The sequence below is a fragment of the Schistocerca piceifrons genome, chromosome 2, assembly GCF_021461385.2.
Source record: "Schistocerca piceifrons isolate TAMUIC-IGC-003096 chromosome 2, iqSchPice1.1, whole genome shotgun sequence".
Classification (NCBI taxonomy): Eukaryota; Metazoa; Arthropoda; class Insecta; order Orthoptera; family Acrididae; genus Schistocerca; species Schistocerca piceifrons.
In genome coordinates, this window is record NC_060139.1 from 89,796,626 (window position 1) to 89,940,804 (window position 144,179).

A 144,179-nucleotide genomic window follows, 5' to 3' on the forward strand; every position below is an offset into this window, starting at 1 on the left:
CCGCAGATTCATTCAACAGTTCCGCACGAGTTTTTCACCGAATAAATGGGGGAAAACAATTTTGAAGCACACATTACCGTTTCACCGAAGTCCATTCCCAAGATTTGTAAAGCTCTTCATCAATTTTCTCTACCGGATGGCCTCCACACCGAATTTCAACGCCTGCAAGAGGTTGTGGTTCTGTCACGCGTCCAACAATAAGTGGGCAACGCCCATCGTCTATGTCGAGAAACCCCGGTTGGGCAATTGGCGTCTGTGGAGACTTAAAAGCTACCCTCAATTCACAAGCAGTCACCGACACACATGCAGTCCTCAAAGTTTAAGATGTTATGACTCGTCCTGCTGGGGGCTGAGTGTGTGCCAAGACTGACTTAAAGGATGGCTATCTGCAGCTCCCCCTCGGCAAAGACTCTAAGGACTTATTAGTGAACAATACACCGTTTGGACTTCTCTGATATCGTTGATCGTCTTTCGGCATTTCCAGTGCATTGCCCATATTTCAGGGACACATAGAACAGTTAACTGGACGAGATTCCGACACGGCCAACTGTTCTGACGATATTTTGGTGCTGTGTAAAACTCGGAGGACCTCACTCATAAATTAGAAGCATTAGTTATAACTTTTCAAAAAGTGAATATACATTGCATCTTGGACAAATGTAAATGAAGTGGTGTATCTGGGACATACATTAAGTGCTTTGAATATCTGTCCTGCCTCAACTTAACGTGGAGGCAGTCCAGAAGCTGCCTACCCCTATGGACATCCCTCAATTGAAGTCAGTCCTAGATCAAATCAATTACTGCTGCCGCCTCATCCCCCCAGGTGACAGCCGTAGCAGAACCGCTACATTAGCTCTTACCAGAAAAGCGGACAGACCAATATGAGCGAGCTTCCGCAGTTTCATGCAGGCTCTTCTCAAACCTCCCTGCCTAATAGCACATCATCCAGCAAAGCCACTGCTCGTCGCAGCTGACAATTCTGACACAAGGTGGGGAGGTGCTTTCACACATTAAAAATGAGGTGGAACACTCAATAACCTTTGTTTCCAAAACACTGGACCACACAAAGAAAAATTAAAGCCCTATCAAGAAGGAGGACCATGCTACCATATTTGTCGAAAAGAAATTCCACAACTACATCTGTGGCTATCAGTTCACACTTTTCACACATTATAAACCGCTCCTTCCCCTTGTGCAGTTTTAGCAACTTTTCCCACCAAGACTGCGTGGTACATGCAAATGCTGGGCCCACTTTTCATCAAATTGTTCATACGACATCCAGTTTCGTTCGTTCGTTCGACAGTGTGCCATGCTAATGCAGATCTTCTCTCCCATTGACCTTTAGTGTTGGATCCTGACTTTGACGAGGTCCTCAAGGTCTGCTTCCACCTGGATGTCACAGCAGAAGACGCCATCAACAGCTTCCCTCTGGATGCTAACACCATGAAGTACCACACAGCACAGGACCCAGTCCTCTGGAAGGTGTTTAGATTCGCGCAATTCTGGATGGCTAGCCAACAGAAAGCAACTACAGAGTGCTACCTCTTTACACTACAAAGGGTCTTACTACTCCAACAGGAAACTGGGCCACCAGAGGCCATGGAACTCCACCACCACAGACAATGGGTTTGGTTCTCTCACAAAACAGAAAGCCAGATATCACATGTACTGGCGAAAAGTGGACACAATCACCACAAACAGGTTTTCCAGCTGTGCCGCTTGCTAATCTAGGCAAGCGGCCCATACCCACAGATATTTCCAATAGCCATCTATGTCAACCCCTTGGTCAAGGATTCATCTAGATTTCACTGGCCCCTTTCTGGCGACCTTTTGGCTCTATGTAGAAGACTCACAGATTACTTCTATCACTTCTACCTCCACCGTCCAGGTCTTAGCCAGGATATTTTTCTTAGAGGGTCTCCCAAACTATAGTAACAGATAACGGTATCCAATTTATGTCCGCAGAGGTTCAGGAATTTTGTAGAGTTACTGGAACCACATTAGACCTTATGGCCCCATCGCACTCATCTTCAAACAGCCTGGCGGAATGTATTGCAAGAACTTACAAAGCTCAAATGTGTTTACCAGCATCACTCAGTCACTGATGCACTCTCCGTTTGCTATCCTCTTACTAGGGAGCCCCCTCACAAGGGGGTGTTACCCACTGAGAAATACACGGACAGCCATTGCATTTCCTACTATCATCCAACCGACATATCCTCACATCAGCCCTCCCGACCGTGACGTAACAGATATGCCCCACGACAGCCCATTTCTCTATGTACCAGGGGTACGCCTTCATGGACCATAGGCATGGTTCAACGCCTCCTAGGAAGGGCCATGGTAGAAATATCGTGTACTGATAGGTCCAGACAGAGGCGCCACCTTAATCAACTTCGCCCACAGTGGGGAACATCTCAACTCGCAGAAAATGTGACAACACTTTTGATCCAGAAACCCGCCACCAGGAGCTGACAATGGCAGTTTCCAGCCTGGGAGGACTCCGTTCAACCATTGACAGTTTAGCGGCAGTCCCAGCGGGCTTCCCTATGGATATCGATCCGTCAACTGGACCTTCCACCCTGCGATCGGTGGATTCAGACGTCTGGACGAAACTTCAAGAAGTATTTTTTGTTTATGTTGTTGTTACTATTTAGCTACAGATTGCACCCATGCTCTAGGGATAGCGTCTTTGATTAGTATTCAAAATGTAATTCAGTAATGCAAAAATTCAGTTCACTTAGGAATGAAATAAACGCGAATTGGAGGGAAGCTAAGGTCAAATGGCTGGATGAAAAAGGTGAAAAAATTGAAAAACAAATGATTGTAGGAAGGATTGACTCAGCATACGGACAAGTCAAAACTAAAACCGAGGGTGGTAACGTTGAGAGTGCAATGGGAATTGCTCTGTAAAATGCAGAGGCGAGAGCGAAGAAGTGGACAAAGTACACTGAAGGCCTCCATGAGGGGGAAGACTTGTCTGATGAGGTTACAGAACAAACGAGAGTCGATATAGAAGACATAGGGGATCCAGTATTAGAATTAGAATTTGAAAGAACTTCGGAAGACTTAAGGTCGAATAAAGCAGAAGGCATAGATATCGTTCCATCAGAACTTCTAAAATCGTTGGGGGAAGTGGCAACAAAACGACTATTGACGCTGGAGTGTAGAATGTATGAGTTTGGCAACAAAACGACTATTGACGCTGGAGTGTAGAATGTGAGTTTGGTAACAAAACGACTATTGACGCTGGAGTGTAGAATGTATGAGTTTGGCAACAAAACGACTATTGACGCTGGAGTGTAGAATGTATGAGTTTGGCAATATACCATCTGACTCTCGTAAAAACATCAACCACACAAATCTGAAGACTGCAAGAGCCGACAAGTGCGAGAATTATAGCACCAGCGTAAGAATTCGTGCAACGAAGCTGCTGACTGGAAAAACATACAGAAGAATGGAAGAGAGAAATTGAAGATGTGTAAGATGACGAGCAGTTTGGCTTTAGGAAAAGTAAAGGCTCCAGAGAAGCAGTCCTGACATTGCGTTTGATAACTGCAGCGAGCCTCAAGAAAAATCAGGACACGTTCAAAGGATCTGGAGAAGTGTTCGACTATGTCAAATAGTGCAAGATGTTCGAAATTCTGAGAAAAACAGGGGTAAACTATAAGGAAAGACGGGTAATATTCAATACGTACAAGGGCCAAAAGGAAAAATTAGAGTGGAAGACCAATAATGAAGTGCTCCGATTAAAAATGATGTAAGACAGGGATATAGTCTTTAGCCCCTTCTGCTTAATCTGCAAATCGAAGAAGCAAAAACAGAAATAAGAAAAAAGCATCAAGAGTGGGATTAAAATTCAAGGTGAAGGGATATCAATGATAAGATTCTCTGATGACGTTGTTATCCTCAGTGAAAGCGATGACGAATTACAGGATCTGCTGAATGGAATGGACAGTCTCATGAGTATAGAACGTGGATTGAGAGTACATCGACGAAAATCATAAGAAGCAGCAGAAACAGGATCAGCGAGAAACTTAACATCACGATTGGTGATCACGAAGTAGATGACGTTAAGGAAGTCTGTTATATAGGCAGCTAAAAATCCATGACGGACGGAACGAGGAGGACGTAAAAAGCAGAATAGCACTGGCAAAAAGGACATAACTGGCCAAGAGAAGCCTGTTAGCATCTAACATAGGTCTTAATTTGAGGAATAAATTTTTGAGAATGTGCGTTTGGAGCACAGCCTTGTACGCTAGTGAAACGTGGACTGTAGGAAAACCGGAAACCAAGAGAATCGAGGCAATTGAGGTGTGGTGCTACAGAAGTATGTTGAAAAATTAGGTGGACTGATTAGGTAAGGAATGAGGAGGTTCCCTGGAGAATCGGCGAGGAAAGAAAGGTATGGAAAACACTGACAAGTAGAAGGGCCAGGATGGTAGGGCGTCTGTTAAGACCTCAGGGAATAACTGCCGTGGTTCTAAAGAGAGCTGTAGAGGATAAAAAGTATAGAGGAAGACAGAGATTGAAACACATCCAGTAAATAATGGAGGACATTGGTTGCAAGTGCTACTCCGAACTGACGAGAGTCTCACAGCAGAGGAATTCGCATTGGACCACATCAAGCCAGACAGATGAGTGATGGCTCAAAAGAGAAAGAAAAAAAGATTAAGAGCTGTGCGCACTCAACATAACCGTGTCAATAAACATTTCTCCAGTTATGTTCTGTGTATCACTTATGTTGTACATAATAAGGTACCCTGACAGGGTTGACCTCCGGCGACGCTAGTTGACACTGACTGTGGAGTATTTACCACAGCTGTCATTAATAATAAACTACAGAAGGGCGCAGTATTACTGAAGATTTAAGTAATTTTAAGCTGTACATCCTACCGACGAACAGTTGTCGGCGTTTTGCACATAATATATCATCGACTCGAGTGGCCAAATATCCTTATCAGGTACTACAAGTGGGGGTCTTATGCGTCACCACTACGTGTATTCAGAGATTCTGACTGCTATACAAGACGACTACGACAGTCGTCGAAAAATATTACACAGAAAAATGGTTAAGACAGTTTGACTGGAGACGCGAAAATGTACCGTCTATAAGAGACACTGATGCATATGTCGTTAGGTTCTGCGGATGACAATCAGTGTTTCGTAACTCTTACTGCGTTTCACGTAGTATCATTGTGTAATTTTCTGCGATATCGGTGAATAGTATACTAGGGTAAGTTGACTACAAGTTAAAGTGAGACGTTGCTGTTTCAACTAATTATTTAAAATAGTGATAGGCTTCTGGTATAGTTCCTATAGTATACCTTTCCCGTAAATGTTTAGTGTCAGGACCATATTTAGTGAGTTTTAGACTTTACATAGAATAGCAGTTAACGTCTTGAATTCCATTTGGAACGCACGCAATTATTTGTAGCCTAACACTTTAAGTTGTGCAAAGAACGCTAACGAGATAGAATCGCCTCCTTCATAGGACGGCACAGTAAAGATCGCTAAACCAAAGCTGTAAACTCTAATTCTTTATTGCCGTTAGTCTACTTCATTGTTTCCAAGCAACGCCCACAGGCTTCTGTGTGGCGTGACCACAGTATGGAAGTTACGAGAGAGATTGAACTGCCAGACAGTTTTACGGCCTGCTGCTACACCGCAAGGCGAAAGTCACCAGGCGCAGAACGGTCTCCCCTACCCTCCCCTATCGAGGTCGCCAAGGCGAGCAACAAAGGGTTGAACTGCCGGTTTGCTGTAAGCAGTTTGTGAGCTGTGTGACTACTTAAATTTACAAAATCTGTACTTTACTATGTAAAAAGCTGCTGTGACAGTGCCTGAAACCATCCAAATTTAAATTTATTCGTAAACACTCTACAGCGAGATGGAGCAGTGGCAAAGTAGCGGACTGTCGCTTAGCAGGTAACCTTCTAGAGGTGGTTTAAGGCTGAAATTATTTTTACTTTACTGTTATAATCTAAAGCATGTCATTGCTAAAAGTGTCTATTCATTTACACTCTTGGAAATGGAAAAAAGAACACATTGACACCGGTGTGTCAGACCCACCACACTTGCTCCGGACACTGCGAGAGGGCTGTACAAGCAATGATCACACGCACGGCACAGCGGACACACCAGGAACCGCGGTGTTGGCCGTCGAATGGCGCTAGCTGCGCAGCATTTGTGCACCGCCGCTGTCAGTGTCAGCCAGTTTGCCGTGGCATACGGAGCTCCATCGCAGTCTTTAACACTGGTAGCATGCCGCGACAGCGTGGACGTGAACCGTATGTGCAGTTGACGGACTTTGAGCGAGGGCGTATAGTGGGCATGCGGGAGGCCGGGTGGACGTACCGCCGAATTGCTCAACACGTGGGGCGTGAGGTCTCCACAGTACATCGATGTTGTCGCCAGTGGTCGGCGGAAGGTGCACGTGCCCGTCGACCTGGGACCGGACCGCAGCGACGCACGGATGCACGCCAAGACCGTAGGATCCTACGCAGTGCCGTAGGGGACCGCACCGCCACTTCCCAGCAAATTAGGGACACTGTTGCTCCTGGGGTATCGGCGAGGACCATTCGCAACCGTCTCCATGAAGCTGCGCTACGGTCCCGCACACCGTTAGGCCGTCTTCCGCTCACGCCCCAACATCGTGCAGCCCGCCTCCAGTGGTGTCGCGACAGGCGTGAATGGAGGGACGAATGGAGACGTGTCGTCTTCAGCGATGAGAGTCGCTTCTGCCTTGGTGCCAATGATGGTCGTATGCGTGTTTGGCGCCGTGCAGGTGAGCGCCACAATCAGGACTGCATATGACAGAGGCACACAGGGCCAACACCTGGCATCATGGTGTGGGGAGCGATCTCCTACACTGGCCGTACACCACTGGTGATCGTCGAGGGGACACTGAATAGTGCACGGTGCATCCAAACCGTCATCGAACCCATCGTTCTACCATTCCTAGACCGGCAAGGGAACTTGCTGTTCCAACAGGACAATGCACGTCCGCATGTATCCCGTGCCACCCAACGTGCTCTAGAAGGTGTAAGTCAACTACCCTGGCCAGCAAGATCTCCGGATCTGTCCCCCATTGAGCATGTTTGGGACTGGATGAAGCGTCGTCTCACGCGGTCTGCACGTCCAGCACGAACGCTGGTCCAACTGAGGCGCCAGGTGGAAATGGCATGGCAAGCCGTTCCACAGGACTACATCCAGCATCTCTACGATCGTCTCCATGGGAGAATAGCAGCCTGCATTGCTGCGAAAGGTGGATATACACTGTACTAGTGCCGACATTGTGCATGCTCTGTTGCCTGTGTCTATGTGCCTGTGGTTCTGTCAGTGTGATCATGTGATGTATCTGACCCCAGGAATGTGTCAATAAAGTTTCCCCTTCCTGGGACAATGAGTTCACGGTGTTCTTATTTCAATTTCCAGGAGTGTAGTTATGCGGACTTGACCTTTTTTTTCCTATGTCGATGCCTCTTCTGTAATCCTATTTTTGTTTATTTATTTATTTATTTAACCTGATCTGATTAGGTGCATTAGGACCTCAATTACATCGGACCATGGTTTCACAGACACAGCAGATATTTTTATGTAATAGTTACTTAAGAAATAACAATTTTAATATTACAAATTGTGTTAAAATTACTGGAGTGTATGCAGATACAATGTGAATAAATAATTCTATGGGTTAATAAACTTCATACTGGTAGTACTTCCACTATGGTGCTGTCAATAATAACAATAAAAGACAATAATGACAATATTGATAGTGGCAGACATAAAATAATTTATAGGCGTACAAAATACATGTTTTATGATACTGTGACTTCTGGGTAAAGGAAATTTTAAAGAAACTACAAGAGCTATTATTACCTGACTGTATATGTTATGTCCAACGATCGTTAACAATAATAGTACATCTACATTTACGTACATACTCAGCAAGCTACAGTTTGGTGCATGGTGGAGGGTACCTTGTACCACCACTAGTCATTTCGTTTCCTGTCCTAAGCGCAAGGACAGCGAGGGTAAAACGACTGTCTAAATGATTCTCTACGACCCCTAATTTCTCTTATCTTATCTAAGTAGGCGTTACCCGAAATGTAGGTTGACAACAGAGGAATCGCTCTGCAGTCAGCTTCAAATGTCGTTTTTTCTAAATTTTTCTCAAGAGTGTTTCGCGAAAAGAACGTCGTCTGCCCTCCAGGGATTCCCATTCGAGTTCACGAAGCAACTCTACAATTCTCGCTTGTTGATCTAACTTACCGGCAACAGATCTAGCAGCACGCCCCTAATTGCTTCGATGTCTTTCTTTTAACCGACCCCGTGGGAAACTCAAACACTTGAGCAATACAAAAGAATAGGTCGCTTTCCTGAAATTATCCTAATAAACTAATGTTGACCATTCACGAGCTACAGATTTCTGCTCTCCTTGTCCGTCAGGTCATATACGCCTACAGAGAATAAGAGCTGTTCTGTCACACCTCTCTGGTGCACTCCTTTTTTTTATTTCCCCCACAGATCTGTCGATAGTTTGCTGAAAACTCGACAAAGGTATTAACCAGAATAAACTATTATTATGACGCTGACATTGCATAAATACCCCGATAAAATACTGAAAACGACGAAGACATAATTTATGTACAAAAAAGCAGATACATGTTTTAACACTTAAGTAAAATCACTCGTTTCTGAGGCACTCTGGTGGCCGTGTTCCGAGAAGTAACAATATCTCTTTCAACTTCAGAAGTGAAAAAGCAGTTAGCTGGCAGCAAACAGAGTTTCTAGAGAATCTGATCATTATTCGCCATTTTCGGATTTCACCCTTATTACTGTCTCTTACGCTTAACAGTGTATTTGTCCCAGTCACCTATATTTATTTTTTTAAGCTAAATTAACTCTGTTCTCTGGCATATGTGTTCGGTAGAGTCTCTCTCTTGCTGGACCCTCGTATTTGATCTTCCAAGTCAAACTCTGTGTGATAAATTTTTTACAGCAGCGTGCTGATAGCTCTGTGCTGACGTATTTGAAGACTGTTAGTGGTTTTCTTGCCGCTAATCACACAGAGAGCCATTTGTCTTGCCGTTCTACTGCTTGCGTCACCTCACTTGTAAATCACCGTCGCAAGCGGTGCTCATTCGCGCACTACACGTCGGATGTTCGCACATAGCTCAAACTGTTCGGCGCAAATGGCTTTAGTGAGCATGCGGTTCACTCTGGGGACACTTACACAAATTAATCCAGGACAAGTGATAAACGAACGTACAAATATATATACACTGAGAAGTTGTCGATTCTGCTGCCTTCTACATCTTAGCAATCCAACGAACAGAACACATCGAGAGCTGCTGCAGAAAAAGGTGATACCACTGAATCAGCAATTAAGCAGTTAGCCAACCAAGCAAAGGAAAAAACTGAAGCTGATTTAAAAGAATCTGTTTTGCGTGTCTTAAGGGAAGTTTTGGTCGAGGGTAAGAACTCCATTCTTTACAGCATTAAAAATCGCTTAGATGACGAGAAACTTGAAATTAACTTCGAAACCTTTCAAATAATTTATTACATTGAGTAAAAGTTAATACATTAAGCAGATTTCAGGTACGTGGAGTAGACAACCAAATTTTCTGTGCACATTCATTTTTGTTACATTCACCGCCCTCCTTCATCTATCCTGAAAAGTTGTTCAAAAAGCCTCAATCTTTTCACCGTAAAGTGTAGCACTTGATTTGACATGGTTCGAAACGTTTGTCATTAAAAACTGATTAAAATACACTTAATTTAGAGAAACACCTTAGATTTTTTTCTAGTGATACAAAGTGGCTCTGCGATGATGTAAGAGCACGTATGAGTACCGAGTCTGAAAATGTAGGCAATTCAAATACAGCGATTACAGACGGCTATAACTAATTAATACAAGCAATACATAGATGTAAATTACAGACTGTATAAAGGAAAGTTCGAAATTTCTAGTGTTGCGAAAGCGCAGTGAATCGGAGGCCGGCGCATGCAGGCTGATCCAAAGTAAAAGGGTCAGTGTCATTACTGAAAATGGCGGATCCCATACAATAGACATTCTACGTGTTGGAATTCGCCTTTCATTTGAATGTAGTCCATGGAAGTCGACCTACGAAACCAGAAGAAGACACAAATGGAACAACGGTCTGGTTTGTTCTCAAAACGAAACTGATAATGGAACCGTACGTAATTCAGCTTTTAGAGTAATTGGTACAGGAAGACTACGCCACACTTACAAATGATGCTACGAAAATTGTGGAAGCCATAGAAGAAGAAACATTTGCTGCACGTCTCTGTTTTAGTTTCTATGTAACTGATAAGGTTAACAATCACAACATTCAAATGTGGGGGACAGAAAAGCATTTATTTGTAATTGAACATCAGTATGGCCCACTAAAAGTTAATGTACTATTAACGATGTCTGCACAAAAACCATATACTCCATATTTCTTCATTGATCTACCTGTTGAAGCAAACGTTTACCTGGGCACTTTTGAGTGCTCAACGGGTTACATGTTTCAGCTAGATGGAGGACTCCCACCTTAGGATACGGAGGTTCGTACACTTTTAAACAAATGTCTTCCAAACTATTGGATCGGTCGTACTGGAGATGATGAAGCTGTATTCTGCTCTTGGCTACCTAAATTTCCGGACCTAATACCGATGGAATTTTTTCAGGGTTTTGGGATATACCATCTGAATGTGCTTCCTTTGCAACAAACAATTCGAGAACTCGAAAAAGGCATATTGCTAAGAAGTTCGCAATTGAGACTCCACGTGCACTTCAGAATGTTTGGCGCCTAATGGATTATCGCGTAGATGTCCGACTGACATCGAAAGTCGAATAGAAAATTAATACAGTACGTAAAAATGTTGTGATATTTCTTTTACATTCTCTTTTATTTGCATCGATGTATAGCTATGCACTAAACAGTTACATCAGTTTTCGACAGCTATTTTCGTCTACAATTGCAATGTATTTCATTAAAATCCTATGAAATCTATAAAACAAAACAGTCTTACCAGAATATTTCTCCGTATCCAAAGTAAAGGGAAATCGTTGACGCAGCAGAATCGTACAAATATAATGTCTCTCGACCTTCGCTTAGACTACCTTATAGAATACATACTAATAAGCACCCCTGGAGTAGAGAAATAACTAAAAGAGTTGAAAACAAATCAGCCGTCACGTCCGGATGGAATCTCAGTTCTGTTTTACAGGGAGTACTTTGCCGAACTGGCCCCTTACTTAGGTCGTACTTATCGCAAATCTCTCGCCCAGTACAAAGCCCCAAGGACTGGAAAAAACAGCAGGAAACTCCTGTATATAATAAGGATTAAAGAACGGACCCACAAAATTACAGATCAGTATCCTTCAAATCGGTTTCCTGCAGAATACTAGAACATTTCCTCAGTTCTAATATAATACATTTCCTAGCGACTGAAAAGCTTGTGTCCACGAATCAGCATCCTCTTAGAAAGCATCGCTCGTGTGAAGCTCAGCTTGCCCTTTTCCTTTTCTCAAATGGTACTGAGACGCCCGCTAAAGCAGCTGGGAAGAACAAGTAACAGGATTGTGGAAAGGGCCAAGGGCTGAGGCCAGTTTCTGCTTCTAATTGTTATTTATTGTAATTTAATAACCTTTACAGTCAAACGGTACATAGCCGAATCTTAACCGAATGCAACTCTTTCACGGCTGAAGGTCTGCAACAAGAAATCTTAACAAGATAAAAATCCAATTAAGATAGCAATAAAATAATTCCAAGGTGCAACACAAATGGCTGAGGGCCACAATTGAATTTCAAAACTTCAGAATGTAATACCATAGACCTTTAAAAGCAGAAGGCCGGCACGTTTAACAGCAAGAAATCTTAAAAATCAACAAGATAAAAATCCAATTAAGATAGCAATAAAATAATTTAAAGAAGCAACATATGCAAGGTGCAATACCAATGGCTTTTAAACTTTAAACATTAAAATTTTAAGATATATTACCATAATCTTCAAAGACAGAAGGCCACAGTGTTTAAGCTTGAAAAATAAATTTAAAAATTAATTTTCAAAGTTTTAAGAAAACAAACAAATAACCATAAGCCTAAAATTTAAAATAGCTGACAGCAGATAATTAAACACCAGTGGCACACAGAGAGCCTCCAGGGAGGTCGGTCTGCCCTCGTTCACTTAGGTGAGACAGGTGTTGAGAGCAACTATACTTGATCCGTCGGAACCCAACCAGGGGAAGGCCACGGACCGACCGACATAACGACTTGCTTGCCACCAATCGGTACATGAGAACTCAAACACACAAAAGTTACGAAGTACACAACATGGATGGACGTGACGTGGATAGTTGAAATTAATCCTCAACTTTGATGTCCTGGGTCGGTGAACAGCAAAGCTCGTAGCGATCGGACAGCTCCATACACGCTCCGACACTGCGCAGGGACCGGCAACGGACCCAGCGACTGCACCGCGCGGAGACATCTTCCCCGGTCCGCAGCAACCGACAGACTGCCGGCTGGTCCGTCCGCGACTGCTGCTCCGTGGCGACTGCACTGCTGGTGCGTCTCCCACTCACTTCCAGACACAGGATGGCGGAAATGCTGGCTCCGACCCAACCATGCAGAGGAAACACGCCCACTGGCCTAAACGACATCCCTGCACCAGGAAAGGACCGACGCAAGTTCCACAAGATGGTAATTGAAGGGGCCCAGAAGCGCTCAGAGAATCAGTTACATGTCGCCCGATGAGATGACCGACCTCTCAGAGCCGGTATGCCACTACACTTAAAATAACTTGTCAAAGGAAATGCCAAACTACACACACAACCTGACAAACACTTGCACGAAGACCTGAACGATACGCAACAGTTACTAAGGACACACGAAGACAAATCGGGAGTCGATGCACATACACACAGTAGACTCATGAACGATCGGCGAGCCAAAACGCGTCGTCCGGTAGGACGACCGACCGACGATCCACCAAGACCGTGGCCCCGCTCAAGTGATGCGCAGCAGCAATGGTCCGGCGAGCCATGTCGACGCAGACCTCACTGCTCCAACCCGATTGCACTAGTGCCGCATTGCAACTCCCAGACTGGCTCCAGACGCGTTCCAACTGACTATCCGCCCGAACTCGAGACACGAACTCGCAATACGAACTGCGCCGCCGCAGTCGGGCAAAGAGACTTCGAGAGGGGAGATATCGATACGCGCTGCTAGTGCCGGTCACGGCCAGGCAAAGCAGCAACTCAGTGACAGTAGTAAATCAAATTAACGTAGTAAGGTGGAAGTACGTTAAAAACAGGGCGTAAAATACTTAATGGCAGGAACACGAGCACGCACGTCTCAGGTACACTGCGAACTATGAATCAAGGATAAGACACAGATTCATATTTCCCGGTTTCCGAAAAAGCATTTGACGCGGTGCTCCACTGCAGACAGTTAACGAAGGTACGACCACATGGAGTAGGTTCCTAGACATGTGAGTGGAGACTTTTTAAGGAATAGAACCCATTATGTTGTCCTCGACGTTGAGTGTTCAAAGACAAGGGTATCGTCGGGAGTGCTCCACGAAAATGTGATAGGACCGCTGTTACCTTCTACATACATAAATTATCTGGCGGACGTCGAGTGACAGTAGCGCACAAGATGACTCAGATAAAATATCTAGTTGGCATGACGAATAGCAGCTATGTCCGAATGTAGAAAAATTAAGCTAATACGAATCAGTAGGAAAAACCAAAAACGTAATTCTCGGTTAAAGCACTGGTAGTGTGCTAGTTGATACAGTTATGTCGCTTAAATATCTGAGCGTTACTTTGCAAGGCGATATGAAATAGAACGAGCATATGAGGATTGTGGTAGGAAAAGGGAATGGTCAACATTTGTTTATTGGGAGAATTTTAGAAAAGTGTTGTTCATCTGTAAAGGAGACAGCTAGTACGGCCTATTCTCGATTACTGCTCGAGCGTTTCATATCCGCACCAGGTCGGATTACAGGAAGACCTCGAAGCAATTCAGGGGCGGGCTGCTAGACTCGTTACCGGTAGTATCAAACAACAAGCAAGTATTACGGATGTGCTTCGGGAACTCAAATGGGAATCACTAGAGGGATCTCGACGTTCTCCTCGAGGAACACTACTGAGAAAGCTTTGAAAACCGGCGTATGTCTTATCTTCGTACTCCTTACGCGAAATGTATGCACGACGATTCTACTGCGTAAGGAGTACGCAGATAAGACATGAGAAAATTGGGCTCTTAGGGAGGCTCTATTTGCAAGCCGGCCGCTGAGGCAGAGCGGTTCTAGGCGCTCCAGTCCGGAACGGCACTGCTGCTACGGTCGCAGGTTCCAATCCTGCCTCGGGCATGTATTTGTGTGATGTCCTTAGGTTAGTTAGATTTAAGTAGTTCTAGGTTCTAGGGGACTGATGACCTTGCATGTTAAGTCTCATAGTGCTTAGAGCCATTTTAACTATTTTCTATTTGCGACTGGAACAGGAAAGGAAATGACTAACTTTTTTATTTCTTTATTTTGGCTTTGAGTTACAAGGACCATACAGCCAACAACGGTTGTAAAATGCGAAAGAAACTTAACTGCAAAAAATCAAAATAGCACTAAATGACGAAGTTAGCATATAAACACACTCTTAAAGTAAAGTAAAAGCGCAGTTAGACAAGCACCAGAGAGCCGATGGTAGTAATGACAAAAACATTGGAGTAGAATTACAAATAGCACTATACAGCAACATTATGACGGACACACATATGTTCTAATAGAAAAGACAAAACAGTAAAAGGCTAACACCGTACATCATACAGTAAGTACAACAATAGCTGAAAAACAGAACTGAAAATAACATCATGTAACAACGTGAGAATTATAGCATACAGATGGACGTACTTAAAAGAAAAACCCAAAATGACAAACAGATCACAACCAACGGTACGTCCAATAGTGCCAGTAGAACAGTGACATAAAATCCACAAGAGAGCAACAATGAAAATGTAATGTACAAATAAGGGTGCGAAAGCGAATTAAAACACAAAATTACGCAGCAAATTACGAACCGGACTGATGCCGTTTGAAAACGAAGACCTCGGAAACCCATAAATTAAATTTGGATCCCGGTAGCTTTCAGATGTCTGTGGGCAAGTTATATTTATCAAAACGGTGGAGTAAAACAGGGTCACTCCTAGGGAGGGGGTAAAGTCTCTCAACCAATTTCTTATACAAGTCTGATTGCACAGTCGTGTACTTGGAACATGCCAATATGATGTGGTTAAGATCCGCTGCTGCAGTGTTCAGACGTGATAATCTTCAACCTGTAAAGGTGCGTGGGTAACACCCGTGTCCCATCCTCATGCGAATGACAGAAGTCACATAACGTCTATGAAGCTACACCAAGGCGAACCATGGTCGAGAAGAGATGTTCGGTTGTGTGGCTGCCAGGCGGCCGCCCTTAGAGTGCTGAGAGACATGCCATTCAGTTCCAAGCGTGATAAGCAGCCTTCCGTACCGTCGAAGTGAAATCCGTGTAAGGGTTCGGCGTAGGGCGTAACAGGCCTTCTGTAATACTCCTCTTGCCAAGGTGGCCAACAGTTTCATTATGAAGAATGCCATGATGTCCTCTGACCCAGAGTAATTGAACAGCAAAGCCAAATGTCGGCGCGACTGTTATGGCCGCGAAGACGTCCAGAACATACCTGTTGGTCTATCAAAAGCGGATGTTGCAATTTCTGCAGCAGACTTTGAGAATCCGTATCAGGATGAACTTGAATGTCCGGGTACCATAATGAATAGCTTCCCTGATGGCCAGTAGCTCCGCCTTCTAGATAGAAGATTCAGGTAGAAGCGCAAACATTTGGTAGGCGCCATTAGAAGGTCAAAAGAAGGCGTATCCCAACCTACCTCAGATTTAGATGTGAGCGTACTGCTGCCATGGTATGTTGAGAAAATGCTTCAGGTCGCGAGAGAAGCTGGTCTCCGTTCGGAAATCGGACGGCAGGTTCGCCTCTGCGGCTGGAATGAAGAATAGACTAAGTAGAAAACAAAAACAGGGGAGTTTTGTGTCCTGTAGAACGAGTAAAAAAAAAAGATGGCGCCATTTCTCGTAGCTGCGAACTTGTAAAGAAGTTGGTTAGTCGTGAATGAGTGAGTGTTAAGAATCGAACCACCACCTTAAGAGAGGCACAATCAGATATCGAAGATCGACAGAGGAGAAAAATATCCGACAACATCTGCCATCTGGAAGACAACGGCATGACGGATTCTTCCACTGGTAGGGCGCTGCTGAGCTTTGGTTTCATGGCTCCAAGGACAAGACAGATCACTTTATAATGGGTGACATCGGGCATACGCAAAGTTGATCGCGTTGCAGTGCTGTAGACAATGCTGGTTGATGGTATTGACAGCGGCATTAGACTGTTTGCCGATGATGCTGTAGTGTACAGGAAATTAGTATCACACGGATGTCGTGAACAAATCAGTGAGGATTTGCAGAAAATAAATGCGTGGTGTAATGACTAGTAGTTATCTCTCAATATTAATAAGTGTGACCTACTGCGTATAACAAGGTGAAAATCCCCATTAATGTACGAGTACAAATTAAATGCCCAGTCTTTGGAAGCGGTAACATCCGTCCAGTATCTGAGTGTGACTGTTCAAAATGATCTCAAATGGAATGATCAGATTACACAAGTAACGGGCAAGGCGACCTCTAGATTGCGGTTTATTGGTAGAATCCTGAAGCGATGCAGTCCTTCAACAAAGGAAATTGCTTACAATACGTTAGTTCGTCCAGTCTTAGAATAATGTTCGTTTGTATGGGACCCTTACCAGTTGGGTCTGATTCAAGAGATTTAGAAGGTCCAAACAAAAGCGGCAAGATTCGTGACTGGTGCATTTAGCCATCGCGAGAGCGTTACAAATGTCATAGAAATTTTGAAGTGGGACACACTTGCAGACAGACGACGCACTAAACGGAAGGGGTTGCTCACTAAATTCCGAAATCCGATCTTCGCCGAGGATGTAGAGCTTATATTATTACCACCAACTTTCAAATCGCGCAGTGATCACCATTCAAAGATACGGGAAATCAGAGCTCGTACTGACAGTCGTTTTACCTTCGCGCAATCCGTGAGTGGAACAGAGGGGGGGGGGGGGGCGGGGGGGGGGGAGGGGGAATATGACTTTGGCGCGAATTGTGCCCTCCGCCACACACCGCTTGGTGGGTAGCGGAGTATATATGCAGATGTAGATACAGAACGGATCAAAACCTTATATGGAGTCAAGAGCATAATCGGTTCCGCTCCCCACCACACTAGGGCAAGCATATGCAAGACATTCACAGTGTTACTCACCTTGTCGATGAGGTACGCAATATGTCACGACCACATGAGTTTGCTGTCAAAGTAGACGCTAAGAAACATAGTATGTGGCCGACCGGGAAATGTTTACGGGCCAAGATGAAGTTCGGATGAGAAGTTATTACGCCGTTCCCTTGTGAGTATCACAACAACTTATTTGTCAGGTGACAAAGTGAGCCCATTTTTGAACTCCCATGTAGCCAAGATTTCACATCCGTCGATAAGCCATAGGCGTGTCACGCAAAAGCACGACGAGTGGGCATATATACAGACGTCGTCCGGATACTGAAGGACTTTGACGGTGGGGCTGAACAAAGTCTCTAGGCCGGCAACGTACAGGGAACATAGTGAGGGCCTCAATATCGCGCCCTACTGGAGGCCACGAGACGCTAGACGGGGTCAGTGCAACACATTGTCCTGATCTTGGATATATACGGTACGGCAACCAAGCAAACGGTATATAATCCGTAAAATCGTCACCGAGTGATTTAGCAGCAACAATTTTTTCATAAGTTCAGGTACCAGGACATTGTCGTACGTCCTCGAAAAGTCAAGAAATAAGGCCCTTAAATACCTGTTAGTAACGAATGGGTTTTCATTGTCCATCACAAGCAAGATAATATTATCAAAAGAACTTCTGCACTTACGGATGCCGTTCTGCGTCCGCGGGAGCAAGTTCTGTTTCCACCAGCATTCTAAGCGAAACTCGAGGAGACGTTCGAACGTCCTACATACACAGCACGACAGTGCAGTCGGGAGATATGATGTCGCTTGACCAGGGTCTTTCCCAGGCTTCAGTAAGTGCACCAATATCTGAGTCTTCCCGTCATCGGGAAAGTTTCGATCGCTCCAGATGTCATTAAAGATGTTACATCTTGAGAAAAATTAGATATCATGGAGATAGTGGATTTGGACATAGCCAGGTGACGTATCTGATGAGGAGGTCAGGACCCTGTGGCGTTCGGGAGAGGAAATGACGTGGTTAAACCGTACGGTAGATGGGCAGTGGCACCCGTCGCCGCGAGATCAATAGGTTCCGGCATTGCAGTTTGAGGTGCGAAAATGGCGGCAGACTCGTCTATCCAGATCTGAAACCGCTAGGGATGTACTGGCTTCTGTTTGACCGAATACGTCCAACATGAGTGTGCACATATCGTTACAGGACTTGAGAAAGCGCTTGCTGGAGGCATCCATCCGTTTGTAGGCAACGTAGTACTCCCACATTAAGACGACTGTACTGTTCTCCCACTGTTTAAGACGACTGCAAGCCAGTCTCCGTTGCGTCGCTGACGCAAACAATCTAGATCCCACCAGGGAACCAGGGATCGGCTGGTGCCAGTCATCATCTTCTTCTGCGGAATAGAATGCAATGCCGCTACATTGATATAATTCATAAATGTAATGTACCTTACTTGCTGAGAGGAATGACGATAATTGGGCATCCATTACAGCGTCATACCGTGACCAGTCTGCCTGAATAACATTCCATTTACTAGATGCTGGGCGCTACAACCTGGAACCGCGAGACGGCTGCGGTCGCAGGTTCGAATCCTGCCTCGGGCATGGCTGCGTGTGATGTCCTTAGGTTAGTTAGGTTTAAGTAGTTCTAAGTTCTAGGGGACTAATGACCTTAGAAGTTAAGTCTCATAGTGCTCAGAGCCATTTGAACTAGATGCTAGCGTTGCAGTCAAAATCGATATAAGAAGAGCGTAGTGGTTAGACCCCACAGCATAGGATGTAAAAAATGAATAAAGTGACGCCGAACAAAGAGTCAAATCGACGGCTGAGGGTCTCAGTCCAGGTAACGGAAGTAACGTAGGGGAACCATCATTGATGAGTTTGAGCTCACGAGAATCTCGAGGATTCCGTCACCCAACCTGTCATTATAGGCCTGTTGTGCGCATTAAAATCCCCCAAAAAATAGGAATGGAAGTTCCAGTAGCCGAACCAGCATGAACCACTCTTCAAGGGGAATGTACGACCTTGGCCGACTGTAAAGAGCTACGATGGTTAGGCGACCGATGGGAGTAGAGAGCCTGACCGCTGTCGCTTGAAAGTTAGCGATAATCTCGTGTGATGTATGTACTGGTATGTGATCCAGTCCATTAGTAATGAAGAGGACGACAGCTTCTCTACCATCTTCTCTGTCTTGGCGATAAACCTGGTATCTTCGAAAGCAGAGAAAAGAACATGTTTCAAACCACGTTTCTGAGCCACTGCTATCTTCCGATTCCAAAATTCATGTTGAAGGATATCATTAGTGGATTTCGCAGTCCACCCTCAGTAGCTGAGTGGTCAGCGCAACAGAATATTAATCCTAAGGGCCCGGGTTCGATTCCCGGCTGGGTCGGAGATTTTCTCTGCTCAGGGACTGGGTGTTGTGTTGTCCAACTCATCATCATTTCATCCCCATCGACGCGCCAGTCTCCGAATGGCGTCAAATCGAAAGACTTGCACCCGGCGAACGGTCTACCCGACGGGAGGCGCTAGTCACATGACATTTGCATTTTTATTGGAAATCGCAGAGCGTGCATTCCATTGGAGGTTCCTAAAGCACGCCACAGCTGCTAGATTTAAGTAGGGTCGTTAATACTTGTCACAGAGGCTGTATCTGTAAAGCTCTAGGTGGCTGTGCCTTCACGTCTTCCAAGAGGCGCATGGTCAGCCGCAGCAGTTTTCAGTTTTATCTCGATTCTCTTTCTGCCTGACGGACTAATGTCAACAATGTCATGCTTGTGATGAGAGTGGTAGGAAAATAATATCTTGGCTACCAACACTGGGTGAAGTTTCCGAACGTTCTTAACTAAGCTATCCACAAAGACAATACAGGGGCCTGCATCTGATTGACTGTACCGATTGTTGACACTTGGCCGTACGACCGCAGCAGCGGAAGTCGATGGTTGACTCTGAGAGCGTTTTGAGTTTTTCTTCAATGTATCAGTACTCGAAGGGGGATGTTCAAAAAATCTTCAAATGTGTGTGAATTCCTAAGGGGCCAAACTGAAGAGGTTATCAGTCTCTAGATTTACACACTACTTAACCTAACTTATGCTAAGAACAACACAAGCACCCATGCCCGAGGGAGGACTCGAACCTCCGGCGGGAGGAGACCGCAATCGGTGACATGGCCCCTCAAAGCGCGCGGCCACTCCACGCGGCTCGAAGAAGGATCCGAGCTTTCTGGGACAGGAGGTGAGTCTACACACAACCGGTTACTTATGGGTCCACTTTCCTGCTGCTGACTTTTGGGTACAATGACTTCAAGCTTGAAGTTGAAAGGGTCGCTGAGATGGCTAACTTGCTGACTCACCTGATGTAACTGTTGCTGTTGGTGGTGATATAGCTGGAGTTGCTGTTGTTGTAGCTGCAACAGGTGAAACTACTGCTGTTGAGCCAGTTGTTGCTGCTGAAACCGCTGTTGTTGATGACGGTGGTGGAGAAGCTGCTGTTCGGGTTGAGGTCACGGTGGAGGTTCGAGTCCTCCCTCGGGTATGGGTGTGTGTGTTTGTCCTTAGGATAATTTAGGTTAAGTAGTGTGTAAGCTTAGGGACTGATGACCTTAGCAGTTAAGTCCCGTAAGATTTAACACACACATACGTTCGGGTTGATGCTGTAATTCCTGTTGATGTTGTCGATGTTGGAGAAGTGTGTGTACGGGAGTGAATCTCACCATGGTTGTCGGACATCGGTAGCAACTGAACATCTGTCGGTGCGTGCTGTAGGCAGATTTCTAGTGCCGACTGTATGACTTGACCTGTATCAAGGTAATCGGCCATTTTACCGTGGACTATACAGCACTACTGCCTCGAAAGTGTGACGAAGAAAACGCACACAGTCCGGCATCTGCTAGACTGTACGTAATGATTCTCCTCCAAAACTAACTAGATAAGTAGGGAAATATTAGGAAGAGCGCGAAGAGTAGAGCAACACACTCGTTCGCGAAACGTAAACAAAGCACGGACACGCGCAAGGCAGTAGCGAGAACGCCAAACGGCGCCACAGGTGGAAGCGAACCGTTTTATCAGTGACCTACTGGTATACAGGTTACCCTACACCACGCACCATGCGGTGGCTCACGTAGTAATATATGTAGATGTAGATTTTCCGTTCCATTCTCCGTCGCTAATTATGGACTGTCTATTGTATCTCTTTTTTCTTGTTTTATGTTCAGTGTAAAGCAAAACATTTGCGGTCTCTTTTCGGTTAACCGTGTGATAGGGAATAACGTGATGGGACAAAGGGCACGCAAACGTCCGTTGCCAAATCCCTGCGGCAACTGATCAAATGGGCTCCGTTACTGTTAAACGATTTAGTCACTGTCATATCACATGGATCCCGACTCAATAGTTGAGCGGATATATCAATTGAGCCTTAGCTGGAATAATTATGGCGCTGTCTTGTCAGACTTACACTCGCTTCATTGGGCTCTCTGTACGTGTATAAGTCGTCAGGTCACCGAACACGAAAATCAGCGCAGTAAAGATACGTGTTTCTATTTTGGATCCGAACTGCATGTACTGTAAGGGGATGAGTTCAAATGGTTCAAATGGCTCTGAGCACTATGGGACTTAACATCTGAGGTCATCAGTCCCCTAGAACTTAGAACTACTTAAACCAAACTAACCTAAGGACATCACACACATCCATGCCCGAGGCAGGATTCGAACCTGCGACCGTAGCAGTCTCGCGGTTCCGGACTGAATCTCCTAGAACCGCTCGGCCACCGCGGCCGGCGGGGATGAGTCATCTGTTGCAATAATTGCAGTAAGGTGACTGAAATGTGGAGAAGTAGGACGAAAAATAGCAATACAAGCTGTGGCCTGAACAACTGCTTGACTCGGAACACAGTTTTCTTGGAGCTATTAGCGCAAAGACAAAGCGACGAGAGTTAACGGGGCCTAGCGGCACGTTTCCCGATAGTTTCCCCTGCAGTGCAGCAAATTCTAAGCCATGTCCAAAAATATTTGCCTTCTCTAGCTAATGGGAAATAAAATCTATCAAACGTTTGTAAGGTGTCAGGCAAATCCAACACCTTCCATGAAAACCCTGACATGATAAGCAAATCCAGTAGTAAGTCACATAGCTCCGAATAAATCGTGACATTAAATTAACCAAAGTAATACGAGTAACGAGTGAGCAAATGGAATACCACAGACTAACACAAGAAGGCCTAAATGCATGTCATACCTTCCCACCGTGAGACAGACGCAGTTCCGAGGGGAGAAACGAGAACAGAAGCCGAGAGCAGAACCGTGTTAAGCTGGAAGGCCCTACGATAAGGGACGGACGCCCACGTCGCCAGCTAACCGCTAGGACCACGCCCCAGCCCATGTTAAAAGCTAGAGCCCTCCAGAAGAACAGTATAGATCTTACGATAACACAAAAAGGGCCACCACAGCCGCAAGTTTTAGCGTGAGACTTTTTCGCGTCTCTGTTACGTCAGGACCACACCCCAGCCCATGTTAAAAGATAGAGTCCTCCAGAAGGACAGTATAGATCTTACAATAACACTAAAAGGACCACACCAGCTGCAAGTTTTAGCGTGAGACTTTTTCGTGTCTCTGTTACGTTGCAAACTTTAAAAACATTGCTCACCACGAAAAGTATAACGTTTCTCATTGGATAGACAGAATTTTTGTAGGTAGAGCTTAAGGTTAACACTGAGACCCTGATTGGTCAGATGAAACACAGCCAGATAGCTTTTTAAACCAACTTCGGTAAATTGTAATAAGGAGAAGTTAGGAGAGAGTTGCTTCCGAGACGGCGAGGTGAGCGGAGCTGTGCTGTCCGCCGCCCCCTGACGAACACTGACAAGAAAATGAACGCACGCGATGCCGCATAACAGCGCATAAAGCTTCACTCAGAACTGCAGAAGTCTCATCTGTTACACCCCCTTTTTGCGTAATACTAGTGTCGATCGCCAATTAAAGCTCATGGTGTCACCTTTGCCACTTGAAGTAAAAATCTGAAACGCGGTGATTTTTCTGTTATACAGGGTGTTACAAAAACGTACGGCCAAACTTTCAGGAAACATTCCTCACACACAAATAAAGAAAAAATGTTATGTGGACATGTGTCCAGAAACGCTTAATTTCCATGTTAGAGCTCATTTTAGTTTCGTCAGTATGTACTGTACTTCCTCGATTCTGATGATCAAATTGTAAATTTTCACATCAACATGTGTGTGCTGACGAGAATCCGCACGCAATTGTGCAATCACGTCATCAACACAGATTTTCTGTGAACGTTAGGGCAGGCATTGTTGGTGATGTCTTGATTGGGTCCCATGATCTTCCACCTACGCTCAATGGAGCACGTTATCAGGATTCCATACGGGATACTCTACCTGTGCTGCTAGAACATGTACCTTTACAAGTACGACACAACATGTGGTTCATGCACGATGGAGCTTCTGCACATTTCAGTCGAAGTGTTCGTACCGCTTCTCAACAACAGATTCAGTGACCGATGGGTTGGTAGAGGCGGACCAATTCCATGGCCTCCACGCTCTCCTGACCTCAACCCTGTTCACTTTCATTTATGGGGGCATTTGAAAGCTCTTGTCTACGCAACCCCGGTACCAAATCTAGAGACTCTTCGTGCTCGTATTGTGGACGGCTGTGATACAATACGCCATTCTCCAGGGCTGCATCAGCGCATCAGGGATTCCATGCGACGGAGGGTGGATGCATGTATCCTCGCTAACGGAGGACATTTTGAACATTTCCTGTAACAAAGTGTTTGAAGTCACGCTGGTACGTTCTGTTGCTGTGTGTTTCCATTCCATGATTAATGTGATTTGAAGAGAAGTAATAAAATGAGCTCTAACAAGAAAAGCAAGCGTTTCCGGACACACGTCCACATAACATATTTTCTTTCTTTGTGTGTGAGGAATGTTTCCTGAAAGTTTGGCCGTACCTTTTTGTAACACCCTGTATAGTTATTGAGAAGCCACATCAGCCACTGTAATTTACGACTAGCTAGATAAGTAATTAAAGATAATTGAGGTTCACTGTAGACCACTTTGATAGTTTTCTCTCTTGTGAAACTTAATTTAAACCTAGATTATAGATGTGATATGGCATAGGTCATCCTTCGATCCATTGTAGAACTTGGAAACCCACTCAGGGAATATTCGTTTACATTTTTGTTGAACGCAGTTAGTTTTTATCATCCTATATTAAAAAATTTCCTTTTATCAATAGTGCAATTTATAAACAATGTTTTGTGAGTAGAATAAAATTTCCAATGGTAAACTTAACTGCTTTTTCGACGTTATTTTACCAGCTAACTAAAAATAGGAAAGCCTTGAACCCCTTCCACTAAATTTAGTTAGTATTAAGATTCTTTTACAGGGAGTGCAGTGGAGCTGACGCTGAAATCATTAAGTATTTGGTTATATCACCGCTAGTCTCACTGAACTCTTCTGAACTCTACATGTCATGTGTGGTCTGGCGTCTCCTTACCAGCAACAGGTCCCAGGTTCAAACTAGTCAATCCCCTAAAAAAACACGCTCAGAGCGTCGTTGCGCGAAAGTGGTAGGGAGACACGATATAGAACAAACAGACACCACGCAGAACGTTAGACGTTCTCTCGCCAAACACGACAGTAACTGAAGTTAAGGCATAATATGTGCAAGTAAAGCAAAGACTGGCAACAGAAGCTGACATCTGTACATCGAAGACTTCTCACCACCGCTGATGTTCTTAGGAAATCTTTTGATGTATCATTAATGTAAGTTAGCTTTGTTTCCACAATTAATTCAAAGAGAATTAGAGTACTACTCTCTGACAAATTGTTTTTTCAAAATATTCAAATGGCTCTGAGCACTATGGGACTTAACACCTGAGGTCATCAGTCCCCTAGACTTAGAACTACGAAAACCTAACTAACCTAAGGACATCACACAAATCCATGCCCGAGGCAGGATTCGAACCTGCGACCGTAGCAGCCTCGTGGTTCCGGACTGAAGCGTCTAGAGCCGCTCGGCCACAGAGGACGGCAATTGTTTATTATTTCTCATAGCTTTCCTCCTTTACTACGTTAATGCTTTAAACTGATTTATGTAACATCCTCCTGAAACGGTCTGCCCTCTCACAGACTTCTATAAGTTTCTTGAAAGAAGTCATTTTCCTGCATAGGCTGTTTCTTTATTTTGATGTAAAAATATTATCAACTTATTAGCAATTAGCTAATTTTTCCTCTTTGAGATTACTAGTCAACCTGATGGCAAAAGTAATAAAAGTAATGGTCTCAAGTAAAACAAGAAATAGTAAAAAAAATGTTCCAATTTTTTCTTACTACCTTTCTTAGTTTCCTTTCTTAGTTGCTTTCACATTTGAGAAGTGAGTAATTTCGAATGTGTTTGTTCATTTTGAAGGCATTACAGAGTGAACATTAATAAAATGGGCAACCTGCAGGCACGGATTCCTGACTGGAAATGGAGGAAAAAAGGTCCTATGATCATGTGTCCGGAAATGTATCGTTGCCACGGTAGGTGACGTTGACGAATGGAAGTTCCTCCGACCACGTTCCGTGTGTTCCTTGTGTGTTGCAGACTGTGGGACTGATGCAGCGTGCTGTTAGCAGCAGAATAGTTTGGTATTCTTGTCGGGAACTAGCCGAGATGGTGTTTATGCATGTCCTAGTAGGTGGCAACGGTTGAGAGCCAGCAGGTGTACATCAAATAAGTACCCTCGCAGACACCAACCACATTACACAACACTTCAAGCCCTTTTTGGGCATTTTTGGGATCATGGGTCCTTTTAGGCAGACAAAAGTGCAGGGACGCGGCTGACCGCACGTACACCAGATCTGAGGACCGGATTCTACAATATTTTGGTTAGTTCCACTTACTAGCAGTTAATGTCTCCACACAACAATGGTGTCTCGTTAACGGCTAATTTTCACAAGTTCACACAATATATAAAATCGTCACCGCAAACACTCGATATACTTTTCAGGTTTTACTGTTCACTTAATAATACACGACCTCCTAATAACACAGCGGACGCAGTGTAATTAATTGTTCCTCCGCGAATCACCGTCTTTCACGCCGAACTTTGCAACGTTTCTCCACCCTCGAACCGGCCACGATACCACAACAACTCGCACGCTCTCTATCGATAGTCTTTCGCTCTCTCTCTGACACACTACTTCTCCTAGCCTAACCAAAGATTTACAAAGCATATCAAACCAGAACATTCATATTCGTACAATATAAAACAGAAAACAGTATCAAAATGAATGAAGAAACAATGTGACGTATTAACAAATAAAGAATAGCTGAAATAAATGATACATACGTACTATGACAAGGTAATGCACAAAGGAAAAAAATATTATCGACTTTCGGCGAAAGCAATGTCTTTACAACAATACCGTCGCTGTGGCACCAGTTGCGTAACATTATCTTTTTTAAGCGATAAATGGATGTTTCGTAATGTTTCCTTTCGATTTGTTACCCAGTAATTGTACTGTGTCACACGTAATTCAGTGGGGGACTTAAAAATCTAAATGGAAACTGTCGTAGAACGGAAACGGTATGATTCTGGAAATGGGTTCCTATTCAAAATACAATGTACTCACTCCCCGAGCCCGAGTAGCTTTTAAGAGGAATTTGTAGATACATTGTATATCTTAAAACATTCATTAGTGAATTTCCGGTTGTTATTACACTACTGGCCATTAAAATTGCTACCCCACGAAGATGAAGTGCTACAGGCGCGAAATTTAACGGACAGGAAAAGATGCTGTGATATGCAAATGATTAGCTTTTCAGAGCATTCACACAAGGTTGGCGCCGGTAGCGACACCTACAACGTGCTGACATCAGGAAAGTTTCCAACCCATTTCTCATACACAAACAGCAGTTGACCGGCGTTGCCTTGTGAAACGTTGTTGTGATGCCTCGTGTAAGGAGGAGAAATGCGTACCATCACGTTTCCGACTTTGATAATGGACGAATTGTAGCCTATCGCGATTGTGGTTTATCGTACCGAAACATTGCTGCTCGCGTTGGTCGAGATCCAATGACTGTTAGCAGAATATGGAATCTGTGGGTTCAGGAGGGTAATACGGAATGCCGTGCTGGATTCCAACGGCCTCGTATCACTAGCAGTCGAGATGACAGGCATCTTATCCGCATGGCTGTAACGGATCGTGCAGCCACGTTTCGATCCCTGAGTCAACAGATGGGGACGTTTGCAAGACAACAACCATCTGCACGAACAGTTCGACGACGTTTTGCAGCAGCATGGACTATTAGCTCGGAGACCATGGCTGCGGTTACCCTTGACGCTGCATCACAGATAGGAGCGCCTGCGATAGTGTACTCAACGACGAACCTGGGTGTAAGAATGGCAAAACCTCATTTTTTCGGATGAATCCAGGTTCTGTTTACAGTATCATGATGGTCGCATCCGTCTTTGGCGACATCGCGGTGAACGCACACTGGAAGCGCGTATTCGTCATCGTCATACTGGCGTATCGCACGGCGTGATGGTATGGGGTGCCATTGGTTACACGTCTCGGTCGCCTCTTGTTCACATTGACGGCTGGATGTTACATTTCAGATGTGTTACGACCCGTGGCTCTACCCTTCATTCGATCCCTGCGAAACCCTACATTTCAGCAGGATAATGCACGACCTCATGTTGCAGGCCTTTCAGGCCAGCACATTCTCCAGATCTCTCACCAATTGAAAACGTCTGGTAAATGGTGGCCGAGCAACTGGCTCGTCACAATACGCCAGTCACTACTCTTGATGAACTGTGGTATAGTGTTGAAGCACCATGGGCAGCTGCACCTGTACATGGTCTGTTTGACTCAATGCCGAGGCGTATCGAGGCCGTTATTACGGCCAGAGGTTGTTGTTCTGCGTACTGATTTCTCAGGATCTATGCACGCAAATTGCGTGAAAATGTAATCACATGTCAGTTCTAGTATAATATATTTGTCCAATGAATACCCGTTTATCATCTGCATTTCTTCTTGGTGTAGCAATTTTAATGGCCAGTAGTGTAGATATTGCACAGTCTTAGAGAATCAACCTGTGGATCTCAGTTCGGTGGCTTCGACAGTGTGCGTATTGCAGAGACTGTTGGCTACCTGACAGCATCAATGTATGCTTTGGAGACGGCCACCACGTCTCAATCAGGGCGCGTAATCGGCGCTCACTGCATCCTATGCTCGTTATGGTGCCGGCGTCGCGTGCCGGCTAGCAAGGGTGTTGGTAACAGGGCGGGCCATAAATCTGGCGGCCAGATTAGCTCGTAAGCAGAACAGCGGCCACGAAAGGCGCCAGCTGTATCAGGCGCGGTCACACGCGGCGCCTCGCCGCGCCGCCGCGCCGGCCTAAGCCGCAATTACTGGCGGGGCGCCGGGCCGTACCACGCCGGCTCACGCATCTCGCGCGCTGACTGGCGGCCGACACGCACACCGCCGGCGCCCTCGCGCAGCCACTGTGCCGTTGTGCGTAGCCGGCCGGCGTAAGCACAGCGGACGAGAAATTAGCCGTGTCCAGGGAGAGGTCACGCAAGCACCGTGTAACCCGGCGACGTACCGACGGGGTGGCGACGCAGGTCCCGCCGAGGTGCACTTCCAGAGGGGACAGAAAGACTGCCTGGAGGGAAAAATAACAATAAAGAAACAGGGGTAAGAGTTACCTGTGGGCGGTAAGTGACATCTACAGCTACATCTACATGGTTACATTCAAATGGTTCAAATGGCTCTGAGCACTATGGGACTTAACTACTGTGGTCATTAGTCCCCTAGAACTTAGAACTACTTAAGCCTAACTAACCTAAAGACATCACACACATCCATGCTCGAGGCAGGATTCGAACCTGCGACCGTAACAGTCGCGCGGTTCCGGACTGCGCGCCTAGAACCGCTAGACCACCACGGCCGGCGGTTACATTTACATTTAAGTGCCTGGCAAAGGGTTCGTCGAACCATTTTCATCCACTCTCGAATGGCGCGAGGGAAAAAGGAATACCTAAATATTTTCGTTCGAGCTATGATTTGTCTTATTTTATTATGATGATCATTTCTCCCTACGTAGGTGGCTGTCAACAAAATATTTTCGCATTTGGAAGACAAAGTCGGTGGTCGAAATTTCGTAAATAGATCTCGCCGCAAAGAAAACGGCCTTTGTTTCAGTGGCTGCCACCCCAACTCGCGTATTTTATCAGTGACACTCTTACCCCTATTGCGCGGTAACATGAAACGAGCTGCCCTTCTTTGTACTTTTTCGATGTCTTCCGTCAATCCTACCTGGTAAGGATCCCATACCGCGCAGTAATATTCCAGCAGAGGGTGGGTTTGTCGCATCTTCTGCCAACAAAGCGCAGTCTTTGTTTCGCCTTACCTACAATATTATCTGTAAGATCTTTCCAATTTAAGTTGCTCGTAATTGTAATTCGTAGGTATTTAGTCGAATTGACAGCCCTTAGATTTGCGCTATTTATCGTATACCCAAAATTTATCGGATTTCTTTTAGTACCCATGCGGATGACCTCGCACTTTTCTTTGCTTAGTGCTAATTGCCACTTTTTGCACCATACAGAAATTGTCTCTAGATCATTTTGTAATTGTAATTGATCGTCTGATGATTTTACTAGACGGTAAATTACAGCGTCATCTGAAAACAATCTAAGGGGGCTGCTCAGATCATTTATATAAACGAGGAACAGCAGAAGGCCTATGACACTACCTTGCGGAACGCTAGATATCATTTCTGTTCAAAAAATGGTTCATATGGCTCTGAGCACTATGGGACTTAACTTCTAAGGTCATCAGTCCCCTAGAACTTAGAACTACTTAAACCTAACTAACCTACGGACATCACACACATCCATGCCCGAGGCAAGATTCGAACCTGCGACCGTAGCGGTCGCGCGGTCCCAGACTGAAGCGCCTAGAACCGATCGGCCACTGCGGCCGGCACTTCTGTTCTACTCGATGATTTACCGTCTGTCACTACGAACTGTGACCTCTCTGAGTGGAAATCACGAATCCAGTCACACAACTGAGACGATACTCCACATGCACGCAATTTGATTAATAGTCGCTTGCGAGGAACGGTATCAAAAGCCTTCTGGAGATCTAGAAATATGGAATCGATCTGAAATACCTTGTCGACAGCACTCATTACTTCATGGGAATAAACAGCTAGCTGTGTTGCACAAGAACGATATTTTCTGTCATTGTTGGTTATGTGTCAATAAGTCATTTTCTTCAAGGTGATTCATAATGTTCGAGTAGAGGATATGCTCCAAAATCCTACTGCAAATTGAGGTCAGTGATATGGGTCTGTAATTCAAGGGGTTACTCCTATTTCCTTTCATCAATATTGGTGTGACCTGTGCTACTTTCCAGTCTTTAGGTTCAAATGGTTCAAATGGCTCTGAGCATTATGCGACTTAATTTCTGAGGTCATCAGTCGCCTAGAACTTAGAACTAATTAAACCTAACTAACCTAAGGACATCACACATATCCATGATGAGGCAGGATTCGAACCTGCGACCGTAACGGTCGCTCGGCTCCAGACTGTAGCGCCTAGAACCGCACGGGCACTCCGGCCAGCCAATCTTTAGGAACAGACCATTCGTCAAGTGAGCGGTTGTAGATGATTGCTAAGAAAGGCGCTATTGTGTCTTCATACTCTAAAAGGAACCTGATTGGTATACCATCCGGACCGAAAGACTTCTTTATGTGATTTGAGTTGTTTCGCAACATGTAAGATATATAGTTTTATGTCACTCATGCTAACAGCTGTTCTGGTTTCGAATTCTGGAATGATTACTTCGTCTTCTTTCGTGAAGGAATTACGGAAAACTGTATTTAGTAACTCCGCTTTAGTGGCACCATCATCGCTAACATTTCCATCGCTATCGCGCAGTGACGGTATTGACTGTTTTTTTTCCACTGGTGTACTTTACACAAAACCAGAATGTCTCTGGGTTTTCTATCGCGCAGTGACGGTATTAACTGTTTTTTTCCACTGGTGTACTTTACACAAAACCAGAATGTCTCTGGGTTTTCTACCATATTTTGAGACAATAACTCATTGTGGAAACTATTAAAAGCATCTCGCGTTGATGTCCGCACTAAATTTCGAGCTTCCGTGAAACTAAGCCAGGCTTGGGGATTTTGCGTTCTTCTGAATTTTTTCGTTGCTTCTGCAACAGTGTTCTGACGTGTTTTGTGTATCATTGTGGATCAGTCCCGTCTCTTATTAAGTTATGCGGTATAAGTCTACATTTTGTGTTCCTATTTTTGTCTAGAGAAGAAGCATTCCTGTGCCCACACAAAACTTCACTCAAGCCGCTGCAGTTTCAAAAGCCGCGAGTACAGATTTGCGACTGCATCAGCGCTACTCCACGACCGTGCTGTCACTGGAGCACGGCTACAGCAGCGCTGCCACGAGTCGATATGTGAGGCCAGCTGGACACATCGGGCAGAACCGAGAGGGTGGCACGAGAGGGGACCTTGTGGTACCACCAAGCAGCCGAAGAGGACGAATTTAACAGGATGCCTTGGTGGCTGCAGTCTACTCTGCGGCTGATAGGAAGACTGTGCTGCCCGAACAGGAAGTGTGGCACGTCCAATGCTATTTGCTACAGAGCAGTTTCTTCCTGGCAGGCACGAACTGGGGCGCCGTCTTGAGCTGTGTGAAAGTGTTGTCAAGCAGCGCTTCCCTCAATTCTGTCGTAAGTTGTTCTTACCTTTTACCTTGATATGAGTGGTATCGTGGTCATAGGAAATACCAGTCTGTGTTACTAGTATGTTCATGGCTTCTTAGTCTTTGCAAAAGTGACTATTTGTTATTGCGAGGCTGTTAAGCATTTTTGTAATAGAATATCCCTGATTGTGAACACTTATATTATGTTAAAATATGTGGATAAAAGTCGTAGGTCCAGATTACTAACACTCCTTTATCGGTTGCTAGTTTCAGCTCATCTTCAGATCAATAAAGATCCACGTGTATCAGCCACCAGGCATTTCACATCGTCACAGTCTTCTGATCTGAATCGCCCCTGTTGTCATGTACCCACTAAAGTAGTCGTCATGCTTACATAATGTACAATGTTAGCGATATACGTCCCCAGTGCTCGTGTTGATACAGTAGTGTTTGAATGCAAGGTGACTGACAGTGTTAACTATCAAATTAATCTACATCTACATCTACATCTATACTCCGCGAGCCACCTTACGGTGTGTGGCGGAGGGTACTTATTGTACCACTATCTGATCCCCCCTTCCCTGTTCCATTCACGAATTGTGCGTGGGAAGAACGACTGCTTGTAAGTCTCCGTATTTGCTCTAATTTCTCGGATCTTTTCGTTGTGATCATTACGCGAGATATATGTGGGCGGTAGTAATATGTTGCCCATCTCTTCCCGGAATGTGCTCTCTCGTAATTTCGATAATAAACCTCTCCGTATTGCGTAACGCCTTTCTTGAAGTGTCCGCCACTGGAGCTTGTTCAGCATCTCCGTAACGCTCTCGCGCTGACTAAATGTCCCCATGACGAATCGCGCTGCTTTTCGCTGGATCATGTCTATCTCTTCTATTAATCCAACCTGGTAAGGGTCCCATACTGATGAGCAATACTCAAGAATCGGACGAACAAGCGTTTTGTAAGCTACTTCTTTCGTCGATGCGTCACATTTACTTAGAATTCTTCCTATGAATCTCAACCTGGCGCCTGCTTTTCCCACTATTTGTTTTATGTGATCATTCCACTTCAGATCGCTCCGGATAGTAACTCCTAAGTATTTTACGGTCGTTACCGCTTCCAATGATTTACCACCTATGGCATAATCGTACTGGAATGGATTTCTGCCCCTATGTATGCGCATTATATTACATTTATCTACGTTTAGGGAAAGCTGCCAGCTGTCGCACCATGCATTAATCCTCTGCAGGTCCTCCTGGAGTACGTACGAGTCTTCTGATGTTGCTACTTTCTTGTAGACAACCGTGTCATCTGCAAATAGCCTCACGGAGCTACCGATGTTGTCAACTAAGTCATTTATGTATATTGTAAACAATAAAGGTCCTATCACGCTTCCCTGCGGTACTCCCGAAATTACCTCTACATCTGCAGATTTTGAACCGTTAAGAATGACATGTTGTGTTCTTTCTTCTAGGAAATCCTGAATCCAATCACAAACCTGGTCCGATATTCCGTAAGCTCGTATTTTTTTCACTAAACGTAAGTGCGGAACCGTATCAAATGCCTTCCTGAAGTCCAGGAATACGGCATCAATCTGCTCGCCAGTGTCTACGGCACTGTGAATTTCTTGGGCAAATAGGGCGAGCTGAGTTTCACATGATCTCTGTTTGCGGAATCCATGTTGGTTATGATGAAGGAGATTTGTATTATCTAAGAACGTCATAATACGAGAACACAAAACATGTTCCATTATTCTACAACAGATTGACGTAAGCGAAATAGGCCTATAATTATTCGCATCTGATTTATGACCCTTCTTGAAAATGGGAACGACCTGCGCTTTCTTCCAGTCGCTAGGTACTTTACGTTCTTCCAGCGATCTACGATAAATTGCTGATAGAAAGGGGGCAAGTTCTTTAGCATAATCACTGTAGAATCTTAAGGGTATCTCGTCTGGTCCGGATGCTTTTCCGCTACTAAGTGATAGCAGTTGTTTTTCAATTCCGATATCGTTTATTTCAATATTTTCCATTTTTGCGTCCGTGCGACGGCTGAAGTCAGGGACCGTGTTACGATTTTCCGCAGTGAAACAGTTTCGGAACACTGAATTCAGTATTTCTGCCTTTCTTCGGTCGTCCTCTGTTTCGGTGCCATCGTGGTCAACGAGTGACTGAATAGGGGATTTAGATCCGCTTACCGATTTTACATATGACCAAAACTTTTTAGGGTTCTTGTTTAGATTGTTTGCCAATGTTTTATGTTCGAATTCGTTGAATGCTTCTCTCATTGCTCTCTTTACGCTCTTTTTCGCTTCGTTCAGCTTTTCTTATCAGCTATGATTCGACTACTCTTAAACCTATGATGAAGCTTTCTTTGTTTCCGTAGTACCTTTCGTACATGATTCTTATACCACGGTGGATCTTTCCCCTCGCTTTGGACCTTAGTCGGTACGAACTTATCTAAGGCGTACTGGACGATGTTTCTGAATTTTTTCCATTTTTGTTCCACATCCTCTTCCTCAGAAATGAACGTTTGATGGTGGTCACTCAGATATTCTGCCATTTGTGCCCTATCACTCTTGTTAAGCAAATATATTTTCCTTCCTTTCTTGGCATTTCTTATTACACTTGTAGTCATTGATGCAACCACTGACTGATACCCTCTTCTACATTCACGGAGTCGAAAAGTTCCGGTCTATTTGTTGCTATGAGGTCTAAAACCTTAGCTTCACGAATTGGTTCTCTAACTATCTGCTCGAAGTAATTCTCGGACAAGGCAGTCAGGATAATGTCACAAGAGTCTCTGTCCCTGGCTCCAGTTCTGATTGTGTGACTATCCCATTCTATACCTGGTAGATTGAAGTCTCCCCCTATTACAATAGTATGATCACGAAACTTCTTCACGACGTTCTGCAGGTTCTCTCTGAGGCGCTCAACTACTACGGTTGCTGATGCAGGTGGTCTATAGAAGCATCCGACTATCATATCTGACCCACCTTTGATACTTAACCCAGATTATTTCACATTCGCATTCGCTAATAACTTCACTGGATATTATTGAATTCTTTACTGCTATAAATACTCCTCCACCATTGGCGTTTATCCTATCCTTGCGGTATATATTCCATTCTGTGTCTAGGATTTCGTTACTGTTCACTTCCGGTTTTAACCAACTTTCCGTTCCTAATACTATATGCGCACTATTTCCTTCAATAAGAGATACTAATTCAGGAACCTTGCCCTGGATACTCCTGCAGTTTACCAATATTACGTTAACTTTTCCTGTCTTTGGTCTCTGAGGACGGACGTTCTTTATCAACGATGATAATGTCCTCTCTGGTAAGCCGTCAGGTATTTTATCGTTTCGCCCAAGGGGGGGTCCCTCTAACCTAAAAAACCCCCGTGTGCACGCCACACGTACTCTGCTACCCTAGTAGCTGCTTCCGGTGTGTAGTGCACGCCTGACCTGTCTAGGGGGGCCCTACAGTTCTCCACCCAATAACGGAGGTCGATGAATTTGCAACCATTATAGTCGCAGAGTCGTCTGAGCCTCTGGTTTAGACCCTCCACACGGCTCCAAACCAGAGGACCGCGATCGACTCTGGGCACTATGCTGCAGATATTAAGCTCAGCTTGCACTCCGCGTGCGATGCTGGTTGTCTTCACCAAATCAGCCAGCCGCCGGAAGGAACCAAGGATGGCCTCAGAACCCAAGCGGCAGGCGTCATTCGTTCCGACATGTGCTACTATCTGCAGCCGGTCACACCCAGTGCGTTCAATAGCTGCCGGAAGGGCCTCCTCCACATTACGGACGAGACCCCCCGGCAAGCACACCGAGTGCACACTGGCATTCTTCCCCGAACTACCCGCTATTTTCCTAAGGGGCTCCATAACCCGCCTAACGTTGGAGCTCCCTATAACTAATAGGCCCGCCCTCTGTAACTGTCGGGACCTTGCCGGAGAATCGGCCACTGGCCCAACAGGCGAAGCATCCTGTGGTGGCTCGGAAACGATGTCATCACCACTAGGAAGCACCCCGTACCTGTTGGAAAGGGGTAAGGCAGCTGCCACGCGGCCAGATCCCACCTTCGCCTTTCGGCCAGGCACGCGCGAGCCCACCACTGTCCGCCATTCACCCTGGAGTGATGGCTGACCGGTAAGATGCTCACTGCCGGAAGACGCAGCGACATCAGGGGTTCCATGTGATTCCAAGGCCACCGAAGTAGGCATAGGTCTCACCACAGTTGCCCCAACGCCACTACGAGCCGACGCCTGCGCCTCGAGCTCGATGAGCCTAACAGACAAAGCCTCCACCTGCCCCCGAAGAGTGGCCAATTCTCCTTGCGTCCGCTCACAACAACCACAGTCCCTACACATGACTATGTTTACCCTACTCTATACGGTGACAAATTCCCAAGATAATCTTCTGATGAGCTACTCTGATAATCAAGAAACACTCACTGAAATACGAGACGCGAAAACTACGCTAGGTTTTCCCAGAAAAACTATTTAAAAGCTAAGCGCAGCAAATAAGTACAAAAACGCTTTATACAAACAGTACTCGCTGCTGCTGATGCTCTCGCTCTGGCTGTCACAAGACAACTGCTGATTCAAGTGACTAGTGGCTAACGGCCGCGAAACAAACAAAAGACGGTTTTAGGGCGCTTTCTGTTCTAAACGATCAAGAAAACACTAAGAAATCTAACACGAAAACTACGTAAAGTTTTATCAAGAACTGTTAGTTACTATGCAGAGCAGATAATCACAAATAGAATCCCTTCCTTAGTGGAAGGTCGTAAACAAAATGCAAAATAAACGCTTTATACAAACAGTACTCGCTGCTGCTGGTGCTCTCGCTCTGGCTGTCACAAGACAACTGCTGATTCAAGTGACTAGTGGCTAACGGCCGCGAAACAAACAAAAAGACGGTTTTAGGGCGCTTTCTGTTCTAAACGATCAAGAAAACACTAAGAAATCTAACACGAAAACTACGTAAAGTTTTATCAAGAACTGTTAGTTACTGTGCAGAGCAGATAAACACAAATAGAATCCCTTCCTTAGTGGAAGGTCGTAAACAAAATGCAAAATAAACGCTTTATACAAACAGTACTCGCTGCTGCTGGTGCTCTCGCTCTGGCTGTCACAAGACAACTGCTGATTCAAGTGACTAGTGGCTAACGGCCGCGAAACAAACAAAAGACGGTTTTAGGGCGCTTTCTGTTCTAAACGATCAAGAAAACACTAAGAAATCTAACACGAAAACTACGTAAAGTTTTATCAAGAACTGTTAGTTACTATGCAGAGCAGATAAACACAAATAGAATCCCTTCCTTAGTGGAAGATCGTAAACAAAATGCAAAATAAACGCTTTATACAAACAGTACTCGCTGCTGCTGGTGCTCTCGCTCTGGCTGTCACAAGACACTCCCTGTATGGACGTAAACGTGGTATATGACTTGCAACGCTACAGGAACAAGTAAGTAGTTGTATTACAGCTGTCAACTTTGACTCGTGAACACTACTATGTAAAGGAAACCTTTGCATATTTTGGTGCCTTCGACCTAGTGTAGTTGCAATTAGTGCTCTGACTCCTTTCTCAGTGAGTGAGATGTCAACCCAGCATATTCTTGTCAATGTTGGTCCCCATAACGTCAGCTTTGAGTAAACAACTGTAAGGTGGCTATAATTTCGCATTTTACAAGCACTCATCCGCATACTTTGACGTGATCTACAAACACAATTACGTATCATGTGATAGGTTGCACATCGTATATATGAATATTTAAAGGAGACTGACATTGTCACGTACGTCTTGTAAATAATTGTTAACGCTTATTATAAAAACGGCGTAGTGAATGATTGCCTATACTAGTAGAGGTTGGAACGTCAGTGGAAATGAAACGGCTGGCGGAACTGAAGCCCTGGGTTGTAGGCCCACACAGGCGTGTTGGTCCTGCTTAAACACAGGAAGTAGCAAGACGGACGTCGTGGCACCTAAGCGCTGGAGCACAATACAGTCACGACCGGCTGGCTTTTTAGTTGAACCGGAAGGATTAAACTTCAGAAACGCTGAAAATCTTGGACACAGGTGAGAGGAACCAAGAAGCGGCACCTCGGAAACCACGCAGGCTGGGGTATTTCCAGGGAGTTTTACTCAGAAGCGTACCGTTGTGCGAATGTAGGTTTTTCCTCGCAAACATTCCGCACTGGACGACAAATGACTGAAATATGGTTGGTCGGCGTTACGAAGAATCTATAGAGAGGGAGAATATTCTGTGGTTTCGGGAATATGATTCGTTTTCGGAATTACGAGGGTGGGAAGCCGAGCCTTGCTGGGAAGACAGCAGTGGAGAGACGTAGTCTTCCGTTGTGAGCGCCCGTGTGTGACGGTCGCTCGATATCAGCTTTGTTGGTACAGACGGACTTGCTGTCTTTGCTCTCAGGAGAGTTTATGGTTATAACAGTTAGGCACTGTACTGTTGCGAACCTATACGATTCTGGACTTCACCTCCGGGTTGGAAGTCGTCATTGAATACGCAGCGTTCAGTAATTGAGAGCACTTCCTCTTCCTATAGTTACGTTGAGACGTTATCTGAACTTCGTTCTTGTGCTTGGGAGTTCGTGTTGCTCGTCTGTGGAACACAGACAGGAGAAGACAGTATTAGAGTATATTAGCCAGAAGACCGCCTTCTGCCGTCCTAATGTTTGAAAGAGTTTTATTTTGTGGGTGGCGTTCTTCCATAGACGCAGACGTGTACGAGAACCAGCACGCCGACGCACCAGACGCAGTACATACGGTGATATCGCAAATTGCTTCGGCTTATCAGGGCTATAAAACTAAACAGCCGTGATCACGTTAGTTTATTTCCACTGAGGTTCCACACCACCGTAGATCGTCTTTGAAAGTAGTGTCTTCTAGTGTTTGGTACGTAGATGATGTCAGTCATTTCGCGTTATTGATATTAGATCGTGCAGTCACAATAAGGGGCAGAATTAGAAATTTTACTTAGGAAATTTAAACTTTGTAATACAAAGGTTTTTTTTAATCAACAATAAATATATAAGCTGGAACAACGTTTATCATTTAGTAGGATTAGTTGCCTTTTTCATTCATTTATGTTTGGATTGTAATTTATAGAATTAAGGGATCCTAAGTTCTGCTTCAGGGGGTAGTCAGACAGGACGAAATCTACATTTTAGAGTTTTTTATTCTCCGTTGCGCACATTCATTTTACACCCGCCTGGAGTATGCATCTTGGATAGGCTAAAGCTATTTATACATGTTGGAAAATTGGAAATTTGTGGTAAGTCCTATGGGACCAAACTACCGAGGTCTTTGGCCCCTAAGCTTACACACTACTTAATCTAACCTTAAACTAACTCATGCTAAGGACAACACACACACCCGTGCCCGAGGGAGGACTCGAAAGGACTCGAACCTCCGACGGGAGAAGCCGCTCGAACCGTGACAAGTCGCCCAAAGACCGCACGGCTACCCCGCGCAGCTATATATCTTGTCGCTGTGTTATTTTGCAGACAGTGTGGGCATGATTATTCAGAGCAAACTTTCACATATATTTTCCCACTGCTGTGTGTAGAAAGTTTGTATCTGGTGTTCTGGCGCACGTGCAGTCACCTCACTTTGGTATCTGACATGTGTTTTCAAATTATTCACATTCTGTAGGTTGCCCCGTGTAATTTTTCTAATTTATTTGTTTTTAATATTGTGGTTAATATTTTTGTAGCCTGTTACCTGATTCTGGATTTTAATTAATTGTAATGGTCTTGCATTTTGCCTCGATCGAGAGGGCATTAGTCTGCTACGGAATACCTGTCGTTATTCAGCCATGTGTTGGATATTAACGCATTGCTCCTACAATTTTTTAAAGATTCTTTGTAATATAGAACATCTGCCGAGTTGTTAAATAAAGATTTTAAAACTGTGGTCACTCACTGCTCAGCCCAGTCCTACCACTTCTTGTTGTGGCGCAATTTTCTTAGGTAAGTGACTAGACTCACATACTATTGCCGCACCGTCATTTTCTCAGTATCATTTCATCCAAGTAGATCCATAATGAAACGACTGCTACCGAATAGACGTCTGTTACTAACATCGTTTGCGTGGCAACAGTGCGCTTCCTTCTCACACCTGCCGCCTACACAACCCACTCATGTTCTTGCCGCTAATTCGCTATAGTAGCAAATGTCGATGATCGGTGGCGAAGGAAACTACTCCCTTTTACTCAGGCTAACCGACTATCTCCCTTCTTCCCGACCCCTATTACAATGGGGCATCGTGTCAAATGCTTTCCGCAAATCTCGAACTATGGAATCTGCCTGTTGCCCTTCATCCGTAGTTCGCAGTATATCATGTGAGAAAAGGACAAGCTGAGTTTCGCATGTGTGATGGTTTCTAAAATCATGCTAATTGTATTATATTCGAACTGAGAATATGCTCAAGGACTCTGCAGTAAACCGGTGTTAGGGAAATTGATCTGGTCTTACGCCACGTTACTTAGCTGCAGTTGGTACACCATTCCTTGTAAATATGATGTACAATGCATGTTGGAAAAAACAAAATATCGGCCAGCTTGTAATATTTCTGGCTTAGTCAGCCAACACATTAGGCTCCAAGAAGCTGTTCCCAGAGCAGTGGAGATGCAAGAAGTATATAGATGACGAAATGTGGTGTGAGGTACCTGTGACAGATGTTAGATTCGGTACCATTCCCGTGAGAAAGACCGCCTGCATAATGCTACTGCTCTGTGATTGGCTGCTGTGTTCGGATCAAGGGCGCCAAAACATAAAGTATAGTTATTATTATCAGTTAAACTACTCATTGGAATGACTTCACTTTTTAATATAAATATCTCTCAACAGCTGACTATCAATCAGTCATTTTAGAACTATTAAAAACAATTTAAATCAAAAACAAAAGACTGACGAAACCGCAGACGAAGCACTTAGGAAGCGTTCGGGGTCACGCCTTTTCTGGTATGGCGCGCGAAGTGTTTCGGACTGTTCGTCACTCTGGATTAGGCAGTCGAGAAGAACAGATATGTTGTCTGTCGTAGGATGTGTTTCCAATTTTTAATTAAGTTCGTGTTCGTCACTCTGGATGAGGCAGTCGAGAAGAACAGACATGTTGTCCGTCGTAGGATGTGTTTCCAATTTTAATTAAGTTTCTGTTCGTCACTCTGGATTAGGCAGTCGACAAGAACAGACATGTTGTCCGTCGTAGGATGTGTTTCCAATTTTTATTTAAGTTCCAGTTCGTCACTCTGGATTAGGCAGTCGAGATGTACAGTCGTGTTGTCTGTGGCAGGATATGTTTGCCAGTATCCAGTATTAAAAGAGTCACTCCGGTAGTTATGAGGCATAGACACGTGCCATAAATAGTGTAAAGATACATTTTCGTAAACGTTGTGTTTGATCATGTACTTTGCTGTATCAGAAAGTGTTGTGTTAAGATCATGTAGTCTTCTCGTGTGGCTATATTAAAATACGCGAGTGGCATCCCAAAGAAGTGATACATTATTTCAGAACAGAACCTCGCTGAAAGTCAGTTTCATCCTTAAGATACAGAACCTACGACCTGCGTGCTGTTTTCTGCGCTGGGGACATCAACTTGAAGACAGCAGGTTAGTGAGCTATAACAGAACCTTCGTATTCCACACAGTGCAGTGGAACAACTAGGCGCCTCACGTGTACTGCATGCACAGAACAAATGTGCTCAGTGACACGTCATCTGCAGTAATGCAGAGGAGGTAAAGGAGGATGATCGTTATTAACACCAACACTCAATTCATTCTTCCTTTCTTGCCGTAAGCTTCATTCGCGGTGTGGTCGTGGGCAAGTCCAAACAAAATATTATATTTCTCCCATTTTGTCACGTCTCCAAGTCGACTCACCTCAGTAGTCTCATTCCGTGCAAAAGATCAGCAAGCACACATAACTTTACTGCCATGAGGGTCTCATGACCACTTGGTACTACTTCTACGTCATCTACAGACCTCCAAAATGACCAGTGTGATGTGTAACATCCACCCATTGCGGTGTAACGACGTATTAGGTTTTCGTTTGATATATGTATGACCATGTGCAGACTTCGTCACCTACGTCAGTTACAACCCACTTTCAAAAATGATTCATATTCTTTTAAATTGTCATAGGATGGTTCTTGAACGAAACTGTAAAACATCAGTTGAGTCGTGTGCAGAGAATTACATCACTGGGGCCAATTGATTTTTGTAACTTTTTCGAATTTAAATTTCGTTTGTTTCTCCTCAGAAAATTATATCGACACACGTTATCTTGATCTAATCGATATCAGAATCACACATTAAATAAACTTTTTAGATTCAAAGTTTCGGCCAACGCTGTCTGAATCAATAATCTTGTCAAATATATTATTAATCCGTTCACATAACTCTTCATAAATAAATCTTCAAGACACGTGTTTCAACTTTAGTAGCATACACTATTTTATTAGCTTCCTACACATACAGATGTGAACTTGAGCGTTGACAGACAGTGACTAACTTTTCAATAAGATTAAGCTCGTCATTGTTGTACAAAAAGAGTATAAAAATTCATTTTTAATTTTTTAGAAACACGACGCAACAACTCGGTTCCAGGATCTTCTGTTGCTCCATGGCTGTCGACCCGCGACGTATAGCGGCCAGCAATTTCCTCTCTGGTCGCGGCAACGAAGATGCTGTCCCCGTTCGTTGCGCCGATCTCTCCGTACATGAAACACATAAAAAATACAAAACCTTTAGATAATTCACATCTATTACAAATAATAAGAAAACACATAAACAAAACTAAATTAAACTTATAGTCACCTGCAAACTGGGCTGACTTTGGTGGATAGGTGACGCTTAATTTCGTCCCACTACATACCCCACCCACAAGCTCAGTTTGTCAGGTTTTAACCGGAATTAAAACTGTTCAATATACAATATTTAACTGTTAATACACTTTTCCTCACATTTTACGTAACCTAGAGCCCTTGCTCTTAGATAGATTTAATCCTTTTAATACGATATCGGTGTGACTATTTGTCATTTACTCTTAATTGTGCTCTTATGGTAATTCGTAACCGAATATAGGGAGATTGCTCCTCTTCAGTTAACAGTTGCTAATAAATACTAATTTAGTACGTTCTTTAACGTTGTTACATTAGGACGGAGCGTTCAAATTGTGATAGATTAGTTTGTTTCATTTATTTACTAGAGTTATTCTTTCCAAAAATGTATATTACTAATACGTTTCTCACAATAACTAATAGTACTATTTACTTTACGTCATTCTTTTCCCTAATGCCTTATTTATGACTGAGGTCAAGAAGAAATCAAGCAAAACTCTCTTTAGAATCTCGGCACGGCTTTCTTTACCTTCGGACACCTTGTTGGGTAATGGCCATTTATTTAGGAGAAACAAGCGAGAGAGCCCCGTTTGGTGTGTTCTATATTAACACTATTGCAAACCTCTATTAAAGGCACTCTGCTATGTTCTCGTGAGCCATATAGCTCTGGACGCCCATGGTCCCTAAAACTATTAACCATCCCCTTTGGTTCCTACTATCCGAGTAAATTTAAAATACGCAAAATTCCTTTAGACCTAAGAGCAAAATTTCTTCCATATAAATCCCCCTTTGGGTTATCTTTCTCTTTTTGAAGTACCAGTAGATTATTGTGGAACACTTGTTTAAGCTTTCTGTTTCATTCTTTAAAATAATACGTAACTATTACGAAAAACTTCACATGAATAAACTATGAACGCTCTTCCGTGTGTAACATCTACTAAATATTAACTTATTTAGGAATGAAGGGTTTCATTTGATCAACACTATATAATCCTTTAATTACACCTGATGAAGGTTCCATAAGAAGTAATGCTTTGGGATGTACAATCTTATGTACAACATATGGACCTTCAAAGATAAAGAAGAATTTTCTACATTCCTTACCGATCTTAGAACTTTTAGGATGAGATCGTACTAACACAAGATCTCCTACCTGAAATGAGGGTTCTACAGCCTGTTGATTATAACTTTTAATTCTCCGTTCGGCATTTTTTACAATCTGTTCGCAAACTTTTTCGTCTGGAATATCTTGTTGTATCTCATTTACTGGTGGCCAAGGTAAAGCAGCTAGTAAAGGCTCACCTATAATTCGTTTGCCTAAAATTTCTATAGGTGATAATCCCGTCGTTAGGTGAGGCAATTCATTTAATATCTTTTCGAATTCAGGCATTAGTTTGGCCCACCGAGTATGTTTATGTGCACAATAAGTTCTACATAATCGTCCTAATTCTTTCATGACTCTTTCTACTAAATTACTTTGAGGGTGATATTTCGAAATTAAGATATGTTTTATTCCATATTGTCTTATCATATCTTGAAATCTTTGACTAATAAAGGCACTACCGTTGTCAGACATAAGTCGTTTAGGAATGCCCCAGTTAACAAAGTAATTTCGGGTGAGGCAGCGTATAACGCTTGCTGTATTCGCTCGTTTCAAAGTATACAGTTTCACATGTTTGGACCAACATTCCATTACAACAAACACATATGTGAATCCTCCTGAACTCCGAGGCAGAGGGCCGAAAAAATCTAATGACAGTAGATCCCACAAACCTCGAGGAATTACAGCATATAATTTATAACGCTTGGATTTGTTATTAACTTTAACCTTTTGACAGGTTTCACAAGCCCTAATAATACTTCTCACAATACGGGACATATTTTTGAAATAATAATACTTCATTAGATGTTTAATACATTTATGAATTTCAAAATGCCCGTAACCTTCATGAATATAAGTAATTAACTCGTCCACAACAGTTTCCGGAATGCAGATTTTCCATCTCTGGTGTTCCCTCTGTGCTTTCCAATACAACAAGTCGTTAAAATATAACCACACACCCCGGGTGTTAACTGTTTCGTCCCCATTATTAAGGTTTTGTATAATTCGTAGAATAACATTTTTCTTTCCTTTATGTAATACGGTAATCCACTAGTTAGGACTCGCATTAGATGACTTTCAATAATTGGTTCTTCAATTAATTTAGCACGGTTTAAATGCCATTCAAAATAATTCCTATAACCTCCCCACCGTTTAGAATATGGAGGAGGGTCTAACAACTCTAAAGTTAAGTGTTGTTGTTTTCCTCTTGACCAATAATTTTGTTTAAACTGCTTAACAAAATCATCCCAATCCCTGAATTCATTTCTATGCAGTACTGCCCACTCCGCCGCTTCTGCTTCTAAATGTCCTATTACAAATTGAATGCGTTTTTCATTACTCCATTTAGGAGATAATGATGTTTCAAAAGCTTTTATAAAGATTATAGGGTGCAGTTCGCCTCCTGGTTTGAATACAGGAAATCGACTTGCTACATTTGAATTTGTTGTTATGTCATCCAGACATTCTGCGAGAGAAATAGTCGGATTTTGTTTAGCTTGCAGAGACGGAGTTGCATCGGATTGGCTTGCCGTGATTGCCTTATTCATATTGTTGTCATCCGTGCTAGCAAATTCGATGCGACTGTTGTCTCTGATTATGTTATTACCTCTGCTACCTGAAATGTTCTCGTTATTATCTAATTCTGATAATCGTTTAGTAATTTCCTGTATCCGCATTTCTGTATTGGATACGCGATTAGCTAATATCGATTCTTCACTGTGTTCACGATGTGAACGCTCTGTACCTTCGTCAATATTATTATCTTTGGCAGTCTCAAGATTACTGCATATTTCAGTAATTAAAAATTTCATGTTTTCGATTTCGATATGGTCCTTTTCTACTTGATGAGTTAATGTCTGTAATTCTACATTATCTATTGAAGAAATCTCTACAGGTTTGGTAGAGACCTCTTTAATAGATTTCAATAATTCTCTGCGAACAGTTTCTGTTTGCATAGAAAATTCATCTCGTAACATATCGTTATTTTTCTGTATTTCATTTACAACTAAGATATTGACACTATCTAGTCTCTCGGTTAAGTCAGTGATATCGTTTCGCATGCGAGCTTTTTCCTCGCGTGATTCCTGGATATGTTCTTCTAACCTTTTACAATTATCAGCAATCTTATTACTAAGTCCTACTAGTTTTTCCTGCATTTCAACTTTAGAAGACTCTATTTTATCACTTAATTCTCGACTGGTTTCATTAAGATATTCCTGCAACCTGTCTGTTGATTTTGTTAGCTCCCCTTTAAGTCTAGCAGTAGATTCCTCGTTAGACTGTTTTAATTCCTCTTTTAATCTAGCAGTAGATTCTTCGTTAGATTGTTTCAATTCCTCTTTTAATCTAGCAGTAGATTCTTCGTTAGACTGTTTCAATTCCTCTTTTAATCTAGCAGTAGATTCCTCGTTAGATTGTTTTAATTTAGCGATCGCCCTAAAAAGGGCTCTCATGCTCCTATCGGACATAGATTGCTCTTCGTCTGACATTTCACTTCCCGACATTATTGTAAGATATTAACTATTTACACACGCAGACTTGTAATCAACAATCCTATAAAAGCACACTCCCTATATACAACACTCCACTTCCAACTTGAAACAAACTCACCGGACACTAATATTGTAATTTGTAGTTCTCGATGATCAGCGTGCTGCTATGGGCTGCAGATGTAACAGCCGTCGATGCAGCCGCTGAGATGCTGCGACCCCGCTTCCGCAACCGGCAGGACGCTGAGTCGAACACCGGAAACGTCGCTAGCTGCAACCACGCCCGGCACCGCCGTAGACAGGCGAAGCCCTCAGCAACACCTCTAATACCAGCCGGAGGAACGCCCCGCAGCTGACGTACTGGGCCTATTAGTTTAGGGAGAAAAAAGGTTGTCGGGGTTTGCAGCGTTCAGCTGCTGCCCAACAGATGCGCCTTCTCGTGGAACAACTGCGTGACCGTACTGCTTGGCTGCACTCCGTCAGATGCCCACACCCGCGAAGTCGCCGCTGGCTGGTGAAGGCTCCACGAAAACTCGCATTGACTTCCGAAGGACTCTTGATGTTTCGTTTCGTACCTGTGTGCCTTAGTTGCACACAAGTCCTGTCACGGTCGCCACGGTGCGGTGTAACGACGTATTAGGTTTTCGTTTGATATATGTATGACCATGTGCAGACTTCGTCACCTACGTCAGTTACAACCCACTTTCAAAAATGATTCATATTCTTTTAAATTGTCATAGGATGGTTCTTGAACGAAACTGTAAAACATCAGTTGAGTCGTGTGCAGAGAATTACATCACTGGGGCCAATTGATTTTTGTAACTTTTTCGAATTTAAATTTCGTTTGTTTCTCCTCAGAAAATTATATCGACACACGTTATCTTGATCTAATCGATATCAGAATCACACATTAAATAAACTTTTTAGATTCAAAGTTTCGGCCAACGCTGTCTGAATCAATAATCTTGTCAAATATATTATTAATCCGTTCACATAACTCTTCATAAATAAATCTTCAAGACACGTGTTTCAACTTTAGTAGCATACACTATTTTATTAGCTTCCTACACATACAGATGTGAACTTGAGCGTTGACAGACAGTGACTAACTTTTCAATAAGATTAAGCTCGTCATTGTTGTACAAAAAGAGTATAAAAATTCATTTTTAATTTTTTAGAAACACGACGCAACAACTCGGTTCCAGGATCTTCTGTTGCTCCATGGCTGTCGACCCGCGACGTATAGCGGCCAGCAATTTCCTCTCTGGTCGCGGCAACGAAGATGCTGTCCCCGTTCGTTGCGCCGATCTCTCCGTACATGAAACACATAAAAAATACAAAACCTTTAGATAATTCACATCTATTACAAATAATAAGAAAACACATAAACAAAACTAAATTAAACTTATAGTCACCTGCAAACTGGGCTGACTTTGGTGGATAGGTGACGCTTAATTTCGTCCCACTACACCATTCTACATATGTAATTACGTTCATTACTATACACACTACTTATACTAAATAAAGAACACTGAAAGCAGTAGGGAGCTGTTCTTGAATGGTTAGGTACTGGACCCAGATAGGTTTATTAAAATTCAAACAAATCACTGTATTTGGACAAGCAAAAAACATATAAGACAGACTCATAGACTGTGGTATCATAGATCGATACCAGCCTGACTGGGGTCTCACAGTTGGCAACAGAAACACACGTTTCCTACAGACGCCGATAGCGGTCGCGCGGGGACCTGGAGGATCCAATGACGCACACCCGCTGAGCCACATCCTCAGCAGCTGTTAACTATGGGCGCCCTCTGCCGCCGCGATATAGGATGGCCAGCAGCAGCTACAAGGCCCTGTCTCAGTCGCAGTCTCCAACAGTCTCCATTCTTAGTCAGCCTTCATCAGTTCGCTTGTGCATTAGTAGTGGGAGCTTCACACTGCGTGACGTTCTTTATTTTGCTTCTTGTAATAGCTGGACTATATTGCTGCTCATTCTTTTGTAAATTTTCTTCGCAACGTTTGGCGAAAGCAACAAATAAAACTTCTGTTTACTGTATTTATGTGTTCGCTAATCATTTCTACTCCTGTCTAGCTCCCTACAGCGACAGCTGATGCACCACTCTGTAACCCACTTCTGCTTACCATTGCGTATGAAGCAGTACACAGCAGAGACAGGGTTACAACACCTCTAACTAGAACACTACCTACCCCAAGAATTTGTTAATGAGACTTCACCAAAAGGTAACTTATAGCAGCATTGACTAAAAATCAAAACACAGGAAAATTTCCTCTTGCGATTTTATGAAAGAATTTTTCGACAGTTATGTTACAAATAAATTAATGACACTAGTATTAAGCACTGCTGCCAACCAAATTTGCTGTTGCAACTTAAGAAAAGCAGCTGTTGGCACAACAAAACTGAGCAACCCTGCCAACAGAATGTGCTTCAGAGGCTTAATAAAAGTTAATGCTGACAGAATGTGATTAAATGATCAAATGAGCACAAATTTAAGCAACAGCTGCCAACAAAGGACCATAAAGAAACTACTGTCTTATTTAAAATTTAGTATAGCACTGACAATCGACGTGACTGTTAAGTACAATGCAGAGTGCCCAGTCCATCGAAGTACTGGGGAAAATATATTTACTAGTACCGGACTAGCAGGGCCCTATTATGTAATGAAGCTCAAACAAAACTTATACACTTTAAATAAGAAAACTTACTACAGAATAGATATTCAAAATTTAGCGGGAGCAAAACTGTGCTTCTCTAATCGTATCCTCAAATAACACAAAGATACAAAAAATCCTGTCAGTAACATCAGACCATTAGATGCTAACAGAAGCAGAACCAAAAAAGAAAAATTAGACGTAACAGTGCGAGACTCAACAGCTCGCCATCGGCACTATTTCCTTAATTTAACCCGATTTCTACAGCTGACAGGATATTACCGTTATCTTTTCCGGTTGCAACTCTCCTACCTGTTGCATGTAGCAGGCATGTCCGAAAGAACAAACACCACTGATAACCTGCAACCGTCTAGAACGAAATTGGAATTTTATACTTATACCTTCAGCTGCTGACGGGTGTTGACACTTATCAACGGCGACAGGTAAAAATTATGCCCCGACCGGGACCCGCACCTGCAAACTCCTGCTTGCATGGCAGACACTCTATTCGACTGAGCCACCGAGGACACAGACGACAGTGCAAGTGCAGGGACTTATCTCTGTCACGCTCCCGACCCACACTTTCCAACTTTCTGTCCACACACTACATTTGTAGTGCCCCTGCCCACCATACTCATTCCTCTCGGCAGTCAGTCTACCGATTCCCGTAAGAGTTCGGTCAATTTGAGTGCATCCGCACTGAAGAAGATCATTGGCTGGTAAGCTTTATCTATATGAAGATGGTATCTGTTGTTTCGGACATTTCCGAGAGAGCAGATACCATTTAGATAAGGTTTACCGGCCACGCCGGTCGAGGCACACATTTTCAACTGTGCCCGTTAGTATTTATCAACGCCTGCAAGCAGCTAAAGGTCTAGATTTCACTATAATTTCATTCTTCCAGAGCTGCAAGATCACCAATGATATGCATACAGATACCAGCTTCCTATAATAAGCTGGCCCCAGTGCCTGGGTTAATGGGGCACAAAATAGACAGAATTTGAAGGTCCCCTTCCTGTAACACACGAATGACAGATGAACAATCTTAAAAGCTACAAAAATATACATATACAGAAGAGGACAGCTTGAGATTAAAACAACCACTCATACTTACAAGCCATGATAACCGTATATAAAATGTAACAACCTCATGAATGTAGTGACTTAATTCCCAGGATAAATACGATATTCCAGTGCCTGTCTTATTCTAAATTACGATGCAAAGTTCCTTTGGACATACATGCATGTCCAATGGAGCAGGCACTACGGCGACTACAGCCCTTAAGAAATACATTAAATGTATTTGCAAGTATATGGGCAGCTATCAGCTATTGACGGACATCAGTGGGGCAGAATACACCTCTTGTGCTTGTTGACGGCGCAGACTGCGTCCTTTCGAAACTGCTTTTTCCCGCCGCACCTTTCGATGTTGTTAATTGGCGACCAGCGTCCGGCTTATGCACATGGAACGAGCTAGTTTCGCACAATCGGTAATGCAGGGTGGCGAGGCACCTTTCAATCGGGATATTTCGCAAGATACAATCGGTACCTCTTCTCGACCATTGCAGTTTAGCGCACCATAAATCAAATGCATCTCTGCCATTTCGCGGTACTTGTAGCTACCACGGCGTCCAAGGCGACGATCTCCTTGCGCTCAGCCTGTTTCTATAACGTAGCGGCCTCTAGTGGCGTTTGCGACCTGCTATTCCTATGTGATTACTGATCCTTGCTGTAGGCCCGACGTTCTATACCAGTTTGCAAATGTTTTTTTTTTAATCGCCCTGTATAGCTGCTTGCTTGCTCAGTGCGTATAGCAAGAGCAGCAACAATGATTATATTAATTCATTGTAAACTTCCGTTAATAATGTTCGAATTTTAGTTCAGTATGTTCTAATCTTCTGCTGATGCTGTCTATTCATCAGGCCAGCGAATGAACAATCAAAGCATGCCATTGCCTTCTACTGCTGCAATGAACAATATCACCTGCTTGATATCGGTTGGTATTGCTTAGGGATGGAATCCGGTGGCGACCAATCGGAGCTATTGATGTTAATGTGCTTGGTTATCAGGAACTTGCTTTCAGCTCAGTCAGTTACGTAACGGGGGCCAAAATATAGTAGTGACGGATTCCTCGAGAAAGTACATGAGGGCCCCTAGAGTCGCAACCGACAGCCACGCACAAAACTTCGCAATTGCGTTCCATATACAGTGTGAGTCAGGAGGAAAAGTACATGATTTCAGGGGTGATAACATTAACGGTTCTGAAAGAAAAATGTAATATTGAACATATGCCCTCTTCTTAACAGTTTCTGAAGAAACTAATGAAAACAGTTGGGAACAGGAAAAGGGCGGGTGATAGAAAATTAAACATTATGATCTAATTTTTTTTTAATTGCGTATATTTCCTCACAGAAGATATTGAAAAAGTCCACCGTCAACTGGAATGCGTTTTGTAGCTCTTTCAGACAGCTGCTACGTTGTTGATCTGAGTTCATTAGTGCAGCCCTTTACTTGAGCACAAGCATGTAAAATACGAGCTAATAGTTCCTCCTTTGCGTCAACTGTAAGCTTCTAGACTTCACTCTTAAGACAACTTTAAAACAGTAATCTAACAGAGGGAGTTAAGATACGGTGACGTTGATGGCGAAGAAATCAACCCAAGGCGACCGACCCAACTTCCAGGATATGTTTTAGTGAGGTACTGTGTCACCAGCCGTACGAAATGAGCAGGAGCTCCATCGTGCTGTAAGTACATACGACATGTTGCCAAAGGAATATCCTGCAATTATTCTGGTAACCTATTTTGAAGGAAATCAACATACCATACTCCATTAAGGCTGTTATATAAATCAACTGGACCGATGAGATGATCATCAATAATACCGCGCCCCACGTTCATTAAGAAACACCAATGAAAAAATGTTTCTGCAGTAGCGTGCAGATTTTCATCTGCTCACATGTGAGAGTGGCACGTGCTATTGAAGCCGCTGCGGGAAAATGTTGACTCATCAGTGTGCAGAATACATGGAATACAGCGTTCATCGGCAGTGATCCACTTGTAAGTAGGCTGTTCATGTTTTCTCTATGTAAGTAGGCTGTTTAGGTTTTTTAATTGGTAACGCCACCTCTGTATGAAAATCACTGGCTGTGCTGTGTGCAGTCTGTGGCTGCTTTGCATTGTTGTAATACTCGCCATTGTAGTGTTAGGCAGCTGGCTGTGAACAGCGCGTAGCGTTGCGCAGTTGGAGGTGAGCCGCCAGCAGTGGTGGATGTGGAGAGAGAGATGGCGGAGTTTTGAAATTTGTCATGAACTGCTATATTTATATATGATGATATCAAGGTAAATACATTGTTTGTTCTATATTAATATCTTTCATTTGCTAACTATCCCTATCAGTAGTTAGTGCCTTCCATAGTTTGAATCTTTTATTTAGCTGGCAGTAGTGGCGCTCGCTGTATTGCAGTAGCTTGAGCAGCGAAGATTTTTGTGAGGTAAGTGATTTGTGAAAGGTATAGTTTAATGTTAGTCAGGGCCATTCTTTTGTAGGGAATTTTGAAAGTCAGATTGCGTTGCGCTAAAAAAAAAAAATATTGTGTATCAGTTTAAGCACAGTCAAGTATAATTGTTCAAAGGGGACGTTTCATATGTCGACCCTTAGCCGAGGATACCTCACTGGAATCTTCTGATCTTTTGTTGTAGTTTGTTTAATTAGTGTAGATTTTGTTTATTGCTAGCGCGTAATTGTAGAGAAAATCTCCTTTGTAGTTGCAGTCTTTCATTGTTGTACAGTAAAACAGTTGTGGCATGCATGTAGATTTGCACCAAGTATTTCGCAGCTGCAATTAACTAGATATTATTTTCAGTGTTATGTTAATGTGTTCTCTTATTTTTGCTCTTCAAATTGTGTTTTTCTGTGTTGTCGTGTGAAATACTGTGACAATAATGGCGTGTGAAAAACGTAATACTAGGCTCCAAAGTAAACTGAGAAATGACAGTGAAAATGAAAGCAGTGTGTTAGCGCCACCGAGTAATGAATTAACTGATGTTCAAAGGAGTAATTTGGTAATTGTGCATAGGGAAATGGAGCGGGCGGCAAACAATGGCGTGGACAGTGAAACAATTAGTGAAGAGGGAAGCATTATCGATCGATCGGTCGGCAATAGCTCGCCTCAGGAAGCCGAAATGACACGACACGATCTCGCAAATACTGTAGATTCAGGTTTTGGATCCTCACCGTTTTCTCAAATAAGTCAAGACACATTTTCTGCTTGTCAAAATGTGAATGTTTCCGGTGTAAATTCACTGCCGAAAAGCACTGAGGAACATGTTTCAGACACCAATGCATTGTTATTACAATTAATACAACAAATGGGACAAACACAGCAAAAGCTTCAAAAGTTAGACACAATGGAACAAAATCAGAGACAAACACAGCAAAAGCTTCAAAAGTTAGACACAATGGAACAAAATCTTAAAAAGTTAGACTCATTGGAGCAAACTCTTGAACGAACACGTGAGGATTTAACTGCTGAGTTACATCACATTGAATCGAAATGTCAAAAAGTCTGTAATGACGTAAAAACACAAATTTGTGAGCATTTCCAACCTATTTTTTCGCGTCATGAAAATGCACTACAGAATCACGAAGCAGCCATAAAAGAACTGCAAACTATTGTTCATGAAAATCATGAGACCTTGCAAGCAAAATTTGACTCAGTTGCATCTACCGATACGGTTATGCAACTTGCAAAAACTCAGGAAAACTTAAAGGACACAGTAGATTCGATTTCAACACAAATGGACACTCTGAAACTTGGTTCAGAAAAACACACTGAGGAAATGTGTTCACTATCGGAGAAAGTAGCCGAACTTTCGGATCAGGTTACTAACTTATCTACAAAGGTAGATGATGATCTGAATGACACAAGACCTGTAGCCTTCACTGACACAGAAGAGTATGAAGAAATTAGAAAATTCAAACAGAATCAAAATCAAATCAATACACAGTACAAAAGAGAAATCCGGGAAGTACAAGATCAGCTGACACAGGTAATACAAGAATTACGTATTTCAGAGGACACTCGCGCCCCAATACGGGAAGAGGGACATAGAAATACGGAACAACCACAAAATAATAACATAGGACACTTCGGTAGTTATGAAAGAAATTGGCAAGGTGCACCGAATTTTGAAATGGAACCGCCGAAACGACGTAACAATGACCGATATGCTACTCGCCGACATGATGACTTTGACTATAAGCTTTTCATTACTACACGTAAATTCAAAACATTTAAGAATTCTGGGAACGACATTCATCCACAAGCATGGCTCCATCAATTCTCTCATTGTTTTCCTCCCAACTGGTCATTAGAGCACAGATTAGAATTTATGTGTGGCTACTTAGAGAATGAACCAGCTGTAAGAATGCGGTCGGTCATTCACGATTGCCACAGTGAAGGAGAGTTTTACCATGCGTTCCTCTCAGTGTATTGGTCTCAAGCTACACAAGACCGTGTAAAACATAGCATCATAATGATGAAACACTTCGAACAATCTGAATTTTCAAGTCTTGTGAAATATTTTGAAGACATGTTGCACAAGAATCAGTACCTGTCAAACCCATACAGCCCCTCAGAAGTCATCCGCATTTGCTTAATCAAATTACCTGAACATTTACGGCATATTATTTTGGCAGGACGTTGCAAAGACGACATTGAAGCTTTTCAGGGACTCTTACAAGAATTAGAAATTGACACAGACAGTCGCAGGTTGCGAAAACGGGAAAACAATCACTACAGGGCACATCCGTCGCAATTCCGTGACGACAGAAATAATAACTGGACACGACAAGGCTATTCTTACAACGCAAATCGTGATCAAAACAGACACCACCCATATGACAACCACTGGCAGAGTAATAATAGTTACAGAGAAAGATCGCATTTCCGTAGTAATGAATATGACAGAGATAACCATAGAAACAGACAATATGGTAATCAGAACTATTATTATCAAGGGAGACAGAATAATTTCAGACGCAACAGTTCAGCGCGCAGTTACGATTCAGGGAGAAATTCTCCACCACGTGACCGACACGAAAGAAACTGTGTAAACTACCGACAAAACGACAGACCTGAATTCTATCAGAACTGGCGAGCTTTAAACAGAGCTGGGCCCTCTCGGCAAGGCGAATTTGTAGAAGTTAGGTCTCCTAATCCCAATAACGACGCGCGCCAACAAAGGAACAGACAATGACTCGCACCGCAGGCAGCCACCTGCGCCGGCTGGCTCAGAGAAAAATAACATTGACGCTAACCTTGAGCAAAATTCCAGTATTCTTTACGGACGAATACCGCATGATAATTGCATTCAAGTTGAAATTCTGCGTACTAGGAAGAGTAAAGGTTTACACCATATTTCACATGTAAAACCGTTTATTGAAAGATAATCTGCTTTTTAACTTTGTCTTTGCCAAAAAAAGTTTCGCTTCACATTACTAATATGCTTTGTCAGACTTAGAATCTATTAACATACAACAATGTTTGAAGTTAAATATTCAATCAAGAATCAAGAGAACTTATTTAAACAGAAATGACGAATGCATTGTTATAGTGAACAGACGTCACAGTGTTATTGTGTGTGTACATTCTTGCTTGTTAGTTGCACGATTATGGAACGACTATAAGGCTTACATATTTAGAACATTTACCAGTACTGCTAATGAGATTTTAATGCAACATTTTGGTTTACTTGAAAATACATTCTGGCTTTAAAGTACTTTCTGTGAGATACCAGACAACACAGTGGTTAGTTTAAGTGACAACTACACGGTTTTATCACGACGCTACTAATGAGTGACAATTTACAATGTTGATTTTGCGGTGTATCTGTTTTATATCTGCACAGTTTTTCTGAATTCTTCTGGAAAGTAAAATATGTTTTAGTAGTAACTTTTGTGGTATAGCTACAATGAGACTGCCTTTTCTGTAGCACAACAATACGTTACAGCGCAGTACTTTCTTCATCATGGCAATAAGCGTAATAACTAAGATATCTATACATAAAGCATTTCTCTTTTGTTTATCATGAGGTAAGTACATTGACTTCTGCAGAACTTAGCTTTCGGAGGACGATAAGTACGACACTTCCACAGAATTATCTTACAGCAAGACGCACATTTAGCGCTACAGGACACGCATTTGAGTGATTAATTTTGTACTTAAAACATTTATTTTTAAAGATATTTGAAGTACAATGATAACAAAGGCTTTCTGTAATCATTTCATTCCATTGTTGTAATCTGTAACACTTGAGGGTATAATTACATTAATCCTCAGGGGGGTACACGCTTACTTTGTGTACCATGTGTGTGGCAACCACAAGGAGCCCTAGCTAATATGGTATTTGCTTACACAACTTAACACATCGGTACCATATTTCTCTAACACATAATTACACAGCTATCTGATCATTTAACTGAGAGAGACAAACTTTTTTTACTACGTCAGTGACACATGTTTACGTAATTATACCGTTGGATAACTTCACACTTACGAAATTGTATTTTGTCTGTACTTAGTGAACTGTTCATATTTTTTTTGAACCATTGTGATACTATGAGAGCTTTGAATGATATATTTGGTATGGGATCATGATTTTTAAAGTACGTTTGAGGCAGATGACACTTTTGACATGAGCAGAGAATTTTTTTTAGGTTTTGAAATTATTGCAGAAAGCTACGACGTTTTTGAGATTTGACTGAGGTGTTATATTTTTACGACGACGATGTGTATTATGCTGTTGAGGTATGTTTATGATCAATAAGCTGATGCAATTATGATGAAATATTGAAGTGTCGTCGCAAGATTGACGTGTTGACGAATATATATATATGTGTAATAAGGTAAGGAGTAATGAGTAGTGGGACTTTGACTTGTGAAAAAGGATGTTGGAAACCAAGAATCGTACTTTAAGAGTTATGAAATGTGTGTATATGCGTGAATGTATCACAATGCTGGCGAAAATTTTTTGAACACTGTTATATTTACAGGATTTTTTTTCTACACATTTGTTACGCAAATTTTCGACCTGTGAAATGTTTATATGAGACTGTCACTGTAGCGGAAATATGTCGGTAAGAAAGGTAAGTGACCGTGACGTAATGCGTTGCGAGCGGCCAGGTGTGCCAGTTGCCTGGAGGAAAAGCCATTATTGCGAGCCCTTTTCAGCGGCACAGGTAGAAAAAAAAAAACAAAAAAGACGCCATTAACCTCGCTTCTGACATTCCTTTGTAGAAAGCATCGCAAAAACGACACGGTCGAACTTGAAAACATACGATTACACTGGATGCCTAATGAAATGACGAGAAATATTTTTATGTCTATACATCTGATTATGACTACTGTCTCTCTAGTTGAGAGATTTTTCTACTAACTTATGAAATGCCACATGGCTATTGAACGATGTTCTTATGCTTTGCTGTGTACATAGTTGCTTATTTCATTTGATATCTAGTTTCTAGCTGCACTGCTGCATTGGTTAAAATAAAATTTTATAGATGTACTAATATAAATATTTTCTGTCTACAGATCCAGTAAATAATAGTTTTGTGATATATTTCAAAAAAAATGAGGGAGCACAAAAAGATATTTCCCTTCACAGGAACTGCATACATAATTTTCTTTACAATATTTGGTAATTTATTTCATAGAGTAAGTTATCGTGATGCATCACCTTAGTGTTAAGATGTGACATAGGTATTAGACATGGCCATTTTTAGTGTAATATTTTTTTCTGCTTGAGCTATGTCATGTTTTGATATAAGTTATTACATTTGCTGCTGCTAGCTTTGCCAATCTGTATTTTTTGTCATTGCTGCTTGTGTTAATTGTTTTGTGCTGCTGCATTGCCTCGTCCCTTAGTTTAGCATCTGAGCTCAGTAGATTTAAGTTAGCTTAAGATGGCGTAAGCTATATGAGAGAACGAGATGTGATGAATTGGAAGAAATGCATTGAGAAGCTATAAGAAAATGGTTTGGCCAAACAAGTATTTTGAAAGAGGATATGAGCAAAAAAGTAGGGTTTAGGGACAACAGGTTTACGTAGGATTTTCTTGGAAATAAATAATGAGGTAAGAAATATGTGAACATATAAATACAGAAAGCATGCTTTGATAGGATTTTTTTGGTGGAAACAAATTTTGAAATAAGACGAAAGATCTATGGAATGAAGTTTTGGGTTGGATTGCAGTACCAAATGTTACACTGAAAACAAACCCTGCCCGTTCCTCTTGTGTTATTCTGCTATGTGTTTGTGTACTCTTGTATATTTGTGTTTTTCCTGTCTTTATGTGTTTAGCGGATATGAGTTACATTGTAGAATTTTTCTGATACTATGTTATTTACTTTGTAAAGATGTTAGACACTATTAATTCTGTTCTGTTTAATGCTCACGTGTGAAGTTGATGTTTCAAAAGTTATTCTGATCTTTTATGTATGTACTCATGTCATAATTCCTGTAACATTGATGTATATGTTTATTTCTATTCTTTTGTAAAGCCCCTATTATCTACAAATGTTATCTGTATTATTATGTTTTTTAATGATGTATTTTGTACCTTTGTAATTGTATTCTTATGTTATAAAATTGTAATTGTCACCAGTTCATGATATTATTAACTTGTTAGTTACATTTCACTGCACACGTTTCTGTTGGGCATAGTATATGGACAATATGTGAGAAGTAGGGACTGTTAGTGTTTGCACGTGTGTTACTGATTCAGCAAGGGACTGGATAACAGCATTGCTGGTTCTAAGGACAATTCCAAAAACTTTGTGAGTGCACAAGTGGTGGTTTATGGACTTGCTATATTATCCGCAAGACTCTTCAATGGTGATTGTGCACCTGCACAGTCACAACAGATGGGTGCTGGCTATCTCTACAAGGACTACAGTGGGTCTGCATCTATGATGAGCCACCAACGCCATTATTTCTACAAGGACTGCAGTGGGTCTGCATCTTTGATGACCCACCAACACCATTATTTCTACAAGGACTACAGTGGTTCTGCATCTCTGGTGGCCCACCAATACCGTAATCTCTACCAGGACTACAGTGGGTCTGCTCTGTGATGACCTAACTACCAATATTCTTCAAAACGTCGACTGACTCTGCTGTGGGTTTGCTCTGTTGTGGTCCATTACCTGTCAGCATGTCTAGAGTCAGCACTGTATTTCTGTTGGAAGGACAACACTACTTCTTCAAGACTGCATGGACATCCACTACTTCCGTGTGCATTTTCTTTTACTGCTCAGACTTTGAGAAAAACACTGCTATTCTCCTGTTATGTACGATTAGGACTGTCTTTATGGACTGTGAGACAATTTTAGCTTTTGACCAACATTGTATCAATAAGTGTGTGCATTTGATATCTTTGTTATTGTAATTATGAAAAATTTTATCAAATCATTATTGGGCACTGCCGAAAAAAATTTGTAAAATTTTTTGTGGGGAGCATGGGGGCTATGTAAGTAGGCTGTTCATGTTTTCTCTATGTAAGTAGGCTGTTTAGGTTTTTTTATTGGTAACGCCACCTCTGTATGAAAATCACTGGCTGTGCTGTGTGCAGTCTGTGGCTGCTTTGCATTGTTGTAGTACTCGCCATTGTAGTGTTAGGCAGCTGGCTGTGAACAGAACGTAGCGTTGCGCAGTTGGAGGTGAGCCGCCAGCAGTGGTGGATGTGGAGAGAGAGATGGCGGAGTTTTGAAATTTGTCATGAACTGCTATATTTATATATGATGATATCAAGGTAAATACATTGTTTGTTCTATATTAATATCTTTCATTTGCTAACTATCCCTATCAGTAATTAGTGCCTTCCATAGTTTGAATCTTTTATTTAGCTGGCAGTAGTGGCGCTCGCTGTATTGCAGTAGCTTGAGCAGCGAAGATTTTTGTGAGGTAAGTGATTTGTGAAAGGTATAGTTTAATGTTAGTCAGGGCCATTCTTTTGTAGGGAATTTTGAAAGTCAGATTGCGTTGCGCTAAAAAAAAAAAAAAAAATATTGTGTATCAGTTTAAGCACAGTCAAGTATAATTGTTCAAAGGGGACGTTTCACACTGACAGAATTCCTTTCGTCTCGCATCAGCTCCTACATGCAGATGTTGTACACTCTGCCGATGGAACGGATCCAGAGCCCGCTCATGTCATCTGCGCATCACTCGCGTAGATGGAAGACCAAGCTGTGCAACAATTCTTCTAGAGCTGGTAGTCGGGCTGCCTTCTACCGTTTCAAAAATGTTCTCAATATCACTAATATCGTGTTGGATGCGACGTTCAGACACAACATGTACGCTGGGAAGCATACAACGCTCATGCAATTCGTCAGACATCCTGCTGTATACCTTGCTATCCGGAATTCTACGATTAGGGAATGATCTTTCGTATTCGCGAACAGTGCCTCTGGAATTCTCGTAGACATAGATCATGTCATCATACTCCTCATCTGGGTAGAACTGTGGCACTTTAACTACGCTGACGTCTAGTCTGGTTCTGACTGTATATCAAATAGGTTCCTCTCGGAGTATGCTGATGCAGTAGCTCCATACTTATCAATCATATACAACCGTTCGCTCGACGAAAGATCCGTACCCAAAGACTGGAAAGTTGCACAGGTCACACCAATATTTTAGAAAGGTAGTACATCTACATCTACATCTACATTTATACTCCGCAAGCCACCCAACGGTGTGTGGCGGAGGGCACTTTACGTGCCACTGTCATTACCTCCCTTTCCTATTCCAGTCGCGTATGGTTCGCGGGAAGAACGACTGTCTGAAAGCCTCCGTGTGCGCTCCATTCTCTCTAATTTTACATTCGTTATCTCCTCGGGAGGTATAAGTAGGGGGAAGCAATATATTCGACACCTCATCCAGAAACGCACCCTCTCGAAACCTGGCGAGCAAGTTACACCGCGATGCAGAGCGCCTCTCTTGCAGAGTCTGCCACTTGAGTTTGCTAAACATCTCCGTAACTCTATCACGGTTACCAAATAAACCTGTGACGAAACGCGCCGCTCTTCTTTGGATCTTCTCTATCTCCTCCGTCAACCAGATCTGATACGGATCCCACGCTGATGAGCAACACTCAAGTATAGGTCGAACGAGTGTTTTGTAAGCCACCTCCTTTGTTGATGGACTACATTTTCTAAGGACTCTCCCAATGAATCTCAACCTGGTACCCACCTTACCAAAAACTAATTTTATAGGATCATTCCACTTCAAATCGTTCCGTACGCATACTCACAGATATTTTACAGAAGTAACTGCTACCAGTGTTTCTTGCGCTATCATATAATCATACAATAAAGGACCCTTCTTTCTATGTATTCGCAATACATTACATTTGTCTATGTTAAGGGTCAGTTGCCACTCTCTGCACCAAGTGCCTATCCGTTGCAGATCTTCCTGCATTTCGCTACAATTTTCTAACGCTGCAACTTCTCTGTATACTACAGCATCATCCGCGAAAAGTCGCATTGAACTTCCGACACTATCTACTAGGTCATTTATATATACTGTGAAAAGCAATGGTCCCATAACACTCCCCTGTGGCACGCCAGAGGTTACTTTAACTTCTGTAGACGTCTCTCCATTGATAACAACATGCTGTTTTCACTTTGCTAAAAACTCTTCAATCCAGCCACACAGCTGGTCTGATATTCCGTAGGCTCTTACTTTGTTTATCAGGCGACAGTGCGGAACTGTATCGAACGCCTTCCGGAAGTCAAGGAAAATAGCATCTACCTGGGAGCCTGTATCTAATATTTTCTGGGTCTCATGAACAAATAAAGCGAGTTGGGTCTCACACGATCGCTGTTTCCGGAATCCATGTTGATTCCTACAGAGTAGATTCTGGGTTTCCAAAAACGACATGATACGCGAGCAAAAAACATGTTCTAAAATTCTACAACAGATCGACGTCAGAGATATAGGTCTATAGTTTTGCGCAACTGCTCGACGACCCTTCTTGAAGACTGGGTCTACCTGTGCTCTTTTCCAATCATTTGGAACCTTCCGTTCCTCTAGAGACTTGCGGTACACGGCTGTTAGAAGGGGGGCAAGTTCTTTCGCGTACTCTGTGTAGAATCGAATTGGTATTCCGTCAGGTCCAGTGGACTTCCCTCTGTTGAGTGATTCCAGTTGCTTTTCTATTCCTTGGACACTTATTTCGAAGTCAGCCATTTTTTCGTTTGTGCGAGGATTTAGAGAAGGAACTGCAGTGCGGTCTTCCTCTGTGAAACATCTTTGGAAAAAGGTGTTTAGTATTTCAGCTTTACGCGTGTCATCCTCTGTTTCAATACCATCATCATCCCGGAGTGTCTGAATATGCTGTTTCGAGCCACTTAGTGATTTAACGTAAGACCAGAACTTCCTAGGATTTTCTGTCAAGTCGGTACATAGAATTTTACTTTCGAATTCACTGAACGCTTCACGCATAGCCCTCCTTACGCTGTTTGTCTGAGAGGTTTTGGCTGCGTTTAAACTTGGAGTGAAGCTCTCTTTGCTTTCGCAGTAGTTTCCTAACTTTGTTGTTGAACCACGGTGGGTTTTTTCCGTCCCTCACAGTTTTACTCGTCACGTACCTGTGTAAAACGCATTTTACGATTGTCTTGAACTTTTTCCATAAACACTCAACATTGTCAGTGTCGGAACAGAAATTTTCGTTTTGGTCTGTTAGGTAGTCTGAAATCTGCCTTCTATTACTCTTGCTAAACAAATAAACCTTCCTCCCTTTTTTTATATTCCTATTAACTTCCATATTCAGGGGTGCTGCAACGGCCTTATGATCACTGATTCCCTGTTCTGCACTTACAGAGTCAAAAAGTTCGGGTCTGTTTGTTATCAGTAGGTCCAAGATGTTATCTCCACGAGTCGGTTCTCTGTTTAATTGCTCGAAGTAATTTTCGGATAGTGCACTCAGTATAATGTCACTCGATGCTCTGTCCCTACCACCCGTCCTAAACATCTGGGTGTCCCAGTCTATATCTGGTAAATTGAAATCTCCACCTAAGACTATAACACGCTGAGATAATTTATGTGAAATGTATTCCAAATTTTCTCTCAGTTGTTCTGGCACTAATGCTGCTGAGTCGGATAATCCACTAGTAGGAGTAATCCACTAAATTACAGGCCCATATCGTTAACGTCGATATGCAGCAGGATTTTAGAACATATATTGTGTTCGTACAATATGAATTACCTCGAAGAATACAGGGGTTTAGGAAACATCGTTTTTGTGAAACACGACTAGCTCTTTATTCACATGAAGAACTGAGTGCTATTGACAACGGTTTTCAGATCGATTCCGTATTTCTGGATTTCCTGTCAGAGAGATCACAACTCGTAGTAACTGACGGAAAGTCATCGAGTAAAACAGAAGTGATTTCTGGCGTTCCCCAAGGTAGTGTTATAGGCCCTTTGCTGTTCCTCATCTATATAAACGATTTGACAGACAATCTGAGTAGCCGTCTTCGGTTGTTTGCAGATGACGCTGTCGTTTATCGACTAATAAAGTCATCGGAATATCAAAAGAAACTGCAAAACGATTTAGAAGAAATATCGGAACGGTGCGAAAAGTGGCAGTTGACCTTAAATAACGAAAAGTGTGAGGTCATTCACATGAGTGTTAAAGGGAACTCGTTAAACTTCAGCTAAAAGCCGTAAATTCAACTTAATATCTAGGTATTACAATTACGAGCAACTTAAATTGGAAGGAACACACAGAAAATGTTGTGGGGAGGCTAACCAAAGACTGCGTTTTATCGGCAGGACACTTAGAAAATGTAACAGACCTACTAAGGAGATTGCCTGCACTACTCTTGTCCGTCCTCTTTTAGAATACTGCTGCGCGGTGTGGGATGCTTACCGGATATGACTGACGGAGTACATCGAAAAAGTTCAAAGAGAGGCAGCACGTTTTCTATTATCGCGAAATATGGGAGAGAGTGTCACAGAAATGATACAGGATTTGGGATGGACATCATGAAAAGAAAGACGTTTTTCGTTGCGACGGAATCTCCTTACGTAATTCCAACACCAACTTTCTCTTCCGAATACAAAAATATTTTGTTAACACCGACTTACATAGGGAGGAACGAGAACCAAGATAAAATAAGGGAAATAAGAGCTCGTACGGACAAATATAGGTGTTCATTCTTTCCGCGCGCTATACGAGACTGGAATAATAGAGAATTGTGAAGGTGGTTCGATGAACCCTCTGCCAAGCACTTAAATGTGATTTGCAGAGTATCCATGTAGATATAGATTGTTTTGGCTGTACACATAACAACATTGCAGTACACTGGGGTGAACAACGTAAACACTTGCAGCAGTCGTCGCCCTAGCTTGCGCAAGTGAAGTGGGTATTGAAATCGTCAGTCTTTGCAACACGAAGTAGCATAATGTTGCTTAGCTCGCACTCGCATGCCAGTGCTGGTGAAGAAGGATATGCGACTGCCGCTCAGAGTTTGAAACTGCTGTATGTTGGACACGATTAAGAAAATAGCCTTTATTCATTTGAAGTTTTTTGTTAGAATCACCAGTACTATCTCCTTTCAAAGCACGCACCTTTCCTCCTGAATCGCCCTGTGACGTATTTCTTTAGGGAAACGTTATCATGTTGGCAGTACGAAGCGCGTCAGCTTTTACGTAAATAGAACAAGGCGATTAACTTACAGAATTTGATTATGATTATTTTTTGCTGTAATTTTTTTTTAGTTTTTTTTGTGACAGGCAAACAGATTGATAATGTCTTTCTTTTATGGTTGTGAGTTTTGTAGTTGAGCACAGCTACCATACTTGTGTTGTGATTGTCACGAGATGCAGGTACTTGATATTTAATGCAAGGGACTGGGCCGCATGCGCACAGAGGACCCAATGAAGTAGACACAGTGTATGGGAGTCACGTGTCGCAACCACCCTAACTGGGCCTATGAAGCAATGACATGCGCAGGTAGACGGATGTTGCAGATGTAACGTATACAAGCATTCGTGGTTAGTTCCAGCTGTCTGGAGATATCGCCGATCGTGCCGTGTTGGTTTACATCGTAATAGGGGAGGAAGTTCGGCAAAACGAATTACACTCATGTTCAGAAAGAAAACAGAACACTTTGAACGAATCGAGATAGGGCGCTCATATTCACAGGACATGTACATTAGTATGTTCTGCAGAAATGATTAGTATTTGAACCATGTCGGCCAGGGGGTTCAAGGTCAACATCGATATCGCGGCGCAACGTCACCTACTGGTAAAATGTGCCTACGGCTCTCGTTGTCGCCATAAACCAGAGGTAATGAATCAGTGTGACTTGAGCAGACGTGCAGGATGCCTCGGAGGCGTAGGCAAGAACCGTACCGTTAGATCAGTCAAAACATGGCTCTGTGTACTATGGGTCTTAACATCTGAGGTCACCAGTCCCCTAGACCTAGAACTACTTAAACCTAACTAACCGAAGGACATCACACGCATCCATGCCCGAGGCAGGATTCCAACCTGCTACCGTAGCAGCCGCATGGTTCCAGACTGAAGCGCCTAGAACCGCTCGGCCACCGCAGCCGGCTCAGATCCCTCAGTTTGAGAGAGGGCGCATTATTCGCATGAGACAATGTGATCCAGGAAATTGCTGCTCGATGGGACGAAGTGTTTCAGCAGTGCAACGGGTGTGTGCAGGAAGGTTGACTGAAGACCGTGGAACACGACGAGATGTGTCAGGTGGCACCGAATACTCCTAGGCTATGGCGCAACAGCGGTCAGTGTAACATCTACATCTACATTTATACTCCGCAAGCCACCCAACGGTGTGTGGCGAAGGGCACTTTACGTGCCACTGTCATTACCTCCCTTTCCTGCTCCAGTCGCGTATGGTTCGCGGGAAGAACGACTGTCTGAAAGCCTCCGTGCCCGCTCTAACCTCTCTAATTTTACATTCGTGATCTCCTCGGGAGGTTTAAGTAGGGGGAAGCAATATATTCGATACCTCATCCAGAAACGCACCCTCTCGAAACCTGGCGAGCAAGGTACACCGCGATGCAGAGCGCCTCTCTTGCAGAGTCTGCCACTTGAGTCTGTTAAACATATCCGTAACGCTATCACGGTTACCAAATAAACCTGTGACGAAACGCGCCGCTCTTCTTTGGATCTTCTCTATCTCCTCCGTCAACCCGATCTGGTACGGATCCCACACTGATGAGCAATACTCAAGTATAGGTCGAACGAGTGTTTTGTAAGCCACCTCCTTTGTTGATGGACTACATTTTCTAAGGACTCTCCCAATGAATCTCAACCTGGTACCCGCCTTACCAACAATTAATTTTATATGATCATTCCACTTCAAATCGTTCCGCACGCATACTCCCAGATATTTTACAGAAGTAACTGCTACGAGTGTTTGTTCCGCCATCATATAATCATACAATAAAGGACTCTTCTTTCTATGTATTCGCAATACATTACATTTGTCTATGTTAAGGGTCAGTTGCCACTCCCTGCACCAAGTGCCTATCCGTTGCAGATCTTCCTGCATTTCGCTACAATTTTCTAATGCTGCAACTTCTCTGTATACTACAGCATCATGCGCGAAAAGCCGCATTGAACTTCCGACACTATCTACTAGATCATTTATATATATTGTGAAAAGCAATGGTCCCATTACACTCCCCTGTGGCACGCCAGAGGTTACTTTAACGTCTTTAGACGTCTCTCCATTGATAACAACATGCTGTGTTCTGTTTGCTAAAAACTCTCCAATCCAGCCACACAGCTGGTCTGATATTCCGTAGGCTCTTACTTTGTTTATCAAGCGACAGTGCGGAACTGTATCGAACGTCTTCCGGACGTCAAGAAAAGTAGCATTTATCTGGGAGCCTCTATCTAATATTTTCTTATGAACAAATAAAGCGAGTTGGGTCTTACACGATCGCTGTTTCCGGAATCCATGTTGATTCCTACAGAGTAGATTCTGGGTTTCCAAAAACGACATGATACGCGAGCAAAAAACATATTCTAAAATTCTACAACAGATCGACGTCAGAGATATAGGTCTATAGTTTTGCGCATCTGCTCGACGACCCTTCTTGAAGACTGGGACTACCTGTGCTCTTTTCCAATCATTTGGAACCTTCCGTTCCTCTAGAGACTTGCGGTACACGGCTGTTAGAAGGGGGGCAAGTTCTTTCGCGTACTCTGTGTAGAATCGAATTGGTATCCCGTCAGATCCAGTGGACTTCCCTCTGTTGAGTGATTCCAGTTGCTTTTCTATTCCTTGGACACTTATTTCGATGTTAGCCATTTTTTCGTTTGTGCGAGGATTTAGAGAAAGTACTGCAGTGCAGTCTTCCTCTGTGAAACAGCTTTGGAAAAAGGTGTTTAGTATTTCAGCTTTACGCGTGTCATCCTCTGTTTCAATACCATCATCATCCCGGAGTGTCTGGATATGCTGTTTCGAGCCACTTAGTGATTTAACGTAAGACCAGAACTTCCTAAGATTTTCTGTCAAGTCGGTACATAGAATTTTACTTTCGAATTCACTGAACGCTTCACGCATAGCCCTTCTTACGCTAACTTTGACATCGTTTAGCTTCTGTTTGTCTGAGAGGTTTTGGCTGCGTTTAAACTTGGGAGTGAAGCTCTCTTTGCTTTCGCAGTAGTTTCTCAACTTTGTTGTTGTACCACGATGGGTTTTTCCCGTCCCTCACGGTTTTACTCGGCACGTACCTGTCTAAAACGCATTTTACGATTGCCCTGAACTTTTTCCATAAACACTCAACATTATCAGTGTCGGCACAGAAATTTTCGTTTTGATCTGTTAGGTAGTCTGAAATCTGCCTTCTTTTACTCTTGCTAAACAGATAAACCTTCCTCCCTTTTTTTATATTCCTATTAACTTCCATATTCAGGGATACTGCAACGGCCTTATGATCACTGATTCCCTGTACTGCACATACAGAGTCGAAATGTTCGGGTCTGTTTGTTATCAGTAGGTCCAAGACGTTATCTCCACGAGTCGGTTCTCTGTTTAATTGCTCGAGGTAGTTTTCGGATAGTGCACTCAGTATAATGTCACTCGATGCTCTGTCCCTACCAACCGTCCTAAACATCTGAGTGTCCCAGTCTATATCTGGTAAATTGAAATCTCCACCTAAGACTATAACACGCTGAGGAAATTTATGTGAAATGTATTCCAAATTTTCTCTCAGTTGTTCTGCCACTAATGCTGCTGAGTCGGGAGGTCGGTAAAAGGAACCAATTATTAACCTAGCACGGTTTTTGAGTGTAACCTCCACCCATAATAATTCACAGGAACTATCCACTTCTACTTCACTACAGGATAAACTACTACTAACAGCAACGAACACTCCACCACCGGTTGCATGCAACCCATCCTTTCTAAACACCGTCTGTACCTTTATAAAAATTTCGGTAGAATTTATCTCTGGCTTCAGCCAGCTTTCTGTACCTATAACGATTTCAGCTTCGGTGCTTTCTGTCAGCGCTTGAAGTTCCGGTACTTTACCAACGCAGCTTCGACAGTTTACAATTACAATACCGATTGCTGCTTGGTCCCCGCATGTCCTGACTTTGCCCAGCACTCGTTCAGGCTGTTGCCCTTTCTGTACTTGCCCAAGGCCGTCTAACCTAAATACCGCCCAGTCCACGCCACACAACCCCTGCTACCCGTGTAGCCGCTTGTTGCGTGTAGTGGACTCCTGACCTATCCAGCGGAACCCGAAACCCCACCACCCTATGGCGCAAGTCGACGAATCTGCAGCCCACACGGTCACAGAACCGTCTCAGCCTCTGATTCAAACCCTCCACTCGGCTCTGTACCAAAGGTCCGCAGTCAGTCCTGTCGACGATGCTGCAGATGGTGAGCTTTGCTTTCATCCCGCTAGCGAGACTGGCAGTCTTCACCAAATCAGATAGCCGCCGGAAGCCAGAGAGGATTTCCTCCGATCCATAGCGACACACATCATTGGTGCCAACATGAGCGACCACCTGCAGATGGGTGCACCCTGTACCCTTCGTGGCATCCGGAAGGACCCTTTCCACATCTGGAATGACTCCCCCCGGTATGCACACGGAGTGCACATTGGTTTTCTTCCCCTCTCTTGCTGCAATATCCCTAAGGGGCCCCATTACGCGCCTGACGTTGGAGCTCCCAACTACCAGTAAGCCCACCCTCTGCGACCGCCCGGATCTTGCAGACTGAGGGGCAACCTCTGGAACAGGACAAGCAGCCATGTCAGGCCGAAGTTCAGTATCAGCCTGAGACAGAGCCTGAAACCGGTTCGTCAGACAAACTGGAGAGGCCTTCCGTTCAGCCCTCCGGAATGTCTTTCGCCCCCTGCCACACCTTGAGACGACCTCCCACTCAACCACAGGTGAGGGATCAGCCTCAATGTGGGCAGTATTCCGGGCAACCACAGTCGTAGTCCGATCGGGGGATGCGTGGGACGAGCTGGCCGTCCCAGACAAACCCCCATCCGGACCCCTACAGTGATGCCCATTGGCAACAGCCTCAAGCTGTGTGACCGAAGCCAACACTGCCTGAAGCTGGGAGCGAAGGGATGCCAACTCAGCCTGCATCCGAACACAGCAGTTGCAGTCCCTATCCATGCTAAAAACTGTTGTGCAAAAAACGTCTGAACTAATCTACAGAGAGCGCAAACAAGTTGACACAAAATTTAAACGGTTATTAAAATACAAGATTGCCTAGTAAATGCAGTAATGCTGCAACTTGCGCACTGCTGACACACTGCTCGACGGCGGAAGGAGACTACGCGATTTTACACTATTCAGGTACTAAGACGCGATGCTACAACTCTCAAATACTATAATACGCCCAAAATTTATGAATTAAACAATGCAAGTACCAAAAACACGCAAAGAAATTAAGAATTAAACTATGTAACAAATGAGTGAGCTAGGAGTATATGACATGCTGCTTGCATGGGGGCTTAATTATTATTAAATTTGAAAATCATTTTTATTTTTCGTAGCTGTATGTCCGATTACGCTGTTTCGTAAACGGTTGGCACTGACTCGTTTTAGTATGCAATCTGACTGCATAGAACAGCAACAAAGAATGAAAGAAAATTTCCGTTAACACAATTAATTAATTAAGTCCCCAGCAACTATAAAACCTACGAAACCAAAACACAAGTGTAATTGTTCTGTGTGTGGGAGTGTGCTTCAACGTACACATCTGGCACGGTTCTTCTTCAACAAGACAAGAAATTTTAAATACCATTTATACTGAAGTAATTTTAAAAAATAGAAATACTATAATTGCGCAAGAAAAGCAGAATTACACTCTAATACAAGAACACAAGCCAGATGCTTTGTTGACTGAACCTGTAATGACGCATTATTTAAGACATTGAGATAATAAAAAGAAAAGGAATTTTTTTTTTCTTTTACCTTCGTATATTGACGAAAAGCACTCTAATCATTACAATATATCTCCACACCGACTCGCTATTACCACATCTCAACAAGAACTCTCCACCACGACCTCTCGACAAGCACTCTTCACTACCACGTCTCAGCACAGACTTACTACTACGAGTTCTCAACAAGCACTGCACTCCGCTACTTCTCAATAAACACTGCCAGTGGAGGCGGCGAAACAAAACTCTTTGGCGCTGTGGCTCAGTGTAGCCACCTTTCATATGCCCTTCCTCCACGGGCTAGAATTTGATGGTATTTTTGCCAGCATTGGTGGTGAAAATACCACCAAATTCGTCAAAAAAAATACAGACAAAAGTAAAAGATAATATTAATACGTAAATATCACATAATTAGATAAAATTTTGGCTTTGCACTGACCTTTCAATAACCTAATATACAAAATACAGTAGGCAATACAAATTCTTTCATACATGTGGCTTTACATAATAGTTTACACAATACACAAAAAATCAGTTTATACAAATGTTCACATAAAATACTTTTAATTATTCAAAAAAAAAAAATAGTTGATAGTTCCAGCAGCAGCACCCAGCAATGGTCAACAGGTGCAAACACCAACAAGTGACATCATTTTAGTAAAAGCAGTCCCATCTGTGGCAGCCAGTAATGTTGGACAGGTGCAGACAGCAAGAAGCAACATCATTTCAGTAGAAGCAGTCCATCAGTGGCACCCAGCAATGTTGAGCAGGTGCAGACAGCAACAAGTGACATCATTTCAGTAGAAGCAGTTCATCAGTGGCACCCAGTAATGTTGAGCAGGTGCAGACACCAACAAGTGACATTATCTCAGTAGAAGCAGTTCATCAGTGGCACCTAGCAATGTTGAACAGGTGCAGACAGCAACAAGTGACATTATTTCAGTAGAAACAGTCCCATCTGTGGCACCCAGCAATGTTGAACAGGTACACACAGCAACAAGTCACATTTCTCAGCAGAAGCAGTTCCATTAGTGGCACCCAGTAATGTTGAACAGGTGCAGACCCCAACAAGTGACATTATTTCAGCACAAGCAGTCCATCAGTGGCACCCATCAATGTTGAACAGGTGCAGAAACCAACAAGTGACATTATTTCAGTACAAGCAGTCCATCAGTGGCACCCAGCAATGTTGAGCAAGTGCAGACAGCAACAAGTAACATTATTTCCGTAGAAGCAGTTCCATCTGTGGCACCCAGCAATGTTGAACAGGCACACACAGCAACAAGTCACATTTCTCAGCAGAAGCAGTTCCATTAGTGGCACCCAGCAATGTTGAGCAGGTGCAGACAGCAGCAAGTGACCTCATTTCAGTAGAAGCAGTCCATCAGTGGCACCCAGCAATGTTGAGCAGGTACACACAGCAACAAGTCACATCATTTCAGTAAAAAACAGTCCATCAGCGGCACCCAGTAATGTTGAGCAGGTGCAGACACCAACAAGTGACATCATTCAGCAGAAGCAGTTCCATTAGTGGCACCCAGCAATGCTGAACAAGTGCAGACACCAACAAGTGACTTCATTTCAGTAGAAGCAGTCCATCAGTTGCACCCATCAATGTTGAACAGGTGCAGAAACCAACACGTGACATTATCTCAGTAGAAGCAGTTCATCAGTGGCACCTAGCAATGTTGAACAGGTGCAGACAGCAACAAGTGACATCACTCAGCAGAAACAGTTCCATTAGTGGCACCCAGCATTGTTGAACAGGTGCAGACACCAACAAGTGACATTATTTCAGTACAAGCAGTCCATCAGTGGCACCCAGCAATGTTGAGCAGGTGCAGAAAGCAGTCCATAATATTCACTATCACTGATCACACTGTTCATCAGAGTTTATAAGCAGAAATTAAACATGTCCTAGTGGCACCAATCATGTAGAAAAAGTACAAGTAACAGTCCATAATATTCACTATCCTAATCACGCAGTTCATCAGCAGAAATTAATCATTTCTAAGTGGCACCCATTATTTTGAAAAAGTGCAGGTAACAGTCCATAATATGCACCATCACTAATCACACAGTTCATCAGCAGAAATTAAACGTTTCTAAGTGTCACACATCAATGTTGAACAAGTGCAGGTAACAGTTCATAATATTCACCATCACTAATCAGACAGTTCAGGCATGAACAATAGTTTGAATGCACATACAAATGCTTTTACAAAATTATTCTCAATGCTCTTACACTAAACACACAAATTCTAATAAGCACGCAAATGATATCAGATAATTGTCATATTAACTATTACAAATACTCAAATATCAGTAAACCTATAATATTTATGGGTGTCGGTGCAAGCCACTACAAACAAATAAAATAATATTTAGGAGATAGGTGGGTAGGATTAGGAAAGGAAAACACACAAAACACACTCACTCATCTTTCATCCACATTAAGTAGTACTGTGTAATTGAATAGTGTTAACTGTGTAAATGCAATTCTGTCAAAATTTGATGTTCATCATGTGTATCAAGTAGAAGTGGCAGCAATGTATAACAGTCAGTAATAGTTAAGTCAATGTCATAGTCATCATGTCAAGACCAATGTTTGCCAAGCCAGATCAAAATGTACGGTTGCTGAACAACTGTCAGTGAGCCAAGATATGCAATTACTTCCTCTCTCCAAAAAAAAAAAAAAAAAAGTACTGCTTATTGATTTAACAAAGTGTGTGTAGACAATCTTCCTTCTACTTGAGTGTTCTAGTCTGCTATCTTCATCCTCCTTGTTCCATATAGACCAACAAAAAAAAAAAATATGCACCTCACTTACTTTACCTCTTATCCACCAAAACTCCAATAAACATCAGCATCACATAATCTCAATACTTCAATAATACCTCTTACGTCGATACATATAAATCTTATCATCAATATCATTTACCTTACCTCTTGTCCACAAAAACTCCAATAATCATCAACTTCATATAATCTCAATACCTCAATAATACCTCTTCAATACGTCGACACATATAAACCTTATCGCCAATATCATTTCACTCCCATAACAACTCTTTCCTCTAGTCAGTCTCTTCGAACAAGTACAGATAAAATCCTAACGCAAACCTCATCATCCCATACAATCCGAAGACACACTGTCAACACACAACCTCTGTGTAATCCATCTGACCCAAATCTTCTACTCATTATAAATTATAAGATGGATTTTGGTTACCTTGTCCATCATTAAATAAAAGAAATGCATACATGACCTCTAACAGACTTAGTTCAAATAACTCTCAGTAATTAAGTACGATTACGGAGTGTGAATGATCATAATATTTCACAGTGTGTACACCACTTCAAGAATTATGGCAAACAGAAGCAAACATATGGAGTATTTCTTGTGTCAAGTGTCACTTCCTATTTCAATTGCTCACGAAAAATGCAGTGTAATAACTGTCAATGGTCTAAACCTAGTTTTGGTATGTCATGTCATTAGCTTCCTTCCTATTAGCACAAATTTATACAGCTTCCATAAAACCTCCAGCTCTTGTGACTTCTATGAAGTTTCTTGTACTAATGTTGTTGATGTCGAATTATAGCAGTTCATTTTCCTATCTTAAAAATATAAGGCACTGAGCGTAAGCAAAACATGCAATAGCGAGTAAATATACCAGTGGAGAACAGAATGTCAACAAGTGGATGCAGCACAATTCTTACAACGAGGCTCTGCCAAGCGAACCATCTATAATTAATACAATAGTGTGACCTAAACTCTATGTTTGTACACAGTATATCAGCATTTCTATATACCAAATTAAAGAGTAGTTATGACAACAAACAGAAATGTATAAATATGCAATCCATACGCATAGCAGCAAACATATATCTTACGTAATAAACAGGTCATTAGCATCATATCAGCATAAGCAAATAAATGTTCATATGTCATCTTAATAAGTAAACATGAAGGCGCAAGCAGATAAATCACAAAGAATAACTTACATACACATCAGCACAACTAATCAGGTGACAATTATAATTTAAATAAATAAGCACAGCAGACACATAATAAAAAAATATGACATCAGTGAAAAAGTATTGCAGCCAAGCGATGCATAATATATACAAATAACAACCCTGTTCATTATTAAAACATTGACAAAAATCAGCAAATGTACGCAAGCACGTCGCTTCACAAGTAAATTCATAGAACATGAAATTAGCACAAAGTATGAATCACGTAATTGCGAGCAGCAAATTACGTCTGAAGTACGTACCTAAGTGGAAATATGTTACCTGAAAAAAAAATAAACTCAATTAATAGTTACCTCTTTAGTTTATTAGTTTCTTCTTGGAAATTACATTCTTCCTGAAAATTTCTCGATAGCAAGTCCTCTTAACGTCGGACACACACACAGAATTTACCTGAAGTTCTTAAATATTTTATACAACCGTATCCTGAAAAATACTGAACGTTAATAACATAATTTATCAAGTCACTATAGCTTTATACTGAATTTAATCAGAGAAATTAGACTGTGTATTTGTTTACGGCTGTCAGTGCATTCGCACTGAGCGCTCGATCAGCTGTAGGCGCGTGACGTAGGAAGCAATTGTTTGCGGTCAACGACTGCCTTGTGCGGCGCGCAGACTTGACTGTTACTTTGAGTATGTGCCGCCGCCGTAACACGGCGCGGTATCCTTGCATTCTCAGTGTGTTTACATGTAACTGTTAGTTTCTCAAAAGTATGTCATTCTACAAAAATTTTAACGTTCGATATATGATGTATTCCCTTAGAGCGTCGTGATTTAAGAGTTTCTACTTCAACAGTGTTATCATGAATAATTTTGCAAATTCTATATGGACCATTATAAAGCAGAAAAAATTTGCGGCACAACACTTTTCCTTTGTGAGACAAACGATGAGACTTAATTAACACCTTTTGACCAACTGACAAGATTTTTAAACGACCAGGACACTTAGCTGATTTCTCTCTTCTAGCAGCCGCAGATGCAATATTTTGACAACTTCAGAATGCCGCAGATTCCGTGAAGGCGGAAAAGGAACGATTTCAGATATGCGATTTGTCGGTGCTTTGTTTTTTAATATCAGTTTGGCGGTAAAGAAGTTGAGTCATTAGGAAGTTCATTCAGAACGTTTTGAAAAATATGAAGATACTGATCCCACGTTCTGTGATTCTGATGACAATAAAGACGACACCATTTATTGATTTCCTTCATCCATCTCTCTGAAGCGTTAGATTGAGGGTGAAAAAGTGAAATGAAGATTGGTTTAATCTTACGACGCCGTAGAGTACGAAGCCAAATTTTAGAACGAAACTGTGATCCATTATCTGATATAACCTTATCAACATGACCCACTTCTTTAAGAAAATGTTTGATGAAAGCGTTAGATACTGAACGAGCTGTTGCTTTGCGTAAAGGTGTAAAACACACATATTTTGATGTCAACTCCACTGCTATGAAAATGTACGCAAAACCATTAGTAGAACGAACCACTGGACCGAACAAATCGACTGCAGCCATGTCCTTTACTTTCGCTGGAATGATAGGAAACAACGGTGCTCTGTGAGAAATAGTTGGCGGCTTAGCCTTTTGACATAATTTGCATTTGGCCAGAACAGATCGAATACGTTTTTCCATATTACTGAAGTAGCAATTTTCCCGTAATTTATGAAAGCATTTTCTGGGACCAAAGTGTGCATAGCTGAAATGTGTGTACCAAATCAGTTTATTAACCCACTCATCAGGAATACAAACTAACCAAACAAAGTTGTCATTGCGAACTAAATAATGCTGTCTAATGGCTACACTTTCCTTTCTCCTCCACTTCTCCTTAATGTCCTTCCAGATTGGATCCTTATTTTGCTCCTTAGCGATGTCCTGGAGCGAAGACGAAATAAAGTTCTCAAACGCAACACCTTGAATATACATCAAACAATAATTGTTTTCCTTGCAGTCCTCTTCAAAACTTTGTTTCAAACCCATAGGTGCACGTGATAAAGCATCAGCAACAATATCTGAAGAACCCTGTATGTAAACAATACTAAAATCAAATTCCTGTAGGTACAACGCCCATCGTGACAATCTGCCATGAGTTAATTTTGTTGACATAAGAAATTCCAGAGTTCGATGATCGGTGTAAACCTTAGTATGTCTGCCAAACAAAAATGTGCGAAATTTTGTGAAAGCCCATACAACAGCCAAAGCTTCAAGTTCCGTAATCGAATAATTCTTTTCTGATTTAGAGAGAACACGACTTCCAAATGCAATAGTCTTCTGTACTACAACGCCGTTTTCTTCGATCTCTTGAAATAAATGTGCACCTAGACCTTTGTATGGTGAGTCCGTCGCCAAACAAAAATCTTTAGATAAATCCGGATGTGAAAGAAGTAGAGCAGCAACTAAAGCATCACGAAGTTGTTCAAATTCTGATTGAGCTTCCTCATCCCAACACCAATTAGAATTCTTTCTGGATAGTTCACATAAACGAGGTGCGGCCAAATTGTCCAATCTAACAAAGCGTCTAAGAAAATTACAGACACCAAGGAAACTACGAACATCACGTTTTGTGGTAGGAACAGCATAGTTACGAATAGCGTCTAATTTCTCTGGATCAGGAAGAATATCTTCTGTAGAAATAATGTGACCGAGAAATTTCACCTGAGAACGACCAAATTCAGATTTTTCTAAGTTCACTGTAATGCCAACTCTTGCAAAAATACGTAATAATGAATCCAAAATTTTGTTGTGCTCACTCCAAGAATGTTTAGCAATAAGAATGTCGTCAACATATGAAGTAATATTGTCACGAAGATAAACAGGTAAAATTTCATTTAAGCTACGAATGAATGCTGCTGAAGATACAGTAAGTCCAAACGGTAATTTCCGAAACTGGTAACAGTTACCAAAGGCTAAAAAGGCAGTGTATTTTCTACAATCAGGGTGGAGTTCTATTTGCCAAAAACTTGCGCGCATATCAATCGTGGATAAAACTTTAATTCCATGAAAATGTTGAAGAAGTTCATCTAAATTTTGTGGACGGTCAGTTTCAGGAATGATGATATTATTTATATGTCTGGAATCCAGAACCAAACGAATTGACCCATCCTTTTTAAGAACAACGTGTAATGGGCTAGTATAAGGACTGACTGCAGGCTCAATAATGCCCTGATCTAACATGTATTGAAGCTCATTCTTAATCTTGTCTCTGTAAGCCAAAGGAATAGCGTACGTTTTCCCCCGAAATGGTGTGTGTTCTTTTACTTTAAATAAATATTGTAAGCCTTGTATAGTTCCTGTGTGATGACTAAATACTGTAGCATGTGAAGTCAAAATGTGGTGCAGCTCTTCTCTTGCAACGTCATCTGGCACTTAAGCTTCCTTAACCTTTTCATTAATTAATTCTTCGCTATTAATTATATCATTCATCGCGTCTCTGTATCTATTGTCATTGTCATGAATAAACACACTGTCGTCATAATGCTCAACGAAAACATCAGAAGTAAGAAACCTTAAACATTTTTTATCTGACTCAGATCTTGTTAAACACTCGAAAAATTTCAAACATTTCGGCATTCCGGCAACAGTCAAATTCACACTTCCTTCTTTAAAGTTCAAAATTGCCTTATGTGTGTTAAGAAACTCCATACCTAATATAATTTGTGTACTGAGTAATGGAACAATAATAAAATTAGCAAAAAATTCGTATCCTTGACAATTGAAATTTAGGTTGGTCTGTTGTTTGACTTCCACACTTTTTCCAGAAATCGCTCCTCGAATTGTAGTTTTAGAAACAGGTAACACAGGAAAGGCAATAGTTCTTTCACATATACGAAAAACTGATTCACTAATGACATTCAGTGGGCTCCCAGAATCTAAGACTGCAGTGAACTTATTCTTACCCACACATACTTCAATAACAGGATGTAAAAATGCGTCTACATTATTTTCCTTTTCGTCTAGCAAAATGTCTCTTCATGTCTTCCAGGCGTACGTAGTGTAAAGTCGTAGTGTCATTACTTTCTGAACCGTCTATATTGCTGCCAGAAGCCGAAGCTACAAGTCATTGTCGATTGCTTGCGTCACGTCTCTGATTATTCGCGTCATTTCGCGGATCAATTTCTACGATTTGCACTTGTCTCTCTGAAGTTCTGTCACGTGGAGGATGCCAATTAGGTCCTTCCTGTCTGTTAGATGCAAATTCTTGGTTGTGTCTGTTATTAAAATTTCTGTTTTCCTGTCTTTCTGCATAACTACTTCTTGTGTAATTTCGACTGTCACTTCTGAAATTATTGTTGTATCTACTACCCTGATTATTTCTGTAGTAAGAATTTCTATTATTGTATGAATAATTTCTGTCTTGATGATACCGATTACTGTTTCCGTATGATTGATCATTCCGGTATGAATTACCGTTATTATAACTGTCTGTGTAATATCTGTTAGAACGTCTGTTATTGTCATAAGGCTGGTATCTATTGTCCTGTGTGTTACGTCTGTCATTCTCAACATTACCCATATAACGCCCGTTCCGACCACTATCCCTTTTCTCTGAAAATCTATTGTAATTACTGTTACTGAAAAAATTACAAGAAGTCCCGTCGTCGTTGTCATACTCAAGTTCTTGTAGCAAAGTCTTAAAAGTCTCAATGTCATCTTTACATCTTCCGGCTAAAGCAATTTGTCTTATGGATTGCGGCAGCTTAGTTAAACAAATGCGAATTAATTCAGTCGGGGTATAAGGGTTGGACAGGAACTGATTCTTTCGAATCATGTCTTCAAAGTACTCTGCCGGCGTGCGGAACTCAGACTGTTTAAAATTACGCTGCATAATCAGACTATGTTTGACTCTGTCTTGCGTGTTTTCGGACCAATATGCCGATAGAAATGCATGATAAAAATCATTCAGATTATTACAATCTCTAATAAGTGCACGCATGCGCGTCGCCGGTTCGTTTTCTAAATATCCACACATAAATTCCAGTTTGTGACTTAGTGGCCAATTTGGTGGAAGTGCGTACATAAATTGATCTAACCATGAACATGGATGTATGTCATTCTTAGAATTGCGGAAGATCTTAAATTTCCGAACGTCATTCTCACTATCCATCATTTTTGCCTTTTTCATCGATCGTGTAATCATTTACAAAACATACAAAACTCGTCACTGTACGAAAATTACACACAATGACTCTTTATCTCCAACAATACCATTTACACGAAATGTTTCCCTCAAACACGATTCATCGAACAATTGAAATAATTGCACTAAATTGTCAAACCCGTAGACAAGACAACACAAATTAAATTTTGAAAAATACCATTAGAAGAATGCCAATTACCAAATCTACACATGCAATATAGACTACAATTACTAAACTACAAATTACTACAACAATACTACTGTCTACTATTTTTACAATCAGAAGAAATCCAATGGACGATCCGAAGCAGCGGTCGCCACATGCATGGGGGCTTAATTATTATTAAATTTGAAAATCATTTTTATTTTTCGTAGCTGTATGTCCGATTACGCTGTTTCGTAAACGGTTGGCCCTGACTCGTTTTAGTACGCAATCTGACTGCATAGAACAACAACAAAGAATGAAAGAAAATTTCCGTTAACACAATTAATTAATTAAGTCCCCAGCAACTATAAAACCTACGAAACCAAAACACAAGTGTAATTGTTCTGTGTGTGGGAGTGTAATTCAACGTACACATCTGGCACGGTTCTTCTTCAACAAGACAAGAAATTTTAAATACCATTTATACTGAAGTAATTTTAAAAAATAGAAATACTATAATTGCGCAAGAAAAGCAGAATTACACTCTAATACAAGAACACAAGCCAGATGCTTTGTAGACTGAAGCTGTAATGACGCATTACTTAAGACATTGAGATAATAAAAAGAAAAGGAAAATTTTTTTCTTTTACCTTCATATATTGACGAAAAGCACTCTAATCATTACAATATATCTCCACACCGACTCGCTATTACCACATCTCAACAAGAACTCTCCACCACGACCTCTCGACAAGCACTCTTCACTACCACGTCTCAGCACAGACTTACTACTACGAGTTCTCAACAAGCACTGCACTCCGCTACTTCTCAATAAACACTGCCAGTGGAGGCGGCGAAACAAAACTCTCTGACGCTGTGGCTCAGTGTAGCCACCTTTCATGCTGCAGCTGCTTATCCAACGGCGGCAGGAAGCACACTGACTGTGACCAAGCGACACTGGCCGTTCAAAACAAAAACAGAAGACAGACGACTACGCGAATTTACACTATTCAGGTACTAAAACGCGATGCTACAACTCTCAAATACTATAATACGCCCGAAATTTATGAATTAAACAATGCAAGTACCAAAAACACGCAAAGAAATTAAGAATTAAACTATGCAACAAATGAGTGAGCTAGGAGTATACGACTTGCTGCTGCGGCTGCTTATCCAACGGCGGCAGGGAGGACACATCGTACACTACCAGGATTGATAGTCCGTCTCCATTTATTACGGCATGGGTTACGTGCGCGTCGTCCACTTCTCCGCCTGCCTTTGATGAATGTGCGGAAACATGATAGACAGCAACTGTATACGGAACGACGTCGCTGGGGCGAAGAATGGCATCAGATAGTGTTTTCGGACGAATCCAGGTTCTGTTTCTTTGAAAATGATGACCCCATTTTGGTTCGCCGCACATAAGGGGAGCGGCATCGCAGTGACTGCATTCGCACAAGGTATATAGCGCCAATGCAAGACCTTATGGGGTGTGATGGTATTGACTACAACTACAAATGACAGCTGGTACGTGTCCAGGGCACTGTGACCAGTGGGACAAAAGTAAATCACATCCTCCGACCTCTAGCCTTACACTTTCTGCACAATACCGCAGACGCCATTTTTCAGCAAGACAATGTTGCGGCACGAGCACATGCCTTCTTGGTGTCACATGATGTCAGCCTTTCGCACTCACCCGCCAGTTCGCCAGATTTGTCGTCAATCGCAAATATGTGTGGGATATGGTGAAAAGACAGGTGCTGTGCTGTAATCCAGTGCCAATCACAAGAGATGAACTTTGGAACCAGGTGAATACAGCATGGATGACTACACCATAGGACGCCATTCGTGTATTATACGCTTCAATGACATCAAGCATGTACAAGTCACCAGGGCTCTTGGCGGGCCTATGCCTATTAGACAACAGGACACATGCTGAACCGAGGTGACTGAAATTCTAATCATTTCTGAAGAACATATTAATGTGTATGTCCTGTGAATATGAGCTCACCTATTTGTAGTCTTTCAAGGTGTTCTGTTTTTTTCTAAACATGAGTGTATTTCAGACGTATACTTTCCACACTGTATGGAAGTACGTACTGAAATTCTGGAAGGGCACAGAGGAATTCGGAAGTTTTCTTTCATATGGAGCCAGTACTTTCTGCCCAACGGAAGCGTTCATTCAAAGTTACGCTCTCATTTGTCACCGTCCTCTGATATGGTATGGCGACACTTTTTCGATTAAATGCTAAAATTACTTTGACTCTCTTTAAGTCCTCAGTTTTCCACCCGTCTGAGCACTGAAGCAAATCGTCGTTAACCTGAATCATTGGCCTGTCTGATCACCCGCATCATGTCCATTGTGGATACCGACGGACTCCAGTAGGACAATGCGACAGCCGACACGTCCAGAATTGCTACAGAGTGACTCCAGGAACATTCTTCTGAGTTTAAACACCTCTGCTAGCCACCAAACTCTCCAGACATGAACATTATTGAGCATATCTGGGATGCCTTGCAACGTGCTGTTCAGAAGAGATCTCCAGCCCCTCGTGTCCTTACGGATTTATGGACAGTCTTGCAGGTTTCATGGTGTCAGTTCCCTCCAGCCCTACTTCAGACATTAGTCGAGACCGTGCCACATCGTGTTGCGGCACTTCTGCGCGCTCGCGAGGACCCTACACGATATTCGGCAGGTGCACCAGCTTTTTGGCTCTTCAATGTACAACCGGTTTCGCGATAATGAATCGCATCTTCAGGTTAATTTGGTTAGATTACATTAAGCCATTAAACCAGTCCAGCCGTATTCACCTGAAGGTGCGACGCATTATCGGAAAATTGGTTGTATCTTGATACCACAATAAATAAGAATTAGCAGGTGCAAGTGGTCTCAACAGTTCTTTTTTAGATTTTAATACAAAATTTTTAAAAGATCTTTTAACTACATACAGATCAAAAGTTTTACGAAAGTTCGAAATATAGCGCGTACTTCAATGCGAGAAGCTTTTAATAATTTCCACAACGAAATTCTGTCTCGAAATCTGGCAGGAAACTCAAAGAGAGCCTGATCATACATAAAGCAGACCAGTGGCAACACGCAATCAATACCTTCACTGCGCGATAACATCGGTGAAGTCACTGATAACAGTGCCACTAAAGCAGAGTTATTAAGCACGGTTTTCCAAAACTCCTTCACCAAAGAAGACGAAGTAAATATTCCTGAATTCCAATCAAGAACAGCTGCCAAGATGAGAAACATAGAAGTAGATATCCTCGGAGTAACAAAGCAGCTTAAATCACTTAATAAAGGCAAGGCCACCGGTCCAGATTGTATAATAGTCAGGGACCTCTCAGAGTATGCTGATAAAATGGCTCCATATTTAGCAATTATATACAACCACTCCCTCATAGAAAGATCCGTAGCCAAAGACTGGAAAATTGCTCAAGTCACACCAATACACGAAAAGGGAAGTAGAAGTAATCCACTGAATTACAGCCCTATATCACTAACATAGATTTCCAGTAGGGTTTTGGAACATATACTGTATTCGAACATTATGAAGTACCTTGAAGAAAACGATTTATTGGCACATAGTTAGCACGGATTCAGGAAATATCGTTCGTGTGAAACACAACTAGCTCTTTATACTCATGAAGTGATAAGTGTTATCGACAGGGGATACAGGAAAGTGTGAAGTTATTCACATGATTACTAAAAGAAATCAGTCAGATTTCGATTAAGCGATATGTCAAACAAATCTGAAGGCTGTAAACTCTACTAAATACTTAGGGATTACAATTACAAGTAACCTAAATTGGAACGATCACGTAGATAACATTGTGGGTAGAGCAAACCAAAGACTGAGATTCTTTGGCAGAACACTTAGAAGGTGCAACGGGTCTACCAAAGAGACTGCTTACACTATGCTTGTCCGCCCTATTCTGGAGTATTGCTGACGGTGTGGGATCCACATCAGGTGGGACTGACGGATGATATCGAAAAAGTACAAAGAAGGGCAGCTCGTTTTGTATTATCGCGAAATAGGGGAGATAGTGTCACAGACATGACACGTGAATTGGAGTGGCAATCAATAAAATAAAGGCGTTTTTCGTTGCGACGGGATCTTCTCATGAAATTTCAATCACCAGTTTTCTCCTCCGACTGAGAAAACGTTCTATTAGCAGCCACCTACATAGGGAGAAATGATCATCACGATAAAATAAGAGAAATCAGGGCTCGCACAGAAAAATTTAAGTGGTCTTTTCTCCCGCGTGCCGTTCGAGAAAGCAGTAGAGAAACAGCTTGAAGGTGGTTCATTGAACCCTCAGCCAGGCACTTTGTTGTGAATAGCAGAGCAATCACGTAGATGTAGATGTAGATGTAGATGCAGATGTAGAAGCTGCGGTTGCTCACGTAGAAAACTCATTCGTTAATGCCAAGGAAACTTTCCACTACCTGTTCCGGTCTCGACGCTTCCGATTATTCGATTATTGTGGCAGGGTGTTTGCTTTCAGACGTCTCACGCCATAGAACCATCTGTCTCATGGAGCATAAAATCTGATTTATCTGAGAAGCCCATGTGTCGCCATTCATTGGACGTCCAGCTACGGAAATGGTGTGCAAATTCCAACCTTAGTCGCCAATAAACGGCAGCCAGCATGGGTGCATGAACCAGGAGCCTGCTGCCGAGTCTCATACGCAGCGACATCCATTGAAGGGTCGTCGAGGAGATACTATTGGTAGCCCCTTGGTTCATCTGGGCAGTAAATTGCTCAACAGTCGCGCCTATATTCACCCGTACACATCTCCGCAGCTGCGTTCACCCCTGTCATCTATGGCCCGTTACGCCCCACAGTTTTCTGGATGCCGGTTTTGGATAGCGCCATTTTGCCAGGCACAGTATACTTCAACCACGGCGGCAAACGAACACTTTACAAAGTGCGCCGTTTCGGAAATGCTTCCACCCTTCGACGTCTACATCTATGTGATTACTCTGCTATTCACAATGAAGTGCCTGGCAGAGGGTTGAATGATCCACCTTCAAGCTGTCTCCCTACCGTTCCACTCTCGAACGACACGCGGGAAAAACGTGCATTTAAATTTTTTTGTGCGAGCCCTGATTTGTCTTATTTTACCGTGATGATTACTTCTCCCTGTGTAGGTGGGTGCAATCGGAGGAGAAAACAGGTGACTGAAATTTCCTGACAAGGTCCCGTCGCATCGAAAAACGCCTTTGTTTTAATTATTGCCACTCCAATTCACGTATCATGTCTGTAACACTATCTCCCCTATTTCGCGATAATACAAAACGAGCTGCCCTTCTTTGTACTTTTTCGATATCATCCGTCAGTCCCACCTGATGTGGATCCCACACCGTCAGCAATACTCCAGAATAGGGCGGACAAGCGTAGTGTAAGCAGTCTCTTTGGTAGACCCGTTGCACCTTCTAAGTGTTCTGCCAAAGAATCGCAGTCTTTGGTTTGCTCTACCCACAATGTTATCTACGTGATCGTTCCAATTTAGGTTACTTGTAATTGTAATCCCTAAGTATTTAGTAGAGTTTACAGCCTTCAGATTTGTTTGACATATCGCGTAATCGAAATCTGACTGATTTCTTTTAGTAATCATGTGAATAACTTCACACTTTTCCTTATTCAGGGTCACTTGCCACTTTTCGCACTATACAGATACCTAAATCATTTTGCAAGTCGTTTTGATTATCTGATGACTTTACAAGGCCGTAAATGACAGCATCATCTGCAAACAATCTAAAACGGCTACACAGATTGTCTCCTATGTCGTTAATATACACTCCTGGAAATGGAAAAAAGAACACATTGACACCGGTGTGTCAGACCCACCATACCTGCTCCGGACACTGCGAGAGTGCTGTACAAGCAATGATCACACGCACGGCACAGCGGACACACCAGGAACCGCGGTGTTGGCCGTCGAATGGCGCTAGCTGCGCAGCATTTGTGCACCGCCGCCGTCAGTGTCAGCCAGTTTGCCGTGGCATACGGAGCTCCATCGCAGTCTTTAATACTGGTAGCATGCCGCGACAGCGTGGACGTGAACCGTATGTGCAGTTGACGGACTTTGAGCGAGGGCGTATAGTGGGCATGCGGGAGGCCGGGTGGACGTACCGCCGAATTGCTCAACACGTGGGGCGTGAGGTCTCCACAGTACATCGATGTTGTCGCCAGTGGTCGGCGGAAGGTGCACGTGCCCGTCGACCTGGGACCGGACCGCAGCGACGCACGGATGCACGCCAAGACCGTAGGATCCTACGCAGTGTCGTAGGGGACCGCACCGCCACTTCCCAGCAAATTAGGGACACTGTTGCTCCTGGGGTATCGGCGAGGACCATTCGCAATCGTCTCCATGAAGCTGGGCTACGGTCCCGACCACCGTTAGGCCGTCTTCCGCTCACGCCCCAACATCGTGCAGCCCGCCTCCAGTGGTGTCGCGACAGGCGTGAATGGAGGGACGAATGGAGACGTGTCGTCTTCAGCGATGAGAGTCGCTTCTGCCTTGGTGCCAATGATGGTCGTATGCGTGTTTGGCGCCGTGCAGGTGAGCGCCCCAATCAGGACTGCATACGACCGAGGCACACAGGGCCAACACCCGGCATCATGGTGTGGGGAGCGATCTCCTACACTGGCCGTACACCACTGGTGATCGTCGAGGAGACACTGAATAGTGCACGGTACATCCAAACCGTCATCGAACCCATCGTTCTACCATTCCTAGACCGGCAAGGGAACTTGCTGTTCCAACAGGACAATGCACGTCCGCATGTATCCCGTGCCACCCAACGTGCTCTAGAAGGTGTAAGTCAACTACCCTGGCCAGCAAGATCTCCGGATCTGTCCCCCATTGAGCATGTTTGGGACTGGATGAAGCGTCGTCTCACGCGGTCTGCACGTCCAGCACGAACGCTGGTCCAACTGAGGCGCCAGGTGGAAATGGCATGGCAAGCCGTTCCACAGGACTACATCCAGCATCTCTACGATCGTCTCCATGGGAGAATAGCAGCCTGCATTGCTGCGAAAGGTGGATATACACTGTACTAGTGCCGACATTGTGCATGCTCTGTAGCCTGTGTCTATGTGCCTGTGGTTCTGTCAGTGTGATCATGTGATGTATCTGACCCCAGGAATGTGTCAATAAGTTTCCCCTTCCTGGGACAATGAATTCACGGTGTTCTTATTTCAATTTCCAGGAGTGTAGATCAGGAAGAATAGAGGGCCTATAACAATTCCTTGGGGAACGCCGGATATTACTTCTGTTTTAATCGATGGCTTTCCGTCTATTACTACGAACTGTGACCTTTCTGACAGGAAACCACGAATCCAGTCCCACAATTGAGGCGATACTCCGTAGGCACGCAGTTTGGTTAGAAGATGCTTACGAGGAACGGTGTCGAAAGCTTTCTGGATATCTAAAAATATGGAATCAATTTGACATCCCCTGTCGATAGCACTTATTACTTCATGAGTATAAAGAACTTGGCCAGAAAGCCAGTGATATGTCTTTTGGAAATCAGATAAATCGCTCCATTTCGGCATTACGACAACGACAGTACTGTTATTCGCATCCCCCCCCCCCCCCTCCGACACGTTTAATGTACCCTCCACTACTAGTGCTGTCCACCTGCCGTCTGTGAACGGTTACAGCACATTGACGTCGAACACAGGGGGTTGTATTAATGTTACTGGACCTGAACAAGGCTCGTATCGCTGCACATGCTGGAGCGAGAAGGCCTGATTTTGCCATTGCGAATATATTTCTTTACACTTCTTCGCAGCTTTCTGTATTCTTTGAAGCGCTCACGCTGAAACGTTCTTTTCGTTCGAACCTCTTAGCAACGGGCGTCGTGCTACACAAATTACGCGACGTCCTGCACAGCCGATTTAATCGGAAAAGTTTACTGGACAAGTTTTTGAGCCTCTGATCTGGTAGACTACTATATCAGTCTAAACAAGGGTAACCGTACTCGCTTTGACCCGCAAGATAGGGCTAAAGTTCTTACTATTCCGATGTCAATATGCAAAAGTCCGGAACCAATCCAACTACTTTCAGAAACATTACGAGATCCGACCATTACAATGTAAGATGTTCAGCGCCTTCAGCTGGCTCCTGGTAACTTCCACCGATAACCTTTAACCCAGAAAATAAAAATACAAGGTTATAACGAATGACTGAAGGGATTTTATAAATTCATTGTAGCTACAGTAATTGATATATTGCCGGCCGTGGTGGCCGTGCGGTTCTGGCGCTGCAGTCCGGAACCGCGGCACTGCTACGGTCGCAGGTACGAATCCTGCCTCGGGCATGGGTGTGTGTAATGTCCTTAGGTTAGTTAGGTTTAAGTAGTACTAAGTTCTAGGGGACTTATGACCTAAGATGTTGAGTTCCATAGTGCTCAGAGCCAATTGATATATTGTCACAAAACTCAACACTCATACAGATGCACTTCAGAATTATGCCACGATAGGGTACAGTGACTGGTTACAAAATATATCTGACATTGTCAGAACAGCGGAAAGCGATCGTAAACAGATAATCAACTAGAAAATTATAAAAATCTTAAAAACTTTCTTTATAACTTTTTAAATTTTTCAAAATTATCTTATATAATGTCTCAGACGCATTACCGTAAAATTTTTACGAAGTGATGATCATTTCGGTAGCTTAACTACCATCCTCAGATCACATGTAGTATTACAAATGCACTCGCCGTGTACGTATCGTCCAAAACATTCTTATTTTAAATCTCAGATAAAATGTGCTACGTGATGATGATGTTGGGTTTTTGTGGGGCGCTCAACTGCGCTGTCATCAGCGCTCGTACAATGTCCCAATTTTTACACAATCCAATTTTATTCACAATCTAGCCACTGTCACGAATGATGATGATTATGATGAAATGATGAGGACAACTATAAAGACTCCTTTCTTACTAGGCTAATCACTGTTTAGCTCTACAGGGCCTTTATACTGAAATGTTTCCCCACACCACCTAGTATTGTCTTTCTATGTGTGTGAGTAACTGTATGTTCACTGTTGTGGGTAAATACATACAGCGTACACAGGGTGGTGTGTGAAACTGATAGCGATTACACGCTTCCGCTGTTGTAGAAATCTGCTTCAATGCTGCAGATACCGTGTTGAGCTGAAAGTGGTAACCAAAGTACGGAGAAATATTCTTCGGGGCTCTGTTGCATAGCAATCAGATTGCTTTCAGTTCTGAGAAATGTCCAGTTACTATTGTGGATTTGAATGATCCATGAAGTGTCTACTTTTCCGAAGAAAACATCGAACTATTTCACTAGAACTGAACGCTCCCGTCGGAACTGTTCTCAAGCTGGTGTTTATTAGTAAATCACAATAGCAGTATATCGCTGGGTGTATACTAAGACGTACCTTCTTGAAATGAACAATATTTCACAATGTGAATCAAAAACTCGCAATGGCGTCGATTTTTTACATCACAAGAATGGCTCTCCTCTCCTAAAATTACTCTTAACAATAACGAAAAAACTCTATATCCTAAGAATAAATATGTGATGTATCATGCAGCGTAACTTGCTGTGACAGTGCGAGAGAGAGACGAAGATATTGTTTATTACTCTGTGGCGGTCAGCACTCACATAATTATTCTTAGGATATAGAGTTTTTTTGTTCTTGTTAAGAGTAATTTTAGGAGAGGAGAGCCATTCTTGTGATGTAAAAAATCGACGCCATTGCGAGTTTTTGATTCACATTGTGAAATATTGTTCATTTCAAGAAGGTACGTCTTAGTATACACCCAGCGATATACTGCTATTGTGATTTACTAATAAACACCAGCTTGAGAACAGTTCCGACGGGAGCGTTCAGTTCTAGTGAAATAGTTCGATGTTTTCTTCGGAAAAGAAGACACTTCATGGATCATTCAAATCCACAATAGTAACTGGACATTTCTCAGAACTGAAAGCAATCTGATTGCTATGCAACAGAGCCCCGAAGAATATTCCTCCGTACTTTGGTTACCACTTTCAGCTCAACATGGTATCTGCAGCTTTGGAGCAGATTTCTGCAACAGCGGAAGCGTGTAATCGCTATCAGTTTCACATACCGCCCTGTGTACGCTGTATGTATTTACCCACAACAGTGAACATACAGTTACTCACACACATAGAAAGACAATACTAGGTGGTGTGGGGAAACATTTCAGTATAATGGCCCTGTAGAGCTAAACAGTAATTAGCCTAGTAAGAAAGGAGTCTTTATAGATACAAACACCTAGTCCCCGGACAGAGAAAATCCCCAAGCCGGCCGGAATCGAACCCAGGACCCCGTGATCCAGAGGCAGCAACGTGCTATGTGTAGCCACGTTATCTACGAAAATAATCGAAACTACTGAAACTATTGCTGCAACTATGAGTACGTGGTGGTCATGTGTCGCCCAGCGTACATGTATTTTTATTGTGCGGACAAGTCACACTGTGTGTCGACGTCTTATATATTTTATGTTTTACAATTGACCTCAATTACAGCTTACATGGCAAGTCTTTGCTTACATTTGTTGACTATAAGGAAATAATCACACTGACGCTTCAATGTACAATTTTTTTTTTTACAACACTTTGTAGGGTTTTCGTTTCAATTGCTGTCATTGATATTTATTTGCATCAGTTAAATCTTGCCGTAATCGTCTCGTTCACTAAAACACTACTATCCAGCAAACTACTAGGTCCGCAACCTGATGTTGAAGCATTGCCCACCGAGATGTGACACCACCTTCTGACAGACAGGCCCAACGGCCTTCACTGTGATATAACCAGCGCTAGGCTTGTGAAACAAAACATTGTCACAGAAACCTAAATTCACCACAACAGGGCGTTACGGTACTAGAGATAATGTTACAGATATGCTTACAGTAAAAGTTAACGAACAGGGTTATGGAATTATTCTTGTGATCGTAAGTTTAACTACTCTGACAAAAATTTGATTCGTTGGGACATTGACTCACCACAGATCGCATCGGTGTTCATGACATTGTCACCCTGAGTTTAATCATAGACGCTCATGCAACCAATTTGCAACCCACAAAGCAGAAAACAATGGCTCTGAGCACTATGGGACTTAACTGCTGAGGTCATCAGTCCCCTAGAGCTTAGAACTACTTAAACCTAACTAACCTAAGCACATCACACACATCCATGCCCGAGGCAGGATTCGAACCTGCGACCGTAGCGGTCGCGCGGCTCCAGACTGTAGCGCCTAGAACCGCTCGGCCACACCAGCCGGCTACAAAGCAGAAAGAAGTGTTTTATAAGTCTGACACCTTTATCAATCTGAGTCATCAGATCTCTGAAATGTGTACCAGAGTACTAATGTTAATGAAATGGAATATTTGTAAATAGGATATAGGTCTCCTTTTACGCACATCCATTGCTAGCAATACAGTTACACATATCAAGTAGAGAAAATTAGGAATGAGGAGTCAATGAGAAGTGTAAATTATTGTTAACCTGACAAAAAATTTATTCCAAACTACTTTATGGTTGACAATTTTCCCTTTTTGATGTTACCACTTATATGTTTATCGTTGATTATTTAACAGAATTGTCGAGAAACATTTTGCTTGCTTTTTTACTAGACACTGGAGTATTCTGCCGTCTCTGTGATCTACCTGACTACAAAAGAGCTCACTTAAGAAAGAGTCTTCTCTTTTAATTGTATCAACAGTTAATGCTATAACCAATTCCTCTCGGACGAGAATCTCATGAAAGAGTGTTCCTGTTACCCAGACACAAAGGTTTAACCACCGGATGAGTAAAAATAAAGGAATTAATTACCTCATTGTTAGGACAATACTATCTACGTCTATCTACCTTTCTTATGAGTTCATAACCTTTATCATTTTCTATTCCTGATAATATTTTATCTAGTTTTAAGTATTTTTACGCGTTTCACACTTCGGCTTCTTAAGAACCGCTCTGGCAGAGGATCTCGACATGAATATGGAAACAAATATGTATTCCTGAAGGGACTGAATAGTTTCCTCGCTGAAATTCATTCTGCTGTCAAAGTTTGGTGGCGATGGTAAGGTGAAATCATCTACAGTCACTTTCAAAAGAATCTAAATCTATGCCACTTTAACCAAGACCACTTGATGAAATTTTCAAGGATGACAGGATCTGAATTCGTAGCTTGAATTCAAATTCAAATACCTGTCTCAAAGATACCAAATACTGAGATTATGCTGTTGTTTGATATCTTTCAAACCTTGCTTCTACAGCATCTGGAAAAATATATTAAAATTCAGCTCCTCAGTAGAGTACTTTGTCAGTTCTAGAAGAGAATAAGTGGTACGAGATACTGCCAAATGCGTATCACCGGATAACTAAAATGTATGATAGGAAAATGTTTCCATGTATCCAGCTAAGATAAAAGTCTTTCTAAATATCTCATATTTTTATAACCTGTGCTGGAGAGTGGTTTCTGCGACGCATCCTTGAAAAGAATGTCCTTACCAGGTGAGCAACACTTACATCCTTCCACCAAATGCAAATAAATTTCATAAATTTAGCAATGCTCTCAAAACGTTCAGTATGATGGTGGCCCCAAGATTACCAAATCTTGGGCAGTCATCTCACTGAAAATTATCAACCCAATTGTTCCTGACACATTTTAATATGTGAACACAAAGTAAAAACTAAATAACAGAATGAGTGTCATCACAAAGGTGCTAGTACGCATTTGACATTCGACGAGAGGAAAGAAACAATGACTATTCTAATCTGGTATTTGAGTTGTCATCACTAACAACACAGACTACCTTAAAAACTATTGAATGTCGCCCAGAAATTGTTTTCTTGATTAGACTTGAAGCAAACCAAGCGCTGTATCATGTGTGAGATTCAGAGGCGAGCGATTGCGCCGGGACTTAACCTGTTCTAGTAGCGCCACGTCACCTTAACGCGTCTGCATGTAGCGCACAAGTATTGCACCACAATTTAGTATGAAATTAAAAATCAAAATTTATGTTTAAAACTTTGTTAAATTATACTTTAGTGTTATAATGTTCCAAATACCAAACCTTGATGTTCTAAACTTAATAGTTTACGGAAAAAATGCCGTTTTAAGCGAAAAATCAGAGGCGCTAAATATTGGCGCTAGGAAGCTAGAATTTCGTCAGAAGGTGCAGTTAGAAGTTATAAATAAGTGATGCTGGTTTCCAAAACCATAAAACAAAAATTAACGCCAGAGTCCACGTTTTTCGGAAAAATCAGAGGCGCTAAATTATGGACTTAGAAACTTGAAAATTTGTTTTATGCTTCAATACACCCCAAAAATAATAACAGAGAGTCCACGTTAATCTACCTCTTACAGTTTTTGAGTAATTAAATGAAAACTAATTTTGTAACTAGAATGTACCGAAGTGTTGTAGATTAAATACTTGAAATTTTAATGATAGATGATCAAATATATCAAATAATAGAGCTACACCAAGTTTAAGACTTGTAACATAAATAGCAACTGATATAAGTCTTAGCAAAGGTATGGTTCAGAGGTAACAATCTACCGTTAGTTCCTCTAAATAAATTCTATTAAGCAAAGTTTTCATTCTAGCGAGCTGAAACTTTCTACGTCCTTTCAAACTGCTTATCTGCATACCAGCAAAAATTAAGAAGTTTCTGAAGTAATTGGTAACTATATTATTAAAGATTATGTGCCCGAGATAGCGGTCGTTTGTCGACTGCAGCCGTATGCAAATAGACAAGAGACAACAGATATTTTCTCGGCAGTCCGCACCGGCACATTATAAATACAGCCCCTGAAGCAGTAGGAAGGTTCACTTCGCTCTCAGACACTGTGAGGTCCACGCCAGTTGAACGTCTGGTCGCGCTCTGTCTCGGATGACGTCAGAGCCGAGTTGTGACAAGCGCGTATTTGGCAGTGAAAACGGATAGTGAACTCGCGAGGACTGTACACCGTCCTGGATCGTTTAGAATTCGGTAAAATAACTGTTAGTGTGCCGTCCGTGTGAAATTCAATTCCTCGTGGCAAGTAGTGAATTTATTTCCACTTTTATGGCGAGCATTAAATTTTGAACATTTATTGCGAACCTTCAATTGAGTGATGTTAGTCAGGGCGAAAAACAATCTGGTAGGAAGTTACCATAGAGGTCGCCTCTGAACTGTTAAAGGTGCTGTTAGATTAGAAAGACTTGTTTTCAATTGAACGTAACGCAATTTTAAGTGTTGTTTGTGAGAAACTTTAATTAAATTAAATCTTGATTGGAACTTTAAACTTTTACTGAAGTCATAGTCCTGATCCCGCAAAGAAATGGGAAATAGACGCTTTTCTTTCAGTGGGCTGGACCGGAATGTGGTCGTGCAGACTGGAAACTAAGGTCAGTGTGTTTCCCTTCGCTTTCTGGCTAACCACCAAATCAGTTTCCAGGCTCACGCGATAAAAGGCGGCATCAAGACTGTAAGGTGTCAGGCAAGTCCAACACCTTCCATGAAAACACTGACATGATAAGCAAATCCAGTAGTATGTCACATAGCTCCGAATAAATCGTGACATTAAATTAACCAAAGAAATACGAGTAACGAGTGAGCAAATGGAATACCACAGACTAACACAAGAATGCCTAAATGCATGTCATACCTTCCCACCGAGAGACAGACGCAGTTCCGAGGGGAGAAACGAGAACAGAAGCCGAGAGCAGAACCGTATTAAGCTGGAAGGCCCTACGATAAGGTACGGACGGACACCCACGTCGCCAGCTAACCGCTAGGACCACACCACTCGCAAGTTTTAGCGTGAGACTTTTTCGCGTCTCTGTTACGTCAGGACCACCCCCCCCCCCCCCCCCCCAGCCAATATTAAAAGCTAGAGCCCTCCAGAAGAACAGTATAGATCTTACGATAACACTAAAGGACCACACCAGCTGCAAGTTTTAGCGTGAGACTTTTTCGCGTCTCTGTTACGTTGCAAACTTTAAAAACATTGCTCCACCACGAAAAGTATAGCGTTTCTCATTGGATAGACAGAATTTTTGTAGGCGGAACTTCAGGTTAACATTGAGACCCTGATTGGTCAGATGAAAGCACAGCCAGATAGTTTTTTTAAACCAACTTCGGTAAACTGTAGTAAGGAGAAGTTAGGACAGAGTTGCTTCCGAGACGACGAGGTGAGCAGAGCTGCGCTGCCTGCCGCCCCCTGACGAACACCGACAAGGTAATGAACGCACACGATGCCGCATAACAGCGCTAAAGCTTCACTCAGAACTGCAGAAGTCTCATCTGTTACACCCCCTTTTTGCGTAATACTAGAGTCGATCGTCAATTAAAGCTCATGGTGTTCACATTTGCCACTTGAAGTAAAAAATCTGAAACGCGATGATTTTTCTGTTATATAGTTATTGAGAAGCCACATCAGCCACTGTAATTTACGACAAGTTAGATAAGTAATTAAAGATAATGGAGGGTCACTGTAGACCATTTTGATAGTTTTCTCTTTTGTGAAACTTAATTTAAACCTAGATTATAGATGTGATATGGCATAGGTCATCCTTCGATCCAATGTAGAGCTTGGAATCCCATTCAGGGAATATTCGTTCACATTTTTGTTGAACGCAGTTGGTTTTTACCATTGTGTATTAAAACATTTCCTTTTATCAATAGTGCAATTTATAAACAATGTTTTGTGAGTAGAATAAAATTTCCAGTGGTAAACTTTACTGCTTTTTCGACGTTATTTTATCAGCTAACTAAAAATAGGAAAGACTTGAACCCATTCCACTAAATTTAGTTAGTATTAAGATTCTTTTACAGGGAGTGCAGTGGAGCTGACGCTGAAATCATTAAGCATTTGGTTATATCATCGCTAGTCTCACTGAACTCTTCTGAATTCTATATGTCATGTGTGGTCTGGCGTCTCCTTACCAGCAACAGGTCCCAGGTTCAAACTAGTCAATTCCCTAAAAAACACGCTCAGAGCGTCGTTGCGCGAAAGTGGTAGGGAGACACGGTATAGAACAAACAGACACCACGCAGAATGTTAGAAGACTTTAAACCAGTGAAGTGACTTACTCGCCGCCCCACAGACTGAAGAGTCCTTTACCTTTTATGTTTATCACTGTAGGAATGTAGACTATGTCTTTATATGAAAAAAGCAAATTATGTATTGTAAAAAACTGAGCACTAGTTGCCACATTTTTAGAATTCAATGCAGCACCCAAAATGTTACTTTCGGTGCAGTCCAAATAAGGCTTCAAGTGTATTTCATCTACCATTAGTTATTTATTATATTCTTATTCTATTTGATTTTTTTAACCAAATAAACTTCTTCTCTTGTAAACGTAACCTTATTAAAGGAGCAGAAAAAAAGAACAATTCAGATAAGAAACCTAACCTGAAAATGATAAAAAACTTGCTCTCATCATGTGACCCGTTTTAGACTGATACTCTAATGTCATTTTAATTACTTCCTTAGGTTATTGTAGATAATCATTTGATGAATAAGTTCTCTGCAGTTTTTTGTATAAATTCTTAGCATTAACCAAAACGTAATCCAGATCTATTTATTATATTTCATCTACCATTAGTGAACAACACGATCTGATTCACAAAGAAGTGGGAACATCTGTTTTATATTCAACAGAAAATTGCTACCGACTTGCTCACTCCCGGGTTTGTTTGAAAATGTGAACAAATTTTATGCAGATATTAGGATAATGTAGCACAAGACACTGTGCGTCTTACACACTTGAGGGCATGTGATGGTGCTGAAAATAAAGTGCTACGAAATATAATACTGTCTGATGAGTATGTGTTATAATTCTTGTGGACATACCTTGAATTCGCTTGCTCACATAAAAAATTAATTTCTCTAGCTGCAATCTCATCAAAAAATTTTATCGTATTTTTCGCATAATTAGTGGTTAATAGCAATTGGTCTGTTCCTGAACAACCACTGTTCCTCCCAGTGAAATTTTTCAAGTTATCAGTAGTATTAATTAAGTCAATTAAATGGCTTATATTTAAAGGGAACTTTCTTGTACGAAGCTTCGTGATCACACGTTTACCTACGTATAAAGAAATTCTTAGCTCAGTAATCACCACATCAGAACACATAGATGTAAGAATACTTTTTGTTTCTACTAGAAAGTAAGTAACGACACTTTTTGAATTTATCTTACGCCAAGTTTTGGGCACTAAACATTTAAGCAAACCATTAAAGATCACGAAACATCTATCCTGTACCTAATGAGCATGAGTTGCTACAATAGTTATTTCTAAGTCTCTATTTTGTAGACGCTCCCTTGAACGAGAATCTAACGACAGGCATTTTTGACGTTAGGCAGAATTAGAGGTAATGCTACCGGCTTAAAACAAGGTTTCGGAAGTGGATAAAATACTTCTTCCCTACTCAGCTATCGAAACTTTCACTACGGATCGGAATGTCCTTAGTGAATTGGAGTGCGCATACCTTGAAATAATGAGAAAATCTATTACCAGCTACCAATGCCCAAGGGAAATGATGCCACTGAGTACTAATACAGACATGGGATGAATGTCAGGCACCTTCAGAACAAGTCGATTACCATTGTCTCGGTATTTCATGTTAAAAAGATAAAACTATTCCTGCATAAGTAAATTACAGTTTGCCAGTGATTCAGTAATGTTTGCAGTGCGCTTGCTCTACAAGAGAAGGGAATCAGATTGACCTAAATTGCGTTGTTAATGAACAAAAAACCAGCATGCTACAATAACCCCATTATGAGTTGCTCATGATCTCTAATTTAAAGCACATGTACCCTGAAACGGTCTAACTGAATTGTAAAGACGCTGAGCTTAGCTTCGAATTCTGTGTAATCAGGAAACTTCCACGGTGTATCGCAGCTATCCGTTTCTTCTGGAGTTTAACGCTTTTGGGAAAAGGAAACACCACTACTCATGGCTCATTTTCGTAACTTCCTCTGCAACGTGACACGCAACAGTTGTACACCATTTTGATCGATTACATACAAACCTCAGAATTAAACACAGATGTAATTTTGACGGATCGAGTTTCACGATCAAACTGTAAACTTTGAATGTGGCTAGCAAGCATAAAAACGTTATTCTCAGTTGCACAACAAGGCAAATCCACAGAAATTAACCATATTATCATAGAGTGAAAATTTTTTACCGCCTAACTGAGGAACTGTTTTAAGATAAGGCTTGCCTTTTAAATTTCTGATTATGCTTGCGTTTTAAGTTATTGGCCTTCAGCCATTTTTAAATTAAAGTGGCTTTCAGTTGGTAATTAAGTCCCAAAGATTAAAGCTGTGTGTTTAAAAAAAAAAATTTTGGGATCTTGTAATGTTTGATCGAATAATAAAGTTGTATGTTTGAGTGTAACTGACAGCCCCTTATTTTGGCCCCTTTCCATAGTTTATAGTGTCTTTCCGGTCCTGCGGGTTTAGCAGGGCGCATCAATTGCTTTGTAAACAGTGCTTTCTTGGAGTGCCTCACATATTAATTGAAACGAGTAAAATGTTCAACCGGTACCTTTAGTTGCATGGTTGGTACAGCCATTAAATGCGGCTCTGGCCATCAGTGGCACTAGTTGTTGCAGAATTTGGTTCAAATGGCTCTGAGCACTATGGGACTTAACATCTGAGGTCATCAGTGCCCTAGAACTTAGAACTGCTTAAACCTAACTAACCTAAGGACATCACACCCATCCATGCCCGAAGCAGGATTCGAACCTGCGACCGTAGCGGCCGCGCCGTTCCAGGCTGCAGCGCCTATAACCGCTCGGCCACACCGGCCAGCTTGCAGAATTTGTTTGCCCATTAACAGTCTACCAGAAATGAAGACAGAAGGCCCATAGCCCACTCCTCTTCGTACGGAGTTCGATGTGTTAGAAGGTATTGGTAGTGCACGCTCACTTAAGAAACACTAGCCTCGAACACAGCAATATTCTACCCGCAAGGCAGGCTCAAGCACCTGAAAACACGTTCGAAATCCGTCAATTTTTCGTACACCGAAGTTAACGACAAACGTTCCAAAAGTAAGTTTCATCGTTCTTTTTCACGTGGAAACTTGATTGCCAAATCAAATACACCATTAACTATAAACCTTGCACTATTTTCGACTTAGTAACGACCGAAATTGAACCATTTGTCGTAGCTTGCAATCAGCTTGAAGAAACCACTCTGGTAAAATTCGGTGTCCTGCGAGGCTAGGTATTGTTGCACAGCCTGCTCCACCTCAGCACTGGTTTGGATGTGGCTTCCAGGGAGTGGAGATTTCAATGGAGGGAACAAGGGAAAGTCCGATGGGCAGGATTGTTGTTGTAGGCCGGGTGACCCAATCTCTCCCATCCGAAGCGACGAATCTGACCCTGTGTGAGCCTTGCTGTATACGGTTTTACGTTGTCATCCAACAGCATGTGATGCCATGACTAATAAAGAGATATAATTTTTTTTTTCCTTTCTTCTACTACCTTGTACTTCATAGATCTCCTTCTGACGACATAGAATATTTTTCATATGGTTATACAGTGGCATTTTGCTCTGATTGTTGCCAGCATCATATTTATCAAAGAAAAACTGGGAATGAACACTATAGATGTAGCAGTCAGGGCGAACGGTCTTAGACGGTGGGGTCATGTTAGACGCATGGGAGAAGCAATGTTACCCAAGAGAGTCCTGGGTTCTGCAGCAGAGGGTAGGAGGAGTCGGGGTAGACCAAGGAGAAGGTACCTGGATTTCGAAGTAATAGGCTTAACATCAGAAGAGGCACCAATGTTAGCACTGAATAGGGGATCATAGAGGAATTTTATAAGTGTGACTATGCTCCAGACTGAACGCTGAAAGGCATGATCAGTCTTAAATCATGATGATGATGATGATAATGGTTATACAGTGTAGAACATGAAGTGTGTGTGAGTATGTTTACTATGATATTTTGTATGCGAGTTCCTCATGTAAAGACTTGGATTTTTTTCTGATGATCTTCCAGATAGTTTTATTAAATGTATTGTGTGAAACAGAATGCAATAGGCAGAAGTGTTGTTAGAACTGTGGAGCGAGAGAGGTATCGATAGTTACCGGGTCGAGCAGTGAGGCAAACAGTCGCAGATGGCTCGTGAGCATGACGGTACGGAAGCAAGTGCCGTGTGTAGTAATGGTGTGCGTTTAACGCGATATAAATAACGGATTTTCTTGTGCTAGATCGGTTTGAAATTTGACTTTATGATGGGTATTCTAAACGGACGTTGTGTTACGCAAACGCTGTTGGTTTTTGCAGAATGATGCTTGTGGCAGTGACAATGCACTTCGTGAACAGACAGTGTAGTCGTCGGTTTAGAACTGAATTGCATTACACAAACTGTGAATTTAATATTGCTCATTTTTCTTGACAGCGAAATATGACGTCTGCTAAAATACTAATTGCCAACGTGGAAACTGTGAACTGTGTTACTACTAAGTGACTGTTTTCGCGGAAACAGTGTTATCGTGGACCATGAATACTAACTGTAGATAGACTGTGTAACTTCACAATTGGCAAATTATAGCAAATCGAGTGTTAATTTAAACACGTCATGTGGACAGTTCCAAACTATAGTATGTGAAAGTTGCCGTTGAACTAATACGACCTTCAGGTGCTGCATAAACAGTTACTTTGTTCCAGCCTACGACAAATGGATGCTACGCAACTTATTACCACCGCCAGCCAAAACAGGATGTAAGGAAAAGAGGATATATTAAGTCCAGGGACACGACTGGATGAAGATACAGGATTTACATCAGCAACTTCAAACTGTATCTACCGCCGTCGCCACATCACGCCGACCCAGAACAGATAAGACAAAAAACCATTCCTCTCTTCGAGAAGCACAATTGTAACCAATTTAATTTCTTACTGCTTTGTAATAGACTATCTCCTAATGTTTATCTCTGTAAATAAAAGTAGTGTATTGTAAAGACTGTTAACCTTCAGTGGTTGTTAACCCCACCACTAAAAATACTTACTGCCATCATTTATTTGATTTTGCTTTTCAGTGTAATTGTACTAGTCGTTGCATGCGTTGTACGTGTCTTTTGGAATGGTGTGCCTCGATGTGTATACACAGCAGCTTAGACAGAAGAATTTATGTGTTGTACTGTGAAACGTGGCCACACGTGTAAGTTGAGGCATCTACCATTGAAGTTGTTTACACCAAGCAATTACAAAGATGTAGCTTATTCGCCATAGCTTCAAGTTAGCTTATTAGATGGAACTTTGAATCTCACAGCTTTCAAAGTACAACATTTTTGTTTACGTGTCACTTAATGTCATATTTCCATTGATTCACGTTTAGATGCAAATTTATCTGGGATTAACTGTTACTGGTAAGCAAAATTACAGAACACTGTGTCATAATTTATCAAATTAGCTTCAGAGTGCTTTACTGTTTTCCACTATCAAAGGATTTTATTATCAGAATTTTAACAGGACTGGAAAACTTCACATATGGAGGTTTGCTTCTGAAGTTTCCGGAAGTAAAACGGGTTCTTGGGGATTATACAATATTCATTTAAGTCATGCAGTTTTTCTTTAAACATTTTCTGATCACAAATTCGCGGTCATAGTAAATCTCTAGGAACCGTTTTCTACACAGGCACAACACCTTCTCTCAAGAGCTCTGGTCTCTTTCGCCGAATAGTGAGGGTGTGGAAGAAGCGTGATGCATTGGTGGTCCTTTTCTGGAGGAAATTAGGGAGAATCACAAATCTTGTGTCCTAGACCACCATGGCCATAACCTTTCGTGTGGAGGATGAATTTTTCCTCACTGGTGAAGTGGATGCGGCCCTGGATTCTGGAATAAAGTGGACCACTCCTGTCTCAACGTCTACGATAATTCTGAAAAGAAACTCATTTTCCGCTCGTGCATAACGGATCAAGGGATCGCGGCTGATTCTCATTCCTGCACTCTTGTGATCCAGTGTCAGGTTTCCCGGCACCCACCTTACAGAAACTTTTCGGTAAACCGACATATCGTGGAGCAAGCTATGGGCTCGACTACGGCCATACTCAGTGTGGACGCAGTGTGTCACATCGTTACAAGCCTTTTCATTAACACCATGTCCTGTACTCTAGCAATGTCGTTTTCATTCATGGATCTGGAGGGACGCCCTCTTCGACCTTCATCCTCCACATGCTGCCTTCCTTCTCTGAAATGCAGCACCAAGTGCCCAACCACCTGATGAGACAAGACCCCATTATCACACACGGTCTGTAGGCGCTCATGGATGACAGACACACCAGTCACAACGTGCCCATTCATACCAGATAAGTGCACGCACTTCTACTGGCACGCACTTCTATTGGCGACCACATTGTCAGCACACGTCCGTCTGCCATCGTGATGTGTATCCTAATAACCTCGGCCACGCCAGTCTGCTGTCACTCTCTCTTCTTCGACGCTCAGCGCATGCGTTGTTTCTCCTCCGCCGACGCGCCCTCCGTCGCTAAACCAGCAACGGGTGTTGATTCATATGGCGTTTGTCTGTTTCATCTGGCATACCACCTTCTCATTGAAAAACAATGACAAAAAACTCTCGGAACGTCCCTCGTAACTCTGTTGACCACGACCAGTTTCTGTCGACTCCTGAAATGCACTATGAAAACATCAGCTCCGCCTCTTTGAGAACACGACTTCTACGGCACACAACGGCAGCCTTCCGACTCACAACTTTCGCGAGTTGCAGACCGATCCACAATGTGATTTAACATTTAGGGCTTCCAGGCAATCCAGATCAGGAACAGAATACATGCATTTTCATTGGTCAATTACTGCAGCCGCTAATACAGCGTCTCTAAGTTCTAGAGCTTTTTCTGCAACGAGCGTGGAAAGACACCGGTCGTCACGGGAAAATTACTCGCTCTTGTTACCAGTCTGGGCTACTCACCATCAACCATATAGGAGGACTAGGTAAAAGCCAGCACATCAGCTTCAGCCTGAACAAAATATCCCGTCCCCATTCAGTCAGAAACAAGCCAAGGCAATTGCAATAGCGAACAAGACTAACACACATTAGCGGCCAGGATATCGTAACTTAAACGTTTATGTGCAGCACTGTTGTTGTTCACCGACTCAGACGTAATTCAGCCAGTGAACAAGTTTTTCTTACTTACACAAGCATATTTGTAACAGAGAGCCTTGAGTTAACCAGTAAGCTCTGAGCAACATAAAGTGGAATACGCAGGGTATTTCCGTGAGGGTGGTGGAAACTTACAAGCAAGGTATAAAAGGACAGATGCGTCGATGTGAGATAATGAGCCACAGTGCAGAAATGTCCGAGTCCCCGGTTATAACTGAAAATGAGATAATTCAAGATTTTCCACTGTTCTGCTGACGATAGAAATCCAAACATAAGAGTTTTAGGTAACAAATGTATTTATCTGCCCAACTTCCACAAGGTATAACACTCGCAACAGTTGTCCTAAATTAGACCCCAAGCGTATCTATGTAGGTATGGTACCGCCGAGCAAAGATTGGCCTTAAAAGTTCGAACAACCCAAGTATTATTCGAACAAAGTTACAGGCAGCGAGAATTCTTGCCAGGAGATACCATTCAATATGCATGGGTGTCCCACGAAACAGGGTCTTCACGTGGTCTCGTAAGAACAGATCAAGCGATTGAGATGGCCACGAAACAGGACCTCTCCATCGTGCTCGCCTTTCGGAGAACGAATGAAGCTGGTGTTCACAGGTAATGTGTGGGATATTTTCAAGTTGCAGCCTCTGAGCTGTGTCATTTGTAGCAAATAAACGAAATACCCTTGCGTTTATGTATTCAAAGCTGCCGCTACGGCCGCAGGTTCGAGTCCTGCCTCGGGCATGGATGTGTGTGATGTCCTTGGATTAGTTAGGTTTAAATAGTTCTAAGTTACAGGGGACTTATGTCCTCAGAAGTTAAGTCCCATAGTGCTCAGAGCCATTTGAACCATATTCAAAGCTGCAAGCCAGGTTCATTCGAGATACCGACAGCAAACTGTTAAAATGCCTATGCTTCATGTGTATGAATAATTGATACTTTTGAACGGCATGTGTTTGTAGTAGTGATCCAATAACACTCAAAATCTGCAAGGCGCTTACGGGGAAACCTTAACGTTTCAGTCGCAATTCCTCTTTTGTTACGATTGTTGACCTTCTAGGTAGAAGTTTCTTAACTCCACCGAAAATGCTTTCAATAAGTAACTAACTTTGTCCTCCTAATAGTTATTAACAGTATTACGAGGGAGCACAAAGCATGAACTGGTACTAACAGCTGCTCCGCGCGCGAACATCTGGCCTTGACAGGAAGAGAAATCACGTGACTGGAATCAGCGTGTTCTATTGGTCGTAATGGACTAGTTCCTCTTTGCACGAGCTGTATATGTTGACAGGTTCGTGTTTGTTCTGAACCATGTACTTTCACAGGCCTGTATGATGGGACATGTTCGAATTCTCTTAAACTGCGTAGTGTATTTAGATACTGCTTCTCCCTTACATACCGTTCCATTTCGTATCTGGCATCTGGTTCTTTTTTTTTCTGTGGACATGTCGCCTTTGTGTGTCACCTGCTCTTTTGCCAGCTGTACGACGGTTAGAGTTGATTTCCCTCATAATAGCGAGCATTCATGTATCACTTCAAGGTCATATACCTGTATAGCCCTGCAGTTCTGCACAATAGTTGTTTGAAGATTAATTAAGCAAAAGACAAGAGAAGCTAAAGTCGCATAAGTAACTGTCCCTCGTAACAGACATCCACTATGAACAGATTCACATGTGTGGTAAGTGAGACATTGTCAGGCAAGTCGCTAAACATGTGCTTGAAACAAGGTAAGTTAACACATGCAGCGCTTGCCCCAAATAAGAGTTGTTCTGTTGTAGTACGTTCTTTCTTTAGGTGTCATCTAAGTGTAAGTTTGTTCAGTAAAGTAATTAAAACCTAGTGGAATCGAACAGTGCACACCCTTCACAAGGGCAACGTTAGGACATGCTGCCTCATTTTCTGTGTGCCAGCACTGCAATAATCCATTGTCAAAAGCCACACTGATTACCTTATTACGGGCACGAGCCTTTCCATTCCACTGGCTTTTAATCATTTCATTGAAGACCAGTCTCCGCAGGCGTGGTCTTTAACGCAGGCTAGTGCAGCTGCGCTCGGCCGGTTCAGATCAGGATTGCCAATGGATGAAATTATCACTCCCAGTATTTGGCCTGGAAGGGGAGGTGAGGTGGTGGCGTAAACTTCCAGATCATCTGACCTGGATTAAATTCCAAATATCACCGCAGTTCCTCATGAAGTGAGCGCACTGTCGATGGTGTCCCGTCCTTCAGATGGGAATTTTAACCTCGGAGTCCACCTTGGTGTAACTCGACAGGAGTAGGCTGTGCCGGCACCGGGTTTTTACCTTTTCCCTTCTCTCATCATCACACAACATTAACAGAGCACTATGATATACACGCATCCCTTCTACTCATCCACAACCTGCAAATACGCAAATGACGAAACTCTGGAACATCCGTAAGGAAAGGGGACAATGTGCACAGAAGAAGTACACCGTTCCCGAAGTCCGGCTCAGTCCATCCTGTGGAATGACCCCGCAAACAATGTCATTACCAGTTGCACTTTTACGCTATTAAAACTGTACATTTATCGAATGGGATTTTCACTCTGCAGCGGAGTGTGCGCTGATATGAAACTTCCTGGCAGATTAAAACTGTGTGCCGGACCGAGACTCGAACTCGCGTCCTTTGCCTTTGGCGGGCAAGTGCTCTACCAAAGGCAGAGGTCCCGAGTTCGAGTCTCGGTCCGGCACACTTTTAATCTGCCAGGAAGTTCGTACATTTATACTTCGATGACCAAAAAGGGAAGGACGTACAACAAAGCAAGTGCTACGAATCTGAAGCACTACATTATGAGAGGCACCCACATGCCTTGCTCATACTGTGGCATCAAGCAGTCAGGCCTGCAAGATGAGTGGTCTGCCAAGCGAGTGGATTCATTCTTATTTATCGAGTAACATGAACTCTCGAACTCACAATTAAGTTACATATTATCCTCCTGTATGAATAATACGCAACGGAAACGCACATCTGACTATCAGTGATTTACAGAACTCTGACTGTTCACTACGCACTCTTTTATTTAACGGCTTTTATCAACACGTGGCCACCGCACTGAATATGAATGGCGCACACATTATAAATTCGGGACATCACGACAACATACAATTCGAAGGAAAAGTCCACCAATCTTTTTCTTTTCACTATCTTATTTATTCCTATAAATTCTATAACTTAAACACACAAATTCTATAACCTCCAACAATAACACATGAGAAATTCCGCCCAGTGGGCATGGCTTTACATTGGTGATTCTCTACCTTATGGTCTCGTAATTATTTAACGCTACAGTGAACTTTCTGGATAGGATGGTGGATCTTTTATTATATCTCACACTTCGACTCTCACAATCATCATCACGGAACTTTCCTCCAGATCGAGTGGTACAGAAGGAACAAGCATAACCCACTAATCTTTTGAAACTACCTTGCTACTCTCCCATGCAAACCACACATACCCAAATTAGATGACAAACACATACAATAAATAGTCACAACACTATCACTTTCAGCTTTCCCACTTCAATTAGTATTTATCCCAGTTTCACACGACACTGCCCCACTTTGTAATTCTACTTTCCTACTATGAACTCTGGAGATATATGCACGTCTTCCTGTGCAATGCAAGCCAAGTGGCGTTGCTGGATAGACGGCCGACTCACTTTGCTTCTCTCTCAGAGTTTGAATCTAGCGTCACACGGAATCATATCACGCAAAGTAATATTAAGAACATATTCATCACACACGCGAGTCCTCAACTGATACCATGGACGAGTACTGCTCTTTATCCTTTGTCTCATACACAGATTGAGACTCACACAGTACTCACCACGTGGAAGTACTCGTCTCTAATTTCAAGTCCTGCACACGCCATTTCTTAAATATTTCAACTTATGGTACACAAGCTATTTCTTAAATATTTCAACTATTGTACACACGCTAGTAGTTCAGCTTAACTTAAGCACACGGAAGTATTTCAACTTATTGCTACACGTGGTTTCATTGTGACCGTTGGTCACTTCTGAAGATTACTACGATCCCATTAATATTACCTGCCTGACATTTAATTCTCCCCACAAAAGTTCCTGAAATAGAGAAATTATTATTTCAAACTACTCTTAAATATTCCACATGCATACCATGTCTCCACTCTTTTGTCTTTACGGAGCACATCTAAGACAGGTCTTAACAACACAAGATCCAGTGGCAGAGTGCTGAAACATGGCCGTTCCTCAGGTCCTCTCGCACCTCTGCTGAAGTGGGGGAGCACCTTGCTACCGTATTGGTCAGCCACATTTCAGGCGCTCAAAGCTCAGGTAAATTTCATCTCTTTGGTCCCACCAAAGGTGGCCAAAGGATCGTCTCAAAGATGATCATATATTCACATTCACTATCTGCGGTTAGCAGATGACCATACATTCATTCATTTCACAGATCTCACCAAACTGGATGTAGGGATTTACTTTGTGGGAGTGCACATGTGATCAATTAAATAAATAATTGTCATTCTTTCCCACACTGGTATCCGGCTTCACTGTATTAATTGAAATTGAGTTATTTTACAAAAAAAATGTGTTGTTCTGACAAAAATAATGAAGTATGTTGTACCTATTTTCAATGTCGGGTGGTACTGTACCCTTTCACCACCAGCTACCCACGCAGAAAAAAATGGCACGGTACTATCCTTGCAATGCGAGGGTAGTTCCGAACATTTTTTTAAGAAAGCTGTATTAGAACAAACGTAGCAAGCCATCAAAATAACCAGGAGGAGATCTTAGCCCCTGGTGACCTCAAATAAACGACCAAATGCTGTTACTTTACCAAATTATTGACACAGTTGTTGCATTATTGTACTCTCCACAATCTGGAGTAACGTACACATACAAATTTATATCAATCCTAATGACAAATAAAACATTACATCATACAAATAAAAAGTAATGGTGAGATAAAAATTTGCTTAGTTACCGGGATCTCCATTATTTTTAGGAGTAATCCAAACTTCAATAATTCTAAAACAAAATTAAAAAATACTAATTGTACTCATAAAATTTTAAATAGCTCACTGTCCAAACACAGAACAAGTAATCTGACATTCATAAATTGCGTTGTAATAATCTTTACACGGCAATGGCTAAATACAAAACAAGATCAACAAAAGAAAAAAATTGCATACACTAGTTACACGTACAAATCAGGCTCCATATCAGTACTCTAAAATATACACCAAACCTACAGAGAAATAAAAGTGAGAAGAAAAACAATGAAATATACCACAAGTTACATACTGGTTACGTAATATAGTCAACCTAAGACATCATGTCATACCTCGTTAACTATCATCACTTAAGCAATTGCCACAACTACTCGACTGTGAGTTTAACCTTATCCTTGTCCACCAGTACAAATACCTGCTGCTGAGCCAGTCAGTCCATCAACTTTGATCAATACACACAGTAAATAGTTTAGCAATAAGTGCTTGAATCCACCAGTAGCTCTCGTATCTTACTCTACTGCTCATTTCTCTGTTGTTACACATTTGGACGACAAGAACTTGCATTTCGACTAGCCTTCGTTACACTTTAATGTGAAATATCACCACTGTGATATTGAAAATAAGTGGCTTCAGTCAACACACCAACAAGATCATTACTGTCCACGACATCAAAATGCATCAATTAATTCCGATATTTGTTGTGCAATGCAAACTCTTGTCCCCTGTGACAACCTTACTGACCTATGCAACAAGAGCCGCTACATTAGTATTATGCCTCTGGCTAATAATTAAAGCATCATTGTACCAAATTTTCTAATAAACATGCTATGTGAACTGGTAGCCCAGAACAAACAAAAAAAACACTAACTATTCTAAACACAAATGTTAATGAAATACAATTACACTTGCTGTCCCTTTAGGAATGAAACATATAAAAAAATTTACACAATTACAAGTACAAATACATTATTCCCTGTCTTGCGAGTCACACGGAATGATTTCATTCTGTGATTTTCTTTGGGTCAGAAAAGTTGCTGACAGGTTCCCCAGAAACACTGTCTCAGTGTCAAAGCTCTCCCATGGTTACCCGGACGAAAGTCTTTAAGTCACTCAAATCGGCATTTTGAACACGCACTGAACACTAAACTGCATCTCACATTAAACACAAATGTCATAGTCACTCTCAGAGTACCATCCATACGAATCTGGTCGTCAAAAAATGGACCTACAACTACTATTACCCACGGTTCTGTCCTTTCAGTTCATGGTGTAATTAAAAGTCGTAAGTTCCAACAAACAGCACTTATTCCCGCACCAATTAAAGAAATGTCTCCTACTACAAATGCAAATGTCAATGTCCCACTTTAGTTTCTTGCGTTCATACAATAATTAGTCACCAAACGACAACTGTCCTCTTTAAGTATACCAAGCGTCCCACATGCAATTCACAAAGCATACTTAACAATTCACTGCCAAAAGTTTATGGATCCCACCGTTCAGTGGTCAAGACAAAACAAAACGATCGTCATGTCTGCTAAAGACAAAATCTTTTCCACCACCCACAACGTGGAAACACCAGTCCTTCACTTTCCACCTTATGGAGACATACGAGCAGTCATCTTGCTTCACGGCTCCACAGTCCAGTAATAGTTAATAGTTGCTGGTAACAAATGCCCGCCGGACTCTGCCCCGCGTCGCTTATTCTGCCGTGGTGGCGCCGCCGTGTGAGGCGTTGAGCAGAAGAAACCACCCGCTGTTGCCTCCGCGGGGTACTTTCCCCAGTCGTAAGGGTGGTGCAACTTATGAATGGCCAATGGTACGTGCGTGTCGCCCCAGGCCGTTGACCTGCTGTAGCGGGCGCGTGGAGTGTACCCCGACCGGCAGTAGAGTGGGGAGTGCTGCGGTTCTGTCGCCTCTCCCATGGCGACATCAGCTCGGCCTCCCTCCTTCTTATGCAGGTACTGGCGTGTTCTGCATGAGCACCTCAGCGCTACGACACCCAATCAGTCAGACCCTTCCATGCATCTCGCAACATTACGGACAAAAGGATATTCTTACAGTATTTAAATACTCACTGATTACATGTATGATCTATTAGATACATTGGTAATAAAAGAATCTTTGTTCTAAAAAACATAAAATCATACACCCTAGTTTTCTACACATACAACATCAACATTTATCCCTTTTATATATACAGCCCACACTTGTGCTATTGATTGTACCTGTCGTCCCTCATACAAAACATGAAAGTGTAAAAAAAAAAAACAAAAGGAATAAGAAACAATCTATACAGCTCATAATTACAATATCAAATAGTAGACTACTCTAACATCCGATCACAGTGAAAATATTAGAAACTGTTTATTCTAAAACTACAACATACAGTGAACCTTTGTGCTTGTGACAGACTGAAATTAATACCCTTTGAAAGTGTTCTAACAAAGAAATAAGAAATAATCTACACAGCTCACAATTACCCACCACATGTTATTAAATAGTAAACCACTTTAACATCCTAACACCATAAACATTTTAGAAACTGATGACTCTAAATCTACAACATACAATACACCTTTGTGCTTGTGACAGACTGAAATTAATATCTCTTTATATATTTTACCTTTTTATTATATATAACAACATTTCTAGGACATGTATGTACCATCCACATGATGTCAGATCCTGACCTGCCATCGAGGTTCGTCCAAATCAAACAATAAAACACAATAATGTTTTAGTTATGGATTGGTAGCATCCCCTTTACCGGAGTGTGCGCATTGATCACACTACTCTACGACTCTCACTCACCAGACATCACATTTTCCTTCTCATTCAATCCATTAATACACTAACAGAATAGGTCTAGAAGTCAGCTAACCTTAACTCCACCACACTCACGACAACATACCATACCTTTGCTCCCTTATACTCAACCACATAACACATGAAGCTGTTTCAGAGATAGCATTCCAGTCTCCGTATTCGTCCTTCCACTCTGGCACCTCTCTCCATCGGCTTACCTCTGCATTCACTTTACCGATTATCCATCCTGCTAAATATCAACTTAGAATTGCGACATTTCATCTAAGAAAAAAAAATACACAAATTATTCATCCTGCAAAATAACTGTACACATTCTTGGTACCGTTTTGAATAGTTATACTGGCACCAGGCTTCAACAACAACAACAAAAATATTATTTTTGCAATATTGCAGATGTTATGGTCAGAATTAGATTTACCCTCATATTACATCTTACGTCAGTATTCCACAACGTTCACCATCTGGATCTCATACTCCCTTTATGTCCTTTCACGTTGTGCAGTTGTCCTCCTCTCTTCATTCGTATTTCGGCTCTCCGTTCGTCCATTACTCCGTCATTTCCTGGTCCTCCTTCGCCATTGGCATCAATCTCGATTGCAGTATACAGAGGCTTCTCTGTAACATACATCTAAGACATCTCCACATTATTAATTCTACTCACCTTTATTTACCACTGTTTCATCACGTCGAATCTCTCTTTATTAATCACACTGCTTCACGTCGCTTCTCTCCTTAAATATCGCCTTTATCCACTACTATTTATCATGTCACTTCTCTCTCTATCTACCATCTTTATCCACTCATTAATCACCACGTCGTTTCTGCTTGATCCTTATTCATATGACAAAAAATACGTACATACACAACTCTGTCGACTCCTGTTCATGACTCATTCGACCAGTCTATTCCGTCATACTTCCTGACATCCCGCCTGAAAATTATTATGTTCGATTTGACCCTGCACAACGTTACACACCACAAATAAATACACTGACTATCTACCACAAATTGCCTTCTTTCGATCTATCCTTAACTTTTCCATAATTTGATGTTAGAAATGTGATGAAGCCCACGAGATTGTTTTCCCTTGATCGTCTCAATCAGTACAGCATTTTCCTGGACAATCCGCCTCACTCTGAATGGTCCACTATACACAGTAAAGAATTTGCTAGTTACGAATCTAAGCTTACATGAAAATTAAATGTGTGCAGAGAGTATACAAGCTGGGAGAGATGGGACAGCCCAAGTGTTAGAAACGTTGGTGCTAGTGGTCTCTTTCCCTAACACCAGATCCCGAACAACCATACGCAGCACCTCATTATAACTGTCACCACGACAATGACATACTATATATCAGATAGCACCTAATCTAAAAACTTCGATCACCTTGCTGATGTCACCTGTAACAGCAGTATAAACGTACCCTACTCCATACAGATCACAATGTTGACTTTTTTCATTACGTGTTAAGTACCTGCAATAGTCAAACCACACTAATTAAACTGGAGTCATTGGCATTAACCTAACATCTTTAGCAACTGGTTTTTTGAGGAAACAGTGCCTTTACTTTAGTGTTCCAAATAAAATTTTGCAAATTTTGCTCTGAGAGACCAATCTAACAGATGCCATTACTGGTGTTTTATTCTATGATAACCTAAACATACAAATTCTATAACCTACAACAATAACACATGAGAAATTCCGCCCAGTGGCATGGCTTTACATTGGTGATTCTCTACCTTATGGTCTCGTAATTATTTAACGCTACAGTGAACTTTCTGGATAGGATGGTGGATCTTTTATTATATCTCACACTTCGACTCTCACAGTCATCATCACGGAACTTTCCTCCAGATCGAGTGGTACAGAAGGAACAAGCATAACCCACTAATCTTTTGAAACTACCTTGCTACTCTCCCATGCAAACCACACATACCCAAATTACATGACAAACACATACAATAAATAGTCACAACACTATCACTTTCAGCTTTCCCACTTCAATTAGTATTTATCCCAGTTTCACACGACACTGCCCCACTTTGTAATTCTACTTTCCTACTATGAACTCTGGAGATATATGCACGTCTTCCTGTGTAATGCAAGCCAAGTGGCGTTGCTGGATAGACGGCCGACTCACTTTGCTTCTCTCTCAGAGTTTGAATCTAGCGTCACACGGAATCATATCACGCAAAGTAATATTAAGAACATATTCATCACACACGCGAGTCCTCAACTGATACCATGGACGAGTACTGCTCTTTATCCTTTGTCTCATACACAGATTGAGACTCACACAGTACTCACCACGTGGAAGTACTCGTCTCTAATTTCAAGTCCTGCACACGCCATTTCTTAAATATTTCAACTTATGGTACACAAGCTATTTCTTAAATATTTCAACTATTGTACACACGCTAGTAGTTCAGCTTAACTTAAGCACACGGAAGCATTTCAACTTATTGCTACACGTGGTTTCATTGTGACCGTTGGTCACTTCTGAAGATTACTACGATCCCATTAATATTACCTGCCTGACATTTAATTCTCCCCACAAAAGTTCCTGAAATAGAGAAATTATTATTTCAAACTACTCTTAAATATTCCACATGCATACCATGTCTCCACTCTTTTGTCTTTACGGAGCACATCTAAGACAGGTCTTAACAACACAAGATCCAGTGGCAGAGTGCTGAAACATGGCCGTTCCTCAGGTCCTCTCGCACCTCTGCTGAAGTGGGGGAGCACCTTGCTACCGTATTGGTCAGCCACATTTCAGGCGCTCAAAGCTCAGGTAAATTTCATCTCTTTGGTCCCACCAAAGGTGGCCAAAGGATCGTCTCAAAGATGATCATATATTCACATTCACTATCTGCGGTTAGCAGACGACCATACATTCATTCATTTCACAGATCTCACCAAACTGGATGTAGGGATTTACTTTGTGGGAGTGCACATGTGATCAATTAAATAAATAAATTGTCATTCTTTCCCACACTGGTATCCGGCTTCGCTGTATTAATTGAAATTGAGTTATTTTACAAAAAAAATGTGTTGTTCCGATAAAAATAATGAAGTATGTTGTACCTATTTTCAATGTCGGGCGGTACTGTACCCTTTCAATGTGTTAACGCAATAGTTACTAATTTCCAGGGTTCTGGTAGGCATGACGTCAGTAGATGTAAGGTTTACCAAATTATACAATGAATTGCGGAGAACCGCCCAAGTTGCAATATTAATTTTCTTTATTACTTGATGACTAGCTCCGAGCTTAAGCTCATTATCAAATCATCCACTAAGCTATGCGATAACCTCTATTACGACAGCGACATTCCTGTTCAGTTAAACATATCTTATAAACTAGTGCAGGACCGAACGGTATTCACTAATTCATCCCAAAAGAATGAATGAAGTTCAGACCTGGTCTAATTTACAAAATTAATATTGTAACTTGTACGGTTCTCTGCAGTTTATTGCATAGTTTGGTTAACGCAAATTATTTGAAGCAGTGTTTGGATTTTTGCCAAAAAATATCTCATTTTTTACTCCTGTGAATCAGCCGGTGACAGGTGCCTGTTACGACGTCCCATTTCTGCAGCGAGTTGTGCTACGGTAGTCTTTAGGCTCGTTAGCCTTGATATATCTATTGTACAATTTACAAATGCAGATGACGGCCGTTGACCGGCGGTAAGAGAGACACATCTCTTCAGTTTAAAAACATTTTTATTCGGTTTTAGTGGTTCGAGCTGGTGTACTTCTCCTGTTTGCACCAAGAGTAAATTATTTTACTAAGTCTATTTTCAATCTCTGCTTTCGTATGGCATCATATTCTGAGGTAACTCATCATTGAGTACAAGAGTGTTCATTGCACAAAAGCGTGTAATCAGAATAATTGCTGGAGCTCATCCAAGATCATCCTGCAGACACTTACCTTCACTGTAGCGTCACAATATATATATTCACTTATGAAATTTGTTATTAACAATCCGAACGAATTCAAAAGTAATAGCAGTGTACATGGCTACAACACTAGGAGAAAGGATGATCTTCACTACTCAAGGTTAAATCTAACTTTGGCACAGAAGGGGGTAAATTATGCTGCCATAAAAGTCTTTGGTCACTTACCTAACAGCATCAAAAGTCTGACAGACAGCCATATTGCATTTAAAAGGAAATTGAAAGAATTTCTGAATGGCAACTCCTGCTACTCATTAGATGAATTTTTGGATATAGTAAATATTATGTTGGCAGAAGAGCCAACACCGTGTTACTAGTGGATGCCGAAATGCACGCGTTTTAGCTCACGCAGGCTGGCGTGAGGAGGGAAGGACTATACTGACTTGAGGTCTGGAACCTGACAAGGAATTAGAATTAAGAAAGAGGACGTAATTAGTTCGATACTTAACTTTAATTCATTAATGATGAACGTCGCTCTTGACGGTACATGAGTCACAATAGTATCTGTTGAGAAGACATAGTAACTGAATGTGGCACCTTACTAGGTCGTAGCAAATGACGTAGCTGAAGGCTATGCTAAACTGTCGTCTCTGCAAATGAGAGCGTATCTAGACAGTGAACCATCGCTAGAAAAGTCGGCTGTACAACTGGGGCGAGTGCTAGGGAGTTTCTCTAGACTAGACCTGCCGTGTGGCGGTGCTCGGTCTGCAATCACTGATAGTGGCGACACGCGGGTCCGACGTATACTAACGGACCGCGGCCGGTTTAAAGGCTACCACCTAGCAAGTCTGGTGTCTGGCGGTGACACCACAGTAAATGGGTAATTTCGCCACTCCCCCACCAAAAAAAATTTAAAAATATTAAGTGTCATGTGATATTTTGTCTAGTGTAATATCTTGTATAGACACCTTTTGTTAACCTGACACGTTTCAGATCATTACGAAGTGTCGTATTCATGATCTATAGAACAAGTACTAATCTAAAGAGGGATCGCGACAACTGGAGGCAGTTCTTGTTTAACATCACCTTTCATTTATGCACATTTAAAAAGAACTGTTATTCAGTTTATTAAAAGGAAATAATATCAAGCCGTCCAATAGCCAGGACGATAGACAGCGCACAAGCTGAGAGTGATGCTGAAGCTGACAAGCTGAAACTGATGTAGTATTTCTTTTTATGACGCATTTAAGGGCTTCTGTTTTGGTTCCTGTCGAAGATATGCCGTCCAGCATAACTCACTGGAATTTATCTGTCAAACTCTTTTCAAACTAATCTCTACTTGAGAGCATACTCTGTATGTTTATGTGTTCGTTAAGCAGAGTACTCACCGCTCGAAATCACGACAGGTTAGCAAAACACCAACCGAATCAGTCTTCCGTCTATGCATAATATCGAGAAGCGTCCCAAAGTGGCTCTTGTGATAGAATGTCACTCCGTGAAAGGAAACTAGGTCGTTACGAGGCACGTAGCATCCCCAGTCGTCATTTCGACTGAATGCACATGCGCTGGAGCAGAACGCGCAGGGTTGCAATCTGAAGAGTCTGCAGACTGAACGGCGCTGTCAGATGCGAAGAGAGCAAACGAGCGCCATGTAACGAAGCCGGGAAGGCAAAAGAAGCAAATGGAGGCGGGAGGACTTGGGGAGCGGTGCAGTGGGGAGGGGAGAAGTCAGCAGAGCGTAGGGTTGGGGGGGGGGGGGGGGGGGCAGGCGCCCGCTAGCCTGCCTCCTGCCTACGGATGGCTGGAAGCACGAGGTGAATCGGCCGCAGGAAAACGAACCGAGCGCCTTCAGCAGCCAGTGTGTCGCCGCAGACGCCTAGTCAGCTAGCTCCGTAGTTTCTGGAGTTCCGTAGACGTCCTGCGTACTGCTCCGCTCATACAGCTAAAACATGTACAAGCATTAACATTGAAAGCACTCCCACGTGAAACACTGAACGGACCGTGCCCATTCACAGAAGCCGGAGTGAAGTATGAAGAAAGACTACCGTAGAGTACATCTACATGAACTACAACTACTTATACAGGGTGAATCACCTAAATTTTGCACTGCAAATATTGCGGAAATGGGAAGTGCTGTTGATGTGCGGTTTTCACTGATTGGTTTGGATTTCATAGTCTCGTAGCGTTAGCCACTCAAAAGATATTAATAATACTGAAACATCCCCTTAGAAAAATTTGTGAATTACAGTGCCGGTAAACCTCTACGTTATTTGATTTTCAAACAGCTGAGCAAAACTGAACGTACTCAGACATTTCTCTCTTTACTTATTCTGATCAACACTAAACTGACACACAATATTTTTAGCGCAACACTGTCTGACTTTCAATAATTCCCACAAAAGAATGGCCGTGACTAACAGTAACCTATACCTTTCACAAATCACTTACCTCACAAAAATCTTCGGTACTCGAACTACTGCAATACAGCGAGCGCCAATTACCGTCAGCCAAATAAAAGATTCTAACTACTGAAGGCACTAACTACTGACAGGCATAGTTAGCAAATGAAACATTTTGATAGAGAACAAACAAATTATTTACCTTAATAGTGTTACAAAGTTCAAAATGGTTCAAATGGCTCTGAGCACTGTGGGACTTAACAGCTATGGTCATCAGTCCCCTAGAACTTAGAACTACTTAAACATAACTAACCTAAGGACATCACACAACACCCAGTCATCACGAGGCAGAGAAAATCCCTGACCCCGCCGGTAATCGAACCCGGGCGCGGGAAGTGAGAACGCTACCGCACGACCACGAGCTGCGGACTCACACACAAAGAAAGAAAATATGTTATGTGGACATGTGTCCGGAAACGCTTATTTTCCATGCTAGAGCTCATTTTATTACTTCTCTTCAAATCACATTAATCATGGAACGGAGACACACAGCAACAGAACGTACCAGCGTGACTTCAAACACTTTGTTACAGGAAATGTTCAAAATGTCCTCCGTTAGCGAGGATACATGCATCCACCCTCCGTCGCATGGAATCCCTGATGCGCTGATGCAGCCCTGGAGAATGGCGTATTCTATCACAGCCGTCCACAATACGAGCACGAAGAGTCTCTACATTTGGTACCGGTGTCATGTAGACAAGAGCTTTCAAATGCCCCCATAAATGAAAGTCAAGAGGGTTGAGGTCAGGAGAGCGTGGAGGCCATGGAATGGATCAGAATGGATGCGCCTCTACCAATCCATCGGTCACCTTCTAACATTCTGCGTGGTGTCTGTTTGTTCTATATCGTGCCTCCCTACCACTTTCGCGCAACGACGCTCTGAGCGTGTTTTTTAGGGAATTGACTAGTTTGAACCTGGGACCTGTTGCTGGTAAGGAGACGTCAGACCACACATGACATGTAGAATTCAGAAGAGTTCAGTGAGACTAGCGATGATATAACCAAATGCTTAATGATTTCAGCGTCAGCTCCACTGCACTCCCTGTAAAAGAATCTTAATACTAACTAAATTTAGTGGAAGGGGTTCAAGGCTTTCCTATTTTTAGTTAGCTGGTAAAATAACGTCGAAAAAACACTTGAGTTTACCATTGGAAATTTTATTCTACTCACAAAACCTTGTTTATAAATTGCACTATTGATAAAAGGAAATGTTTTAATACAGGATGGTAAAAACCAACTGCGTTCAACAAAAATGTGAACGAATATTCCCTGAATGGGTTTCCAAGTTCTACAATGGATGACCTATGCCATATCACATCTATAATCTAGGTTTAAATTAAGTTTCACGAAAGAGAAAACTATCAAAATGGTCTACAGTGACCCTCAATTATCTTTAATTACTTATCTAACTTGTCGTAAATTATAGTGGCTGATGTGGCTTCTCAATACCTATATAACAGAAAAATTATCGCGTTTCAGATTTTTTACTTCAAGTGGCAAATGTGAACACCATGAGCTTTAATTGACGATCGACACTAGTATTACGCAAAAAGGGGGTGTAACAGATGAGACTTCTGCAGTTCTGAGTGAAGCTTTATGCGCTGTTATGCGGCATCGCGTGCGTTCATTACCTTGTCGGTGTTCGTCAGGGGGCGCGGGCAGCACGGCTCCGCTCACCTCGCTGTCTCGGAAGCAACCTCTCTCCTAACTTCTCTTTACTACAATTTACCGAAGTTGGTTTAAAAAAAACTATTTGGCTGTGCTTTCATCTGGCCAATCATAGTCTCAATGTTAACCTTAAGCTCCGCCCACAAAAATTCTGTCTATCCAATGAGAAACGTTATACTTTTCGTGGTGGGGCAATGTTTTTAAAGTTTGCAACGTAACAGAGACGTGAAAAAGTCTCACGCTAAGACTTGCAGCTGGTGTGGTCCTAGCGGTTAGCTGGCGACGTGGGTGTCCGTCCCTTATCGTAGGGCCTTCTAACTTAACACGGTTCTGCTCTCGGCTTCTGTTCTAGTTTCTCCCCTTGGAACTGCATCTGTCTCACGGTGGGAAGGTATGACATGCATTTAGGCGTTCTTGTGTTAGTCTGTGGTATTCCATTTGCTCACTCGTTACTCGTATTACTTTGGTTAATTTAATGTCACGATTTATTCGGAGCTATGTGACATACTACTGGATTTGCTTATCATGTCAGGGTTTTCATGGAAGGTGTTGGATTTGCCTGACACCTTACAACCTTATCTGTTGTTGAGAAGCGTACGAACACTTCGACTGAAATGTGCAGGAGCTCCATCGTGCATGAACCACATGTCGTGTCGTACTTGTAAAGGCACATGTTCTAGCAGCACAGGTAGAGTATCCCTTATGAAATCTTGATAACGTGCTCCATTGCGCGTAGGTGGAAGAACATGGGGCCCAATCAAGACATCACCAACAATGCCTGCCCAAATGTTCACAGAAAATCTGTGTTGATGACGTGATTGCACAATTGCCTGCGGATTCTTGTCAGTCCACACATGTTGATTGTGAAAATTTACAATTTGATCACGTTGAAATGAAGCCTCATCCGTAAAGAGAACGTTTACACTGAAATGAGGATTGACACATTGTTGGATGAACCATTCGCAGAAGTGTACCCGTGGAGGCCAATCAGCTGCTGATAGTGCCTGCACACGCTGTAGATGGTACGGAAACAACTGGTTCTCCCGTAGCACTCTCCATACAGTGACGTGGTCAACGTTACCTTGTACAGCAGCAACTTCTCTGACGCTGACATTAGGGTTATCGTCGACTGCACGAAGAATTGCCTCGTCCATTGCAGGTGTCCTCGTCGTTCTAGGTCTTCCCCAGTCGTGAGTCATAGGCTGGAATTTTCCGTGCTCCCTAAGACCCCGATCAATTGCTTCGAACGTCTTCCTGTCGCGACACCTTCTTTCTGGAAATCTGTCTCGATACAAACGTACCGCGCCACTGCTGTTGCCCCGTGCTAATCTATACATAAAATGGACATCTGCCAACTCCACATTTGTAAACATTGCACTGACTGCAAAACCACGTTCGTGATGAACACTATCCTGTTGATGCTTCGTACTGATGTGCTTGATGCTAGTACTGTAGAGCAATAAGTCGCATGTCAACACAAGCACCGAAGTCAACATTACCTTCCTTCATTTGGGCCAACTGGCGGTGAATCGAGTACAGTACATACTGACGAAACTAAAACGAGCTCTAACATGGAAATTAAGCGTTTCCGGACACATGTCCACATAACGTCTTTTCTTTATTTGTGTGGGAGGAATGTTTCCTGAAAGTCTGACCGTACCTTTTTGTAACACCCAATATATATATATATATATATATATATATATATATATATATATATATATATATATATATATCAGTTAATGACATCCAGTCTCACTAATTTCGTTTTTCTGACGGACACACGTCCAGATCGTCCGCTCTCAAAACTCTGCCCTCTCTCTTCCCACATCCACCACTGCTGGCGGCTCATCTCCAACTGCACAACGCTAAGCGCTGTTCACATCCAACTGCCCAACACTACAATAGCAAATATTCCAACAATGCCAACCAGCCACAGATTGCATACAGCACAGTCAGTGATTTTCATACAGAGCGCTATGTGGCGTTACCAACATAAAAACCTAAACAGTCTACTTACATAGTTAAAAATTTTTTAACAAATATGTATTGGCCAATGCCCAATGTAAAATGTTTTGTGGGGAGTATGTGACAGTCCAAGTAGCAGGTCGTGAGTGGACAATGGGATTTACCAACGCAGAAAAAGTCGACATGCTCATAGTATATGTGGTGCATAGGAAGAATGCAGTTCGTTGTTGTACAATGTATGCGGCAAGATATCCCAATAGACTGCCATCTCGGCAATTATTCATCAACCTCTTCAACTAGTCACTTGAAAGTGGTAGTACCATCCGGATGACGGAACACAAGAAAACAAATGACGACAGAAGAGGGGGATTTAATGTTATTGATGCTCTTGTAGTTTATCTGCAAGCTAGCTTCTGTGCAATTGCATGAGGAAGTGATAAAGTCAGGCGTTCTCTATCGACGTAGGTTCCATCCCCATCACATCTCTCTCCATCAATAGCTGCGTGCAAACGATTACGAGAATCCTGTTAACTTCTGTACATGGACATTAACAGCAGATACACCAGATATATGACGTATCTAATTTAGTGATGAACTCACATTTGCCAGTGATGGTCAGATAAACGCCGAACATGCTAGTTGGTCTGTTGACAATCCCAGTTGGCTTCGTCAGTTGGAACATCAGCTTACATGGCGTGTAAACAGGTGGTGTGCGATAGTGAACCATCAGCTCATAGGCCGGTTTTTCATAGACGGAAGATACAGCAGCCTTCTAACAAATCGTCTTCCACGGACGATGCAGACTAAGCGGAACCTGTAGCACCAATATGATGGCTGTCCAGCCCATAGTGCATGACGTACTACTGCACATCTTCACGTACTGTTTCCAAATCGTTGGGCTGGATGCAAAGGACCTGAACCTTGGCCAGGTGGTTCCCCGGATTTGACGTTTGTATACTTTTCTCTGTGGGGATGGTGTCTACAAATGGTTCAAATGGCTCTAAGCACTGTGGGACTTAACAACTGAGGTCGTCAGTCCCCTAGACTTAGAACTACTTAAACCTAACTAACCTAAGGACATCACACACATCCATGCCGAGGCAGGATTCGAACCTGCGGCCATGCGACCATAGCAGCAGCGCGGTTCCAGACTGAAGCGCCTAGAACCGCTCGGCCACAGCGGCCGGCTGCTGTCTACAAGGACACACCGTCTACACCCGATGCAGCCTGCACAGATATTGCAGCTGAAATGCTGGTACGTGTGCATTAGTAATTGCATACCAGACTGGAAGTGTGTAATGTCGTCGCGGGTGGTTATTTTGAACAGAACATGTGATGGTCAGTTGTCTCGTTGCTGGTCAGAATCTACATAGCAGTGTTGGTCTTTAGTGTGTGCTACCACAGGTACTGCACAAATGTCGGTGTGGGAACTTTTCAAAATACGATGTCTCGTCAGCGACTCGCATTAGAATCCTACAACAAACACCACTGACATTCTGATTTACCTACTTTTAGTATATTGATATTGAAAGGTCTCTGTGTACTGCATCGCTAAGAAGTACTTAAATTACCTAATTGTTCAAACACAAACCCTCAGTTAGATTTACATTGAATTTATTTTATGCTCCTAGACTTCTATCCTTCTCATTCCCGTCTGTGTGAAACTGCATGTGAATGTATTCTTCGTGTTTCCGTTGGTTGCTAGTAGTATGTAAGTTGCTGTCTGCTGTGGTCAGTCTAGCCAGCTTTGGGCCGGCCGTTGTGGCCGAGCGGTTCTAGGCGCTAGAGTCTGGAACCGCGCGACCGCTACGGTGGCAGGTTCGAATCCTGCCTCGGGCATGGATGTGTGTGATGTCCTTAGGTTAGTTAGGTTTAAGTAGTTCTAGGTTCTAGGGGACTGATGACCTCAGGTGTTAAGTCCCATAGTGCTCAGTGCCATTTGAACCATTTTTGATCCAGCTTTGGGTGTTTAGTGTAACATCCACGAGATAAATTGTAGCTACAGTGCGACGAGAGAAAATTATGCCTCTAACAGTTGTAAACATTATCTATTCGACGTATGAAAAAACAGTGAAAACGAATGAGAATATTAATTATTTATATAATATTCTATGATGTAATTGGACATATCGATGTGTATCATACAAAGACAATGATAATTGTAAATTCCTTTTATGATCTGCGTTTGTCTTCCTTTGTTTTTACCTTTTTTTGGTTGGCTTTTGTAGGTTGCGGACGCATATCGAACTGAGGTCTGTTAAGAAATTGTAATTATTTGTTAATTATTACTTGAAAATAGAGTTCATTATTATTATAAACATGAGTGAATAATTATTTGTAACTCTAATTCCTCTCTCAGTAAGCATTATATGTGTTAATTATTTCTTTCCGCTGCAAGGAGCGCAGCCATTGATGATAGCGATTTGTATCGCGTTTTTGTCTGTGTTTTCCTTAGAAACAAATCAAATGTTTGCTCGATGAAGTCTAAATAGTGCACAATACGAAAGTAGATTTTATGGCGTTTAATAAGCATTTTAAATATTTACTTATTTGCTCTAACAATAGAAAGTCTCTATCAATTATCTCAGCGGCAAATTCAAATTTCAATTACGCAACTCTGCAGAATAAATGCCGAAGGTAATACAAATGTGTAAAAATAAATGTGCACCGGTGGTCCCGAACTCATTTTAATGAAAATGATTCGAATCAGATTGGTTCTTTAAAAACAGTGCTCATAGCACGATCCTTATAAGAAACTTTTCTAGCTGATGTATGGAGCCGAAATTAATTACGCACGAGTTGCGAAGAATATTGTTTCAGGTAACGTACGTCAGTGTTGTGCGCTGCTGATATTCGGTGGTTTTAATGATCATTTTGCTGAAGATAACTGCTTCCATCTTAATCGATAGTTGTAAGGAATCTGTTGTATGAACTGTGATTTAGTGACACTTACATAACTTACAGACAACACTTTAACACGACGTTAACTTGGAGTTCTTTAGCAACTTGATCAAATCTTTAGCCGGGAGAAAAATTATTTAGTAATTACTCAATGTAATAAAATAAGATTATCATTTCCATTTACAAATTAGTTAAATACCAAACCACTGAATAACACAGAAAACGCCACATTAGTCAAAGTAAAGAGGTTTGAGCCTTCTAAGTCGTCTTTATCGACAGGGGTTAGATTGGTACCGGAAGGAAACGCTTTGGTCTGTTCTGACTACCTGCGGAGATTCATAGTTCTTGGTGGTGCTTAAGCACTTGACACGGGGCAGTCGGTGAGTGTGGTCGGTAGCTTAAGACTGAGTTTAGGGTGAGAGGTGTAAGTCTTTAGGTTAGCTGAAATAGTATAGTTCACCTTTTATTACAGCGATAGGTTCATCATATGATCCACAGTTTATGCAGGATAGGCCTTGGTGCAATTTACCAATTTTAATAAGTGTCTTCTGGTACTTTCATTGTGCTGCTAGAACTTCTAGTGTGCAAAGTCTTCGCCGACCGGAGTGGCCGAGCGGTTCTAAGCGCTACACTCTGGAACCGTGCGACCGCTACGGTCGCAAGTTCGAATCGTGCCTCGAGCATGGATGTGTGTGATGTCCTTAGGTTAGTTAGGTTTAAGTAGTTCTAAGTTCTAGGGGACTGATGACCTCATAAGTTAAGTCCCATAGTGCTCAAAACCATTTGAACCATTTTTTTGCCAAGTCTTCCCATCTAGTGATGCTGACATTACCCTACAGTAGATTTTCTTAAGTGTGTAGGCGTGCGTGGTTATATTCTCGTGTAAATGTTTTCATTTATTATTGCAGTTTGAATTCTTTCGGTTTCAACTGTGATTTGATAAATTTGCCTTTATGCTTCGCACCACATAGTCCGAACTTGCCTTCTGTGTTGTTCAGCGGCAATCAGTCGCGTTCCCTTGAGTGAATTTAGGTTGTGTTGAATGTTCTGTGTAATTAATGGATTTTAGTGAATTTTACTGTGTGAAATTTCAAATGGATAGCGTGCTTGCTTTGTTAGTCTGAACTAGGTGCTCGGACGAGCCAGTTGAGACCTCAGCTCTCTGTGTCCATCGAGGGATAAATTTCTTGCAGTTCATTTTTCCTTTCTATGCGCTTCGCGCATGTAATTTAACCGTTTTGTGAAAATATTCAGGCACCTGGTAAATGTGCTATCTTTTTTTAAATCTAGTATACAAGTGGTCTCCCCGCCCCACCTTGTATCGGTTTCATTTATGTGAGAATTTTTTAAGTAATTGCATTTGTCAAAAGATTACTACTTCGGAAGGTACGAATCTCTTTCCCCGACTCTTTGGAGAAGGCGTAAGGTGTCTTGACCTTTATTCTTCAGTATTGATCTTGCATATGAACGTACATTTATCCTACCCTCTTCCCATAATTTTCACATACCTTCCACTTCATGTGGTCCATCACTATTTAACCATTTGAAATAGTGTTAAATTTCACTCAGGGAACGGCAAGCGCTATTACAATGTTTATTGTATAGTGTTAACTTGTGTTTTTGCTTAAAATAAATTGTGTTTATACTTCATGATTGTCCATCAACGCAGCCACCTCTTCCGAAATCGATCTTAGTACATCCAACCTGTCGTTATCAAAGCGCAGTATTCTTGCAGGCCCAAATTCTGAATTTTAATTCGATTCTACAGAATTATGTTTTAATTTAACAAACTGCTTTCATTCAGTATGATCACGCTTTTGAGTAAATTAATTTCAGTGTTCATTTGATGAGAGTGCTGACATCTTAAGGGTTGCTCTGCAAAAAGTTAATAATTTCTTTAATTAATTGTAATTAATTTATTCCCAACTTCGTTGGGTGGCGACCCTAAATGATTTAGTATAAAAGAAAATATCCGAGCGCTTATTTGCATTAGCATTCGCTAGTCCAGTAAATTTAAGAAATCACGCATCCCGTTTCAGTATAACCATTTATATAGCCGACCGCTGCCACAGGATGAGACTATCAGTGGCAGTAATGAGAAGCAGTCAGTAGGGAGGATGTACTAACCGCACAGTTTTTGTTCTCTAGCCTTCGAACAACTTCCATGTTGTTTAGAGACGAAATTTCTGATCAATTCACAGCGTTGTTTGGTGATACGCATCGCTCTGTTTTATATTTTTTGTCTTATTTTTTTGTATTTTTGGGGGTTCTTTTCATTTTATTGCTTTATGGGGATCTATGGCGTGTGACAGTATGTGCTAGGTTGCGTGTGAAATTTTGAGTAAGACTGTATCTAATATTTTAGAGATATAGAGTTTTTTAGTGTTATAGTAATCGTCCTGCGGAAGTAGGATTGTTTATGGAGACGCGTAGCAGGTCTAAGAGCGTTAGTAGGCGTAATAATTTAAATAACATGACAAATCAGGGAGAAAGCGCAGCGCCAAATTCTCCTGGTACTACACCGGAAAACGGGCAATTTGTAGTGCCGGACTTCACTAATGCCGCCGCACTCTTAAACTCCGGAAGTGAGCAGAGGGCATCTCTAGATATGTTGAGCAGTGCCGGGAAAAATTTACGATGCCGTAGTGAAAGCGCGGTTGAAGCCACAATTAGCCCCATGGTTAGCACCCCTTTCGATATGGCACAACTAATAAGAACTCTACAGCAGATATGCACAGATACTGTTGTGTCGGTAGCTGGGCCGACACCGTGAAGTTGATGGCTGAAAATGAATGCTAGACTAACGCTGTAGCCGATAGGGCACGCAAGGCTAAAGCAAACGGGCGTGAAGTCTGGAACATGAGAACTTATAAATGAATAAGAAGAAAAGTATGTAGATGCTTATTACTTATCTTTTAATTGTTCTTTGGAATACATCTCTCTTGAATACTCGTAAGCTATAGGCACTGATACAACTGGCGCCTTGCTAGTTCGTTGCCATTAACTTAGCTGATGGCTATTCTGTCTCTCGGCTAATGAGAGAGAAAGGCTTCGTACAACTTGGCGGTAGCTAGGTTCTCGTACAACTGGGCGGTAGCTAGGTTCTCGTACAACTGGGCGATAGCTAGGTTCGCGTACAACTGGGGTCGAGTCCTCTCTCGTATCACGAGACCTGCCTTGGTGGTGGCGCTAGGTCTGCGATCACAGTGGCGACACGCGGGTCCGACATGTACTACATGGACCGCGGCCGATTTAAGCTACCACCTAGCAAGTGTGGTGTCTGGCGGTGACACCACAGATACAAAGAAAATATCCCAGGATAAGCAGAATGTTACAAGAAACCTAAAACAAATGCTATCTGAGGAAAATCAAAACCTAGCAAAAAAGTTGTTAGATCAAAACCAAAATAATTCAAAAAAATCTGTCCGAACAGAGTGAGAAACATGCAAAAAAGTTATCCGAGGATACGGAACAACAGTTAAATAGTCTCGCGGTGAAAATTAGAGAGGATATAGTTACCGAATTTAAAGAGCATATTGAAATTGCCGATCGGCAACTTAGTGCACTGGAAGCGGGGCAAGTACGAGTAGACGAGCAACTTAGCCTGCAGGCAGAACGGCATCTTGGGTATTTCCAAGCACTAAGCGAGTCGTGCAGCCAGGAGCACAAGGACCCGCAAACAAGCATCGAAAAGGTAGAGGCGCAGGTATTGAAGGCCATTAAGGGCCAGGTGGACGAGAACGCACAGGCGATCCATGTGCTGGAGGCCGAAATAGCAAAGGTAGTATGGAGGATAGGAAACCTCTCTACCACTGAGAGCAGTGACAAGACTGGACCGTTTGGGGTGGACGAGACGTCAGAAGTGCGATCTCTAATGAAATTGCAACAAGGTCAGCATGAGATAAATGGGCAGCACAAGGAGGTTACACACGACCTTTGTGAACGCATAAAGCATTTAGAGGAATGCCTCAAGTGTGACACTGAAGCATGCGAGCGCGTACGAAAATGCACGCAAGATAGTTTAGACAGGGACTCCGGACACGGTGCGGGATCTGAGGACGATAGGGAAGAGTGTGTTATTGGGGGCAGGTGGGTGCGACAAGATCTCCAAGAGAGGAAACACTCGATGCTGATTGCAAACACTTCCTCTCGGTGAGAAAGTTTGAGGTATTCAGAAAAGCGCCAAGGGGCGTCCACCCTCGTAGTTGGTTGCCACAATTTGAATTTTCCGTCCCCCCTACCTGGCCAGAATTTTCACATACCTTCCTCTTCATGTGATCCGTTACCATTTAACCATCTGAAACAGTGTTATTACAATCCGTTTGCTGTATAGTGTTTAACTTGTGTTTTTACTTAAAATAAATTGTGTTTATACTTCATGAGTGTCCATCAACGCAGCCACGCCTTCCGAAATCGATCTTAGTACATCCAACTTGTCCTTAACAAAGCGCAGTATTCTTGCAGGCCCAAAGTCTGAATTTTACTTAGATTCTAAAGAATTATGTTTTAATTTAACAAACTGCTTTCATTCAGTATGCTCAAGCTTTTGTGTACGTTGATTCTAGTGTTCATTTGATGAGAGTACTGACATCTTAGTAGTTACTATGCAACAAGTTAATAATTTGTTTAATTAATTGTAATTAATTTATTCTCAACTTAGTTGGGTAGTGACCTTAAATAATTTACTATAAAAGAAAATATCAGAGCGCTTATTTGCATTAGCACTCGGTAGTCCAGTAAGTTTAACAAGAAACGCATCCTGTTTCAATATAACCCATTTAATATCAATAGGCAATGTTGCACTTAAAGTAATGTATGTTTGCATAAAATGTGCACTTTCTAAGTACTATTACAATCTATGACTGGCTAACAATACGAGCCCTTGACCACCAATCCATGCTGTGAAAATTGCACATCACCAGCACTTCCCATTTCCGCAATATTTGCTGTCCAAGTTTTAGGTGATTCAACATGTGTACACGATCCGTTCCACAGGAAAGGTGACTGATGTGAAATAAAATTGAAAATGTTGTTTATTTTATGTTGCACAATTTTTTATTCAAAATAGGCTCCTCATGTGTGTTGGAAAAATTGTTCGAACAAATTTTGATATTCAACTTTTGAAGTAGCCCGGAGTGCCACGGTCGGAGCCTTCCAGATATCTGAAATCATGTCGAAATGCTTTCCTTTCATTACCATTTTCGGTTCTGTAAATAGCCAGAATCGCATGCAATCGCTCGTTGATGAAAGCAGTAAAAAATAAACTTACCTTGTGTAAAACCATTCATAGCACACTGAATAATTTTATATGGAATTTTCACACATAGCAGTGTTCACAGCACAGGATAATGTCTAGTTCACATTTAACCAGCTGTTTATACAGCTTAGGCTTTCAGTTGATATAGTCTCTTATGAAATTTGTTCTGAAAAATCAGTCACAATCTGAAAATGATATTAACATTCACAGATAAAACACTGGGAACAAAATAATCATCCACACATACACAATTTAACTGTACCTTTGCATAGAAAGGGATAAAGTATGCAGACATACCATTATTTGACCGTATTACTTTGAATTAAAGATAGATGAACTTCTGAATAGAAAATATGTGTGTGTTACGATTACTTTTCCTAAACATACATCTGAGATTAAATAATCCAATAATTTAACTAGCCAGAATGCAGCCACGTTTTCACAGAGAAAGTGAATTTTATTTGTAAACCTACTGACACAGAGAACTCACGCGAATATGATCCAAAGAACATGCAAAAAACTAAACACTATTTAATTATACATAAATTGAAGCCCTCCCCCCGTCATGAACCATGGACCTTGCCGTTGGTGGGGAGGCTTGCGTACCTTAGCTATACAGATAGCCGTACCGGAGGTGCAACCACAACGGAGGGGTATCTGTTGAGAGGCCGTACAACGTGTAGTTCCTAAAGAAGGGCAGCAGCCTTTTCAGTAGTTGCAGGGGCAACAGTCTGGGTCATTGACTGATCTGGCCATGAAACATTAACCAAAACGGCCTTGCTGTGCTGTTACTGCGAACGGTTGAAAGCAAGGGGAAACTACAGCCGTAATTTTTCGCGAGGGCATGCAGCTTTACTGTCTGGTTAAGTGATGATGGCGTCCTCTTGGGTAAAATATTCCGGAGGTAAAATACCCCCCCCCCCCCCCATTCGGACCTCCGGGCGGGGACTACTCAATAGGACGTCGTTATCAGGAGAAAGACAACTGGCGTTCTACGGATCGGAGCGTGGAATGTCAGATCCCTTAATCGGACAGGTAGGTTAGAAAATTTAAAAACGGAAATGGATACGTTAAAGTTATATATAGTGAGAATTAGTGACGTTCGGTGGCAGGAGGAGCAAGACTTCTGGTCAGGTGAATACACGGTTATAAATACTAAATCAAATAGTAGTAATGCAGGAGTAGGTTTAATAATGAATAGAAAAGAGAAGCGCTGATAAGATACTACGAACAGCATAGTGAACGCATTATTGTAGCCAAGATAGACACGAAGACCACGCCTGCCACAGCAGTACAACTTTATATGCCAACTAGCTCCGCAGGTGACGAAGAGATTGAAGAAACGTATGATGCGATAAAAGAAATTATTGAGATAGTGAAGGGAGACAAAAATTTTATAGTCATGGAGGATTGGAATTCGGTAGTAGGAAAAGAAAGAGAAGGAAAAGCAGTAGGTGAAAATGGAGTGAAGGTAAGGGAATGAAAGAGGAAGCCGCCTGGTAGAGTTTTGCACAGAACATAACTTCATCATAGCTAAGACTTGGTTTAAGAATCAGGAAAGGAAAATTTGTGCGTGGAAGAGGTCTGGAAACACTGGAAGGTTTCAGATAGATCATATAAGGGTAAGACAGAGATTTAGGAACCAGGTTTTAAATTGTAAGGCATTTCCAGGTGAAGATGCGGACTCTGGTCACAATTTATTGGTTATGAACTGTTGAATAAAACTGAAGAAACTGCAGAAAGGTGGGAATTTAAGGATATGGGGCCTGGATAAACTGAAAGAACCACAGGTTGTGGGGAGTTTGAGATAGAGCATTAGGGAACGATTGACAAGAGCGGGGGAAAGAAATACGGTAGAAGAAGAATCGGTAGCTTTGAGAGATGAAACAGTGAAAGCAGCAGAGAGGATCAAGCAGCCAAAAAGACGAGGGCTAGTAGAAATCCTTGGGTAACAGAAGAGATACCGAATTTAATTGATGAAAGGAGAAAATGTAAAAATGCAGTAAATGAAGCAGGCGAAAAGGTATACAAACGCCTCAAAAATGTGATCGATAGGAAGTGCAAAATGACTAAGCTGGGATGGCCAGAAGACAAATGTAAGGATGTAGAGGCAAGGTAGATACTGCCTATCGGAAAATTAAGGAGACCCTTGGAGACAACAGAACAACCTGTATGAATATCAAAAGCTTAGATGGGAAACCAGTTCTAACCAAAGAATGGAAAGCAGAAAGGTGGAAGGAGTATATTCTATACGAGGGCGATGTACTTGATGACAATATTATGGAAACGGAAGAGGACGTAAATGAAGATGAAACGGGAGATACGATACTGCGTGAAGAATTTGATAGAGCGCTAAAAGACATAAGTCGAAACAAGGCCCCATGAGTAGACGATGTTTCATTAGAACTACTGATTGCCTTGGGAGAGCCAGCCATGACAAAACTCTACCATCTGGTGAGCAAGATCTATGAGGCAGGTGAAATACCCTCATTCTGTGTATTGTGTATTGAATCGGGGACCTAGAAACGTAGCCCTCAATGGTTCACAACCCCACAAAAGGCCACAACAGTCCACCCACATCACCGCCGCCGCACACCAAACTCGGCGTTATTGTGCGGTTCGGTCCCCAGTGGATCCTGCGAGCTAAAATCCCAAAGATATTCGGGCTCACATGCGGTTCCTCTTCGTCGAAAAGTCTTGGCTCAAACTCCTCTAGGGGCTGAACCGCATGTGTCGCATTACACGCCCTAAATTAGACACTTGTGACCCCTTGGTTAAACTGTCTAGCTGACGGCAAGCTTGAAAATTACAAAGTTAATATAACATATAATAATAGCAATAACCTTTGGTGTCCCCAGCCGAACTGCCCTTTTCCGCATCTTCGACCGAACTGTCCACTTTGGTGTCTCGACCAGAACTGTCCGTTTCCGCGTCTCCATCCGAACCGGTACCCTTTGGTGTCTCCATCCGAACTGTCCGCTTTCGCGTCTGCACCAGCACTGTCCACTTTGGTGTCTCCAGCCGCAGTTCCCGCGTGCCGAATATCCTCGCTCAACTGACTAGAGCAGTACCCTTTCCTGAGGCCGTCCATCTGATTGGCTACAGCTTATTCTACATTATTTTAGCTTTTAACATATTTAAATAATCAAAGCTTGACCACTTTCACGTTCTATATAAAGTAACAATCATATCCATCACATAATAAACGTTAAATTCTTTTACATAAAACCAATACAGCTCCCCTCTTAACTTCGAATGATTCAATAAGGTGTCATGCCGTCTTCGTTCACCGTGTTTTGTGTGAAGGAAATGATGATATGATGCTTAACTGAAAATACTGATAATTTAAATTTACTATATCTTTTAAACAAATGAAGCAACAGAGTTGATATTTACAAAATTTGTCATTTTAATGATTCACTTCTATATGAAATGTCGATCGTTAAGATCGACCAAAGTGTTCAGATTTTAGAATTCAGGTCTTTGTCACAAAACTTGTTAATTCCACTTTAACAGCAAATCCTAAACTATTATAGATATGATGAATATTTAAGTTTTATTGGGATCACAATGAAAATTTATAGAGGACAGCAGATTAAAATTACTGTGGCTTCATTCCCTGAACTACTACAGAATTAAATAGTTTCCACAAATGTTTCCCTTTATGGCCGATCTTAGGTCCGCCATATTTAGCACTGCTATGCTTCCCTGTGTTCCCCTATGACGTAGGTTCTCGTCTGTTTCACTCGCACACTACAGCGCTTAGGCCTCAATAGACAATAGACGTCTGTGAGTTTTCCCATCTCGTGGTGAATATGCGCCGTTTGTGGCACGCGGTCCTGGACGACAGGGTTCGTTTCACAATTCCTGAAGGCTGACTCTTTCGGCCATACACTTAAATGAGAGCGAAATGCTCGTTAACTCACACACCTCCACTTCATAAGATGTTGGTATGCCATATATGTTATGAAGTAGCACCCAAATTTGCAAGACACAAATTCATAATACAATAACATAAATATCCTAAGCGCCAGATCTATAGTGTAATTATATGTAGTGGTGTTGATGCAGTATGCTTTAAATTTAAAGAAACTTATATCTAACATAAATTATGAATTGCGGAATATTAATTAAATGCAAAATAGGACCATACATTTATCAAAATCTATTGCCTATTGAAATGCTGCAGAAATATCAACCCCACTGTGCTCACTTTCATAGAACCTTTTCGTCACAGCGAATTGTGTGGATCTGCCTTATGGCCTTTCTTAATAACGGGAATGACCTGCGCCTTTTTCCAGTCGTTAGGTACCTTTCGTAGCTCTAGCGATGTATGATAAATTGGGAGAAAGTCCCTTCGCATAATATTTATAGAATCTTATAGGTATCTCATAGGGTCCTGAAGCCTTTCCACTACTAAGCGATTGTAGCTGCTTTCCAGTTCCGCGATCGGTTATCTCAACATTTGCCATTCCGATGTTCGTAAGACGACTGAAAGGAGGGACAGTGTTACGATCTTCCGCGGTGAAACAACTTTGGGAGACGGAATTCAGTATTTTGGCCTTCTCTCTGTTACCTTTCGTTATGGTGCCGGTGTGTTCCCCGACAGAACAAATAGATGATTTTGACCCATTTACTGATTTTGCATACGACCAAACTCTCTTAGGGTTTTTGTTCAAATGGGTTGACAACGTCTTACTTTCAAAATCATTGAATGCTTCTCTCATTGCTCTCCTTACGCTCATTTCCGCTTTTTTCAGCTTTTGCTTGTCAGCTAGGTTTTCACTTCTCTTGAATCTGAGATGAAGTGCTGTTTGCTTACGTAGCACTTTTCTAACATGGCTATTAAACCATGATGGATGTTTCCGATCTCTTAAAACATTATTCGGAACATACTTGTCTAGGGCATATTGTACGATACCTTTGAATTTTTTTCATTTGTTCTCCACATCTTCGTCCTCATCACTGAATATTTGATACTGACTGCTGAGATATTCTGAAATTTGTATCCTGTCACCGTTGCTGAGCAAATATATCTTCCTACCTTTCTTAACATTCCTTGTAGGACGCGGCGTCATACATGCTGTCACAGCCTTATAATCACTGATACCTTCCTCTACGTTAACTGACTCGATCATAATACCCACTGCAAAGCAATTGTTGTCAGGTATAGACCTAAAGTAGGAAGCAGCTGTTCAAGTATGCAGTGTATCTGCATAGCAAGTTAAAATCAACACAGGTGGCTTGACAAGTAACTGGAAAGACAAAAATGCTCCTTTGATAATCAAATTATGAGTCCAACAGAGTATGAACACCTTATTCTATGCTGACGAGCAAGTAATTATTTAAAAATGAACACCAGCTGTATAGGGCAGCACGTAATCTACATCTCTTTAACTCTGCATGTAATTTACAAATTTAAACTAGTAAACCTAAAGTCTTCTAGAAAAGGGACCAGTTAGATCAAAAATAACATCTAACAGAAACCTTCAGACGCAAAGTGAGGAAAAAAGATGCGTATGATATTATATAACGTGATGGCAGTTCCCGCGTTCTTGTACACAGCAGAATATTGAGCTCCAGGAAAGAAAGGCAATGCCAGAAATGAAGAACTTCAGGTCTGCATTAGAGATGGGGGATCCGCTCCTGAACTGATTCATAGAGTTGAATCTATCAAATGAGTGAACAATCAGTGATTCAGAAAAAAAGAACGGTAGCTCCAAACGTTTCCCACAGCAGAGAGAGAGAGAGAGAGAGAGAGAGAGAGAGAGCATATCAGTGGGGCCTCTGCTGGTCAGAGCACACTACACGCCACACAACACAGCCAGCGCCAGCCTCTGCCCTGCTTCTGCCTTGGCTGCCTGCATTGTGCAGTGCCCCTTGGATTTTGTGTTTCACATATGCCGTGCCGTCTCTGTACTTCCTCTGCCGCGTGCAGTGTCTGGCGCAGCTTAACTTAGTATCGCGCTCCGTCGGCGATCGTTCCAGTCGCACGTCCTGCCCTCTGGGCAGTTAATGCTAGCAACAGGACAGAGAGCTGCCTAGCGGAGAACATAAGAACTACTTGCAACAACCTGCTCGCAAGAGAACGGACGATTTGTCTCGGAGCGGGTGACTGGTGGCGGTTCACCGCTCCCCCCACCCTCGGAACTCGCTCGCTCAACGCTCACCCCACCGTTCTCGACTCTAGCCAGAGGCTTGAGCAAAGCAACTCTTCAGGTGTCACTCTGGTCTCTGCGGTCTTAGCTCACGCAGTAATACAGCTCGCGGCTCGACCTGCTTGACTCAGCGCCTCTGCATCGGAGTTCGTCTCTACTGGATATTGTTCTTCGTAGTAATACCGCTGTGTATATTACATTATTATGTTATGTATACATCATTTGTTTTTATTTTATTTTTATTTGTTTAAACTGATCAGATTAGGTTCCTGACGACTCCTCTCACTATAGGATTTTTATTATGGACACTCGAATTTACGCTTTAATTACGAGCGAACCGATAAACGTATAGCAAAATGTGATAAACCAATATTTTCCTTGTTTTATTCTGCGTAAGGCTATATGCAGAACTTTAGTCTTACAGTCAAATTCATATTTTTTTTTCTTATTCTGGTACGGATTTTGCGATTTTAGGCGTCTTCGGAAGGAAACGTTCACTTTAAAAATATATGGCTTGCGATGTATTTGTACGAGGTTGATGAAATTTTAATACATTATAGCCAAATATGTTGTTAATGTAAATCTCAAGTTACAACATTTTCTGATCACCCAAAAAACCACGATAGTGCAAAATAAATCAATAATCAAAAACTTTGTCATATCGTGGAAATTTCAATAAACAATACAAAATTCTTACTCATTATCTGTGTTACTTCAATATAGGATCAAATAAGATCAAAATACAGGTATAGTACTGGAATAAACCAAGTTTAAAGGGCAATGTGCCTTCCATTTATTTTCTATTGTGAATGAGTGGTGAGTGATAAAAAAGAGCTAGTCCATTTCAGGGAGTGAACAGTTCTGATCCGATCTCTGAAAAGAACAGTTTTGCCCATCTCTAGTCTGCATAAGGTTACCTCAGAGAGGATGGTACCAGGAATATCTACCTAAGAGCAAAATTAGGAAAAAAATGAATAAACGTAAACCACCTCCACATGTCCTAGCAGGCCAACCGACTGCAGTGCCATCTTCTGCCAATGGCATCATTGAATACGGTAACCGGGTGAGAAACTTGTACCGTGGTACTACTCAGTTCTTTAGAAAATCAAAATTACAACCTCACCACAGTTATTTAAAGAAAATAGGAATCCCGGGACCACTGGTGATGGACAAGCTTGTGATTGTTTTACAATTTTAATTTGCCTGAAAACAGACTTTATTATATTCAATTCGGACATTAGCCCTCTTACTGATGCAATATACAAATTTTCACTTTAATTGAATTACATAAACACGAATAAGAATCATATTTGGCATCCGCAACCAAAAACATAGATAGCAGGCACGGTGCATAATCAATCATAAACAGTCGTTCTTGTTTAACCATATCTCAAAAGGCTAGTAACACTATACACTTCCAACCCCAAAGCTACACAACCACATAATACCACAACTTCATAAAAAAAACGGAGATCTTAAAGCTTAATAAAACTGAACTGTCCACATAAAGGTCCACAGTAAAACGTGCTTATACTAAAAATGCAAAGTGGGCCAACCAAGGTCGCAAAACTGGCACACAGGAAAAATAACAAGTTGCACATTCATTAGAGATACTCAAATGATTAACATAAGTGTTGAATAAGAATGGCTAGTAATTATCAGTAACATAACTTACAGAAACGCTAATATTAACAAAGTGGCCTCACTTAGCTTTAGAGAACAGCGTTAAGGCCCACAGCAGTATTCGGAAGCAATAACGCTACGGCCGGCTGGCAATACGAGCGTCCACTCCCCACGGCTTGTGCACAGGCTCACAGGCAGGCGGTATATATATATATATATATATATATATATATATATATATATATATATATATATATTAAGTCTACGGCTGCCGGGGGCATGCACAACGGCAACCAGTCCCCAATCGGTCAATATGTCCTAAAACAAGTTAAAACTTCCATGAAAACCACTTAAAACACACTCCACAAATGATGAGAAACGAAATGAGGGACATCAGCCTCCTTAAAATAGCCACTGTGGAACCAAGTTCAGAACCATCTCCGGCAGCTACCCGTGCCACAATAAGCTTCAACAATCTTCATAGTTAAACACAGAATAACTTGGAGCTTGCAATTTACGAGCTGGGAAGCTGTTCAGCATGAGACGACGAACTCACCACAATTTTGAACGTCAAAGCGCTCAATGATCGGCACCGTACATCCGACGCGACCAAAGACAAGGACGGCGAGCACGGCGAGACCCATGCACCACGGTTAGGGACGCCGGTTTGTTTACCACACAAGTTGGCTCGATGAACGCCGATCGGAGACTCTTCCGCCACACGTTCACCCGGAAAACCCGCCGGGGGGAGCAGTCAAAGATAGCGAGACAGCCGAATATTGATATCAGCGATGCAAGTAGAACACCCTAGCGCCAGCCGCCGCGGCTCAAATCTTATAACAGAAACAACCGCACAAAGAAAAAAGGAATGGAAGGAACATGTACTGCACATGTCCGAAACTATGCTCCAAAGTAAGTATTTTATTATAAACGTGCTGGAGAAGATAAGTGGACAATTGAAGATAAGTCGGTGAGTTTGTGTAAGGGTCATCTTAGCTTCAACATGGAAAGCCGGAAGAAAAATATGAAGCCACTAGCATCCTTGTGCTGCAGCACGATTTTAACACATCGTCTAGCAATTGTCCATTAGAACGCCATCTGGTCTTTTCTTATCTCTACGCGCCATCTTCTGGTGGACAGCAGAGTCACTGTGGGCCACTTCATTAGGTTTCCATGTATCACAAATTCAGGTGCGATTTTAAATGCTCCGGCGGTTTCTGCCTCGTCAGCAAGGGAAACGCCTTAAATTTGCAAGCACTGGAAATGGGTTTCACTTCCACGTTCTGTACAGTATTATTTCCCCTCGTTTCTGAGTTTGACCTAGTACAGATAAATCCTAATTTTTGTCTCTAATGTAATATTTATGAATGCATTATCATGGTTAAACTGCACCATTGGACGTATATCAATTATAGTAAACCTAGGCCCTTTAGTTCACATCGATTTTTGTCATAAATAAAAATAGTCTTTGTAGTCATAAAAAGAAGAGCCAGGCTTAACTGGTGTATGTATGGTTATATCTTTGCCATCTATTGCACTGCAGAAATCTTAGAAATTCCACTTAGTTTCGAAGTCGTTAGCAGTTTTTCTCCATGTTTCCCGAGTTGATAACTGTAGGTAATCAGGGTGCTTATTTTTGCGTATTACCCATGTTAATTCATTAACGATTTGCGAGATTGCCCTGTCGTTCATTCTGTACCTACAGCCACTACTTCAGTAGCAGTGACTGGATGCATAGTACATCACAAGAAAAATGTGTTAGAGCTTCGTCAGTGAAATCCCCGTAAATAAAACTGGGCATCTGTCGAACAGATACACTTAGAAGGAAAATCAATAATAATGGTCTGCATGTGTTATTTACGGCCGTTGAAGCACGAGAACAAGTTGTGATAAAGTTCATGACGAACAGTTACATTCTGATTCGTAAATACTGTCGTGTTTCAAGCGAGAACTTCCTCGTACCGTTACCTGTAACGGGGGCGGACATATTGCGCGCCTGGCCAGCAGGCATGCGGCTCGGCGGACGACCGCTGCAAGCTACGGCCAGAGTCGGACGATCGCTCGATCCAGTGCTCTTAGAATCACTCTTCAACAATACTCTTTTTAAAATTACTATCACACTGTGCTGTCACAATGATTAAAGCTGGCGATAACCATGAAAGAGAGCTTCAGAACTAATCCAAGCTTTCCTTTAATAAGTTTAGTCTGTGCTGATTAAAAGTTATTTTAGAAAAATGTTACGAACTTTCTTTTATTTGTGACGGAAAATTCTGTAACTGGAGATTTGCACTACTAACACATGTGCTTACAACCGATTGAAATTTCCTTAACACTGGACAAAAACGTTTCAAGATGTATAATTTTAAAGTGACCTTCTTAGCAAAAAGAAGCGAAAACTTCAGACTTCTCTCTTCTGCGCGGCAACCAGTATTGCTGAGAACCTCCAGGTATTTTGTTCCACTGTTCACCTTTTGAAACATATGACGTATCTGTTTTGTAGAGCAGCTCATGACCTTTCAGATTATCTATATTTATATCGTGAATAATTTGTATATTAAGATATCAGACTTCATTTGTTTGCCAGTGCGAGCGGTTTGCCGTTCAGCGCGGCACTGAATGTTGCTGAGAAACTGCACGTATTTTGCTGCACTGTTCGCCTTTGGAGACAGCTGGTAGATCAGTTCTGTAGAGCACCTTATGCCATTTCGGAATATGTACGGATATCTCTAAAATGTTCAGATGTGTGTGAAATCTTATGGGACTTAACTGCTAAGGTCATCAGTCCCTAAGCTTACACACTACTTAACGTAAATTATCCTAAGGATAAACACACACACCCATGCCCGTGGGAGGACTCGAACCTCCGCCGGGACCAGCCGAACAGTCCATGACTGCAGCGCCTCAGACCGCTCGGCTAATCCCGCGCGGCGTACGGTTATCTATATGGGTGTTAAAACAGACGTCACCCGTGTAGGTATGCAGGCGCCGTGAAGGCTGACGTGGTCATGCAGTGCAGAGAATCTTCGCCCGACCTTGTGACGGACTTCCCGTGATGTGACGAGCAAAAAGAGGAAAAAGGGATAGGGGCTCTGTTTTGGCTGTGTTCAGCAAATGGGAATTTGCTTTGGAGGGAGGAGGGGGGGCAAGGGGAGGTGGGGGGGGGGGGTAGCGTGCTTGTGTAGTCTGTGCAACTGCGTCTGACCACTGTGTCGAGGTGACCGATCGTGATCATGTGCTCGGTGCGACAGGGGTGCCACTGTCGGCGCTGCTGCAAGCCTTCGCCCTTGGACTATTCGACTAAGACAACGACAGACGGGGTTATCGCTAGGTGGCCATCGCTTTACCGACTATTCGGACGATTTGGTCCTCTGCCTTCGAAGTGCCGATGACATCGGGGCGGCGCCTGCGACATTGCTGCTCGCGTTTGTCGAGATCCAATGACTGTTACTAGAATATGGACTCGGTGGGTTCACGAGGGTAATACGGAACGCCGTGCTGGATCCCAACGGCCTATAATCACTAGCACTCGAGATGACAGGCATCTTACCCGCATGGCTGTAACGGATCGAGCAGCAACGTCTCGATCCCTGAGTCAACAGATGGGTACGTTTGCAAGACAACAACCATCTGCACGAACAGTTCGACGACGTTTGCAGCAGCAGGGACTATCAGCTCGGAGACCATGGCTGCGGTTACCCTTGATGCTGCATCACAGACAGGAGCGCCTGCGATGGTGTACTCAACGACGGACCTGGGTGCACGAATGGCAGAACGTCATTTTTTCGGATGAATCCAGGTTCTGTTTACAGCATCATGATGGTCGAAACCGTGTCTGACGACATCGTGGTGAACGTACATTGGAAGCGTGTATTCGTCATCGCCATATTGGCGTATCACCTGGCACGGCGTGCCATTGGTTACACGTCTCAGTCACCTCTTGTTTGCATTGACGGCACTTTGAACAGTGGATGTTACATTTCAGATGTGTTACGACCCGTGGCTCTACCCTTCATTCGACCCCTGCGAAACCATACATTTCAGCAGGATAATGCACGACCGCATGTTGCAGGTCCTGTACGGGCCTTTCTGGATACAGAAAATGTTCGACTGCTGTCCTGGCCAGCACATTCTCCAGATCTCTCACCAATTGAAGACGTCTGGTCAATGGTGGCCGAGCAACTGGCTTGTCACAATACGCCAGTCACTACTCTTGATGAACTGTGGTATCATGTTGAAGCTGCATGGGCAGCTGTACCTGTACACGCCATCCAAGCTCTGTTTGACTCAATGCCCAGGCGTATCAAGGCCGTTGTTGCGGCCAGAGGTGGTTATTCTGGGTACTGATGTCTCAGGATGTATGCACCTAACTTGCGTGAAAATGTAATCACATGTCAGTTCTAGTATAATAAATCTGTTCAATGAATACCCGTTTATCATCTGCATTTCTTCTTGGTGTAGCAATTTTAATGGCCAATAGTGTACCTTAAGCTGCCTTGGTGTAAATTTTATGGCCAACCTGCGGCGCTCTGTTGCCTCAACTGCAAACGGCTACTGCAACGGATCATGTTTGGACTTGTTGAACATTGTCTTTGTTCCCTTGACCTCGTATCCGCTATGTCAATAGCCACACAGCGTCATGGATCCATCACGTGGCAAAACTCTTCCGTTGCCCTGGCTCACCGTGTGTTGGTTGCTACGGGTTTCTCTACTAGCCAGGAGATGAACTGCAAAGTCCCCTATGAGGCCCTTACACTTCCCCACGCTGAAGGGGGTGTGGATCTTTACCATGTTGCGGATAGAACTAGGGCCATCTCACAGTCGACGAAGCGGTGGCGTTGCCCGACGTGCCTCACCAGCTTTCTGCTTGTTACATATACCCCAACCTCGCTGGCCCCTCCAGTGAAGATGTCGGACATTCCGGTGCTCTTCTGTCAATTTGAACTCTTTCTTTTCTGGAGCACAGCTGCCTTTCTACACCTTTGCCACCTGTGCGCTTGTTGTCGTCGAAGGGGGTCTACACTGAGCTGGAACTGACCCGCGGCTCCTATGTAATACAACAGAAATACCAGCACTATAGGTGGCGCAATATATGGCGTGCGGTGAGCACCCCTTTTATTGACACTGCTGCACGTGCTGCATGGCATGTCACAACGGGAAACAACCGAATCGTTCTCGTCTCCACCAAGTTCACCTCGCCGACTCCCCTCTTTGTGTTACATGCGGGGTGCCGGACACGGACGATCGTCGCTTCGTTTGTGGTTCGGCAGTAGACGTTTGGCGGCTGCTCCGGTGAATTCTGGCCTTCCGCATAAGTGCAACTCCCGACCGGATAACAACGCTCATCATGTTGTTCCCGGATGACACGTACTACCCGCAGATGGAGATTCACTCTGTGAATCCGTTCCGCGACTTTCAGTTCAATATTTTTTTGCCCACGGCGAGAAGAGTATTCTCGATTTTTAGGCTTATGCGAACGAGCGACAGTTTGCTATTGTCTGTAATCCGAAATAAATGCAATACTTGCGCTTTCTACGCCATGCCTCGTAGCTGAAATGTCCCTGCAATGTGTAGTTGATCTGATGCAATATTTTTGATACTGTGACTCCCGACGTGCGTGGCTTTCTCCACGGCTAGGGCGGCTTTCATGTACTTCACTCCACAGGTCCGTAAAAAAATTTCTGCTCTGTTACATACATTTGATACCGTCCCCCATTTCCTTTCCTCCCTTCCTAGTTTTAGGTACAACTGTTGCGGTAGGTGTAGTTAGGAACAAACACCTGAAGTGGTGCAAATATTTTTGTTTTCAGGTTTCTTCGTAATCATAAAACTGAAGGAGGAAAAAAAGCGGTAAACCGGGGAGAAAACTGTGGCGTAGATGGTTAAAGTCTCTGCCTAGTGAGCAGGAGACCCTGGTTCGAATCCCGGCCTTGGCACAAATTTTCATTTGCGGCAGAGATCGGAATTTCTCCTTTCTGAGTGTATATATGTTTGTAAAGTGGGTGCTTTGTAGATTAGCAATTCAAATTTCATTTGTTTGGTCGTACGTCCGTTTGCTGTCCCGCATGTCACCGAGTGTTGCTGCGAAACTTCACGTATTTTATTACACTGTTCGCCTTTTGCAACATATGATACGGCAGTCTTCTTCATGCCCTTCAGATGATGTATGTTGTATCTTTCGCCTAGTGTAGGTTGGGAAATCAAATTGCATCTAATGGATTGAGTCGTAACCTGGAAGGAACCAGGAGCAGGTGAACGCTGCAGCACTTTCCGACAAGAAGAGCGAATAATGACAGCGTTGGCAGGAACGTTGAAACGTGTACAACAGCGAATCGCCATTCCATAGAGAACGTTTACCTGCTGTCGAGCCCAGGTGTACATGAATGCCATCTGTCGTGAGGCCTTCCTACTTGCCGGGCGTAAAAGGATGCCCTAGTCGTCTGGACGTTCTACCTGCAGGGGGTGCATGTACGCCCTTAGCCTTTTAGGTGTCCTACCTGTAGAGCATACATATATACCCGTAGCTACGCATGGGTTAAGACATTTTACTATTGCGAAAGTCTGGCTTTCCATTTTACTAGTAACTTGCAACTGCGACCTTTAGCATTACGAGGAATGTAACACCCCGTGTCAGCCTCCCGGGCTCAGAATACGACATTATTTAACACGGTTTTCCGAAACTCCTTCACCAAAGAAGACGAAGTAAATATTCATGAATTCCAATCAAGACAGCTTCCAAGATGAGAAAGATAGAAGTAGATATCGTCAGAGTAACGAAGCAGCTTAAATCACTTAATGAAGGCAAGGCCTCCGTCCAGATTGCATACCAGTCAGGTTCCTCTCAGAGTATGTTGATAAAATAGCTCCATATTTAGCAGTTATATACAACCACTCGCTCACAGAAAGATCCGTACCTAAAGCCTGGAAAATTGCTCAAGTCACACCAACTATACACAATAAGGGAAGTAGGAGTAATCCGCTGAATTACAGGCCTCTATCACTAACGTCGATTTGCAGTAGGCTTTTGGAACGTTTACTGTATTCGAACATTATGAAGTACCTCGAAGAAAACGATTTATTGACATATAGTCACCACGGTTTCAGAAAATATCGTTCTAGTGAAACACAAATAGCTATTATACGCATAAAGTAATGAGTCCTATCGACAGGGGATGACAAATTGATTCCATATTTTTAGATTTCCAGAAGGCTTTCGACACCGTTCCTCACAAGCGTCTTCTAACCAAACTGCGTGCCTACGGAGTATCGCCTCAGTTGTGCGACTGGAATCGTGATTTCC